This window comes from Rana temporaria, chromosome 8 (assembly GCF_905171775.1).
Source record: "Rana temporaria chromosome 8, aRanTem1.1, whole genome shotgun sequence".
Lineage (NCBI taxonomy): Eukaryota > Metazoa > Chordata > Amphibia > Anura > Ranidae > Rana > Rana temporaria.
Genome location: NC_053496.1, coordinates 2,442,509 through 2,562,096, shown reverse-complemented (window position 1 = coordinate 2,562,096; position 119,588 = coordinate 2,442,509). Strand labels below are relative to the sequence as shown.

At 49.2% G+C, this 119,588-nt stretch overlaps 3 protein-coding genes across 3 annotated transcripts; all 3 read right to left on the bottom strand.

Moving 5' to 3' along the window:
* Window positions 1-11,292: 11,292 nt before the first annotated feature.
* On the bottom strand, window positions 11,293-55,474 carry C1R (complement C1r). The gene is made up of 11 exons (XM_040361206.1): window positions 55,403-55,474; window positions 49,662-49,878; window positions 47,005-47,191; window positions 44,354-44,497; window positions 42,887-43,083; window positions 34,567-34,714; window positions 26,349-26,470; window positions 22,493-22,571; window positions 19,848-19,988; window positions 16,257-16,331; window positions 11,293-12,137 (listed from the first exon to the last, which is right to left on the bottom strand). Coding segments are annotated over exons 1-11 (2,103 nt in total). The 5' UTR covers window positions 55,405-55,474; the 3' UTR covers window positions 11,293-11,346.
* Window positions 55,475-61,224: 5,750 nt separating this feature from the next.
* On the bottom strand, window positions 61,225-84,869 carry LOC120909827 (complement C1r-A subcomponent-like). Its single transcript, XM_040321555.1, has 8 exons — window positions 84,808-84,869; window positions 83,205-83,496; window positions 80,068-80,254; window positions 73,767-73,802; window positions 66,248-66,322; window positions 64,774-64,930; window positions 63,678-63,709; window positions 61,225-62,012 (listed from the first exon to the last, which is right to left on the bottom strand). The coding sequence occupies exons 1-8, from the start codon at window positions 84,867-84,869 to the stop codon at window positions 61,225-61,227; spliced, it is 1,629 nt and encodes a 542-aa protein (XP_040177489.1).
* An 8,066-nt stretch (window positions 84,870-92,935) lies between these two features.
* RBP5 (retinol binding protein 5) lies at window positions 92,936-109,067 on the bottom strand. The gene is made up of 4 exons (XM_040322093.1): window positions 108,858-109,067; window positions 102,431-102,609; window positions 95,373-95,474; window positions 92,936-93,062 (listed from the first exon to the last, which is right to left on the bottom strand). Exons 1-4 carry the CDS (start codon window positions 108,928-108,930, stop codon window positions 93,009-93,011), a joined length of 408 nt encoding a protein of 135 aa, XP_040178027.1. The 5' UTR covers window positions 108,931-109,067; the 3' UTR covers window positions 92,936-93,008.
* Between the last annotated feature and the right edge of the window lie 10,521 nt (window positions 109,068-119,588).

Genomic DNA, 119,588 nt, shown 5'->3' with positions numbered 1-119,588 from the left:
ATTTTGTAAACGCTATAAATTTTGCGCAAACCAATCGATAAACGATTATTGCGTTTTTTTTTTTACCAAAAATACGTAGAAGAATACGTATCGGCCTAAACTGAGGAAAAAAATGTTTTTATATATTTTTGGGGGATATTTATTATAGCAAAAGGTAAAAAAATATTGCATTTTTTTCAAAATTGTCGCTCTATTTTTGTTTATAGCGCAAAAAATAAAAACCGCAGAGGTGATCAAATACCACCGAAAGAAAGCTCTATTTGCGGGAAAAAAAGGACGCCAATTTTGTTTGGGAGCCACGTCGCACGAGCGCGCAATTGTCTGTTAAAGCGACGCAGTGCCGAATTGTAAAAACGCCTTTGGGCATTTAGCAGCATATTGGTCCGGGGCTTAAGTGGTTAAAAGAAACTGCAGGAATATTTTTGTGGAGTGGTCTCTGTGGCGGATTCACCGCAAGATCACTTTTATCGGCGGCGGGAGAGAGGGTCCCCCCTGCCCTCCGCATACCAGAGCTGTCGGCAGCGGCGGAGGCGATCGGATGCTGTCCCTGCCTGGGAATGGAGAGTAGTGAGGGGGAAGAAGACCCCCCACCTGTCCCCATATCATAGCATGGCGGAAGCGACGTCAGGACGTCACTTCCGCCCAATGCTCTTAACCGCTTCCCGCCCGCCGCGCAACAATATACGTCGGCAGAATGGCACGGGCAGGAAAATGGGCGTACCTGCACGTCCCTTTGAATTTGCCGCCCAGCAGGCGCACGTGCGCGCGCCCGCCGCGTGCCTTGTGAGTGCGCCCGCGGGTCCCGGGAACTCGATCGAGTTCCCAGGTGGCCCGCGATTGCGCTCGGGAGAGGAAGAACAGGGAGATGCCCATATAAACACGGCATTTCCCTGTTCTTCCTAGTGACAGGACACTGATCTCTGCTCCCTGTGATCGGGAGCAGAGATCAGTGACTTGATACCCATAGCCACGCCCCCCCCTAACAGTTAGAATCTCTCCCTAGGACACACTTCAGCTCCCCCCTAGTGGTTAACCTCTTCACTGCCAGTGTTATTTTCACAGTAATCAGTGGATTTTTTTTATAGCACTGATCGCTGTATAAATGACAATGGTCCCAAAATAGCGTCAAAAGTGTCCGCCGCAATGTCGCAGTCACGATAAAAAAGCATTTCCCTGTTCTGCCTAGTGACAGGACACTGATCTACTGCTCCCTGTCATTGGGAGCGGTGATCACTGTCACTTGTAGCCCAGCCCACTCACAGTTAGAATCACTCCCTAGGACACACTTAACCCTTTCCTCGCCCCCTAGTGTTTAACCCCCTTCCCTGCCAGTGTCATTTATACAGTAATCAGTGCATTTTATAGCACTGGTCGCTGTATAAATGACAATGGTCTGAAAATAGTGTCAAAAGTGTCCGCCGCAATGTCACAGTCACGATAAAAATTGCTGATCGCCGCCATTACTAGTATTAAAAAATAATAATAATAAAAATGCCATAAAACTATCCCCTATTTTGTAAACGTCATAACTTTAGCGCAAACTAATCAATAAACGCTTATTGCATTTTTTTTATACCAAAAATATGTAGAAGAAGAATACGTATCGGCCAAAACTGAGGAAAAAAAATATATTTTATTTTTTTAAATTGGGATATTTAAAAAAAATATATATATTGGGGTAGATTCAGCAAGCAATTACGCCTGCGTATCCATAGATACGCAGCGTAATTGCTAAGTAGCGCCGGCGTATCGACTTTCTGTATTCAGAAAGCTCGATACGCCGACTGTAGCCTTAAGATACGACTGGCATAAGTCTCTTATGCCGTCGTATCTTAGGGTGCAATCTGACGCTGGCCGCTAGGTGGCGCACCCGTAGTTGTCAGCGTAGAGTATGCAAATTGCATACTAACCGCACGGCCGGCGCTCGTTTTTTACGTCGTTTGCGTACGTCGTTTTCGCCGTAAGGCTGCTCCTGCTATTAGGAGGCGCAGCCAGTGGTAAGTATGGACGTCGTTCCCGCGTCGCGATTTTCAAAACTTGCGTCGTTTGCGTAACTCGTTCGTGAATGGCGCTGGACGCCATTTACGTTCACGTCGAAGCCAATGACGTCCTTGCGCCGTCATTTACCGCAATGCATGTCGGGAAATTTTCCCGACGGAGCATGCGCAGTACGTTCGGCGCGGGAATGCGCCTAATTTAAATGATCCGCACCCCTACGGGATCATTTAAATTACGCGCGCTTACGCCGGCCCCTTTTACGAAATGCCGCCGCAAATTACGGAGCAAATGCTTCGTGAATGAAGCGTAGCTCCAGTAATTTACGGAGGCGTAGCGTAAAAACGGTACGCTGCGCCGCCGTAACAGTGCGCGCCCCTAGCTGAATCTGGGCCATTGTGTTTTTTTTTTTTCAAAATTGCCGCTCTATTTTTGTTTATAGCGCAAAAAATTAAAAAAACGCAGAGGTGATCAAATACCACCAAAAGAACGCTCTATTTGTGGGGAAAAAAAGGACGTCGGTTTTGTTTGGGAGCCACGTCGCACGACCGCGCAATTGTCAGTTAAAGCGACGCAGCGCCGAATCGCAAAAAGTGGCCCGGTCATTGGGCAGCCAAATGGTCCGGGGCTGAAGTGGTTAAAGGGACTTTTTTTTTTTTAAATGACGTTGAATTATTATTTTTTTTTTATTATTGCATTTTAGTCCAAATATGAGATGTGAAGTTTTTTTGATCTCCTATTAAAGAGGACCTGTCATGCTTTTTTCTATTACAAGAGATGTTTACATTCCATATCTTTCACAATATAAAAAAAAAATTGGGATAACTTTACTGTTTTTTTATTAAAAAAAAGTATTTAAAAAAAAAAAAAAAAAGTGCGCTTGTAAGACCGCTGCGCAAATACGGCGTGACAGAAAGTATTGCAACCACCGCCATTTTTATTCTCTAGGGCAGTGCTCTCCAAACGGTGGCCCGGGGGCCAGATGTGGCCCTTTGCTTGCTTTTATCCGGCCCTTAGGGCACTATCTCATCCACTGATACCAACAATGGGGCACGATTCCTCCCAATGACACCGAATATGGGGCACAATTATGCCCACTGAAACAAATGATGGGGCGTTACTTTTCCCACTGACGTCAGGACCTTTTCTATTCCCAATAGATACAGTCCGGCCCCCCCTAAAGTCTGAAGGACAGTAAATTGGCCCTTTACAAGGTTTGGAGACCCCTACTCTAGGGTGTTAGAATAAAAAATATATATAATGTTTGGGGGTTCCAACTAGAGGGAAGGAGATGGGGAAGCTCCATTAGTCCTGTCATGGCATCGGCCACCACAAGATGGCGCCAGATCACAGATGTTGTATCCTGTGTCTCTGTGCGCCCCCACCTCCCCCGCCGCGCAGGCCTATGATTCCTTCCCCAGGTCGCTAATTCTAGTCCCAATTGCGACCTGGCGTCCGGATTTCGTCGAGCCCTGCACTATACTACCAAAAGTATTGGGACGCCGGCCTTTACACACACATGGGGCCAGATTCACAAAGAGATACTCCGGTGTATTATCTCCTGATATCTCCTGATCCCCCATCGTATCTCTGACTTACACTGGTCCTATCTATGCGCCTCATTCATAGAATCACATACGCATAGATAGGGCTAGATCCGACAGTGTTACACTGTGTTACACTGTCGGATCTTTTTTTCAATTTAAAAATGGCGCCGGGGGCGTTCCCGCTGATTTACGATAAATAATATGTAAATCAGCGAGATACGCAAATTCACGAACGTACGCGGACCCGACGCAGTGTTCTTACGACGTTTCCGTAGCGGCGTACCCGTCGTATACTTACCCCTTCTTTTATCAGGCGCAGCCAATGTTAAGTATAGCCGGCCTTCCCGCGTCGAATTTGAATTTTTTAACGTCGTTTGCGTAAGTCGTTCTCGAATACGGACGGACGTCGTTTACGTAAGCGTCGAAACCACTGACGTCCTAGCGACGTCAGTGGGAGCAATGCACGCCGGGAAATTTCGCGGACGGCGCCTGCGCATTTAAATCGGCGCGGGAACGCGCCTGATTTAAATAGTACACTCCCCTAGCCGCGGAATTTGAATTCCGCCGGGGGATTTAGGATCCGCCGTCGCAAGTTTGGAGGTAAGTTGTTTGTGAATTAGCCACTTGCCTCCTAAACTTGCGGGAGCGGATCTTAATTCACGTAGATCGAGCGGATCTATAGATCCGCTGCGCTACGTGAATCTGGCCCATGAACTTTAATGGCATCCCAGTCTCAGTCCGTAGGGTTGAATATTGAGTTGGCTCCGCCCTTTGCAGCTATAACAGCTTCACCTCTTCTGGGAAGGCCGTCCACAAGGATTAGGGGTGTGTCTATGGGAAGGCCGTCCACAAGGATTAGGGGTGTGTCTATGGGAAGGCCGCCCACAAGGTTTAGGGGTGTGTCTATGGGAAGGCCGTCCATAAGGTTTAGGAGGGTGTGTCTATGGGAAGGTCTATCCACAAGGTTTAGGGGTGTGTCTATGGGAAGGCCGTCCACAAGGTTTAGGGGTGTGTCTATGGGAAGGCCGTCCACAAGGTTTAGAGGTGTGTCTATGGGAAGGCCGTCCACAAGGTTTAGGGGTGTGTCTATGGGAAGGCCGTCCACAAGGTTTAGGGGTGTGTCTATGGGAAGGCCATCCACAAGGTTTAGGGGTGTGTCTATGGGAAGGCTGTCCACAAAGTTTAGGGGTGTGTCTATGGGAAGGTCTATCCACAAGGTTTAGGGGTGTGTCTATGGGAAGGCCGTCCACAAGGTTTAGGGGTGTGTCTATGGGGAGGCGGTCCACAAGGTTTAGGGGTGTGTCTATGGGAAGGCCGTCCACAAGGTTTAGGGGTGTGTCTATGGGAAGGCCGTCCACAAGGATTAGGGGTGTGTCTATGGGAAGGCTGTCCACAAGGTTTAGGGGTGTGTCTATGGGGAGGCCGTCCACAAGATTTAGGGGTGTGTCTATGGGAAGGTCTATCCACAAGGTTTAGGAGGGTGTCTATGGGAAGGCTGTCCACAAGGTTTAGGAGGGTGTCTATGGGAAGGCTGTCCACAAGGTTTAGGGGTGTGTCTATGGGAAGGCCGTCCACAAGGTTTAGGGGTGTGTCTATGGGAAGGCTGTCCACAAGGTTTAGGGGTGTGTCTATGGGAAGGCCGTCCACAAGGTTTAGGGGTGTGTTTATGGGAAGGCCGTCCACAAGGTTTAGGGGTGTGTCTATGGGAAGGCTGTCCACAAGGTTTAGGGGTGTGTCTATGGGAAGGCCGTCCACAAAGTTTAGGGGTGTGTCTATGGGAAGGTCTATCCACAAGGTTTAGGGGTGTGTCTATGGGAAGGCCGTCCACAAGGTTTAGGGGTGTGTCTATGGGAAGGCTGTCCACAAGGTGTAGGGGTGTGTCTATGGGAAGGTCTATCCACAAGGTTTAGGGGTGTGTCTATGGGAAGGCTGTCCACAAAGTTTAGGGGTGTGTCTATGGGAAGGTCTATCCACAAGGTTTAGGGGTGTGTCTATAGGAAGGCTGTCCACAAGGTTTAGGGGTGTGTCTATGGATTTGAATTTACAAATGCAGCAATTTAGAAATTCGATGAAAGGTTTAGCACCGGGGGAATACTTTTGGATAGATAAAAAGTGCATTTTATATACCACTCTATAGATCAGACCAAAAATGAGGGACAAATGTGGAGGGACAGAGGGACTTTGTTTACAATGAGGGACAATCCCTTGAAATCTGGGAGCTCTGTACCGTATTTAGCAGAAACTGAGATGGGTTGAGTTTGGTTTATTGTCCGGAACCAACAAGAGACAAACTTTGTTCGGAGCGGGACTTGTTACCTGGCCGAGTCCCAACATTTTATTGATCTTTATTATTTTCTTCTGTATACATCCAAATACAAAATACTTATGTATATTATTCGTTTTACATCTTGTGCATTTATAACCCAATTTTGCAAAGCATCTTCTCCTGGTCACCCTTCTGTTATTCTGAACACAACTGTATGTAACCAGAGCAAGAAGTAAGGACACCCCCCAGGGCTAGCGCAAGGCAACATGGGCACTTGCCTTACGGCGCCAGCGCCGCCAGGGGAACAGGGCAGAAAACTCGATCGTAGAGACTGTGGGCTCAGGGCTGCCGCTGCGGATGGTAAGACCAGGGCCGGCGCTAGGTCAGTGTGTGTGTGTGTGTGTGTGACAGACAGTCTCACTGTCTGTCTCATCTGTCTTGGCTACGCGGCGACGGCGGTGAAGTGTAGAGGAGGAGGAGGGAGGGAGGGGAGCGCTGCAGCCACACTGGCAGTGTGTGTGATAAGTTCTCTCTCATGTCACGCTGCCCCGGCGGCCCCCCCTCTCTTCTAGTTCATCCCCATTTGCTTGTGACATCATCTGGGATGGACGAGAAGAGAGGAGGGGCCGCCGGGGAGCCGAGTGACATGAGAGAGAACATATCACAGATGCTTCCTGCATACTGGCTGCTAGGTAAACGCTGTGCCCCAATGTGCTCCAATATGCCCCAATGTGCTCCAATATGCCCCAATGTGCTCCAATATGCCCCGATGTGCTCCAATATGCCCAAATGTGCTCCAATATGCCCCATTGTGCTCCAATATGCCCCGATGTGCTCCAATATGCCCAAATGTGCTCCAATATGCCCCATTGTGCTCCAATATGCCCCATTGTGCGACAATATGCCCCGATGTGCGACAATATGCCCCGATGTGCGACAATATGCCCCGATGTGTGATAATATGCCCCGATGTGTGGCAATATGCCCTCATGTGCTCCAATATGCCCCGATGTGCGACAATATGCCCCGATGTGTGATAATATGCCCCAATGTGTGGCAATATGCCCCAATGTGCTCCAATATGTCCCAATGTGCTCCAATATGCCCCGATGTGCTCCAATATGTCCCAATGTGCTCCAATATGCCCCGATATGCGCCAATATGCCCCAATGTGCTCCAATATTCCCCAATGTGCTCCAATATGCCCGATGTGTGCCAAGTGCCCCGATGTGCTCCAATATCCCCCGATGTGTGCCAATATCCCCCGATGTGCTCCAATATGCCCCGATGTGCTTCAATATGCCCCGATGTGCTCCAATATGCCCCAATGTGTGACAATATGCCCCGATGTGTGACAATATGCCCCGATGTGTGACAATATGCCCCGATGTGTGACAATATGCCCTGATGTGCTCCAATATGCCCCGATGTGCTCCAATATCCCCCGATGTGCTCCAATATGCCCGATGTGCTCCAATGTGCTTCAATATGCCCCATTGTGCTCCAATATGCCCTGATGTGCTCCAATATGCCCCAATATGCCCCATTGTGCTCCAATATGCCCCGATGTGTGGCTCCAATATGCCCGATGTGTGACAATATGCCCCGATGTGTGACAATATACCCTGATGTGCTCCAATATGCCCCGATGTGCTCCAATATCCCCCGATGTGCTCCAATATGCCCCGATGTGCTCCAATATGCCCCATTGTGCTCCAATATGCCCTGATGTGCTCCAATATGCCCCATTGTGCTCCAATATGCCCCATTGTGCTCCAATATGCCCGATGTGTGACAATATGCCCCGATGTGTGACAATATGCCCTGATGTGCGCCAATATGCCCTGATGTGTGCCATGTGTCCTGATGTCCCGTGCCCTGATGTCCCGTGCCCCAGTCTGCTGTGCCTCAATGTCATGTGCCCTGATGTGGCTTGGTGTGCTGTACCCTGATGTACTGTGACCGGTGTCCTGATGTGCTGTGCCCTTTACCCTGATGTGGTCTGGTGTGCCGTACCCTGATGTGCTATGCCCTGAAGTTCACTGTGGGCACTGTACTCTGTGCCCTCATGTGCACTGTACCCTGATGTGTTGTGCCCTGTGCGTGCGTGGGCGCCGCTTCGTCAAAATGCACCTTCGCCTGAGTTGTCAAAAATCCTTGCACCGGCCCTGCCCCCCTCCCATTTGGGACACCTTTTTAGGATGGGAATTTTCTCCTCTTTGGGCTGATTTCACAACAAGGAAGAAGTAAGTCTTCTCACCACCGTTGAATTCCAAAGATCAAGAATGTATGGAAAAGGTGGGAATGTCTCCAGCCTGACACATTTTGCCCTTAACAGGGGTCCATGGCGGTGGAGGAAACTCTTCCACTCATTCCTGTTGTGGGCAAAATGCGTCCATCACCTAAATCTTCTTTCTTGTTGATTTTAGATGGAGGCCGGTTCCTGTATGTTTGTGGTACCCCCAGTAAAGTGGAGAGACGGAACAGATCGCTGCTCCAGGTGAGTATAACAATCCACCAAGAAGGAAGGGCTGGGCGCAAGCTGCGGCCCGCAACCGCGAACATGAAGACCAAGTGAGAAAAATTGGCTGCACCCCAACATTCCGTCCAACAGGTTTATTGAAAGACTTCCGCCAGGGCTAATACGACGGACCGAGGGGGTGACGACGTTTCACACATACATTGTGCTTCTTCAAAACCCCTTGTGGTGGTGCGTCCATGAAGGGCGCAGGAGCGCCGCCCCCTCTCTCCTGCACCTGTGGATCACCATGCAATGCAAGAATCTATCTATTGTCGCCGCTGCCGCCCCCTATTCAGGTGTCCGGCGCCGGGCATCTGAATTACATCGGCAGGGGTGTTTTTGGAAGCGTCTGATTAGAGCCGTGGGCTCGAATAGGCTTCCAAAATGGTAAACAGCGGGTGCAATGCTGGGCGTTCGCTGTTTTACTAAGTGTTGTGTTAGGGAAGCGAATAAATCGCTTCCCTAGCACTGACCCGCCTCTCAGCCAATCAGGTACTCGGGTCTGGTTACCCGTCACCTGATTGGCTGAAGCGACCGGCGCTGTGAATGGACGCCTATCAGGCGTCCAATCATAGCAGAGGATGGGACGGTAGAAGACATCGAGGACTCGGATCGTGGAGGATAGCGCCGTGACCCCGAGACAGGTAAGTGCCGTGCACAGTAATGGCAATCTGATGGGGCACAGTAGTGGCAATTGATGGGCCCACTGGCGGCATTTGATGGGGCACAGTGGCAGAAATTGATGGGGCACAGTGGCGGCAATTGATGGGGCACAGTGGCAATTGATGGGCACAGTGGTAGCAATGGATGGCCACAGTGGCGGCTATTGATGCGCACACTGGCGGCAATTGATGGGGCACAGTAGCAGCAATTGATGGGGCACAGTAGCGGCAATTGATGGGGCACAGTAGCGGCAATTGATGGGGCACAGCGGCAGCAATTGATGGGGCACAGTAGCAGCAATTTATGGGGCACAGTAGCGGCAATTGATGGGGCACAGTAGCGGCAATTGATGGGGCACAGTAGCGGCAATTGATGGGGCACAGTGGCGGCAATTGATGGGGCACAGTGGCAGCAATTGATGGGGCACAGTGGCAGCAATTGATGGGGCACAGTGGCAGCAATTGATGGGGCACAGTGGCAGCAATTGATGGGGCACAGTGGCAGCAATTGATGGGGCACAGTAGCGGCAATTTATGGGGCACAGTAGCGGCAATTTATGGGGCACAGTAGCGGCAATTGATGGGGCACAGTGGCAGCAATTGATGGGGCACAGTAGCGGCAAATTGATGGGGCACAGTAGCAGCAATTGATGGGCCCACTGGCGGCATTTGATGGGGCACAGTGGCAGCAATTGATGGAGCACAGTGGCAGCAATTGATGGGGCACAGTGGCAGCAATTGATGGGGCACAGTGGCGGCAATTGATGGGGCACAGTGGCAATTGATGGGCACAGTGGTAGCAATTGATGGCCACAGTGGCGGCTATTGATGCGCACACTGGCGGCAATTGATGGGGCACAGTAGCAGCAATTGATGGGGCACAGTAGCGGCAATTGATGGGGCACAGTGGCGGCAGTTGATGGGGCACAATAGCAGCAATTGATGGGGCACAGTGGCGGCAATTGATGGGGCACAGTGGCAATTGATGGGCACAGTGGTAGCAATTGATGGCCACAGTGGCAGCTATTGATGCGCACACTGGCGGCAATTGATGGGGCACAGTAGCAGCAATTGATGGGGCACAGTGGCAGCAATTGATGGGGCACAGTGGCGGCAGTTGATGGGGCACAGTAGCGGCAAATTGATGGGGCACAGTAGCAGCAATTGATGGGCCCACTGGCGGCATTTGATGGGGCACAGTGGCAGCAATTGATGGAGCACAGTGGCAGCAATTGATGGGGCACAGTGGCAGCAATTGATGGGGCACAGTGGCGGCAATTGATGGGGCACAGTGGCAATTGATGGGCACAGTGGTAGCAATTGATGGCCACAGTGGCGGCTATTGATGCGCACACTGGCGGCAATTGATGGGGCACAGTAGCAGCAATTGATGGGGCACAGTAGCGGCAATTGATGGGGCACAGTAGCGGCAATTGATGGGGCACAGTGGCAGCAATTGATGGGGCACAGTAGCGGCAATTGATGGGGCACAGTAGCGGCAATTGATGGGGCACAGTAGCGGCAATTGATGGGGCACAGTGGCAGCAATTGATGGGGCACAGTGGCAGCAATTGATTGGGCACAGTGGCAGCAATTGATGGGGCACAGTGGCGGCAATTGATGGGGAACAGTGGCGGCAATTGATGGGGCACAGTGGCAGCAATTCATGGGGCACAGTGGCGGCAATTGATGGGGCACAGTGGCGGCAATTGATGGGGCACAGTGGTGGCAATTGATGGGGCACAGTGGTGGCAATTGATGGGGCACAGTAGCTGCGCTTGATGGTACAGTGGCAGCAATTTATGGGTACAGTGGCTGCGTTTGATGGGCACAGCGGCAGCAATTTATGGGAACAGGTGCAGCAATTGATGGGGCACAGTAGTGGCAATTGATGGGGCACAGTAGTGGCAATTGATGGGGCACAGTAGCTGCGCTTGATGGTACAGTGGCAGCAATTTATGGGTACAGTGGCTGCGTTTGATGGGTACAGTGGCAGCAATTGATGGGGCACAGTGGTGGCAATTGATGCGGCACAGTAGCTGCGCTTGATGGTACAGTGGCTGTGTTTGATAGGCACAGTAGCAGCAATGGATGGCACAGTGGCTGCGCTTGATGGCACAGTGGCAGCAATTAATGGGTACAGTGGCTGCGTTTAATGGGCACAGTGGCTGCAATCTATGTTTATTTTTCAGTTGGTTTGCACCCCCCCAAAAAAAATATTTCAACATTTCCTGTTGAATCCCCAGGATAGGAAGTAAAGGGCGATCTCCCCCAAAAAATTATAAAAATATTAACCTTATAAAGCGTTCAACCCTTCTCTATTTTAATAAGTTTTGGCTTTACATATACCGCACTTTAACTGTTCAGATGGCCTTTTATCCAATCAATGTAGTTGCTGACTTTGGTGTAATACCCATAGCCAGAACCACAACCAATACCCCAAGACACGATACCTGTGGCCACCCACTTGTCCTCGTTTAGAGAGGCGTACGGCCCCCCGCTGTCTCCTTGGCATGAGTCTCTCTGAAGTTTCTTGGCTTCTGGATATCCGGCGCAGAACATGTTCTCTGTGAATTTCTCCCCTTTGATTTTATTTCTTGCAGCCATGTTCCTTTGCTTCTCCTCTAGCTGCTGCTGGCACCTGTCCCGCTGGACCACGGGCAAAGCCACGTATTTCAGCAGATTGGAAATTTTGTGCCTCTCCGTCATCCCGAACCCGCTCACATACCCCACAGTGCCGGCGTCATACAAGGACTCATCGCCGTCTTCGGGGAGGCAGATGGGGGAGGTGTTCTCGTCCATGGTGACGGGATCTTTCAGGCGAATCAGAGCGATGTCGTGGTCGTGGTGGCCGGAGATGTAACTTGGATGCACGTGAACTTCCCGAACCGCCAAGGTGCCGATATCGATTAGCTTGTCCACATCTGTGTCGCCGATGAAAACATGGACGTCGTTGACGTCTGAGTTTTCTTCTTCTTTATTCATCACGTGGGCGGCCGTCATCACCCAATGTTCTCCTATCAGAATGCCACCGCTACGCCCAGTCGTGCGCACTAGCACCTGCCAAGGGAAGTTCCCCAGTTCTGCCGTTTCACCATTGATAATGCGGCCGTGTCCGGTGACGGGATTTGAAGGCTTTCCGCACACTGTGGGCAAAAGAGCTCACGATTAATCAACTGACATCAGAACCTTTCACACCTATAGAACTGTTGGTAGCAATCCGAAGATATGCGAGATCACAATTAGTTAAAGCAAAATTCACCCACATTTAACCCCCGTCCACTGGGGCCCCTTCAGGGGCCCAGATTCAAGAAGCTATTGCGCCCGCGCAACCATAGGTTGCGCGGCGCAATAGCTGTTTTGCTCCCGCGTAGCGAATGCCCCTGATTCAGGAACATCGCTACGCGGACTGCAGCCTAGGATATGACAGACATAAGCCTCCTTATGCCTTCATATCTCAGGCTGCATTCTTGCGTTGGCCGCTAGGGGGCGCGGCCATTGTGATCGGCGTATAGTATGCAAATTGCATACTACCACCGATTCACAAAAGTTGCGCGGGCCCTGCGCACGCAAGGTACGGAGTTTCCGTACGGCGAATTTAGCGCAAGGTTGCTCCTGCTAATAGCAGGGGCAGCCAATGCTAAAGTATAGCCGCCCTTCCCGCTCGTGAAATTTAAATTTCACGTCGTTTACGTAAGTGATTCGTGAATGGTGCTGGACGCCATTCACGTTCACTTAGAAGCAAATGACGTCCTTGCGACGTCATTTGCGGCAATGCACGTCGGGAAAGTTTCCCGACGGAGCATGCGCTGTTCGCTCGGCGCGATAGCGCGCCTAATTTAACTGATTCCCGCCCCCGGCGGGATCATTTACATTAGGCGCCCTTACGCCGGGCTATTTAGCATAGCGCCCGCGCAATTTACGGAGCTACTGCTCCGTGAATCGCGGGCATATCAAAATATTTGCGTGGGCGCAGAACAAAAATCGTTGCCCTTTGCCCACGCAAATATTGCGCGGATCTACCTGAATCTGGCCCAGTGTGTTTGTCAGTATTTTAACCACTTTAGCCCCGGGCCTGTTTTTCAGATTCGGTGTTTACGAGACTAAAACATTTTTTTTTGCTATAAAATTACTTAAAGCGGGAGTTCACCCATTTATTTAATGTTTGCCCTTTTCCCCTTAGCTTCCTGCTCGTTCGGTCTAGGGGAATCGGCTAGTTGTTTTAAAATATGATCCGTACTTACCGTTTTCGAGCTGCATCTTCTTCCGTCGCTTCCGGGTATGGGTCTTCGGGAATGGGCGTTCCTTCTTGATTGACAGTCTTCCGAGAGGCTTCCGACGGTCGCATCCATCGCGTCACTCGTAGCCGAAAGAAGCCGAACGTCGGTGCGGCTCTATACTGCGCCTGCGCACCGACGTTCGGCTTCTTTCGGAAAATCGTGACGCGATGGATGCGACCGTCGGAAGCCTCTCGGAAGACTGTCAATCAAGAAGGAACGCCCATTCCCGCAGCCCATACCCGGAAGCGACGGAGAAGATGCATCTCGTAAACCGTAAGTACGGATCATATTTTAAAACAACTAGCCGATTCCCCTAGACAAAACGAGCAGGAATCTAAGGGGAAAATGTGTAAGGTATGGGTGAACCTCCGCTTTAAAACCCCCAAACATTATATATTTTTTTTCTAACACCCTAGAGAATAAAATGGCAGTCATTGCAATACTTTTTGTCACACCGTATTTGCGCAGCGGTCTTACAAGCGCACTTTTTTTGGAAAAAAATCACTTTTTTAAATTAAAAAAATAAGACAACAATAAATTTGGCCCAATTCTTTTACATATTGTGAAAGACAATGTTACGCCGAGTAAAATGATACCCAACATGTCACGCTTAAAAATTGCGCCCGCTCGTGGCATGGCGTCAAACTTTTACCCTTAAAAATCTCGATAGGCGACGTTTAAAAAATTCTACAGGTTGCATTTTTTGAGTTGCAGAGGAGCTCTAGAGCTATAATTATTGCTCTCGCTCTAACGATCGCGGCGATACCTCACTTGTGTGGTTTGAACACCGTTTTCATATGCGGGCGCTACTCGCGTATGCGTTCGCTTCTGCGTGCGAGCTCGTCGGGACGGGGCGCTTTAAAAAATTTTTTGGGGGGTTTTCGGATTTATTTTTATTTATTTTACAATTTTTAACACTGAAATAAAAAAATAAAAAAATGATCACTTTTATTCCTATTATAAGGAATGTAAACATCCCTTGTAATAGAAAAAAGCGTGACAGGTCCTCTTAAATATGAGATCTGGGGTCAAAAAGACCTCACATCTCATATTTGGGCTTAAATGCAAAAAAATAAAAAATAAATTTGAAACTGTAATTTTTTCAAATGACCAAAAAAAAAAATGTTTTTTGACGACGTTTTGACGTCACTTCCCCCAGCAGAGCTATGGGGGCGGGTGAAGGAGATTTTTCCTTCACTCGCAACCCCACACAGCTACTGAACGGTCCCGATCGCCTCCGCCGCTACCGACGGCTCCGGTAAGCGGCGAAGGGCGCGGGAGAGCGGCGGGAGGGGGGGGCCCTCTCCCGCCACCGATAACGGCGATCTCGCGGCGAATCCGCCGCGAAGACCGCCGTTATCGTGTACAGGACCGCCCACTGAAGAGATGAATATCTCGGTTGTGGCAGCAGCTGCTGCCGTTACCGAGATATTCATCTTTAAAGTGCCGACGTAGAACGACGGTGGGCGGTCGGTAACTAGTTAAGGTCGGTCCAGGGGCGGACTGACAACTCATGGGGCCCCCGGGCAATAGAACGTTATGGGGCCCCCGGACTTACAGATGGCCACCAAGCCAGGAGGCAGTGCAGAGGCAGGGCAGCTAAAATCTCGAGATTTTCACATCAAAACCATGTCGGTTTCGGACATATCAGGGAGAGATGTAAAAAAAAAACACAGATTTTTACCTACTGTCCCTGGTTATACTGAGGCTGGCAACCCTGATGGGGCCCCCTAGTGGCATAGTGTATAAACTATACCCAATTGGGTATAGTTTATACACTATTTTTGTGCGTGTTTGCCAAATTTAAGTGGGCCGGTCTGGATGAAGTCCAGGGCCCAATTTATGTCCCAGTCCAGCCCTGAAGAAGAATGAAGTAGAAAGAAAAAGAAGAGGTAGAAAGAAAAAGAAGTAGAAAGAAGAAGAAGGAAAAAGAAGAAAGAAGAGGAAAGAAGATTAATAAGGGAGAAGAAAAAATAAGAAGAATGAAGAAAATGAAAGAAGAAAAATAAAGAAATGAAAGAAGAGGAAAGAAGGACGACTAGAAAAAAAAAGGAATGACATATAAAAAAAAAACCCTGAAAAGATGAAGGAAGAAGAAAGAAAGAAAGAAAAGGGAGGATGAAGAAGAAAGGGGTAAAATACGGAGAAAGAAGAAGGAAGGAAAAGTTTAAAGAAGAGAAAAGAAGAAGAGAAAAGAAGAAGAGGAAAGAAGAAGAAGAAAAAGGAAGAATGAAGACAAAGAAAGAAGAAGAAAGAAGAAGAAAGGAGGTAAAAGAAAAAAGAAAGTAGAAGAAGACTGAAGAAGGAGAGAGAAGGAGGGAAGCAGCGACTGGTGTTTTCTTTGGGGGGGGGGAGGCAAACAACCACCTGCTGTGTGCCGCTCGGTCCGGCACTTACCCCATCAGTGGCGGCGGGTGGCGGGCAGCGTGGTGCAGCGGCTCCGAGTCCTCTCCTCCATGGCAGCTTCCTGCTTCTCCCCTCCTCCTCCTCCTAGTCATCCAATAGGATCGCCTGTCCTTTCAGCCAATCGGGTGACTGGTGTCAAAACCAGCAGCTTCCTGAGTGGCTGGGAGGAGGATCGGTGTTACAACAGTGAATATTCATTCGCTGCTGTAGCACACCTGAGTTGGCTCGGAGCGCACTCTCTACAACCCGAGCCCACCCTATATTGAAGACTATTAGAGCCTCTGCCTCTTTTCGGTGATTCAAACCCCCTCCCTGCATTGGAATACATGTGCCTGTGTCCTGAAAGGGGCTGGACGGACGAATGGATGCGGGGGGGGGGGGGGGGTGGCGCCTGTGCACCCTTAATGGCTGGGCTGCCCCTGGAGAGAAGTATAAAGAAGAAGATTTCCACTTAAAAAAGATATAAATATTATTGTGAGTTTGCTACATTTGTATCATTTGAACCCATGGTGGTATATCCTGGACCCCCCCCCCCCCCCCCGATCAGTGCAGGGCAGGATTTGTACCCCGTTAATGTACCTGGCACACAGATGGGAATGTGGACTCCTCCATTCACATCCTTCCAGATCCGATCCTCTGTACAGGTGAACTCAGCTGGAGAACATACAAACATTATGGCGTTAGTACAGGTGAGAGGAATTTCTGGGGTCGTCATTATTAGCAAAGATTAGAGCAGCGCCGTCTCATTGACTTGAATTGTAGAAGAGAACTGTAAGGCACAACACTTTGATGATAGGCGGTCACTCGCTTGGCACCCCGTCCATCCAGAAAACGTCTTGCATCCTTCTCAATGCATACAAAGCATTCTGTGATCGGACGAGGGGAGAAGAGAGAAGGCTGAACATTGCCAGCTACCCTCCTCCAATCACAGAGCACCTTGTATTCCTTAATAATACTTTTTTTTTAAATGGAGGGGATGCTGAGTGAGCGCCCCCCCCTTCCTATCCTGGCTGTACAAGATGGGAAGTTGCAGCAGCAGCACCCAGAACGTCGTCGCTTACATGGCATCCATCACAGAATACAACTGAGAATTTCAGCATCAACAGCAGCCAAAACTAAGCTGGCCCAATCTACCTTCTATATTTTTTCTTGGAGTTCCTGCACATTGATAAGCTTATTTCCTACAAGGTTGGTGCCATTACATGTACTGACGAGTTGCACGTTTGGGCGAAACGCGTCAGTGAGCCGGGGAATTTTTTGTGCTTGTTGTCCGGGGGACTAAAGCATTGTTGGGTCATTGGTTTGCGGCTGGTTCTTTTGCTGGGAGATTCATGGGAGGAGCATAAAAGAGTTCCACCTGATCCCAACAGATCCCGAGTGTGTCCTACTGTGGAGATTTCCCTTGACCTCCTGTCCTGGAAACAAAACAGAAAAGGAGAAGGAATTTCTCCAATATAAGGGATATCCCCTCTAGGGGCGTGTCCTTCACAGGTGGATGGGGGCAGTAAAAGCAAGCCACAGCTTTAAAATCAAACTTGTACCAGGACCTGAATTCCCAGAGACCCACACTACTAGCAATGTGCCCAGGATGTAGACCCCATAATGTCCTCTCCACCCAAACCCCTTATATATATATGGCAGGGAAATCTAAATTTATACCAGGACCTGTGTGCCCAAAGACCCACACTACTAGAAATGTGCCCAGGACATAGACCCCATAATGTCCTCTCCACCCAAACCCCGTTATACATTTGGTAGGAATATAAAACCTATACCAGGACCTGAGTGCCCGAAGACCTTGGTGCCCAGGATGAAGACCCCATAATGTCCCGTGCACCCAAACTCCAATACTAATATGGCAGAAAAATGTAACCTATACCAGGACCCGAGTCCCCCAGAGATCCACACTACCAGCATGGTACTCAGGATGTAGACCCAATAATGTCGTTTCCACCCAAACCCCTTTATAAATATGTCAGGAAAATAAAACCTATACCAGGACCTGAGTGCCCAGAGATCCAAACCACAAGCTTGGAGCCCAGGAAGTGAACCCCATAATGTCCTCTCCACTCGAACCCCTTTATAAATACAGAAGGAAAAACAAACATACCAGTCTATGAGTGCACAGAGACCCACACTACTAGCATGTCACTCAGGATGTAGACTCCATAATGTTCCCTCCACTCAAACCCCTTTATAAATTTGGTAGGGATATAAAACCTATACCAGGACCCGAAGACCTTGGTGCCCAGGATGAAGACCCTATAATGTCCCATACACCCAAATCCCAATACTACTATGGCAGGAAAATCAAACCTGTACCAGGACCTGAGAGCCTGGAGACCCACACTACTAGCAATGTGCCCTTAATGTCCTCTCCATCCGAACTCCTTTATAAATATGGCAGAAAAATGAAATCAGGACATAAGTACCCAGAGATTCACACTACTAGCATGGTGCCCAGGATGTAGACCCCATAATGTCCCTTCCACTCAAACCCCTTTAGAAATATGGCAGGAAAATTAAACCTATACCAGGACCTGAGTGCCCAGAGATCCAAACCACAAGCTTGGAGCCCAGGAAGTGGACCCCATAATGTGCTCTCCACCCGACCCCCTTTAGAAATACAGAAGGAAAAACAAACTTATACCGGTTTATGAGTCCCCGGAGACCCACACCACTAGCATGGTGCCCACGTTGTAGACCTCAATATGCCCCCTCCACTCAACCCCCTTTATAAATATGACAGGGACATAAAACCTATACCAGGACATGAGTGCCCAAAGATCCACTCTACTAGCATAGTACCCAGGATGTAGACCCCATAGTAATAATAATAATACATTTTATTTATAGGCGCCTTTCAGAAAACCCAAGGTCACCTTACAAAGATAGCAACAGGGCAACAAAAATAATAATAATACAAAAAAATAAAAAAAAATAATGTCCCCTCCACCCAAACCCCTTTATAAATATGGCAGGAAAATCAAACCTATACCAGGACATGAGTGCCTGGAGACCCACTCTACTATCATGGAGCCCAGGATGTGGACCCCATAATGTCCTCTCCACCCAAACCCTGATACTAATATGGCAGGAATATTAAACCTATACCAGGACCTGAGTGCCCAAAGACCTTGGTGCCCAGGATGTAGACCCCATAATGTCTCCTTCACCCCAACCCCTTTATAAATATAGCAGAAAAATAAAACCACACTAGGACACAAGTGCCCGGAAACCCACACTACTAGCATGGTGCCCAAGATGTAGACCCCATATTGTCCTGTCCACTCAAACCCCTTTATAAATTTGGTAGGAATATAAAACCTATACCAGAACCTGAATGCCCAGAGATCCACACTACTAGCATGGTGCCCAAGATGTAGACCTCACCATAATGTCCTGTCCACCCCAACCCCTTTATAAATTTGGCAGAAAAATAAAACCTATACCAGGACCTGAGTGCCCAAGATATAGACCCCATTATGTCCTCTCCACCTAAACCCCTTTATAAATATGGCAGGAAAATTTCAATTTATACCAGGACCTCAGTGCACGAAGACCCACACTACTAGCATTGTGCCCAAGATGTAGACCCCCATAATGTCCCGTGCACCCAAACTCCAAAACTAGTATGGCAGAAAAATTAAACCTATACCAGGACCTGAGTGCCTGGAGACCCACACTACTAACATGGTGCCCAGGATGTAGACCCCATAATGTCCTCTCCACCCAAACCCCTTTATAAATATGGTAGGAATATAGAACCTATACCAGGACCTGAGTGCCCGAAGACCTTGGTGCCCAGGATGAAGACCCCATAATGTCCCGTGCACCCAAACTCCAAAACTAGTATGACAGAAAAATGAAACCTATACCAGGACCTGAGTGCCTGGAGACCCACACTACTAACATGGTGCCCGGGATGTAGACCCCATAATGTCCTCTCCACCCAAACCCCTTTATAAATACATTGCCCGAAGACTTTGGTGCCCAGGATGTAGACCCCACAATGTCTCCCCTACCTCAACTCCTTTATAAATATGGCAGAAAAATAAAACCCATACTAGGACACGAGTGCCCCGAGAACCACACTACTAGCATGGTCCCCAGTATGTAGACCCCTCCACCCCAACCCCCGTATAACAGAATTGACCATGATGTGCGTACCGCTGTCTCTCTGGGTCACCATCTTGTAGTACGGCTCGTTACAGCTGTAGGTGATGGTGGCGAGGTACGTCGGTGTGTTGGCCTCGGTCAGGAAGGTGTACCGACCATTGCGCAGAACGTCCGGACTCTTACAGCTTACGACTGGAAAAAAACAGAGAGAAGTAATACTGACAGTGATTCGCTGTGACAGGAACACCGAGCGCGCCCAACAATGTCGAGGCCGTAACATATATGTCAGGTGCTGACACCGACCGGTCATAACTTTCACATCCCAGACACCAATTATACACAACAGAAAATTGTATTTCCCTAAATACTATGAAAATAATAACATAAACAAGATAGAAGAATAAACAATATCACTAACCAAGACCCCATTCACACCTTGGAGGGGATCTTCCAGTAACTTTTTCAATGTCTGTATGAATAAATTCCCGACATGTCACTTTATACAGCAACAGTATCATTTCTACCTCAGCAGCGAATTTCAGAGACTTTGTCTAGCCTGAGATGATGTCATCAGGTTGCTGCAGGCAGGAAGAATCATTTCCTCAGTCTCCTCTCCCACAGTGATCAGACTCTACATTATACCTTATGCCTCGTACACACGCTCGGGATTTCCGACAGGAAAAAGTTAGTCGGGAATCCGACAGGAAAAAAAGAGAGAGCAAGTTCTTATTTTTTGGCCAGCGTTTTTTTTTCCGCAGTTTTCTCGTCGGAAATACTGCAAGGGAGCATACACACTACCGGGATTCCCGGCCAAAAGCTCTCATCGCAGTTTTCCCGTTGGGAATCCCGGCCGTGTGTACGAGGCATAAGTAGCAAATCACAAGCAGACAGGTGCGCTCACATGAGAAGCAACGCTAACAACTGAGCTTTACTTGAGCTCACAAATCGGGCTTCATGCAGGGAAGGAGCTCACAAATCGGGCATCATGCAGGGAAGGAGCTCACAAATCGGGCTTCATGCAGGGAAGGAGCTCACAAGACAAAAATAACATAAAGATGTTCCTTTCTAAAGAATCAACCAACTTTTCTTTTCTGAAACAAAGATAATTATTGAAAGTTGAATCAACAGATCAACAGCTGACCTTATATCAGTATTGAATCAACTTCTTTAACATAAAAACATACACTAAGGCTCAGATTCACAAAGCACTTACGCCGACGTATAACACGTTACACAGACGTAAGTGCAAATGTGCGCCGGCGTATGTGTGCAGCAGACCCACGAACCAACATGTACCTAAAAACAGGCTACACCCCACCGACGTAGCTTGCACATGCCGGCGTAGGGTGGGCGCACATATGGGCTGAGCGCATGGTGCCGCTCCCCTTGATTAGCCATGCAAATTCGACGCATGCTCAAAATCATTGTACTTCATTTTTCTCGGCTTGTTGTAGTGTTGTACGTCACCGGCGTTCTTGACGTTCGGAATTTCCGAACAACATTTGTGTGACCGTGTGTATGCAAGACAAGTTTGAGCCAACATCCTTTGGAAAAAATCCACGGTTTTGTTGTTGGAAATTTCCGATTGTGTGCTTTCACACTGAGGTGATGTGCTGGCAGGACATCTTTGGAGTGGTGAAGGAGTGGTGTATACACCGCTCCTCTACTGCTCCTGCCCATTGAAATGAATTGGCAGTGCGGCCGAAACGCTGACAAAGGGCCGTTGCAGAGGCCCTTTGCGGGTGGTTTTAACACTTTTTGGACCGCTAGCAGGGGGTTAAAAGCAACTAATAGCGGCAAAACACCTCCGCACCCCCCCGCTCCCCAGTGTCAAGGCAGCCTAACAGCTTCAACTCTTCTGGGAAGGCTGTCCACAAGGTTTAGGAGTGTGTCTATGGGAATGTTTGAACGTTCTTCCAGAAACGCGATTTTGAGGTCAGGCACTGATGTTAGACAAGAAGGCCTGGCTCGCAGTCTCCGCTCTAATTCACCCCAAAGGTGTTCTATCGGGTTGAGGTCAGAACCCTACGGACTAAGACTGGGATGCCATTGAAGTTCATGTGCGTGTAAGGCAGTGTTTCTCAATTCCAGTCCTCAGGCCCCCCCAACAGGTCAGGTTTTCAGGATTTCCCTCCGATGAAAAGGCTGTGGTGATTACTAAGGCAGTGAAACTGATCAAATCACCTGTGCAAAATAATGGAAATCCTGAAAACCTGACCTGTTGGGGGGGCCTGAGGACTGGAATTGAGAAACACTGGTGTAAGGGCATGCATCCCAATACTTTGACAATATAGTGTATATGTGACACCAGTTCCACTTTACTTTACAACTTTGTGCATTTTTTCCATTTGTGATGACATACGTTCATGTCATAGGCACACCTGCCCTGGGCAAATGAGAACCTTGCCACAGGCGGTGGCCTCTTGATGCACCAGGGAGAGGAGGTTTTGCAGCACTCTGCAGGACTGTCTTGGTAGTTAAGCATAGTCCCAGGGTCCAGCAGGTCCAAGCTGTGTCCCAGAGTGCAATGCACGAACACTTGTTGCCAATTTTTAGCATCCTTTTACATGCTTCTTCTTGTGTTTTGCAGCAAAATGAATTAAACGCATGTCAACACACATCTACGTTTTAAAAAGGTGTGAACAGGGCCCAAAGCTATCACCGACAACAACAGCACCATAAACCGGTAGTCGTACTTTGACATCGGGGCATCGGACGGTGCCAGGTCCCATCCTTCTGACAGAGGGAGGTGAAGGTCTTCAGTTCCTTGTCGTTCTGCAGGAGAAGGAGACAGAAAAGTACGATAAAGCTAAAGCCACGGATGTCTTCTTGGTTAAAGGCAAAGCTCAATGGCAAAAGCTCACTCAAACTAATGTTCCTCCCCCTGAGTTTTAGCACTCGGTCCAGTTTCATTTCCTTCCCACGTTTAGAAATCAGGCAGCATGGGAAGGCCTTGTTCCTACATATTTGGTGGAACTCCCCAAAAGTTTGCAGATTTTGGGTTTAAGTGTAGAAATTTTACATACTCATTGACGGGTGCAAATCTTAAAAAAGACCCAACAACGAGCTCTGTTGGGCCAACCAATTGTAGAGTTTGCCAACCAGTTCAAGAGTTTGGCCAACCAATTCTAGAGTTTGGCCAACCAATTCTAGAGTTTGCCAACCAGTTCAAGAGTTTGGCTAACCAATTCTAGAGTTTGGCCAACCAGTTCTAGAGTTTTCCAACCAAACTCTCTTGGCAACAACTCACTCAAACTAATGTTCTTCCCCCTGAGTTTTAGAACTCAGTCCACTTTCATTTCCTTCCCAAGTTTAGAAATCAGGCACCACGGGAAGGCTCGTTCCCCCATATTTGGTGGGAATGACCAAAACTTTGACGATTTTCGATTTGAGTGTACAATTTTATATACTCATTGAAGGGTGCAAATCTTAAAAAAGACCCAACAACAAGCTCTGTTGGGCCAACAAATTCTAGAGTTTGGCCAACCAATTCGAAAGTTTGGCCAACCAATTCTAGAGTTTGGCCAACCAATTCTAGAGTTTGGCCAACCAATTCTAGAGTTTGGCCAACCAATTCTAGAGTTTGGCCAACCAATTCTAGAGTTTGCCAACCAATTCTAGAATTTGCCAACCAATTCTAGAGTTTGGCCAACCAATTCTAGAGTTTGGCCAACCAATTCTAGAGTTTGGCCAACCAAACTCTCTTGGCAACAACTCACTCAAACTAACGTTCTTCCCCCTGAGTTTTAGCACTCGTTCCAGTTTCATTTCCTTCTCAAATTTAGAAATCAGGCACCACAGGAAGGCTCGTTCCTCCATATTTGGTGGGACTGACCAAAACTTTGCAGATTTTGAATTTGAGTATACAATTTTATATACTCATTGAAGGGTGCAAATCTTAAAAAAGATCCAACAACAAGCTCTGTTGGGCCAACCAATTCTAGAGGCTCTAAGACATGTATGGAGATTGATCTCTTTTGTGTTCATTGCAGTAGCCCAATCCTGGAAGCCTCCCAACATCTCATTTGATCTGGTTAAGACCAAACTCTTACCCAAAGACCCCTTGCTCCTCATCGTCCGGCCAGTGGGACCCTCAGTTGCTGCCATGGTCCCCCAATGCTACCCCTCCTTATAAAGACTGGTCTTTGATATGTCCCCTACTCGCCAGGAGATCCATCTTGAAAAATTGGATATCCAACGTTCCCCCCAAAAATGTTACAAGTCAAAAGAGACCTCCTGCTGCTACTTTTTAAGGACAGACTCAACACAAACTTCTCGCACGATACTGCCAAAACACATTTCTGCTACAGATGGCAAGTTTATATGGTCTCTACGCTTACTCCGGCTGACCTGGCGAATTTCGAACAGTTTTCATTCCCATACTACGGGCCTCTCCCAACACCTCCAGCAATACCGCGCTCTCCTTCTGAAAGACCCACCACCGATGGAACCCAATTTTCAACAGAACACAAAGCATCCTTTAAGAACAACTCTCGACCATCGGCCTCAATCCCTCCCACCAACACAATGACAGAGAGCGCCACTCCTTGTACCTCAGTCACAACTCTACTCTACATACTACTTTATGTGGGCACTAAGCAATCGTCACTTCTCTTACTATACAGGTTATGGCCAAATTTTTGTGACCACCTGACCATTACATCTTTGTTAGACATCCCATTCCAAAAAAAAAACGATGGCCATTAATATGGAGTTGCTCCCCACAGTGGCTTTACCAGCCTCCAATCTTCTGGGAAGGCTTCCACAATATTTTGGAGGGTGTGTTTAGGAATCTGTGCCCAATTGGTTGGTTGGTTGGGTACTGATGTTGGATGAGAAAACTTAGCTCGCCATTGGAGTTTCAATTCATCTCTAAAGTGTTCTGTAGGGATGAGGTCAGGGCTCTGTGCAGGACACTTGAGTCCCTCCACACCAAACTGGTCAAACCATGCTATCAAATCCTCCATTTTTCTAGGAAGGCTTTCCACAAAATTTTGGAGGGTATCTGTGGGAATTTGTGCCAATTTGTGAGGTCAGGTACTGATTTTGGATGAGAAAACCTGGCTCACAGTTGACGTTCCAATTCATCGCAAATGTATTCAGTAGGGTTGAGGTCAGGGCTCCGTTAAGGCCACTCAAGTTCCTCCACACCAAATTGGTCAAACCATGTCTTCATGGGGTAAATCCGGCTCCTACCTTTTCCGAATGTACAGAGATCACTGACTCTGTCCATTCACATAACTAAAACATTGTAATCTGTAATTATAATGTTTCAGTTTATGAATGGGGAGGAGCTGCTGTCTTCTCTCCATTCATTTTCAGTGCAGCAGAGGCTGCTGAGAAAGGGACTGGGAAATTTGTGTCCTTAGTCCCTTTCCCTGTCTTAAAGGGGAGATGTCAGAGGTCTGTTAAGACCCCTGATATCTCACCAAAGCCCCCCCAACTGATAAAAAAATAAAGAAAGAATTGCAATAAATAATAATAAAAAAAAATTGTAAAAAATAATAAAAAAATAAATAAAAAACACACTGACACTGTCCACCCCCCCCCCTTTAAAAAAAGAAATTGTAAAAAACAAAATTGTAAAAAAGAAATAAAAAAACTACTAACACATGTGCCACATGTGAGATTAAAAAAAAAAAGTATCAGTAATTGGTATTGGCGAATACTTGAAGAAAAGTATCAGTACCTGTACTCGGTCTTAAAAAAGTGGTATCGGGACAACCCGAGTTAGAACGACTTAACACTATTAGATGGAGTAGACCTTGGCCTAGATTCACGTACGGCCAATCTACGTTGCGTGGGCGTAGCGTACCGTATTTACGCTACGCCGCCGCAACTTAGAGAGGCAAGTGCTGTATTCACAAAGCACTTGCCTCCTAAGTTACGGCGGCATAGTGTAAATAGGCAGGTGTAAGCACGCGTAATTCAAAGTAGGCTGCAGGGGGCGTGTTGTATTTAAATGAGGCTTGACCCCATGTAGATGCATGGTATTTACGCCCAAAGATACGTCGGCTCAATGCCTGTGACGTGAACGTAATTTACGCACAGCCCTATTCGCGTACGACTTGCGCAAACGACGTAAAAAGATACGCTTGTTCCGACGTCCATACTTTGCATGGGCTGCGCCACCTAGAGACCAGCTTTATCTTTACGCCGGCGTATGTCTTACGTAAACGGCGTAACTAATTGCGACGGGCGTACGTACGTTCGTGAATCGGCGTATCTTGCTCATTTACATATTCAACGCGGAAATCAAGGAAGCGCCACCTAGCGGCCAGCGTAATTATTGCAACCCAAGATACGATGGCATAGGAGACTTACGCCGCTCGTATCTTGGCCAAATCTATGCGTAACTGATTCTATGAATCAGGCGCATAGATATGACAGCGACCATTCGGACTTACGACGGCGTCGTAAGTCTTTGTGAATCTGGGCCCTTGTCATTACAACTTCCATGTTGGAGTTATCCAGTGCATGCCGTGAAATCCCAACACAATCCCCGACCAGACAGATCTCCAGGACGTTTCCATTCCCAATGGTTATACTGACCTCCATCAGCTGATATCCTGTTTTGCACGACACCACGATGTAATCTCTCATCTGATACTCCCTCTGCACAGGACTGATTGTGGAAAATGTATCCCGGGTGAAGGGCGTTGGACATTTGACAGCTGTAGGGCAAGAAGTGAGATTTTAGTTATCGGAGCCGCATTGCTATAGGTTACAAAGGATATTTTCTTAACATTTACCTTTTTTGGGGAATCAGACAATCAGACTTGGGGCTACTTAAAGAGGAGCTCCAGGCTTCCCCCCCCCCCAAAAAAAAATTAAAGTTAGCAGCTACAAATACGGTAGCTGCTGCCTTTTAATACCGTGTTTCCCCAAAAATAAACCCGGGTCTTATATTAATTTTGGCAACAAAAGACACAGTAGGGCTTATTTTCGGGGCAGGGCTTATATTTCAGCCCTCTTGGAAAATAATGTTAGGTCTTTTTTTCGGGGGGAATGTCTTATTTATGGGGAAACACGGTATAAGTGTCATGGATATGCAATAAAGTCTGGCAGCTTACCTGATCTCCATGTGTTCATTAGAGGCCTGACCCTCCTTCTGACTGTCTTTTATCACCTTCCTCCCTGTATGGCTCCACCCTAGGCCATCCCAGGAAGCCTATATTAACCACTGCACTGCTAGTCTGCTTTGATGTTCAACAGTGTTGTCAGCTTTAGTTCCTGTCTGCAGTGTGCTACGATTATCTTCCTGTGTACCGTTTTTGGCTCATCCCTGACTGTTTGCCTGTGATCCTGACCTTTTGCCTGTCCCTCGGTTACCCTTGTCTGCCTGTTGCCCTGACCTTGGCTTACCCATCACTACTGCTTGTCCTGCTTGCTGCGTCCCCTCTCTCCCTCCGGAGCGTGACCTAGGGGATCCCAGGGGTCGTGACCTGGATTCAGCTGCGGTGAAGGCCATCCTCACCACTAGAGGCTCTGGTGAACACAAAGCTGGGTCTTAGACTCCATGCCCTGGGCGATCTTGGGTTCACGCTTCCTCTCTATTTGCAGCAGTTGACCATAGGGTTCACTACCCTGTGGTGCATCCCTGATCCAAATGGGGGGGGGGGAACTTGTATGTGACACATACCTGTCCATGGATCCAGTGATGACCATTAATTCTTAAACCCGGCATAGCAAGTAAGAGAAACAAGAAGTGAAACCTCCTACTGTGCTGTGTGTCATGAATGATCCTTGTGACGGTATCGGTATGATATCCCCGTCAAGTATTCCCTCCTCTCCATACAAGAACATCACAGGATCCTCCACACATGAGTCAAGACTGAATGCTGGAACCAAGACTGATTTATTGGCAGCTTGCTGCTGGTTATAAATACAGTTTTACAAGCTAAATCCTTAATCAAGGAACAATGGGAGCTCCACCCCCTTTTCACCCACTCTGGAGTTTCTCATACAGAATATAGCCAGACAATTCGGAGCCGACCTGAGACACCTTTTCTTTAAATAATGACATCAGGGAAGTTAATTACAAGGTGTACAGAACACATTAGCTGGGCAGCCTGGCACCGCATAATGAAGCAATCAGAATACATAACATGAGTCACCTCTAATCACAGTAAACAGGTTTAACATCCCTTTGAAATAAGGAGCTAGCTGCAGACGGGTCATTAACATGTCAATAGCTTGTAACACATGAATCCATTTTACCTCTAACCCACAATTTAACCAAGCAGGGAGATTTACACTGACATATCCTTCACAATGGCCCCCCCTTTTTCTCCCTGCTCCGGCAAACCCGGTTGGACCTTCCCTGGTCCAGTAGGGTTGACGGGTTCAGAGCTTTTAGTCCGAGGTTAACTCCGTTTGGCGTGACTGACCTCCAATGGTAACTGCTTCCGACTCAGGTATGCCACCGGGTCGTCAGATCACACGCCGGTCAGTCCCCAAGTCTTTGTGCGATCTGCAGAGTCACCAGAAGTCAGTGTGAAGACGGCGAATGGGTCTGTGCGCCGCCGTCTAGGTGTCCCGCTATGGGAGGGGCAGGTTATGGCTCTGAAGTGACAATCACAGGAGATTCATAAAAAGGAAAAGTTATATTTGTTGAAATGCTGTAGCACTGGTGCTCAGAGTCCGGGGGGGGGGGGGGGAATCAGAGCCCCATAAGGTCAGCCACCCCCTGCTCCCTCCGCAGCCGCCGGTTCTCCTCTTGGAGCTTCTCCAGCTCCATCTCCAGTTCATGGAGCCTGGGGGGGTCAGCCTGCTGTGACCTCAGGTGGTTGTTCTCCTCCTCCATGCGGCTTATGCACTCCTCCAGCTCCATGTATTCACGGATCAGCTCCTGCTTGCTCATGTCCTGCAGGCTTTCCACGTGGTCCTTCATCATCAGGAACTGGGTGGTGGTGTAAGGGGCCACCGGTGGGCCCTTGGCGAACATCTCGGCCCGCATCTGGGGCGCCCGCTGCGATTCCATCTCCTCCAGTCGCTTTTTCTCCTCCCAGGTCCACTTGTTATATGACTTCCAGGACCTCTTCTTCTTGGAGGGTAGCTGGCGGTGCCTCTTTCTGCCCAGCTCCCTCCAGGGCCCCTCCGGCTCATGGCTGTCGCCCATGACCAGCTGACAATGGTGTTCCCTGTTGTCCGTAATAACAGATTGTACCATGAGGGCTTCGTAAGGGGTGCCCAATGGTTCTTCCTGACCCAGCTCCTGGGGATCCCAAGCCGAGTCTACACAATGGGCTGCTGCTGGTGGGCGGTACCCAGGTTGAGACCAATTTGACCTGGTGTTGTCATTCATGGGGCAATTCTGCTTGAAGTGACCCAACTGTTTGCACCGGAAGCAGCGTTGTTCGTTGTCCTCCTGGCGTGGGTAGCGAGGGCTAGATGTCATCGGTCTGTTAGGCGGTTGGTATCTAGTGGCTGGTGGGTGTGAGGGCGCCGTTGGTCGTGGAGGTTGTACCCGTGGTGTGACCTGGTTTGTCTTGCGAGTATCCGCATATTCATCCGCCAACTTCGCGGCCTCTGGTAGAGTCATGGGCCTGCGATCTCTCACCCAATCTTTGACGTCCGTCTGGATGTGATTGTAAAATTGCTCCAGGAGCATTAGTTGCAAAATGTCCTCTGCGGTGGTGGCCTGGCTGCTGTTAACCCAGTTAGAGGCCGACAGGGACAACTGGCATGCCCATTCCGCGTAAGAGTCTTTCGTGGTTTTGCGTGAGTCCCTGAACTTCTGTCGGTGGGACTCTGGGGTTACTGCATAACGAGCCAGGAGCGCTTCTTTAACCCTGGCGTAGCTATGGATATCCTGATCTGGCACGGTCCGGAAAGCATCAGAAGCTTTGCCTGACAGTTTGCCTGACAATATTGCAACCCAGTCTCCTCTAGCTATTCGGTGCAGGTTACATTGTCGCTCAAAATCCGCCAGGTAGTTATCAATCTCACAGTCCTTTTCATCAAAAGCTTTAAAAGCGCTAAACGGAATCTTCCTTGCGTCTGCTGTGCTGTACTCACTGTTTGGAGAATGTGCGGCTGCTTGTTGGACTGCTGCCAGTTTTAACTGTAGCTCTGCGTCTCTTATTTGTTTATCCTTCTGTAGTTCTGCGTCTCTTATGTGTTTATCCTCCTTCGCTAACAGGTCCATCACTTTCAGCACCACATCCGGCGTTGGGTTCGGGCCGAACCACGCTAGCTTCTCTCTCATTAGCTTGTTGGCTGGTGATTCCTCCTCCTGAATCACTGGTGTCTCCATCTCTTGTACTGCTGGCGTTGCTGCAATCACGTTCTCCTGGTCTAGCTCCATTAATTCTGCTATGATGACCCGCTTGGTTTTGTTGCTAGCAATCCTTCCACGAACTTCCAGTAGTTCTTTCAGTGTATTTCTTTTAAGCAGGGTGTAGCAGCCTTCCATTCACTGTTCCCAGTGTCTGCTTGGAGTCCTGGTGTAAGGGAGAGTAGAAGGGAAGATCCCGCTGCTGCCAACCAATTGTGACGGTATCGGTATGATATCCCCGTCAAGCATTCCCTCCTCTCCATACAAGAACATCACAGGATCCTCCACACATGAGTCAAGACTGAATGCTGGAACCAAGACTGATTTATTGGCAGCTTGCTGCTGGTTATAAATACAGTTTTACAAGCTAAATCCTTAATCAAGGAACAATGGGAGCTCCACCCCCTTTTCACCCACTCTGGAGTTTCTCATACAGAATATAGCCAGACAATTCGAAGCCGACCTGAGACACATTTTCTTTAAATAATGACATCAGGGAAGTTAATTAAAAGGTGTACAGAACACATTAGCTGGGCAGCCTGGCACCGCATAATGAAGCAATCAGAATACATAACATGAGTCACCTCTAATCACAGTAAACAGGATTAACATCCCTTTGAAATAAGGAGCTAGCTGCAGACGGGTCATTAACATGTCAATAGCTTGTAACACATGAATCCATTTTACCTCTAACCCACAATTTAACCAAGCAGGGAGATTTACACTGACATATCCTTCACAATCCTGTAGTCTTTTGGGACCTGTGATGTGTCCCAGAAGACTGCAGGTGAAGGACATCATATGACATCCTACTGGCGGGAAGTGGTTAAATCAAGTGCTCTTTGTTTTTGGTATTTCTTTTATTTTTATTGATGTTCCTTTTTGTAAGCAGGGGTTAATATCCTTTTTCTAGCAAGGCCCCTCCCCAGGGTGGGTGAAGTTAGTCAGCTCTATATATTATGGGGCAGGAGGAGCCTAGGGCAGAGGGTTATGGGAAAAGACTACCCCAGGCAGGGGAGGACTGACCATTCGGGCACGGGCCAAGGGCCCCATGCCAATAGGGGGCCTCATCAGGGTGGCCAGCCTCAGTAAAACCAGGGACAGTGTGTTAAACTCTGTGTTTTTTTACATCTGTCCCTGAAACATCCCTTGCCAACATCATTTTGCTGTCAAAATCACGAGGCTATAGCTGCTCCGCCTCTGTACATCCTCCTCAGCCAATGGGAACACAGTTTACATGCCCCTTTCCCTCCCGTGGCTTATTTGATTTCAGAGCAGGAGGTTGCCGACAGCTGGAGGAGAGGAGAAAGGGAGGAGGGGACATCCAGGTATACTTACAAGTAAGCTTGTGAAGAAGTAAAGAAGTCGCACATCACACGAAACCCTCACACAAAGAGTGGAAGTTGCACGAAACATGTTGGGGGCGTGTCCTGGACGGAGTCTAAGCTGAGGCTACTGCAGGTCTTTACATGAAGGTGTTGTGTGATGTGCGGCTCCTGGGACTTCTTTTCCTTCTTCATTGACTTCTATGGAGCTGAGACAAGTTCTTTCCCTGCCTGCACTCCCAGCGGTTGCCGGCATATAAGGATCTACTAAAGCCTGAAGCAGCACTCTCAATTTCCTTGTATGAGGTCAAAGTAAGCCTGTGGCCTTTGGAAATAAACAATTTGGAGTTAGGCCCATAACAGGCTTTGATGAAGAATCCACCTATGGGGGGGACTGTGACTTCTATGGAGCTGAGAAGAGTTCTTTCCCTGCCTGCACTCCCAGCGGTTGCCGAAATATAAGAAGCACCCTCAATTTCCTTGGTATGGGGTCAAAGTAAGTTTGTGGCCTTTGGAAATAAACCCTTTGGGGTAGGCCCGTAGCAGGCTCTGATGGAGAACCCACCTATAGGGGGGGGGGGGCATGACTTCTATGGAGCTGAGGCAAGTTCTTTTCCCGCCTGCACTCCCAGTGGTTGCCGGCATATAAGAGCCTGAAGAAGCACCCTCAATTTCCTTGTATGAGGTCAAAGTAAGCCTGTGGCCTTTGGAAATGAACCCTTTGGGGTTAGGCCCATAACAGGCTCTGATGGAACACCAACCTGGGGGACCTAGAGTGAAGGTTTAATGGAGGAGCTAGATGGCTATCCTGCTGTTGGACTTGCACTGTGCAGAATTAGGGTGACCACATTTGCAAACTACCATTCAGGGACACCCTCCCTTCCCAAAAATCAGCTTGTGCTGTAACGAATCATTGATTGGACACAAGAGGCGGGATTTATGATTTCTCCAATCACAAGCAGGGGGCGGGGACTGTGCTCCTCCAGGCATTCCCGGGCAGGACAAGTACTGTCAGTGAGTAAAGCGGTGATGTAGCGGCCTTTTTTGGGGGCATGAGATTGGCTCTGGGGGGTGGCTGCGTCAGGTTCATTCCGGGACACTGTATTGTCCTGGAATGAATGTACCCGGGACACACCTGCAAAATGCGGGACTGTCCCGGGCAATCCGGGACACGTGGTCACCCTATGCAGAATGTGTATGTCAGGTCTGGAAGAGTAAAGGTGAAGCTGAAAAACTTTACATTTCTGTAGACACAACCAGCAGTTGACTGCGGCTGGGGATAAATGTCTGACCCTGTGACAGGGCCGGGACAAGGGGTGAGCTGGAGGGACAGCTGCCCTGGGCACAGCAGAACAAGGGGGCAGAGAATGGACACAGGGCAGTAAACCCATTCTACGGCATTGCATTAACATTGGGGGAAGGGGTGCAGTTCTGCATCCTTGCCCTGGGCACTAAACAGTGGCGGTGCATCCAAAAGGGGCACACGGCGCCACCGCTGCCCCCTCTCTCCTGGCACCGCTCTTTCATCAATAGATAGATTCATGCAATGAATAAATCTATCTATGGTCTCCGCTGCCGCTGCCGCCCCCTATTCAGGTGTCCAGCCCCTTGTCGGGCGCCGGGCACCTGAATTACAGCGGCGGGGGTATTTTTTTGTAAGCATCTGATTAGAGCCGTCCAAAACAGTGAAAAGCGGGCGCCATGCCAAGCGCTCGCTGCTCATTCAGCGTTGAGTTAGGAAAGCAAATTAATCGCTTTCCTAACACTGAACCTCCTCTCAGCAAATCAGGTGCTCGGGTCTGTAACCTGTCACCTGATAGGCTGAAACGGCAGGCTCTGTGATTGGACGCCGCCTATCAGGCGTCCAATCATAGAAGAGGACAGGAACAGAGGGTGGGAGAAGAGATCGAGGAGTGTGGAGGACACCGCTCGCCGCCGTGACCTGCTGCCCCACCGAGACAAGGTAAGTGCCGGGTGAGGGGGGGATTCAGGCTGGCTGTATTTGATGGGGCACAGTGTCAGCAATTGATAGGTACAGTAGCTCCATTTGATGGCACAGTGGCTGCGTTTGATGGGCACAGTGGCTGTATTTGATGGGCACAGTGGCGGAAATTGATGGCATAGTGGTGGCAATTGATGGGCATAGTGTCAGCAATTGATAGGTACAGTAGCTGCATTTGATGGCACAGTGGCGGCGTTTGATGGGCACAGTGGCGGCGTTTGATGGGCACAGTGGCTGCATTTGATGGCATAGTGGTGGCAATTGATGGCACAGTGGCTGCGTTTGATGGGCACAGTGGCTGCATTTGATGGGCACAGTGGTGGCAATTGATGGCACAGTGGCTGCGTTTGATGGGCACAGTGGCTGCATTTGATGGCATAGTGGTGGCAATTGATGGCACAGTGGCTGCGTTTGATGGGCACAGTGGCTGCGTTTGATGGGCACAGTGGCTGCGTTTGATGGGCACAGTGGCTGCATTTGATGGCATAGTGGTGGCAATTGATGGCACAGTAGCTGTGTTTTATGGGCACAGTAGCTGTGTTTTATGGGCACAGTGGCTGCAATTGATGTTTCTTTCAGTTTGTTTGCGCCCCCCAAAAAATTTGAGCCCCAGCCGCCACTGGCACTAGATTAACCTGCCTCCTGTGTCCAGGATTGAACATATGCCCCTAGCGGCGGGTAAATGCTGGATACGCAGATATATGCTTTCAGCTGCAGGCAGCGCCAGCTTCATTTAGCCCGTCATTGAGTTCTACAGACTGAGCGCCGGGATCTCCAGCCTCGGGTATTCCCAGTAAACTTCACCAGTTCAGGACGTGTAAATGAGCCCATAAAAGCCACCAAAAACGACCTTCATTTTTTTCCTTCTACGTTGAATCCAATTCACCAAACTGGAAAAAATCTCCCAATTTTTTTCCAAGTTTGGGGGGAAATGAAAACTCTCAGTTTGGCCCATCCCTCCCGGCCATACACACAATTAACAATTAAGAAGAGTCGTGGGCACATAAAGCATTTACAAGTTTCGGCAAAGTTTTCGGCAAAGCGTTCTTGAAGCCAATAAAGGCAGGACGTGGCTCTGGTAGCTGGTGCCCTGTGGGGACATTTAGCTTTAATACAATGATAAGTGTGAGGCTGAAGGACGGATGGCACAGCGCCCGCTCTTACCTTTGGTCGTGTAGTGCAGCTTCCACCCTTTGCTGTCGCCGGAGTCATCGGTGTGGAACAGAATGTCCACCTTGTTGCTCAGGGTCTTCAGAGTTCCAGGAGACTTCCGCCCACAGTAAGTATCCAGCAGGGTGCCGCCGGCAATCACCTGACAGCAGGGATGGCAAAGTTAGAGCCACATAGAGTACAAAACAGAGTTAGCACTTACCTTACAGCTCTGGGCAGGCATGTAGTGGCCATCGGGACTACCGGGAGTTTCCCGGTGGGCCGATAGCGATTTTAATTTTTTTTTGGAGATTTTTAAGGGTAAAAGTTTGTCACCATTCCACGAGCGGACGCAATTTTTGAAGCGTGACATGTTGGGTATCAATTCACTTGGCGTAACATTATATTTCACAATATAAAAAATAAAAAATTGGGCTAACTTTACTGTTGTCTTATTTTTTTATAAAAAAAAATAGATTTTTTCCCCCCAAAAAAGTGCGTTTGTGAGACCGCTGCGCAAATACAGTATACAAAAAAGTATTACAATGACCGCCATTTTATTCTCTAGGGTGTTAGAAAAAAATGTATAATGTTTGGGGGTTCTAAGTAATTTTCTAGCAAAAAAAAAAACGTGTTTTTAACGTGTAAGCAGCGAGTCTAAAAAACAGGCTCAGTACTTAAATGGTTAAGTTGCACACTATTTTTGCAGTTATTTATCAATGTTTAATGGGGAAAAAAATTAATACATGAAAACGGATTTTAGTGCAAAAAAAACCATTATACCCAATTTTTTTTTTTTGCTAAAATATAAAAGAGGGGGTTGCATCGAGTAAATTGATACAAAACATGTCAAGTCTTATATGTGTATATGCCCGTGGAATCGCAAAAAAAAAAAAAAAAAAATCTCCATGGGTGACACTTTAAAAGCCTTTAGAGGTCACTAGTTTAAAATCAACTGTGAATTACCCCAGAATTATTGCTCTCACTCAAAAAAATGTTTTATTATCTTTATTTATTTTATAGTATTTATATCTTATTATGTGTTTATTTATTTATATCTTATTATATCTTATTATTTATTTATTTATTTATATCTTAATATATATTATTTATTTATATCTTATTATATATTATCATTTATTTATTTATATCTTATTATATATTATTATTTATTTATATCTTATTATATATTAGTATTTCTTTCTTTCTTTCTGATTATATATCATTATTTATTTATTTATATCTTATTATATATCATTATTTATTTATTTATTTATTTATATCTTATTATATATTATTATGTATTTATATCTTATTATATATTATTATTTATTTATTTATTATTATTATATATTATTATTTATTTATATCTAACTATATATTATTATTTATTTATTTATATCTTATTATATATTATTATTTATTTATTTCTTATTATGTATCATTATTTATTTATATCTTATTATATATTAGTATTTATTTATATCTTATTATATATTAGTATTTCTTTCTGATTATATATCATTATTTATATCTTATTATATATCATTATTTATTTATTTATTTATATCTTATTATATATTATTATGTATTTATATCTTATTATATATTATTATTTATTTATTTATTTATTTATTTATTATTATATATTAGTATTTCTTTCTTTCTTTCTGATTATATATCATTATTTATTTATTTATATCTAATTATATATCATTATTTATTTATTTATTTATATCTTATTATGTATTTATATCTTATTATGTATTATTATTTATTTATTTCTTATTATATATTATTATTTATTTATATCTTATTATATATTATTATTTATTTATTTATATCTTATTATATATTATTATTTATTTATATCTTATTATGTATCATTATTTATTTATATCTTATTATATATTAGTATTTATTTATATCTTATTATATATTAGTATTTCTTTCTTTCTTTCTGATTATATATCATTATTTATTTATTTATTTATTTATATCTTATTATATATCATTATTTATTTATTTATTTATTTATTTATTTATATCTTATTATATATTATTATGTATTTATATCTTATTATATATTATTATTTATTTATTTCTTATTATATATTATTATTTATTTATATCTTATTATATATTATTATTTATTTATTTATATCTTATTATATATTATTATTTATTTATTTATATCTTATTATATATTATTATTTATTTATATCTTATTATGTATCATTATTTATTTATATCTTATTATATATTATTATTTATTTATATCTTTTTATATCTTATTATTTATTTATTTATTTATTTATTTATATCTTATTATATATTATTATTTATTTATTTATATCTTATTATATATTGTTATTTATTTATATATTATATAGAAACACAGGGAAGTAACGGCAGGAAAGGGACAAAGTGGTCCATGGAGTTTGCACTTTTTAACATTTTTTTTTTTAATTTATACATGTTTTTGCATTTTTTTTCATATACTTTTTTGCTATCACAAGGGGGCTAATAAGGGGCAACAAATGTTGTCCAGTGAGGGTTTTCATCTCATTTAATCATTTTTATTTTGTAAAAGTTTTCAGCCTTTTTATTCCAAGTTCATTGTTTTTCACGTTTATGAAATCCGAAATTAAATATTCACTAACTGTTCTGTTTATTGAATTGTGACCTTCGTGGCCCCGAAACTTTACCCCCCGTTCTGTCTACAAAACGAGAAACTCCGGCCAGAAAAATAATTTACATGTTATCAGCCCGACATCATCTGCAAACATTATCCAGAAGAGTGAGAAGAATGTCCCTTACATTGGTGATCAGTGAGAAGAATGTCCCTTACATTGGTGATCAGTGAGAAGAATGTCCCTTACATTGGTGATCAGTGGGAAGAATGTCCCTTACATTGGTGATCAGTGGGAAGAATGTCCCTTACATTGGTGATCAGTGGGAAGAATGTCCCTTACATTGGTGATCAGTGGGAAGAATGTTCCTTACATTGGTGATCAGTGGGAAGAATGTCCCTTACATTGGTGATCAGTGGGAAGAATGTCCCTTACATTGGTGATCAGTGGGAAGAATGTTCCTTACATTGGTGATCAGTGAGAAGAATGTTCCTTACATTGGTGATCAGGGAGAAGAATGTTCCTTACATTGGTGATCAGTGGGAAGAATGTCCCTTACATTGGTGATCAGTGAGAAGAATGTCCCTTACATTGGTGATCAGTGAGAAGAATGCTCCTTACATTGGTGATCAGTGGGAAGAATGTTCCTTACATTGGTGATCAGTGAGAAGAATGTTCCTTACATTGGTGATCAGTGAGAAGAATGTCCCTTACATTGGTGATCAGTGAGAAGAATGTCCCTTACATTGGTGATCAGTGAGAAGAATGTCCCTTACATTGGTGATCAGTGAGAAGAATGTCCCTTACATTGGTGATCAGTGAGAAGAATGTCCCTTACATTGGTGATCAGTGGGAAGAATGTTCCTTACATTGGTGATCAGTGAGAAGAATGTCCCTTACATTGGTGATCAGTGGGAAGAATGTTCCTTACATTGGTGATCAGTGAGAAGAATGTTCCTTACATTGGTGATCAGTGGGAAGAATGTCCCTTACATTGGTGATCAGTGAGAAGAATGTTCCTTACATTGGTGATCAGTGGGAAGAATGTTCCTTACATTGGTGATCAGTGAGAAGAATGTCCCTTACATTGGTGATCAGTGAGAAGAATGTCCCTTACATTGGTGATCAGTGAGAAGAATGTCCCTTACATTGGTGATCAGTGAGAAGAATGTTCCTTACATTGGTGATCAGTGAGAAGAATGCCCCTTACATTGGTGATCAGTGAGAAGAATGTCCCTTACATTGGTGATCAGTGAGAAGAATGTCCCTTACATTGGTGATCAGTGGGAAGAATGTCCCTTACATTGGTGATCAGTGAGAAGAATGTTCCTTACATTGGTGATCAGTGAGAAGAATGTCCCTTACATTGGTGATCAGTGAGAAGATTGTTCCTTACATTGGTGATCAGTGAGAAGAATGTTCCTTACATTGGTGATCAGTGGGAAGAATGTCCCTTACATTGGTGATCAGTGAGAAGAATGTCCCTTACATTGGTGATCAGTGGGAAGAATGTCCCTTACATTGGTGATCAGTGAGAAGAATGTCCCTTACATTGGTGATCAGTGAGAAGAATGTTCCTTACATTGGTGATCAGTGAGAAGAATGTCCCTTACATTGGTGATCAGTGGGAAGAATGTCCCTTACATTGGTGATCAGTGAGAAGAATGTCCCTTACATTGGTGATCAGTGAGAAGAATGTCCCTTACATTGGTGATCAGTGAGAAGAATGTCCCTTACATTGGTGATCAGTGGGAAGAATGTCCCTTACATTGGTGATCAGTGAGAAGAATGTTCCTTACATTGGTGATCAGTGAGAAGATTGTTCCTTACATTGGTGATCAGTGAGAAGAATGTTCCTTACATTGGTGATCAGTGGGAAGAATGTCCCTTACATTGGTGATCAGTGAGAAGAATGTCCCTTACATTGGTGATCAGTGGGAAGAATGTCCCTTACATTGGTGATCAGTGAGAAGAATGTCCCTTACATTGGTGATCAGTGGGAAGAATGTCCCTTGCATTGGTGATCAGTGAGAAGAATGTCCCTTACATTGGTGATCAGTGAGAAGAATGTCCCTTGCATTGGTGATCAGTGAGAAGAATGTCCCTTACATTGGTGATCAGTGGGAAGAATGTCCCTTACATTGGTGATCAGTGGGAAGAATGTCCCTTACATTGGTGATCAGTGGGAAGAATGTCCCTTACATTGGTGATCAGTGAGAAGAATGCTCCTTACATTGGTGATCAGTGGGAAGAATGTTCCTTACATTGGTGATCAGTGGGAAGAATGTCCCTTACATTGGTGATCAGTGAGAAGAATGTTCCTTACATTGGTGATCAGGGAGAAGAATGTTCCTTACATTGGTGATCAGTGGGAAGAATGTCCCTTACATTGGTGATCAGTGAGAAGAATGTCCCTTACATTGGTGATCAGTGAGAAGAATGCTCCTTACATTGGTGATCAGTGGGAAGAATGTTCCTTACATTGGTGATCAGTGAGAAGAATGTTCCTTACATTGGTGATCAGTGAGAAGAATGTCCCTTACATTGGTGATCAGTGGGAAGAATGTTCCTTACATTGGTGATCAGTGAGAAGAATGTCCCTTACATTGGTGATCAGTGGGAAGAATGTTCCTTACATTGGTGATCAGTGAGAAGAATGTTCCTTACATTGGTGATCAGTGGGAAGAATGTCCCTTACATTGGTGATCAGTGAGAAGAATATCCCTTACATTGGCGATCAGTGAGAAGAATGTCCCTTACATTGGTGATCAGTGAGAAGAATGTTCCTTACATTGGTGATCAGTGGGAAGAATGTCCCTTACATTGGTGATCAGTGAGAAGAATGTTCCTTACATTGGTGATCAGTGAGAAGAATGTCCCTTACATTGGTGATCAGTGAGAAGATTGTTCCTTACATTGGTGATCAGTGAGAAGAATGTTCCTTACATTGGTGATCAGTGGGAAGAATGTCCCTTACATTGGTGATCAGTGAGAAGAATGTCCCTTACATTGGTGATCAGTGGGAAGAATGTCCCTTACATTGGTGATCAGTGAGAAGAATGTCCCTTACATTGGTGATCAGTGAGAAGAATGTTCCTTACATTGGTGATCAGTGAGAAGAATGTCCCTTACATTGGTGATCAGTGGGAAGAATGTCCCTTACATTGGTGATCAGTGAGAAGAATGTCCCTTACATTGGTGATCAGTGGGAAGAATGTCCCTTACATTGGTGATCAGTGAGAAGAATGTCCCTTACATTGGTGATCAGTGGGAAGAATGTCCCTTGCATTGGTGATCAGTGAGAAGAATGTCCCTTACATTGGTGATCAGTGAGAAGAATGTCCCTTGCATTGGTGATCAGTGAGAAGAATGTCCCTTACATTGGTGATCAGTGGGAAGAATGTCCCTTACATTGGTGATCAGTGGGAAGAATGTCCCTTACATTGGTGATCAGTGGGAAGAATGTCCCTTACATTGGTGATCAGTGAGAAGAATGTCCCTTACATTGGTGATCAGTGGGAAGAATGTTCCTTACATTGGTGATCAGTGGGAAGAATGTCCCTTACATTGGTGATCAGTGAGAAGAATGTTCCTTACATTGGTGATCAGTGGGAAGAATGTCCCTTACATTGGTGATCAGTGGGAAGAATGTTCCTTACATTGGTGATCAGTGAGAAGAATGTTCCTTACATTGGTGATCAGTGAGAAGAATGTTCCTTACATTGGTGATCAGTGGGAAGAATGTTCCTTACATTGGTGATCAGTGAGAAGAATGTTCCTTACATTGGTGATCAGTGAGAAGAATGTTCCTTACATTGGTGATCAGTGGGAAGAATGTTCCTTACATTGGTGATCAGTGAGAAGAATGTTCCTTACATTGGTGATCAGTGAGAAGAATGTCCCTTACATTGGTGATCAGTGAGAAGAATGTCCCTTACATTGGTGATCAGTGGGAAGAATGTCCCTTACATTGGTGATCAGTGGGAAGAATGTTCCTTACATTGGTGATCAGTGGGAAGAATGTCCCTTACATTGGTGATCAGTGAGAAGAATGTCCCTTACATTGGTGATCAGTGAGAAGAATGTCCCTTACATTGGTGATCAGTGGGAAGAATGTCCCTTACATTGGTGATCAGTGGGAAGAATGTTCCTTACATTGGTGATCAGTGGGAAGAATGTCCCTTACATTGGTGATCAGTGGGAAGAATGTCCCTTACATTGGTGATCAGTGAGAAGAATGTTCCTTACATTGGTGATCAGTGGGAAGAATGTCCCTTACATTGGTGATCAGTGGGAAGAATGTTCCTTACATTGGTGATCAGTGGGAAGAATGTCCCTTACATTGGTGATCAGTGAGAAGAATGTCCCTTACATTGGTGATCAGTGAGAAGAATGTCCCTTACATTGGTGATCAGTGGGAAGAATGTCCCTTACATTGGTGATCAGTGAGAAGAATGTCCCTTACATTGGTGATCAGTGGGAAGAATGTCCCTTACATTGGTGATCAGTGAGAAGAATGTTCCTTACATTGGTGATCAGTGAGAAGAATGTCCCTTACATTGGTGATCAGTGAGAAGAATGTTCCTTACATTGGTGATCAGTGGGAAGAATGTCCCTTACATTGGTGATCAGTGAGAAGAATGTTCCTTACATTGGTGATCAGTGAGAAGAATGTCCCTTACATTGGTGATCAGTGAGAAGAATGTCCCTTACATTGGTGATCAGTGGGAAGAATGTCCCTTACATTGGTGATCAGTGAGAAGAATGTCCCTTACATTGGTGATCAGTGGGAAGAATGTCCCTTACATTGGTGATCAGTGAGAAGAATGTTCCTTACATTGGTGATCAGTGAGAAGAATGTCCCTTACATTGGTGATCAGTGGGAAGAATGTCCCTTACATTGGTGATCAGTGAGAAGAATGTCCCTTACATTGGTGATCAGTGAGAAGAATGTCCCTTACATTGGTGATCAGTGAGAAGAATGTCCCTTACATTGGTGATCAGTGAGAAGAATGTCCCTTACATTGGTGATCAGTGAGAAGAATGTCCCTTACATTGGTGATCAGTGGGAAGAATGTCCCTTACATTGGTGATCAGTGAGAAGAATGTCCCTTACATTGGTGATCAGTGAGAAGAGTGTTCCTTACATTGGTGATCAGTGGGAAGAATGTCTCTTACATTGGTGATCAGTGGGAAGAATGTCCCTTACATTGGTGATCAGTGAGAAGAATGTTCCTTACATTGGTGATCAGTGGGAAGAATGTCCCTTACATTGGTGATCAGTGAGAAGAATGTCCCTTACATTGGTGATCAGTGGGAAGAATGTTCCTTACATTGGTGATCAGTGAGAAGAATGTTCCTTACATTGGTGATCAGTGAGAAGAATGTTCCTTACATTGGTGATCAGTGAGAAGAATGTTCCTTACATTGGTGATCAGTGGGAAGAATGTTCCTTACATTGGTGATCAGTGGGAAGAATGTTCCTTACATTGGTGATCAGTGGGAAGAATGTCCCTTACATTGGTGATCAGTGAGAAGAATGTCCCTTACATTGGTGATCAGTGAGAAGAATGTCCCTTACATTGGTGATCAGTGAGAAGAATGTCCCTTACATTGGTGATCAGTGGGAAGAATGTTCCTTACATTGGTGATCAGTGGGAAGAATGTCCCTTACATTGGTGATCAGTGGGAAGAAGATTTACCTTCAGGGTGTCGTAGGGACACGGGGCCCGCGGGTGGAAGTCGATGTCAAAGGTTTCCACGAAGGAGATGGAGATCTGGAACCCTTCTTCTACCCGGATGCTGTAGTTGCAGTTGAGGTCTGCAGGGTACGGTTTGGGGAATCCCGGACTGGAGATATATCCGGACTCCTCTGTGAACAGCTGACTGCTACAATCCACTGAGGAGACACAATACACAGAAGTATCTATTATTCTTATTACAACGTTCTATCCTCACCCTCAGGGTCCCAGAACAATGACACCCTGACACTTGGGGGTCCAGAACAATGACACCCTGACACTTGGGGGTTCAGAACAATGACACCCTGACACTTGGGGGTCCAGAACAATGACACCCTGACACTTGGGGGTCCAGAACAATGACACCCTGACACTTGGGGGTCCAGAACAATGACACCCTAAGGCCTCGTACACACGACAGAGTTTCTCGGCAGAATTCACAGAGAAACTCGGTCAAAACCCGGATTCTGCCGAGAAACTCTGTCGTCTGTACAGTTTTGGCTCGATGGAGCCGCCGAGGAACTCGACGAGAAAATAGAGAACATGTTCTCTATTTTCTCGTTGTCCTCATTCTTCTATGGGAGAAGCCGGCCCGCCGAGCTCCTCGGCGGCTTCATCCCAAAACTCGACGAGGAACTCGACGTGCCAAGCACGTCGAGTTCCTCTGTCGTGTGTACGGGGCCTGACACTTGGGGTCCCAGAACAATGACACCCTGACACTTGGGGGTCCAGAACAATGACACCCTGACACTTGGGGGTCCCAGAACAATGACACACTGACACTTGGGGGTCCCAGAACAATGACACCCTGACACTTGGGGGTCCAGAACAATGACACACTGACACTTGGGGGATCCAGAACAATGACACCCTGACACTTGAGGATCCAGAACAATGACACCCCGACACTTGGGGGTCCAGAACAATGACACACTGACACTTGGGGGTCCCAGAACAATGACACACTGACACTTGGGGATCCAGAACAATGACACCCTGACACTTGGGGGTCCAGAACAATGACACCCTGACACTTGGGGGTCCAGAACAATGACACCCTGACACTTGGGGGTCCAGAACAATGACACCCTGACACTTGGGGTTCAGAACAATGACACCCTGACACTTGGGGGTCCAGAACAATGACACCCTGACACTTGGGGGTCCAGAACAATGACACCCTGACACTTGGGGGTCCCAGAACAATGACACCCTGACACTTGGGGGTCCCAGAACAATGACACCCCGACACTTGGGGGTCCAGAACAATGACACACTGACACTTGGGGGTCCCAGAACAATGACACCCTGATACTTGGGGGATCCAGAACAATGACACCCTGACACTTGGGGGTCCCAGAACAATGACGCCCTGACACTTGGGGGTCTTGCCTAAACAAATCTGACCATCGCTGACATAAGTCCTACCTTTGCAGGTTCTCTTGTCCCTCTGGAGTTTGTATCCCGGCAGACAGGAGCAGAAGAAGCCCCCTATATAGTTGTGGCAGACATGCTGGCATGGCGGGGTCCACGGCGCACTGATATCATTGGGGAGAGCGCACTCGTCATTGTCTAGAGGGGACATCAGAGGGTCCAAGATGAAAAGCTAGAACACTGGAATAAAAGTTCAATAGAAAGCACATGGAGGATAAGAAAACAAACCACAGGAGGAGTCGATTGTTCTTTCAATGCCGATTAACCACTTGTCCACCGCGCCTATTTTGGCACTTCTCTCCTTCATGTAAAAATCAATTTTTTTTGCTAGAAAATTAATCAGAACCCCCAAACATTATATATATATATTTTTAGCAGACACCCTAGGGAATAAAATGGCGGCCATTGTTTTTTTTCTCGCACAGTATTTACGCAATCATTTTTCAAACGCCTTTTTTTTGGGGGGGGGGGAAACGGTTTTATGAATTAAAAAATAACAAAACAGTAAAGTTAGCCCAATTTTTTTGTATAATGTGAAAGATGATGTTACGCCGAGAAAATAGATACCTAACATGTCACGCTTTAAAATTGCGCGCGCTCATGGAATGGCGCCAAACTTCTGCACTTAAAAATCTCCATAGGTGACGCTTTAAATTTTTTTATAGGTTACTATTTTCAAGTTACAGAGGAGGTCTAATGCTAGAATTGGTGCACACGCTCTAATGCACGCGGCGACACCTCACATGTGCGGTTTGAACGGCGTTTACATATGTGGGCGGGACCTGCATGCGTGTTCGCTTCTGCACCCAAGATAACGGGGACAGGGGCGTTTTGAAAAAAATAATTTTTAATTTTATTTTTATTTTACTTAATTTTTTTTTTTTTTACACTTTTTTTTTTTTTTTATCACTTTTATTCCTATTACAAGGAATGTAAACATCCCTTGTAATAGGAAATAGAGTGACAGGTCCTCTTTATGGAGAGAGGCGGGGTCAATAAGACCTCCCCCTCCCCCACATCTCTCCTCCAGGCTTACAAGCATGAAATCGGCGGAAAAAAAAATCACAGATCACATGCCGACAGCCGCGATTGCGGCTTTGTTTACTTCCGGGTACTGGGCGTGATGTCATAACGTCGCGTCCGGGCCTCCGACGGTCATAGAGATGACTGGTGACCATCTGGTCACCAGTCATCTCTATGCTTCCCCAGCCAGCGCCGGCCGATTCGCTCTCCGGGCCCCCGATGGCACAGGAGAGCCCGGAGAAGCACCAGATGGCGGCGGGAGTGGGACTTCCCCTCCCGCTGCGTATAAGAACGATCAAGCCGCGGAACCGCCGCTTTGATCATTCTTACCGTGCAGAGAATCGGCGGCTGAAGACGGTGATATCTGAATGATGCCTGGAGCTGCCCCCATCATTCACATATCACCGCACAAAGCCGAGGACGTCATATGACGTCCTCCGGTGGACAAGTGATTAAACAGCTACACAACTTCTCCACGTGGCCAAGGAGGCCAGGCCTCGGGGGCTGGCAGTGGGTGCAGGGGCGACGCGGGTTGTAACACACACAGCGGGGGACACTGCTGGGTCACGGAGCTCACTTATGAAAAGTTTGGGAGTAAATCCGGGCCTGGATATATTACTAGGTGGGCCACAAAAGATATATACCGTATATATACCGTATTTATCGGCGCTGCCTCGGAGGGGACAGGTAGGGGGCGGGATGAGTGCCGTTAGATTACATGAGAATCTCATCTTTACTCGGTGGCGTCTGTAATAGGAAGTCCCGTCTCCTGGGCTGCCATTGGACGACTGTTCTGTCTATCATAGGAGGCGGGACTTTGTATCAAAGAGGCCGCTGAGTAAACAGGAGATTCTCCTGTGTGTAATTTGTCAGCACTCGTCCCGCCCCCCCCCTATTCCTCCCACTGACACCAGTGATGGGGCACTATTCCTCCCAATGACACCACTTAAGGGACACGATTGTCCTACTGACACCAATGATGGGTCACTGTTCCTCCTACTGACACCAATGATGGGTCACTGTTTACTCCCACTGATGCCAGGGCATTTTCTACTTCCACTGGCCATAGTCTGCCCCCCCTAAAGCCTGAAGGACAGTAAACTGACCCTTTATTTAAAATATTTGGAGCCCCTGACCTAGAGATAGGGATGGACTGGCCATTGGGACTACAGGGAGTTTCCCGGTGGGCCGATGGCTCAGTGGGCCGGCTTCAGTGACAGCGGACTGCCGCCCCCCTCTGCTCCTCTGTCTCTCCCTTCCCACATCGCTCACCTGGGGGGAACAGAGAAGCAGGGGGAGGACCAGAGAAGCAGGGGGAGGACCAGAGGAGCTTGGGGGAGGGGACAGCTGACAGCCTGGGAGTTTCTCACTTCTGCCTAATCTTGTCCCATAAGGGGGGGGGGGGGGGCACCAAACTGATTCTTTGCCCTGGGTTAAATAATGTCTAGCTTCCCCACTGGTACTGCCATGGGAGAGACCTGTCAAAGTGGACCTAGAGACGTGTACTCTGATCAACTACTCATCTAGCTGTAATTCTGATCTTCACAACCAGAGATGTGTATGGACCCCAACCAGATTACCCACAAGGCAACCTAAAGAGGAGCCCACTGCCCACCACCTACCCACTGCCTGGTAGTAGGCCTGGAATCCCGGGTACAGGATGGTGGAGCCAAGCTCCTCATTGGAAAAGTCAGACTGGAACTCAAGTCTCATTTGGTGGCCTTCAGAGACAAATAGCCGATGACCCGGGTGAGATCTAGACTTCGGAGGACCACAGAACCGCCCCAGATCCTTGGTGTCTGCCCAAACCTGCCGAAAGAAGATCGGGATAAAAGTCAGGAGTGAAAAGTAGGAAATTAATTGCAAAAACACTTCAAGAAAATACATTTTAGTGTTTTCTCACTTTAAATTTAAACCTATCATTAAGTTTGGGCGTTGGACTTCAAGCTTGATGGAAACTCCAAATAAATCCGATGATTACCGAGGAAGCTCCGTAATGCCGAAAGGGACGGCTACCGAGTCCTTAGGAGAGTCAGAGTATGTGAAGGGAAGTCATGAGGGCATCACGCCATAGGGATTGGCTCAGATATAATAATAATTATTTACCACAATAAGTCTATCAAGAGTTGATTCCCAACTAGACATGTGCAATTCCTTTAGTTTCTAATACGTTTTTTTTTTACGAATTTTGCGAGATTCGTTAATTCAGAATTTTCGTATTTGCAAATTTTTCTATTTCTGAATTTTCGAATTTTCCGAATTTTCGTAGTTTTTCAATTTCCACATTTTTGGATTTCCAAAATTTTGAATTTCCAAAATTCTGAATTTCGGAAATTCGAAAATTTCGGAAATTTTGAATTTCGGAAATTTGGGAATTTCGAAAATCTAAAATTAGAAAATCTAAAATTAGAAAATGTGAAATTTCCGAATTCCGAATTTTTAGAATTTCCAAATTTCCCGAAAATTCGTTTTTTTTTTCGTTTCATAATTTTTAGCTTTTTTCAGAAATTCTTTTTTTTTTTCGTTTTCGTTTTTTGCTTTTTCAGAAATTCGAAAATGTGTCATTTGGACATTCGAAAATATTGGAAATTCAAAAATTTTGGAAATTCGGAATTCAGGAAATTTTGGGCCACATTCATAAAAGAGATACGATGGCGTATCTCCTGATACGCCGCTGTATCTCTGAGATACGATTGTCGTATCTATGCGCCTGATTCATAGAATCAGGTTACGCATGGATAGCCCTAAGATCCGCCAGGCGTAAGTGACTTACACTGTCGGATCTTAGGCTGCAATTCTAGGCCGGCCGCTAGGTCATTTGGAAATTCGTAATTCCGAGTTTTCGTAATTCCAAATTCCGGATTTTCGTATTTCCCAAAAAAGCAAAAAAAAAAAACTGAATGAAACGAAAAGGAAAAAAATTAAATTTTTCGGCAGTGCACATGTCTATTCCCAACGTGATTGGGGAGTTTTCCACTAACACGTCTTCATCAGGGCTTCGGTTTATTGAGCAGAAATTCTGGACCAGTGATTGGATGTTTGGGTTTCATTTATAAGCTGTAGCTAGAAAGCAGGGGCGGACTGACATTCGGGCACTGCCCAAGGGCCCCATGCCACTAGGGGGGGGGCCCATCAGGGTTGCCAGCCTCAGTAAAACCAGGGACAGTATAGAAAAATCTGTGTTTTTTTATTTTAAATCCCAACATTATAGTTGCCCCGGGTTGCCCTGGTTGGTTTCTGCCCAGGGGCCAGGTTCCGCAATGCACCCCCTGCCCGCCAACCAAACTTCCCCCCCAAATCAACAGAGAATGGCACCTGGATGGCATGGGCAGCACAGTGGTGCAGTGAGTAGCACTTGCGCCTAGCAGCAAAAGGTTTGCTGGTTCGAATCCCAACCACAACACCATCTGCCTGGAATTTGCATGTTCTCCCTGTGTCTGCGTGGGTTTCCTCCGGGTACTCCGGTTTCCTCCCACACTCCAAAGACATGCTGGTAGGTAAATTGGATCTCGTCCAAATAGGCCCAGTATATATATGTATATCTGTGTGTATGACTGTGTGTCCCTAGCGTGTCATGATCCTACGGGGTAAAAATGACCGAACCAGCCAAGCAGATACTGGCTGGAAAAAGCGCCCAGAGGCGATTCAGTTCGCATGCGTTGCGCTATACAAGTCATTTATTCATTCATTCAGGGGCGGTCAAATATTTTTTTTCTTTTTTTTTTACTTTTATATCACTTTTTTTATTTTTATTTATTTGTAGCTTGTCGCTTACTTTTTTTTATTTTTGTATAATTTTCTTATTATTTTTCTTATTCTTTACTTTTTAAGTACTTTTTTATTTTATTAATTTAATTTAATTATTATTTCTTATTATTTTTTTATCAATTTTTTTCACTTTGTGTGATAGCAATTGGAGGTGACACGTTCTCTTTATTGACCCTGTCACCTCCAAAACAGGAGTCCTAGCACTGTGCTCAAACTCCTGTCACAGCTGAGATGGGAAGAGCACTGTATGTTACGGGCAGCGGGGGAATCCATGCCACTGCCGCCCCTTGGCACCCTGCCGCCCCAAGGCCTGGCCTCAGTGGCCTTGTGGGAAATCCGGGCCTGTTTCTGCCCATAACACAAGGACATACTGATAATTTGATTGGTGTATTCCTGAACTAAATGTGAGTCTGTATGATTGGTAAGGGCATACATTTTCTTATATTAGGATTGATAAATAAATACATTTTCTCATATTAATGAAAACAATAAGGAAAATACATTTCGATACCTTAACAAAGTCGTAGGTACACCCGTCCGACGGCTCGACGTCAAACACCAGGAACTTGAGGGAAATGTGGAATCCTTGGGGGACGGCGAGGTTCCAGGCGCTGTGATTGTTGTTGGGGTAGGTTTTGGGGTAATTGGGGGAGGTGATGAGCCCATAGTGAGGTCTCTTGGCTGGAGAGCAGGACACGCCTCCAAGAAGAAGAAGAAACAAAAAGAACCTAAACAACAAAGTAAAAAAAACAAGTTTCATGTCTGGGACACCTATGAGATCACAAAGGTAGAACTTCTGTCACTTGTTTATTGCTGTCGCTAGGAGGATCTTCCTTTACTTTTTATGGACTGGCGGGACAGGAAATGAGTGTAAAGGTCCCACCAGGACAGGTAGCGCCACAAACCAGCCCCGGGTCTTTTCTCTGGTGCAGAGCCGCTGGTACTTTTGGGTTTTACCTGGAGAGCTGGCACCACAGCCAATCAAGAGGCAGTTCTCTTGATTGGCATGGATTTAAATTGTAGGCAACACGGGGCTTAGCGTACGAGGAATTCACCACCACACCTAAGATCCAGCATGGGGCTCGGCGTGACTGGATCCTCATGCCGAGTGTCTTTGGTACCTACAACTTCTTCGAGGATCCTTCGTTCCACTACCTGAGATCCAGTGTCTGGGGGCCGCATCTGTGGCTGCCTCCAGCCCCCCAGTCAGGGGCGGACTGACCATTGGGAGTCTCGGGCACTGCCCGAGGGCCCCATGCCATTAGGGGGCCCCATCAGGGTTGCCAGGCTCAATAAAACCAGGGATGTATGGAAAAATCTGTGTTTTTTTTTACATCTGTCCCTGATATGTCCTAAACCGACATGCTTTTGATGTGAAAATCCTAAAATTTTAGCTGCCCTGCCTCCTGGCATTGTGGCCACCTGTAAGCCCGGGGGCCCCATAATCTTCTATTGCCCGGGGGCCCCATGAGTTGTCAGTCCACCCCTGCCCCCAGTGTAAGGTGAACAGATTTATTTATTGGCATACCTGATTCCAACACTGACCACTACACTGATTCCAACACTGACCTACCTGATTCCTACACTGACCTACCCGATTCCAACACTGACCTACCTGATTCCAACACTGACCACTACACTGACCTACCTGATTCCTACACTGACCACTACACTGACCTACCTGATCCCTACACTGACCACTACACTGACTTACCTGACCCCTACACTGACCACTACACTGACCTACCTGATCCCTACACTCACCACTACACTGACCTACCTGATCCCTACACTGACCACTACACTGACCTACCTGATTCCTACACTGACCACTACACTGACCTACCTGATCCCTACACTGACCACTACATTGACCTACCTGATCCCTACACTGACCACTACACTGACTTACCTGACCCCTACACTGACCACTACACTGACCTACCTGATCCCTACACTGACCTACCTGATTCCAACACTGACCACTACACTGACCTACCCGATTCCAACACTGACCTACCTGATTCCAACACTGACCACTACACTGACCTACCTGATTCCTACACTGACCACTACACTGACCTACCTGATCCCTACACTGACCACTACACTGACTTACCTGACCCCTACACTGACCACTACACTGACCTACCTGATCCCTACACTCACCACTACACTGACCTACCTGATCCCTACACTGACCACTACACTGACCTACCTGATTCCTACACTGACCACTACACTGACCTACCTGATCCCTACACTGACCACTACATTGACCTACCTGATCCCTACACTGACCACTACACTGACTTACCTGACCCCTACACTGACCACTACACTGACCTACCTGATCCCTACACTGACCACTACACTGACCTACCTGATCCCTACACTGACCACTACACTGACCTACCTGATCCCTACACTGACCACTACACTGACCTACCTGATTCCTACACTGACCGCTACACTCACCTACCTGATCCCTACACTGACCACTACACTGACTTACCTGACCCCTACACTGACCACTACACTGACCTACCTGATCCCTACACTGACCACTACACTGACCTACCTGATCCCTACACTGACCACTACACTGACCTACCTGATCCCTACACTGACCACTACACTGACCTACCTGATTCCTACACTGACCACTACACTGACCTACCTGATCCCTACACTGACCACTACACTGACCTACCTGATCCCTACACTGACCACTACACTGACCTACCTGATCCCTACACTCACCACTACACTGACCTACCTGATCCCTACACTGACCACTACACTGACCTACCTGATCCCTACACTGACCACTACACTGACCTACCTGATCCCTACACTGACCACTACACTGACCTACCTGATCCCTACACTCACCACTACACTGACCTACCTGATCCCTACACTGACCACTACACTGACTTACCTGACCCCTACACTGACCACTACACTGACCTACCTGATCCCTACACTCACCACTACACTGACCTACCTGATCCCTACACTGACCACTACACTGACCTACCTGATTCCTACACTGACCACTACACTGACCTACCTGATCCCTACACTGACCACTACATTGACCTACCTGATCCCTACACTGACCACTACACTGACTTACCTGACCCCTACACTGACCACTACACTGACCTACCTGATCCCTACACTGACCACTACACTGACCTACCTGATCCCTACACTGACCACTACACTGACCTACCTGATCCCTACACTGACCACTACACTGACCTACCTGATTCCTACACTGACCACTACACTGACCTACCTGATCCCTACACTGACCACTACACTGACTTACCTGACCCCTACACTGACCACTACACTGACCTACCTGATCCCTACACTCACCACTACACTGACCTACCTGATCCCTACACTGACCACTACACTGACCTACCTGATTCCTACACTGACCACTACACTGACCTACCTGATTCCTACACTGACCACTACACTGACCTACCTGATTCCTACACTGACCACTACACTGACCTACCTGATCCCAACACTGACCACTACACTGACCTACCTGATCCCTACACTGACCACTACACTGACCTACCTGATTCCTACACTGACCACTACACTGACCTACCTGATTCCTACACTGACCACTACACTGACCTACCTGATTCCAACACTGACCACTACACTGACCTACCTGATTCCTACACTGACCACTACACTGACCTACCTGATCCCTACACTGACCACTACACTGACCTACCTGATCCCTACACTAACCACTACATTGACCTACCTGATCCCTACACTGACCACTACACTGACCAACTTGATTTCAACATTGACCACTATACTGACCTACCTGATTCCTACACTGACCGCTACACTCACCTACCTGATTCCAACACTGACCACTACACTGACCTACCTGATCCCTACACCGACCACTACACTGACCTACCTGATTCCTACACTGACCACTACACTGATTCCAACACTGACCTACCCGATTCCTACACTGACCACTACACTGACCTACCTGATTCCAACACTGACCACTACACTGACCTACCTGATCCCTACACTGACCACTACACTGACCTACCTGATTCCTACACTGACCACTACACTGACCTACCTGATTCCTACACTGACCTACCTGATTCCTACACTGACCACTACACTGACTCCTACACTGACCACTACACTGACCTACCTGATTCCTACACTGAACACTACACTGACCTACCTGATTCCTACACTGACCTACCTGATTCCTACACTGACCACTACACTGACCTACCTGATTCCTACACTGACCACTACACTGACCTACCTGATTCCTACACTGACCTACCTGATTCCTACACTGACCACTACACTGACCTACCTGATTCCTACACTGACCACTACACTGACCTACCTGATCCCTACACCGACCACTACACTGACCTACCTGATTCCTACACCGACCACTACACTGACCTACCTGATTCCTACACTTACCTACCTGATCCCTACACTGACCACTACACTGACCTACCTGATTCCTATACTGACCACTACACTGACCACTACACTGACCTACCTGATTCCTATACTGACCACTACACTGACCTACCTGATTCCTACACTGACCTACCTGATTCCTACACTGACCTACCTGACCACTACACTGACCTACCTGATTCATATACTGACCACTACACTGACCTACCTGATTCCTACACTGACCACTACACTGACCTACCTGACCACTACACTGACCTACCCGATCCCTACACTGATCATGGGGGACAGGCTGGACCACAGGAGTCCCTGGGCAGGGGGGGGGGGGCAACACAGCACACTTGACTCCAGGGCATAGGGGCATTCTATGTCTCTACTGACCCCTATGCACCCCACAACTCCAGTGCACCCCAGAGCATCCTGTCTCTCTACTGACCCCTATGCACCCCACAACTCCAGTGCACCCCAGAGCCTCCTGTCTCTCTACTGACCGCTATGCACCCCACAACTCCATTGTACCCCAGAGCATCCAGTGCCTTCTAGTGATCCCTTCTCACCCCTATACACCCCATCACTGCAGCGCACCCCAAAGTATCCTGTCTCTCTACTGACCCCTATGCACCCCACAACTCCAGAGCACCCCAGAGCATCCTGTCTCTCTACTGACCCCTATGCACCCCACAACTCCAGTGCACCCCAGAGCCTCCTGTCTCTCTACTGACCCCTATGCACCCCACAACTCCAGAGCACCCCAGAGCCTCCTGTCTCTCTACTGACCCCTATGCACCCCACAACTCCAGAGCACCCCAGAGCCTCCTGTCTCTCTACTGACCGATATGTACCCCACAACTCCAGTGTCTTCTAGTGATCCCTGTGCTTCCCTATGCACCCCATGACTCCATTGTACCCCAGAGCATCTAGTGCCTTCTAGTGATCCCTTCTCACCCCTATACACCCCATCACTGCAGCGCACCCCAAAGTATCCTGTGTCTCTACTGACCCCTATGCGCCCTGTGACTTTAGTGCACCCCAGAGCGCACATCAGAGGTGCGCCAATTTTTCAGAGGAGCGCCAATAATAGGAATCTTAGAGGTGTGTGAAGTATGGATTTCCTATCTACAATTATTAGCTGAATATCATTGATACAATTATAAATCTTCATACATCAGACCTTCCCGGGCCCCCTGTGTCGCTGGGCCCCATCGCGCTCACATGATCTGCTAAGTCTCTAGTTTTACCTTTAGAGGTATCACAGCTCATTTACTAAAAAATACTTTTTATTTAGCATTCGTAAGACTTTTCTTCATACTTTATACGTTTAAAAACCCATATGGTTTTAAACTGAATAGAGAGATTGTGAGCTCCTGGGGGCGGGGACTGATGTGATATGTACAGTGCTGTGTATATTGGTTGCTATATAAATAGCTATGATAAATAAACGAATAAATAAACAATAGGATACAATTGTATCATTTAAACACAAGTAGAACTTTTAAGGTACAAAGTCGGGGAAATTTGTGGACCGATAACTTCCATAATTCTGGAATTGCTGGAAGCTGCACCGGTGGAGCCTCTGAACAGATCATCTCATCCTATTCTGCAGACTATTACATCTCATCCTATTCTGCAGACTATTACATCTCATCCTATTCTGCAGACTATTACATCTCATCCTACTCTGCAGACTATTACATCTCATCCATTCTTACATTTAATCCATGTGACGGGAATACTTACATTCTCTGCGCTCTTGCGGGTTTATTCCTTTAGAAATGAAAGTTTCAGCAGCAAACGGCGGATGGGTCGGGGGGGGGGGAGGGGGGGTTGGGTTGGACGGAGTGGAGAAGAGGAGGAGATCAGAGGGGTGAAGAAAACATTAAAGTGACCCAAAATCTCTGCCGGAGTTTCAGTCCCTGTCCTGTGCTGACCTCTGCTGTACAAACGGAGAATTACAGCCTGGCCACGGAAATTATAGACACACCGAATGCGACTTTGAAATCGTGCGAAGTCGCACAATCAGGCCTGGGACAAGGGGCGGGCAGAAGGGAGGGCTGTGGTATCATGTGAGCAGGGCCGGATTCGAGAAAAGGTCAAAAAGGGCTTGGGTAGCCATCCGGGGGCCCTGGGGACCTCTTGGCCCTATAATAAAAAAAATAAAAAAAAAAACAAAGAAAAAAAGGGGGGTTGCCATCCGGCCCTGGGGACCTACGGGCCCTTTAACCCCTTCCCGACCGCCGCATGTAAATGTACGTCCACAGAATGGCACATACAGGCAAATGGGCGTACATGTACGTCCTTGCCTTCTAGCGGGTGGGGGGTCCGATCGGGACCCCCCCCCCCCCCCGCTACATGCGGCGGTCGGATTCCCGCGGGGAGCGATCCGGGACGAGGGCGCGCTATTCGTTTATAGCCGCTCCGTCGCGATCGCTCCCCGGAGCTGAAGAACGGGGAGAGCCGTATGTAAACACGGCTTCCCCATGCTTCACTGTGGCGCTGCATCGATCGTGTGTTCCCTTTATAGGGGAGACTCGATCGATGACGTCAGTCCTACAGCCACACCCCCCTACAGTTGTAAACACACACTAAGTGAACACTAACTCCTACAGCGCCACCTGTGGTTAACTCCCAAACTGCAACTGTCATTTTCACAATAAACAATGCAATTTAAATGCATGTTTTGCTGTGAAAATGACAATGGTTCCAAAAATGTGTCAATTGTCCGAAGTGTCCGCCATAATGTCGCAGTCACGAAAAAAATCGCTGATCGCCGCCATTAGTAGTAAAAAAACTTTTTTTTTATAAAAATGCAATAAAACTATCCCCTATTTTGTAAACGCTATAAATTTTGCGCAAACCAATCGATAAACGCTTATTGTGATTTTTTTTACCAAAAATAGGTAGAAGAATACGTATCGGCCTAAACTGAGGGAAAAAAACATTTTTTATATGTTTTTGGGGGATATTTATTATAGCAAAAAGTAAAAAATATTGAATTTTTTTCAAAATTGTCGCTCTATTTTTGTTTATAGCGCAAAAAATAAAAACCACAGAGGTGATCAAATACCACCAAAAAAAATCTCTATTTGTGGGGAAAAAAGGACGCAAATTTTGTTTGGGAGCCACGTCGCACGACCGCGCAATTGTCTGTTAAAGCGACAGCAGTGCCGAATCGCAAAACCTGGCCTGGGCATTTAGCTGTCTAAAGGTCCGGGGCTTAAGTGGTTAATAAAAAACAAAAATAAGTAGATAAAATATATATAATTTCTTTTTTTTTTTTAATAAAAAAATAAAAATTTCAAAAAAAGGGGGGTTGCCATCCGGGCCCCTGTACTGCCTGTACCCCCCTGATGGCGGCCCTGATTGGAGGTGTGCTGGGAGTGGTGATTTGGGGGGGGGGGGTATAGAATAAAACTCAGACAACGTCATGAATTGAATATTTATAATTACAGGAAAATAATTGGCTTCTGAAGATGAAATGACGAGGCGTGTTGAAGTTTCTTCTCCAACCACATTTAGGAAAAAGACAAATTTACCCCCCAAAAATACGAGAAGTGAGACATTGTAACTCATTGGCCCAGATTCAGCATAGCTTGCGCTATATTTGCGGGGGAGCAGGGCAACGATTTTGCCCCGCGCCCCCGCAAATATTTTGCGCTGCCCTCGATTCACGGAGCAGTAGCTCCGTGAACTGCGAGGGCGCGCCGGCAAATTTGCCCGGCGTAAGCGCGCGCAAGTTAAATGATCCCGCCGGGGGCGGGAATCATTTAAATTAGGCGCGCTCCCGCGCCGAGCGTACAGCGCATGCTCCGTCGGGAAACTTTCCCGACGTGCATTGCGGCAAATGACGTCGCAAGGACGTCATTTGCTTCAAAGTGAACGTGAGTGGCGTCCAGCGGCATTCACGAAGCACTTACGCAAACGACGTAACATTTGAACGTCGCGACGCGGGAGCGGCGGTATACTTTAGCACAGGCTGCCCCTGCTATTAGAAAGGGCAGCCTTGCGCTAAAGTAGCCGTACGGAAACTCCGTACCTGGCTTGCGCGGGGCCCGCGCAAGCTTGTGAGTCAGTGGTAGTATGCAATTTGCATACTACACGCTGATACACAATGGGAGCGCCCCCTAGCGGCCCCCGCAAGAATGCAGCCTAAAATCTGCGAGGCATAAGAGCCTTATGCCGCGCAGATTTTAGGCTGCAGTCGGTGTAACGAGGTTCCTGAATCAGGAGCACTCGTTACGCCGGAGCAAGTAAGCAATTGCGCTGTGTAACTTATGGTTACAAGGGCGCAATTGCTTCTTGAATCTGGGCCATTGAATATTGGAAGTCAGGAGCACATTTCTGGGTCCTGAACATCCAATGACGTGTTGAGTTTTCTTCTCCAATGACATTTCGTCATGAAGACAAATTCCATCGATTCGCTGTGAAATCTCGATTGATAAAATCACTGGATCCTCCTTATCAATAAGATCTGTTTTGTAATATGGATACAACTATTGATAAAGGATCAGCAGAGTATTGGCTTCATATTGATACATCTACTCTGACATGTGAGGGAAGGTCATCCAAGTACTTTTCAGAGATTGCCGTCACCTTGAATATTGGGGGGAGGGGAGGGTAATCTGGTGGGTTTTACAGCGATTGAGACTCACTGGGGGGAGATTTACTAAAACTGGAGAGTGCAAAATCTGGTGCAGCCAATCAGCTTCCAGGTTTTTTTTTTTGTCAAAGCTTAACCACTTCAGTCCCACTAGGGGGCGAGGAAGGGGTTAAGTGTGTCCTAGGGAGTGATTCTAACTGTGTGGGGGGCTGGGCTACCAGTGACATGACACTGATCACCGCTCCCGATGACAGGGAACAGACGATCAGTGTCCTGTCACTAGGCAGAACAGGGAATAGCCTTGTATACATCCCCCCGTTCTGCCGCTCTGTGACATGATCGCAGGACACCGGCGGACATTGAGTCCACGGGTCCCGCGGTCACGGTCACAGAGCTCGCGCCCGCACAGCGTTTTTTTTTAACCACTTCCCGCCCGGTCAATGGACAATTGACGTCCGGGAAGTGGTTGTGAAATCCTGACTGGACGTCTATTGACGTCCTGAAGGATTTTATGCCGGCGCACATCCGTGGGAGCGCGCGGCGATCGGTGATGCGGGGTGTCTGACACCCTGCATCTCCAATCTCGGTAAAGAGCCTCCGGCGGAGGCTCTTTACCGCGTGATCAGCCGTGTCCAATCATGGCTGATCACGATGTAAACAGGAAGAGCCTTTGATGGCTTTTCCTCACCCGTGTCTGACAGACGCGAGTAGAGGAGAGACGATCGGCGGCTCTCCTGACAGGGGGGGTTTGCGCTGATTGTTTATCAGCGCAGCCCCCCCTCGGATGCCCACACTGGACCACCAGGAAAGCCCACACTGGACCACCAGGGAAGGGCAGTAAAAAAAAAAAGGGGGGCAGTTAAAAAAAAAGAGAATAGATGCCAATCAGTGCCCATGGCGCACTGACTGGCAACATGGGACAACATGGCACTGGGATAAACAAGTGATGCCATCAGTGCCACCGCTCAGTGTCCATCAGTGCCACCCCTCAGTGTCCATCAGTGCCACCCCTCAGTGCCCATCCATGCCCAGTGCCCACCTATCAGTGCCAATCTGTGCCACCCATAAGTACCCATCAGTGCCGCCCATAAGTGCCGCCCATGAGTGCCCATCAGTGTCGCCTATGAGTGCCCAGTGCCGCCTATCAGTGCCCATCAGTGCCGCCTTTCAGTGTCGAACAGTGCCACCTCACCGGTGCCCATCAGTGCCACCTCATCGGTGCCCATAATCGAAGTAGAAAACTTACTTATTTACCCCAAAAATGAACAGAAAAAAATAAAAATACATTTTTTTTCAAAATTTTCGGTCTTTTTTTAGTTGCGCAAAAAATAAAAATCGCAGAGGTGATCAAATACCACCAAAAGAAAGCGCTATTTGTGGGAACAAAATGATAAAAAAATTGTTTGGGTACAGTGTAGCACGACCGCGCATTTGTCATTCAAAGTGCGACAGCGCTGAAAGCTGAATATTGGCCTGGGCAGGAAGGTGCGTAAGTGCCCCCCGGTATGGAAGTGGTTAAAGCAACGTACAGGTACGGTGCTTTGCCCACAGGAGCCATTCTGGCGGGCATTATTCGACGGGGGCATTTCTCGTCACAACACCGGCTTTCAGCTGCTGCAGAGAGAGCCATACAGGGGATCGGTTCCAGCAATTGCCAACCCCTCCCCTGCCACACCCATCACCCTCCCTGTCCACATCTGATTCACCCTGCTGGCCTGGGCCCTGTACAGGAGGACTGGTGGCCCTGCTTGCGGCTGGCTTTCAGCTGCTGCAGAAAGCCATACAGGCGAGCAGTTCCAGTAATTGCCCCCCACACCAATCAGCCTCCCTGTGCACCATACATTAGCTGCTGCTGCCCAGGACACCCTGTGTGTGCCCCCCCCCCCCCGCAGCCCTCTTCTTCCCATCGGCAGCAACAAGCACACAACAGGATGGAGAGTGGGGGAAGGGTCCAGTCATATTTACCAGCCCATTCCTTTCTTGAATGAACACAACGGGTGATCGTTACTGATCATCACTGTGTTCATACCTGAAGCATTGTCTGTGTTGGGGCCCCCGTTTCTAACAGCAGCCCTATCCACAGAGCTGCACAGGATTCTAAGTGCTCCAGTTTTAGTAACCCACCCCCCCCCCCCACTGAGCAATAGTGAATTGGGTTATCATAGCTGTCACAGATCTCTGTACGGGGAATGTGTTCAATAAGAGGTTTCATAATTCAGAAAGAATGAGCCAACTGCGAAAAAATTCGTTCATTTTCGTTTCATTCGTTTTTTTACTTTTTTCGGAAAGTCTGAAAATTCGAAAGTTCGGAATTCGAAAATTCGGAATTCTGTAATTCGGAAATTCGAAAATTCAGAATTTTTTTAATTTCTGAAATTTTTAATTTCTGAATTTCGGAAATTTTTAATTTCCGAAATCTCGAATGTTCACATTTCCGCATCTCCAAATTTCCAAAAGTCGAAATTTCGGAAATTCGACATTTTGGAAATTCAAAATTTCGGAAATTCGAAATTTCAGATTTCGGAATCTCCAAAATTTTGAATTTTCCAAAAATGTGTTCATTTTCATTTTTGTATCATTCATTTTTTAGCTTTTTTCGGAAATTCTGAAAAATCAAGAGTTCGGAATTAGAAAATTCTGACATTTTTGAATTTTTGATTTCCAAAATTTTAGAATTTCCGAAATACAGAATTTCCAAATTTCCGAAACTTAAAATTTCAGAATTTCCGAAATTTTAAATTTCAGAATTTCTGAAATCTCGAATTTTCACATTACCTAATTTCGAAATTTGGGAAATTCGAGCTTTCGGAAATTCCAAATTTCCGTAATTCAAAATCTCGGAGATTCGAAATTTCAGAAATTCGAAAATTTAAATTAGAATTTCGTCAAAATTCGTTAAAAAACAAATTCGGAACTTCCAATCTTTCTGGATGCTAAGTGGTGTTACTGTAGAATTATTCTTTTATGAGAGCAGATGGCCTTTAATCCAATCCTTGCAGTTGCTGACTTTGGTGTAATACCCATAGCCAGTGCCACAACCAATACCCCAAGACACGATACCCGTGGCCACCCACTTGTCCTCGTTTATGGAGGCAAACGGCCCCCCGGCGTCTCCTTGGCATGAGTCTTTCCTCAGTTTCGCAGCTTCTGGATATCCGGCGCAGAACATGTTCTCTGTGAATTTTTGCGGCGTAAACCCGTCCCTTTGTTTCTCCTCTATATGTTGCTGGCACCTGTCCCGCCGGGCCACGGGCAAAGCCACGTATTTCAGAAGATTGGACATTTTCCCCCTCTCCGTCTTTCCGAATCCGCTCACATACCCCACAGTGCCGGCGTCATACAAGGACTCGTCGCCGTCTTCGGGGAGGCAGATGGAGGAGGTGTTCTCATCCATGGTGACGGGATCTTTGAGGCGAATCAGAGCGATGTCGTGGTCGTGGTCGCCGGGGATATATCCTGGATGCACATGAACTTCCTGAACTTCTAAGCGACCTCGTTTCCTTAGCTGCTGAGCATTTGTGTCACCGATGAAAACGTGAAGATTTTGGACGTCATCTGGGTTTTCTTTGTCTTCTGGTCCACTTATCAGATGGGCAGCCGTCATTATCCAATGTTCTCCTATCAGGATGCCGGCACCATGTTGACCGTTAAACACCACTAAGACTTGCCAAGGGAAGTTCCCCGGTTCTGCCGTTTTACCTCCAATAATACGTCCATATCCAGTGATGGGATTTGAAGGCTTTCCACACACTGGGGGGGGGGGCACAAGAGCTCACAATTAGTCACCTGGCAACTGAACACTGGGATTGTACTGCGCTGCACAATGTTTGGTAGCATTCTAAAATCCCCCCGTACACACGATCGGTTTTCCCGTTGGAAAAAGTCCGATGAGAGCTTTTGGTCGGGAATCCCGACTGTGTGTATGCTCCATCAGACTTTTTTCAACGGAAAAACTGCTGGAAAAAGACAGAGAGCAGGTTCTCTCTTTTCCCGTCAGAAAAAAAAAATTCCTATCGGAAAATTCCGACGCGCAAAATTCCGACGCATGCTCAGAAGCATAGAACTTAATTTTCTCGGCTCGGCGTAGTCTTTTACGTCACCGGCGTTCAAGGCAGTCAAAAGTTCACCGGACTTTTGTGTGACCGCGTGTATGCAAGGCAGGCTTGAGCGGAATTCCGTCGGAAAAACCATCCAACTTTTTTCCCGATGGTAATTCCTCTCGTGTGTACGGGGCGTAAGTATTCAAGTTCAATGAGGTTCCACCAGCAAAGTGTTAGACCACATCCAACCCTACCGAGAGAGGCGCCGTCTACACCGTTCAGTATTTGTTGTTCCACCATGGTCATGTAGCACCATCTAGGTTGCACATTCTCTTCGTTCCTCTTAAGACCTTCTGCTCTCTAGCTCCCTCGCCACCTCTTCCTTTGCTCGCCTCCAGGACTTTTCCAGAGCCTCTCCAATCCTATGGAACACCTTCCCCCAACCTGTCCGATTATCTCCTTGTCATGGATATGCAATAAAGTCTGGCAGCTTACCTGATCTTCATGTGTTCATTAGAGGCCTGACCCTCCTGACTGTCTTTTATCACCTTCCTCCCTGTATTGCTCCACCCTAGGCCTTCCCAGGAAGTCTATATTAACCACTGCACTGCTAGTCTGCTTTACTGTTCAACCGTGTTGTTAGCTTTAGTTCCTGTCTGCAGTGTGCTACGATTACCTTCCTGTGTACCGTTTTTGGCTCGTCCCTGACTTCTCCTGTTTGCCTGTGATCCTGACCTTTTGCCTGTCCCTCAGCTACCCTTGTCTGCCTGTTGCCCCGACCTCAGCTTACCCATCACTACCGCTTGTCCTGCTTGCTGCTTCCCCTCTCTCCCTGCGGAGCGTGACCTAGGGGATCCCAGGGATCGCGACCTGGATCCAGCTGCGGCGAAGGCCATCCTCACCACTAGAGGCTCTGGTGAACACAAAGCTGGGTCTTAGGCCTCGTACACACGAGGGGACATGTCCAATGAAAACGGTCCGTAAAAAACGGTTGTACACACCATCAAACCGAAATCCCTGTGGACAGTAAACGCGGTGTTGTGGCCGCGCCGTTGCCGCGACGATGACGCGACGCATGCGAGGACTTTCGGCCGAGCGGACATGTCCGGTAAGTCGTACAGACGACCGAACATGTCCGACGGACAGGCTTCCAGCGGACATGTTTCTTAGCATGCTAAGAAACATTTGTCCGCTGGAAACCTGTCCGATCCGCCGGAAAATTGTCCGAGTATAAGCCTAGGGTGTCCATCTGCATGCCTCACTGTGCCTCACTTTGTCTCACTGTGTGTCAGCCAAGCCTGTGTGTGTTTTTCTTCTGGGTCAGGGTTGAGTGACTCAGGCAGAGCTGGTGACTCGCAGGCAGCATCACTAAGACCTCCCACTTCTTCCAGGACATTCTGGAACATTCTGGAAAGGAAGGAGGAAAGGGGAGGTGGGGCTGCCTGGAGTGTTCTGAGGAGCCCTGACCAATCCCCAATCTGGATTGGCAGGGGTCAAGCTTCCTTAAATACTAAGGGCCAGCCCAGCTGGGGAGAAGTAGTTTGGGTGGAAGCTGGAGATGGAGTGCTAGGCTGTCGTGGCCTTTTAGGCCAGTATGCGGGGAGAGGGTGGTGACGTTGAGCCTGGGCTCGGAGGCAGACAGGACCCTCTTAAGACACATGGAGGTGTCCTGGACAGGTGGCACGGGAGCAAGGAAGGACAGCAGGAGAAGCACTGCCAGGAAAAGTCTCCAGGAGGAACTACAGGTTGCAGCCAGAAGGGCTGGTGGTGAGTGCCACACAGTTAGGAGGACTGGGAGAGTGTGGTCTGGGATGGGTGCAGAGCCAGGGGAGTGGATTGTGCTGGTGAGGCAGTGGATAGAGGTAGCTACAGCCAGGAGGGCTGGCAGGGGCTGAAAAGGTGGTGCTGGGATCATTGACCATCATTGAGCAGTGAGTGCGGGGACTGTGGAGCGGTGAGTCCGGGGACCGTGGAACGGTGAGTGCGGGGACCGTGGAGCGGTGAGCAGAGGCGGCTCTAGGCTTTGTGAGGCCTTAAGCAAAACTTAGACACGGAGGCCCCACCATGCCCATAATGGGTAAAAAAATTCAAGCAAATAAAAATAGTTGTGAGACCTGTTTCCCGATTGGTTGAAAGGAGAAGCTACGCTGACCAGGAGGAGGAGGGAGGAGACTCGAGGAGGGGAGACGAAGGGGAAGCCCGGGGGAAGTGTTGGGGTCAGGTGACTGACCGGCCACCACTGGTTTGAATTGATTTGACCATATTTTATTATTGCTGGACGTCCCGAGTGTGGGATGTCCAGCACGGGGCAAAAAGACCCTTGCTATGAAGGCTAGCCCAGGTTGTCCAGCCGCCGGCCCTCCTTGGGTTGCGGGCCGGCGGCTGGGGGATCCATCCTATGGCAGTGATCAGTGAGGGGCCGAGGACAGATAGGCCTGAGAGCCCGAGGCTCGGGAGAAGAGCTCCATCACCTTCTCCTTGACCCCGCCAAAGAGGCGAGAAGTGAAGAGCGCAGCATCTCCCGTGCCTCCAGAGCATTGACTTCTCCAACTTCCTCTCTGAACTGACTTGAGGCCCAGAGAACAGGCTGACTGAGGGCCCAGAGGAGGCGCACGATGCCAGGGGGCACTTGGAGGATAAAAGCACCCCCGGATCAAGGAGGCAGACTGGCATGGAAAGTATCATACGTACTGAGACTGGGACAGAGGAGGGACTGCAGATAGGGATAGGGCTAGGGGTCTCTCTCACCCCCCCTCTCACCCCTCTCCCTCTCAGCCTTCCCATTCTCACCACCCATCTCTCTCACCCCCCCCTCTCTCCCTTCTCCCTCTCAGCCTTCCCATTCTCACCCCTCTCTCAGCCCCCATCTCTCTCACCCCCCCTCTCCCCTCTCAGCCTTCCCATTCTCACCCCTCGCTCAGCCCCCATCTCTCTCACCCCCCCTCTCAGCCCCCATCTCTCTCACCCCCTCTCTCCCCTTTCCCTCCCCATTCTCACCCCCTCTCTCAGCCCTCATCTCTCTCACCCCCCCTCTCCCTCTCAGCATTCCCATTGTCACCCCCTCTCTCAGCCCCCATCTCCCCTCTCCCTCTCAGCCTTCCCATTCTCACCCCCTCTCTCAGCCCCCATCTCTCTCACCCCCCTCTCTCCCCTCTCCCTCTCAGCCTTCCCATTCTCACCCCCTCTCTCAGCCCCCATCTCTCAAACCCCCCCTCTCCCCTCTCTCAGCCCCCATCTCTCTCACCCCCCCTCTCTCCCCTCTCCCTCTCAGCCTTCCCATTCTCACCCCCTCTCTCAGCCCCCATCTCTCTCACACCCCCCTCTCCCTCTCAGCCTTCCCATTCTCACCCCCTCTCTTAGCCCCCATCTCTCTAACCCCCCCTCTCTCCCCTCTCCCACTCAGCCTTTCCATTCTCATCCTCTCTCTCAGCCCCCATCTCTCTCAGCCCCCCTCTCTCCCCTCTCCCTCTCAGCCTTCCCATTCTCATCCTCTCTCTCAGCCCCCATCTCTCTCAGCCCCCCTCTCTCCCCTCTCCCTCTCAGCCTTCCCATTCTCATCCTCTCTCTCAGCCCCCATCTCTCTCAGCCCCCCTCTCTCCCCTCTCCCTCTCAGCCTTCCCATTCTCATCCTCTCTCTCAGCCCCCATCTCTCTAACCCCCCCTCTCTCCCCTCTCCCTCCCTATTCTCATCCCCTCTCTCAGCCCCCATCTCTCACCCCCTCTCCCTCTCACAATAAAAAAAAAAGGGCAAAATAACTCTTCAATGCTTTGTACAATTGCTGACTGCTGAAGTGTAAAGAAAACAGTTGCGGTCGGTATCGGTAATCGGTATCGGCGAGTATTAAAAAATACGTCTCGGTACTCATTGTAAAAATATAACGAAATGGTATTGGTGCGTCTCTAATAAATACCATCAGAGAACGACCCAGAAAGATAAACATTCACCTGGTTTACAGGAAGGAGGGTCACTTTGGTCATCACTGTTTACCCAGAGTCCATCCAAAGAGCAGCGATAGGTCCCTGCGGGAGAAGAAATATTTACACATTGATAAAAGATTAGATAAGCTCCGCCTCCCACTTTGCAATACGGAGGAACCCTGGAAATACCTTTCAGGTCACAGAGAAACCTCCGAATTATTATTATTAATTATCTCAATTCATCGACATCAACAGGAAGTTGTAATATAAAAGAAAAATCTTCCGTAGGATTTGTGTCGTGTTTAGATTTCTAGGGCCAGATTCAGGTAGAGCGGCGTATGTTTAAGCAGGCGTAGCGCATCTCATATGCGCTACGCCGACGTAACATAAAGAGCAGGGCGGTTTGAAGGAATTTGGGGGCCCCAAGCAAAATGGGGGCCCCAATGCAAAGCCTACGTTAACGCTACACTATTTTTTGGTTCTATTCTTACCTCCCCTTCTTCCCTGTAGGCTGCCGCTGTAGCGTGGCCGAGCTCCTCTTCCCCAGTCCCCTATCAGATAGTGCCCGGGCCGGGTATCATGCGATACAGGAGATTCAGTTTCTTGTCTTCCCGGCCAGACTGACAGGAAGTGAGCACTCAGTGTGCACTTCCTGTCAGTCCGGCCGGGAACAGGAAACTGAATCTCCTGAACCACGTGCGGTACTCGGCCGGACTAACAGGAGATTCATCCATGTGAAAGGAAGAGGAACTTGGCCACGCTACAGCCTGGGAAGGGGAAGTTGGGGGCCCCAGGCCAGCTCGGGGCCCCAAGCAATTGTTTGTTTTGCCTGTCCTGTAGCAACGGGCCTGATAGAGAGGCAAGTACAGTATTCACAAAGCACTTGCTCCCTAAGTTACGCCGGCGTAGCGCAAATAGGCCGGCATAAGCCCGCCTAATTCAAAGTAGCAAGGCAGTGGGCGTGTAGTATTATAATGAAGCGTGACCCCATGTGAATGCATGGCCGAACGAACGGCGCATGCGCATACTCCCTAAGATACAACGGCTTAATGCCTACAACGTGAACGTAACCTACGCCCAGCCCCATTCACGTACGACTTACGTAGACGACGTAAAATACGACGGCAGTTCCGACGTCCATACCCTACACGACTTAGACCAGCTATTTGGTGGTTTATCTTTACGCTGGACGTACGCCTTACGTAAACGGCGTAGCTTACTGCGACGGGCGCAAGTACGTTCGTGGATCAGCGTATCTCGCTCATTTACATATTCGACGCGTAAATCAACGGAAGCGCCCCTTGCGGCCAGCGTAAATATGCGCCCAAGATACGGCGGCGTAGGAGACTTACGTCGGTCGTATCTTGGCAAAATTCAGGCGTATCTCCTTTGAAGAATCCGCGCATAGATATGACGGCGCTCATTTGGACTTAAAGTGGTTGTAAACCTTAATTTTTCACTTTTACCTACAGGTAAGCCTATAACAAGGCCTATAATAAGGCTTACATGTAGGTAAAAAGAATATCTCCTAAACCTGTACGGTTTAGGAGATATTCCCCTCGCAATGCGGGCGGCGCATGCGCAGGGGGGATCCACGGCGAAAGATTCGGCAGTCGCCGGACCTTGCCGATTTTAAATCTCCCGCACGCACGCGCAGGAGTGACGTCATCGCCGCTCCAGCCAATCACAGCGCTGGATACCCGGAAGACACGCCAGAGCAAGATGACATCTCGCTCGGTGTGAACCAGGTAAGTGTTGTTCACCTCGTTTTGAGGTAAGTATTTCATAATCAGCTAGTATGCGGTGCATACTAGCTGACTATGCATTTTGCCTTGCAGGTAAAAAAATAAAAAATATGCGGTTTACAACCGCTTTAAGACGGCGTATCTGGAGATACGTCGGCGTAAGTCTTTGTGAATCCGGCCCTATTATTTATCTCTTCACCATGTTGCCGCATCCCAGTGCACAGAAAAGAAAAAAAGTTTACCCCCCTAATTGAGACTTTAAATGGCAACAACTCGACAACAAAGGGATAAAATACAAATATTTATTGAGGAATGAATAAAAAAAAATCTAAATGTGAAAAAAAAAAACCAGAAAACATAAATTCTGAACAATCATGAATATAAACTAGGGTTGTCCCGATACCACTTTTTTAGGACTGAGTACAAGTACCGATACTTTTTTTCAAGTAGTCGCCGATATCGAATACCGATACTTTTTTTAAATGTGTCCCCAAATGCAGCCATGTCCCTCCACAGATGCAGCCATGTCCCCCCACAGATGCAGCCATGTCCCCCCCCATCCAGCCATGTATCCCCCGCATCCAGCCATGTCTCCCCCCCATCCAGCCATGTCTCCCCCCCATCCAGCCATGTATCCCCCCATCCAGACATCGTCTCCCCCCATGCAGCCATGTCTCCCCCCATGCAGTCATGTATCCCCCCATGCAGCCATGTATCCCCCCATGCAGCCATGTATCCCCCCATGCAGCCATGTATCCCCCCATGCAGCCATGTCTCCCCCCCATCCAGCCATGTATCCCCCCATCCAGCCATGTCTCCCCCCATGCAGCCATCGTCTCCCCCCATGCAGCCATTGTCTCCCCCCATGCAGCCATTGTCTCCCCCCATCCAGCCATGTCTCCCCCCATGCAGCCATCGTCTCCCCCCATGCAGCCATCGTCTCCCCCCATGCAGCCATTGTCTCCCCCCATCCAGCCATGTCTCCCCCCATGCAGCCATCGTCTCCCCCCATCCAGCCATGTCTCCCCCCATGCAGCCATCGTCTCCCCCCATCCAGCCATCGTCTCCCCCCCCATCCAGCCATGTATCCCCCCATGCAGCCATGGTCTCCCCCCATCCAGCCATGTCTCCCTCCATGCAGCCATCGTCTCCCCCCATCCAGCCATCGTCTCCCCCCTTCCAGCCATGTATCCCCCCATGCAGCCATTGTCTCCCCCCGTCCAGCCATGTCTCCCCCCATGCAGCCATTGTCTCCCCCCATCCAGCCATCGTCTCCCCCCATGCAGCCATCGTCTCCCCCCATCCAGCCATGTCTCCCCCCATCCAGCCATCGTCTCCCCCCATGCAGCCATCGTCTCCCCCCATCGTCTCCCCCCATGCAGCCATCGTCTGCCCCCATCCAGCCATCGTCTGCCCCCATCCAGCCATCGTCTGCCCCCATCCAGCCATCGTCTCCCCCCATGCAGCCATCGTCTCCCCCCATGCAGCCATCGTCTCCCCCCATCCAGCCATGTTCCACTTACCTGCATCCCCGCTGCCGCCGACTGTGTAATACGCCGGGAACGTTACAGCTTTGAATCGCTGTAATGATTGGCCCCGCGCTGCGTATAGACACTCCCCCTTGCTCGGGATTGGATAGTTCACCCGAGCAAGGGGGAGTGTCTATGCGCAAATCATTACAGCGATTCAAAGCTGTAATGTTCCCGCCCGTATTACACAGTCGGCGGTAGCGGTGATGCGGCGTAACGGCGGCGGATTGCGGCTTCGGTTGCGGCGGTCGGCGGCGGCGGCCGGCGGGGGGGGGGGACGGGGGTGGCAAGTATTCTATTTGTGTATCGGGGCGGGGTATCGGCGTCTGAGTACCGCCGAAAAAACTCGGAATCGGTCCCGATACCGATACTAGTATCGGTATCGGGACAACCCTAATATAAAGTATAGAAAAGGTCTGAATAATTATCTCCAATGTCCGAAAACACGCTTCATAAGGAGTACTTGTGATGCAATTGCCTATATATGCTTCAGTTTAATTCTCCCTGCTAACTTAATGCTGTGGGTTACAGGTAACAGGTGTTTCATGTGTGATTCATCTCTCTCTGTAAACACTGTTCATATGTTAAATAAGGCTAGCTTTTGAAAGGCCTTTAATGGTGTGACAACGCTGTCTACAACCTAGTGATACTCAGAGGTGTTAATAGGTGTCAAGCTGGATGCAGACGAAACGTCTGCTTAGGAAACTCAGTGTGTGAAGGTGGTTTGTTGTTATGCTGTTTAAGGAATGTGCAGTGATTAGACATGATAATTGTCGGTCGGTGCCGACCTGTCTGGAATGTTTTAGTAATTAGCCTTAGTGTGTGATTAGGGGGGGTGGAGATTTCATTGTTGCTTCAATGTCTTGGACTGTATAAAAAGCTGAGAAGAAAACCATTAAAGTGTTGTTCCAGCAGTAAGCTCTGACCCATGTGTGGCTTTTTGGGGCGACTCCAGGAATATCCCTCCTCGTGGAATATTGGGGTGATTTTCGTTATGGGAAGAAGGGAACGTTGACGGGGATATCATTGTAATACCGTCACAGTACTTATGAGGAGGGCCATCTTACTAGCATCAGGGGCCCCTGGGCAAAGTAATGCTCTGGGGCCCCTACAAGCCTGTCCCAATTTACACACCTAAACTTTCAAGAATGAAAGTGCAATATTTCTACTTTACAGCGTGTCACTTGCTTGTTCCTTGTCACCAGATTCAGATTGGCACTTGCCACGTCACCTGCCACACGTTACAAATTGGCACTTGTCACATGTTGCGGATTGTCACTTGTCAGAAAGCAGATAACTATCCAGGCAGCAGAGAGATGATGTCATTACTCATCTCTCTGCTTCCCGGCTGCTTGCACAGCGAGGGCAGAACCGCCAGCTCCCTGATTGGCCAGCTGTCTACTCACCCACGAGCCGCACAGCCACCCGCTCTCTCATCCACGGAGCCGCCCGCTCTCTCATCCACGGAGCCGCCCGCTCTCTCATCCACAAAGCCGCCCGCTCTCTCATCCACGGAGCCGCCTGCTCTCTCATCCATGGAGCCGCCCGCTCTCTCATCCACAAAGCCGCCCGCTCTCTCATCCACAGAGCCGCCCGCTCTCTCATCCACGGAGCCGCCCGCTCTCTCATCCATAAAGCCGCCCGCTCTCTCATCCACGGAGCCGCCTGCTCTCTCATCCACGGAGCCGCCCGCTCTCTCATCCACGGAGCCGCCCGCTCTCTCATCCACAAAGCCGCCCGCTCTCTCATCCACAAAGCCGCCCGCTCTCTCATCCACAGAGCCGCCCGCTCTCTCATCCACAGAGCCGCCCGCTCTCTCATCCACGGAGCCGCCCGCTTTCTCATTTACAGAGCCGCCCGCTCTCTCATCCACAAAGCCGCCTGCTCTCTCATCCACAAAGCCGCCCGCTCTCTCATCCACGGAGCCGCCCGCTCTCTCATCCACAGAGCCGCCCGCTCTCTCATCCACGGAGCCTGGGGAAAAGTATCGGTAACGGCGAGTACGTGGGAAAAAGTATCGGTATTGGCGAGTAGATGGGGAAAAGTATCGGTAATCGGTATCGGCGAGTACGTGGAAAAAAGTATCGGTACTTGTACTCAGTCTTAAAAAAGTGGTATTGGGACAACCCTACTTGCCACCCTCTCCCTACAACCTCCTGGAGAAGATGGCATCTAATGATTTTTCGGTCTCTTTTCTAGTCGCGGTCTGTGGGAATCCCGCGAGAATTGACAACGGTGAAGTTAGGTTTGGATTAACCATTTACCAGTCAGAAGCCAAATACAAGTGCAAGTCGGAATATTATTCCCTCGTTGGAGAAGGTGAGTCCTGTGTGTGTTACCGTTAGCAGGGCCGGGACAAGGGGTGGGCAGGAGGGACAGCTGCCCTGGGCACTGTGGTATCATGTGGGGTGGGGGGGCACCTCAAGGAGATTGGGGGGAGGGGATTTGTGTTGGAAGGGGGATATGGGGGGAGGCAGGGGCTAAATATTGTTCTAAGAGGGGAAATGGGGAGGGGGGTGTAGTGCTAAGAATGTTAATCTAGAGGGATTTGTGTTTGGAGGGGGGGGGATGGGAGAAGATTTGTGCTTGCAAGGTTTTTGCTGGGAGAGGGTTTTTTTAGCAGGGGGGTGGATTTGTACTATTTGAAGGGTACCGCTAGCAGTGGTGGCCGGTGGTGCACTAACCCCATCTATGCAGCGCTTCACCGAGGGCTTCCCTTGCTCGGCGGCGGCGGTCTTCTCTTTTCGGTCAATCGAAAAAACGGGTCTCAGATCTGCTTCTAATTGGCCGGCTTGAGGATCAGTGTTACAACATGGAATATTCATTCACTGTCGTAACACCTGGGTGGGCTCATGGCGCAATGCTCTGCGCTTCGAGCCCCACCCTGTTTTGAACCCTTTTAGAGCCTATGGTTCAAATCAGGTGCTTCAAAAATAAATAAGCCCTGGCCGCTGTCATTCTGGCGCCCGGCGTCCTGAAAGGGGGGGCCGGACGCACGAATAGGGGGTGGCCGCAGTGGCCGTGGATAGATTAATGCAACGTATAAATCTATCCATTATTCATATAGGGGGGGGTGGCTTGGATAGAGGGGGCGGCGCCCGTGCGCCCCTAATGGATGGGGCCGCCGCTGACCGCTAGGGTAAAACAGTTGAGAAAGGCTGTTCTAGGGGGATTTTTATAGCACTGATCGCTCTATAGATGTGAATGGTCCCAAAAATGTGTCCGTCGCAATGTCGCAGTCACGATAAAAAACGCTGATCGCCGCCATTACTAGGAAAAAAAAACATACATAGTAGGCGGACTTAAAAAAAGACACAAGTCCATCAAGTCCCCCCTATGTGTGTGATTCAGTATTACATTGTATGCAGGGGAGGGCTGGCAGCCTTAGGCCTGGGGGGGGGGGGGGGGGGGGGGGGGGCAAGTCCAGTCAAGTGGCCCATTGAACCGCTGAATCAGCTCACCATCCATGGCCCATCTGTTTTTTAAATGCAGCCTCACCAGTGCCCTTCAGTGCAGCCAACTCCAGTGCCCATCAATGCAGCCTGATAACTGGGGCAGGTTACATGGGGTGTATGGGGGGGGGGGGTCAGCTTGGGGTGTCAGGGTCTCTCACTACAACCCCCGGAATACAACAGCTAGTGTTCAGCCCGACTTCCAAGGCCAGAATGAAAAATAAAGTGGTAGCGGGCATTTTGAACATAAGTTAGGGCGGCCTGGGAGGCAATTGCCACCCTGCCCCCCGGCCCAGCTCTCCCCTGATTGTATATCCCTGTATGTTGTGGTCATTCAGGTGATTATCTAATAGTTTCTTGAAACCATCGATGCCCCTCCCCCGCTGAGACCACCGCCTGTGGAAGGGAATTCCACATCCTTGCCGCTCTTACAGTAAAGAACCCTCTACATAGTTTAAGGTTAAACCTCTTTTCTTCTCATTTTAATGAGTGGCCCCGTGTTTTATTAAACTCCCTTCCACGGGAAAAAATTTCTCCCTATTGTGGGGTCACCAGTCCGGTATTTGTGAAATCCTCTCCCCTCCCCCGTCTCTTCTCCAGAGAGAATAAGTTCAGAGCTCCTCCCCTTTCCTCATCACTAATATCCTCCATTCCTCCTCCAGACCCTTTATTAGCTTTGTCGCCCTTCTTTGTACTCTCTCCATTTCCAGTACATCCTTCCTGAGGACTGGAGCCCAGAACTGGACGGCATACTCCAGGTGCGGCCGGACCAGAGTCTTGTGGAGCGGGAGAATTATGTACGTCGGGGGTGGATACAAACCTTTGAGTAGATCTTGTGAATTCTCAAAGCCAATGGCTGCAAAGACCAAAAAACAGAGAAACAGAGACAGAGATGTATTACCGACAATTACAGGAAGAATAATGATACTTTAATATTTAGGGTCCTGAAACAATGTTACATTAAAGGGGATGAAAAGGTAAAATTTCCCCCTAAATATCTTCCTTTCCCTCAGTGCAGTCCTCCTTCACTTACCTCAGTGCCGTCCTCCTTCACTTACCTCAGTGCCGTCCTCCTTCACTTACCTCAGTGCCGTCCTCCTTCACTTACCTCAGTGCCGTCCTCCTTCACTTACCTCAGTGCCGTCCTCCTTCCTTTCCCTCAGTGCCGTCCTCCTTCCTTTCCCTCAGTGCCGTCCTCCTTCACTTACCTCAGCGCCGTCCTCCTTCACTTACCTCAGTGCCGTCCTCCTTCCTTTCCCTCAGTGCCGTCTTCCTTCCTTTCCCTCAGTGCTGTCCTCCTTCACTTACCTCAGTGCCGTCCTCCTTCACTTACCTCAGTGCCGTCCTCCTTCCTTTCCCTCAGTGCCGTCCTCCTTCACTTACCTCAGTGCCGTCCTCCTTCCTTTCCCTCAGTGCGGTCCTCCTTCCTTTCCCTCAGTGCGGTCCTCCTTCACTTACCTCAGTGCCGTCCTCCTTCACTTACCTCAGTGCCGTCCTCCTTCCTTTCCCTCAGTGCCGTCCTCCTTCACTTACCTCAGTGCCGTCCTCCTTCCTTTCCCTCAGTGCGGTCCTCCTTCCTTTCCCTCAGTGCGGTCCTCCTTCACTTACCTCAGTGCCGTCCTCCTTCCTTTCCCTCAGTGCCATCCTCCTTCACTTACCTCAGTGCCGTCCTCCTTCACTCACCTCAGTGCCGTCCTCCTTCACTTACCTCAGTGCCGTCCTCCTTCACTTACCTCAGTGCCGTCCTCCTTCCTTTCCCTCAGTGCCATCCTCCTTCACTTACCTCAGTGCCGTCCTCCTTCCTTTCCCTCAGTGCCGTCCTCCTTCCTTTCCCTCAGTGCCGTCCTCCTTCACTTACCTCAGTGCCGTCCTCCTTCACTTACCTCAGTGCCGTCCTCCTTCCTTTCCCTCAGTGCCGTCCTCCTTCACTTACCTCAGTGCCGTCCTCCTTCCTTTCCCTCAGTGCGGTCCTCCTTCCTTTCCCTCAGTGCGGTCCTCCTTCACTTACCTCAGTGCCGTCCTCCTTCACTTACCTCAGTGCCGTCCTCCTTCACTTACCTCAGTGCTGTCCTCCTTCACTTACCTCAGTGCCGTCCTCCTTCACTTACCTCAGTGCCGTCCTCCTTCACTTACCTCAGTGCCGTCCTCCTTCACTTACCTCAGTGCCGTCCTCCTTCCTTTCCCTCAGTGCCGTCCTCCTTCCTTTCCCTCAGTGCCGTCCTCCTTCACTTACCTCAGCGCCGTCCTCCTTCACTTACCTCAGTGCCGTCCTCCTTCCTTTCCCTCAGTGCCGTCTTCCTTCCTTTCCCTCAGTGCTGTCCTCCTTCACTTACCTCAGTGCCGTCCTCCTTCACTTACCTCAGTGCCGTCCTCCTTCCTTTCCCTCAGTGCCGTCCTCCTTCACTTACCTCAGTGCCGTCCTCCTTCCTTTCCCTCAGTGCGGTCCTCCTTCCTTTCCCTCAGTGCGGTCCTCCTTCACTTACCTCAGTGCCGTCCTCCTTCACTTACCTCAGTGCCGTCCTCCTTCCTTTCCCTCAGTGCCGTCCTCCTTCACTTACCTCAGTGCCGTCCTCCTTCCTTTCCCTCAGTGCGGTCCTCCTTCCTTTCCCTCAGTGCGGTCCTCCTTCACTTACCTCAGTGCCGTCCTCCTTCCTTTCCCTCAGTGCCATCCTCCTTCACTTACCTCAGTGCCGTCCTCCTTCACTCACCTCAGTGCCGTCCTCCTTCACTTACCTCAGTGCCGTCCTCCTTCACTTACCTCAGTGCCGTCCTCCTTCCTTTCCCTCAGTGCCATCCTCCTTCACTTACCTCAGTGCCGTCCTCCTTCCTTTCCCTCAGTGCCGTCCTCCTTCCTTTCCCTCAGTGCCGTCCTCCTTCACTTACCTCAGCGCCGTCCTCCTTCACTTACCTCAGTGCCGTCCTCCTTCACTTACCTCAGTGCCGTCCTCCTTCCTTTCCCTCAGTGCCGTCCTCCTTCACTTACCTCAGCGCCGTCCTCCTTCACTTACCTCAGTGCCGTCCTCCTTCACTTACCTCAGTGCCGTCCTCCTTCCTTTCCCTCAGTGCAGTCCTCCTTCACTTACCTCAGTGCCGTCCTCCTTCACTTACCTCATCCTTCCATTTTGCTTTTCAATGTCCTTATTTCTTCTGAGAAATCCTCACTTCCTGTTCTTCTGTCTGTAACTCCACACAGTAATGCAAGGCTTTCTCCCTGGTGTGGAGTGTCGTGCTCAACCCCCTCCCTTGGACTACAGGAGAGTCAGGACGCCCCACTAACACACAGGCTCTTTTCAGAGCCTGTATTTAACCACTTAAGGACCTTGGCTGTTTTTCAGATTTGGTGTTTACAAGATTAAAATCGTTTTTTTTTTTGCTAGAAAATTACTTAGAACCCCCAAACATTATATATATATTTTTTCTAACACCCTACAGAATAAAATGGCGGTCGTTGCAATACTTTTTGTCACAACGGATTTGCGCAGCGGTCTTACAAGCGCACTTTTGTTGGGGAAAAAAATCACTTTTTTGAATGAAAAAATAAGACAACAGTAAAGTTATCCCAATTTTTTTTTATAATGTGAAAGATAAAGTTACGCCGAGTAAAATGATACCCAACATGTCGCGCTTCAAAATTGCGTCCGCTCGTGGAATGGCGACAAACTTTTAACCTTAAAAAAAATCTACGTAGGCGACGTTTAAAAAATTCTACAGGTTGCATCTTTAGAGTTACAGAGGAGGTCTAGGGCTAGAATTATTGCTCTCGCTCTACCGATCGCGGCGATTCCTCACTTGTGTGGTTTGAACACCGCTTTCATATGCGGGCGCTGCTCACGTATGCGTTCGCTTCTGTGCGCGAGCTCGTTGGGACGGGGTGCTTTAAAAAAAAAATTATTTTGTTTTCTTATTTCTTTTTATTTATTTTATTCATTTTTACACAATAAATAAATAAATGGGTCACTTTTATTCCTATTAATGTAAACATCCCTTGTAATAGAAAAAAGCACGACAGGTCCTCTTATATATGAGATCCGGGGGAGGGGTCAAAAAGACGTCACATCTCATATTTACACTAAGATGCAAAAAAATAAAAAATGTTGTCATTTGAAAAAATGACAACTAGAAAATATTGCTTTAAGAAGCATGGGAGGAAGTGACGTTTTGACGTCACTTCCGCCCTGCTATGCTATGGGGATGGGTGGGGGCCATCTTGCCCTCACTCGTATCCTAGCCGAGGAGCGGAAAGGACCCGATCGCCTCTGCCGACGGCTGCAGTAAGCGGCGGAGGGCGTGGGAGAGCGGCGGAAGGGGGGTGCCCCCTCTCCTGCCGCCGATAACGGTGATCTTGCGGCGAATCCCATACGGATTCCCCAGAAACGAGACACAGCTCAAACGGATAGACTCTTAATGGGAAAATCAGGCTTCTTATATACACCAAAAAGAATACTTGCAGTAATCAAATGGACAATGACACACTCCACCCACAACATCATACAATAGTTCCTAACAAGCCCCCCTCAATACACATCTTTTAAGATAGACACCTGCTATACAATACACATTCCTTGAGTCAGACATTCTGACTCCAATTCTAATTAACCACTTGCTGACGGCCGTACGACTTTGTACGGCCGCAGCGCTGCTCCCAATCTCTAACAGGCCGTCTTTTTACGGCCGCCCCTTTGCACGTTCCCCGCGCGCGCTCCCGAGCGCGCAGCGGGGAACTTTTGTGCTGGCCGTGTCCCTTGGACACAGCCAGTCACAGATCGCTGGGGAACGCTTAGACGCTCACTTCACAGTGGGCATTTGGCACCTAATTAAGCTCACAAATCAATCAATCAATCAACGGCCAATCGGAGCGGCCGTTTCCTAGGCGATCTGTGCGGCCAATGAGAGATGATCTCATATGTTTACATATGAGATCATCTCTCATTCCCGGCTCTCGCAGACAGCGGTGCTGTCAGGGGAGAGAGGAGACGGATCTGTGTCTCTTGTACATAGAGACACAGATCGGTCACCTCCCCCAGTCACCCCCCTCCCCCCACAGTTAGAAACACTACATAGGGAATACATTTAACCCCTTCCTCACCCCCTAGTGTTAACCCCTTCAATGCCAGTCACATTTATACAGTAATTAGTGCATATTTATAGCACTGATTGCAGTATAAATGTGAATGGCGCCAAAAATGTGTCCGATGTGTCCGCCATAACGTCGCAGTCCCAATAAAAATCGCAGATCGCCGCCATTTCTAGTAAAAAAAAAATAATAATAATTCTGTCCCTTATTTTGTAGGCGCTATAACTTTTGCGCAAACCAGTCGCTTATTGCGATTTTTTTTTTTTTTTTTACTAAAAATATGTAGAATACGTATCGGCCTAGACTGAGGATAAAAAAAAAAACGTAAAAAAAAAATTGAGCTATTTATTATAGCAACAAGTAAAAAAAGTTTTTTTTTTTTCAAAATTGTCGCTCTGTTTTTGTTTATAGCGCAAAAAATAAAAACCGCAGAGGTGATCAAATACCACCAAAAGAAAGCTCTATTTGTGGGGAAAAAAGGACGTTAATTTTGTTTGGGAGCCACGTCGCACGACCGCGCAATTGTCAGTTAAAGCGACGCAGTGCCGAATCGCAAAAAGTCCTCTGGTCAGGAAGGGGGTTTAAGTGCCCAGTAAGGAAGTGGTTAACTACATCTGGCAAGTCAGACATCTCACAATCCACATCTATCAACAATAGAACTTCACACAATACAGTGTCAATTAGCATCACACAATGAAAAGGACTTTAGAAGCCAGACTAAGGCTAGTTGACATGAGAGTAGCAGACTTAATTACCCCCTTAACAGTCTGTGTCCCCACATGAGTGAATAAATCACTCTATTGACCTGTTGGGTTCAGAATCAACAACCTGTAATATTTCAAGATATCCTGCAATACATTGTGAATTATCATTACTGTCCCATCTCATGTAATCCAAGATATCATTTCTCAGTCATCCTATGCCCCTAGTGGACATAGGATGACCCTAGACACAAGAGTCATTGGTGAAGCTGAAACAGGAGTACCCCACACCCTTCAAGAGCCTCGGGGGCCCACGGCCATACCGTTACACCCCCATATCAGGTGTCCCCCATCAATGCCCCCCCACAGCAGGTGTCCCCCATCAGAGCCCCCCATAGCAGGTGTCCTACATCAGAGCCCCCCATAGCAGGTGTCCCCCATCAGAGCCCCCCATAGCAGATGTCCCCCATCAGAGCCCCCCACAGCAGGTGTCCCCCATCAGAGCCCCCCCACATCAGGTGTCCCCCATCAATGCCGCCCCACAGTAGGTGTCCTCCATCAATGCCCCCCACAGCAGGTGTCTCCATCAGAGCCCCCCCACAGCAGAAGTCCCCCATCAGAGCCCCCCCACAACAGGTGTCCCCCATCTGAGCTTGACAGCAGATGTCCCCCATCAATGCCCCCCCACAGCAGGTGTCCCCATCAGAGCCCCCCACCTCAGGTGTCCCCATAGATCAGTACTTGTCCAATAGATCCCTGTAGCACGGGTGCACTGGTAGCAGAAGCACATTACAGGGGGCGGGGCATACGTGGCATCTTTGGTTACTAGGAGGGTGGCATTCGGAGAGCATTTCTGGGAGTGCACGGGATGATTGGTAGCATCTCCGGCCAACCCAGAAGACTCTCATCACACCGCCTATGGGAGAAGAGCCGACACACGCAGGGGGGGCGGGGCAGACAAGAGTCTGCTCCACGCGCACCGGACAGAATTAAGTGGAGCCTAGTCCTGGAACCTGTTCCGGTACTGGGCTCCGCTGCGGTACCCAACCCGGATTCCGGGGACAGCGGGAGGTACGCGCTCTTGTCAGTTGCCAGCGAAGAGAGCAAGCGGGATGGGGAACCGCAGCACCCGCTACATGCGCTCCGCCTCTGGACACAGACAAGGAGGGGGTAGGGGGAGCACTTTGGAGCTTCGGCGCCCCCACCTCTGCGTCACCTGGGTGTGGAGCACCCAGCTCACCCTGCCTAGGATCGGCCCTGGTAATTAGCATCTCCCTCCGGGCCCCCCCCCCCCCATTATTTGTATCTCAGCAACAATTTGGTTTTCTCCAGGTGACTCTACCTACCCACTGCCTGGTAATGAGCTTGAAATCCGGAATAAAGGATGGCGGAGTCGTTCATCTCGTTGGAAAAATCTGAATGGAATTCAAGTGTCATTTGGTTGCCTTCAGAGACAAAACGTCGATGGCCCGGGTGAGAACTGGAATTCACGGGGCCGCAGAATCGCCCCAGGTCCTTTCCGTCACCCCAAACCTGCAGAGACAACAAGCAAGGCGGTGAGCGCCCCCCGAAAAATTCTACGAGGCATCGGGCAAAGATGAGAGCCCTCGTGCGTTCCTCCGATAAATCCTACAAATGTTTGTGATATCCATGTGAACGGCTACATTTGGTCATTCGATTTCGGCGAAAACAATTTATCAAAATGTTAAAAACAAAAATCTATTTCCTAGTTATAGTTTGTAGACATTCACTGAAAATACATAGTAAGTGAAAGTATCCGTATTTTCCTATTATTTACAGTGGCCCGGATTCAGAGAGCAATTGCGCCTGCGTAACCATAGTTACGCAGCGCAATTGCTGACTTGCTCCGGCGTTACGAATGCTCCTGATTCAGGAACATCGTAACGCCGACTGCAGCCTAAAATCTGCGTGGCATAAGGCTCTTATGCCACGCATATTTTAGGCTGCATTCTTGCGATGCCCGCTAGGGGGCGCTCCCATTGTGCTCAGTGTATAGTATGCAAATTACATACTAATACCGATTCACAATGTTGCGCGAGCCCTGCGTACGCAAATTACGTCGTATCCGTACGGCGTGTTTAGCGTAAGGCTGCCCCTTCTAATAGTAGGGGCAGCCAATGCTAAAGGATACCCGTCGTTCCCGCGTCGCGAGATTTGAAATCTTCGTCATTTGCGTAAGTGAATCGTGAATGGCGCTGGACACCATTCACGTTCACTTGGAAGCAAATGACGTCCTTGCGACGTCATTTGCCGCAATGCACGTCGGGAAAGTTTCCCGACGGAGCATGCGCTCTATGCTCGGCGCGGGAGCGCGCCTAATTTAATTGATTCCCACCCCCTACGGGATCGTTTACATTAGTCACCCTTACGCAGGGCAAGTTTACACAGCGCACCCGCAATTTACGGAGCTACTGCTCCGTGAATCGCGGGTAGCGCAGTAAATTTGCGGGGGCGCAGGGCAAAAACGCTGCCCTGCGCCTCCGCAAATAAGGGGCAAATCTCTTTGAATCCGGGCCAGTATGTGTGAAGAATTAATGATGATGATGATATGTAGCTGGATTCAGGTAGAGTTAGGCCGGCGTATCAGTAGATAAGCCGACCTAACTCAGAATCTACGCCGACTTATGTTTAAGTGTATTCTCTAACAGAGATACACTTAAACCTATCTAAGATACGACGGCTTGCGCCGTCCTATCTTAGATTGCAATATTGAGGCTGGCCGCTAGGTGGCGCTTCCATTGCGGTCGGCGTAGAATATGTAAATCAGTAGATACGCCTATTCACAAACATACGCCCGGCCGCCGCAGTACATTTACGCCGTTTACGTAAAGCATTATCAGGCCTAAAGTTATTCCATCAAATAGTTGGAATAATAATGTCAAGTATGGCCGCCGTTTCCGCTTCGAAATTCGAAATTTTTACGTCGTTTGCGTAAGTCGTCCGTGAATCGGGATTTACGTTGTTTACATCCACGTCAAAATCAATAGGCCCGTGCGGCGGACTTAGCCGCAATGCACACTGGGAAATGTAGGCGTCCGGCGCATGCGCAGTTTAAAAAAAGAACGTCAATCACGTCGGGTCAAGCCTCATTATCATAAAACACGCCCCCTCAAACAAATTTGAATTAAGCGCCCTTACGCCCGCCTGCTTTAGGCTACGCCGCCGTAACTTAGCAGGCAAGTACTTTGAGAATCAAGTACTTGCCTCGCTAACTTACGGCGGCGTAGCCTAAACACGCTAAGCTACGCCGCCGCAAAGTTAAGGCAATCTTGCTGAATCTAGCCAATGGTGTCATAATCAAAATTCTTATTCCACCATCAAATTTTTACATTTGTAGCGCCCCCCCAGCCAGGGTCGCCATCAGGGGGGTACAGGCAGTACACCGGTAAGGGGCCTGGAGGTCCCCAGGGGCCCGGATGGCAACCCTCTTATTTTTTTTATTATTATTATTTTTTATGTAAGGGGCCCGAATGGCAACCCCCTTTTTTTAAATTATTATTATTATTTTTTTGTAAGGGGCCCGGAGGTCCCCAGGGCCCCGGATGGCAACCCTCTATTTTTTTAGAGCGTTTTTTGATTTGAGAGCGTTTTGATTCGCGAGCAACTTTTTTTTTTTTTTTTAATTCTGACTCGGTTTGCGAGTGGTGACTCGCAAGACGAGCAGAATTCAAGCTAAATAGGCCTGCAGTACCTTATTTGGCCTGAGGTACGGGGGTGCAGGAGCTGAGAAAAGCCAAACATTGGCCTGCAGTTCCTTATTTGGCCTGAGGTACGGGGGTGCAGGAGCTGAGAAAACCCAAACATTGGCCTGCAGTACCTCATTTGGCCTGAGGTACAGGGTGCAGGAGCTGAGAAAAGCCAAACATTGGCCTGCAGTACCTTATTTGGCCTGAGGTACGGGGGTGCAGGAGCTGAGAAAAGCCAAACATTGGCCTGCAGTACCTTATTTGGCCTGAGGTACGGGGGTGCAGGAGCTGAGAAAAGCCAAACATTGGCCTGCAGTACCTTATTTGGCCTGAGGTACGGGGGTGCAGGAGCTGAGAAAAGCCAAACATTGGCCTGCAGTACCTTATTTGGTCTGAGGTGGGGGGGCGCAGGAAACGAGCCAAAGTGTCCTCAGCATTTTCGGAGCACTCTGGCGCCCCCACCTTTCGATATTGCATCCCATTGAAGTCACTGCGGAACAAATTATTTTAGTTTCCATTGACTTGTGTTTACACTGACATCTCCCCGTTCTGCAGCTCCGTGACCCGATGGCCGGACACTGGCGGACATCGAGCTCGTGGGTCCCGCTGGGCACAGTCACGGACCTTGCGGCAGGGTCGCGAACGTGCCGGCCAGTGGCGCGCACAGAGGCAGTTTAAAGGAGACGTATATATATACACCTGGGATGAGGTGCCATATCTATTGAGGACATTCTTACCACCCCTCCCCCCTTCTTGGGTCATATCATTGTCATTACTGAATTCAGATCCTCGCAAACCTGAGATGGAAGACCTGGTATCGTTGCGCGGCGTGCGTTACGTGGCTCCGATATCGTCACAAAGTCTCGGGAACATCCTTCAGAGAGTTCAACGTTAAACGCCAGGAACTTCAGAGAAATCTTGTACCCTCCCGGGACGGCAATATTCCAGGTAATGTGCTTGTCAGTTGGATACGTCTTGGGGAAATGAGGGGATGTGACGAATCCATATCGGGGCGAAGAGGCTGAAGAGCAGGAGACACCTCCAAGAAGCAGGAGAACCGAGAAGAACCTGAAGAACGAAACGCGTCAGTCGGGGGGGTGACCAATTTCCACTAAATTACAGTCGGAGGGTCTTAAAAGCTCACCTCTGCACCCCACCATTCACAGCTCACCTCTGCACCCCACCATTCACAGCTCACCTCTGCACCCCACCATCCACAGCTCACCTCTGCACCCCACCCCATCAACAGCTCATCTCTGCACCTAACCATTCACAGCTCACCTCTGCACCCCACCATTCACAGCTCACCTCTGCACCCCACCCCATCCACAGCTCATCTCTGCACCCCACCATACACAGCTCACCTCTGCACCCCACCATTCACAGCTCACTACTGCACTCCACTATGCGCAACTCACCTCTGCACCCCACCATCCACAGCTCACCTCTGCACCCCACCATCCGCAGCTCACCTCTGCACCCCACCATACACAGCTCACCTCTGCACCCCACCATTCACAGCTCACTACTGCACTCCACTATGCGCAACTCACCTCTGCACCCCACCATCCACAGCTCACCTCTGCACCCCACCATCCACAGCTCACCTCTGCACCCCACCATCCGCAGCTCACCTCTGCACCCCACCATCCACAGCTCACCTTTGCACCCCACCATCCACAGCTCACCTCTGCACCCCACCATCCACAGCTCACCTCTGCACCCCACCATCCGCAACTCACCTCTGCACCCCACCATTCACAGATCACCTCTGCACCCCACAATCCACAGCTCACCTCTGCACCACACCATCCACAGCTCACCTCTGCACCCCACCATCCGCAACTCACCTCTGCACCCCACAATCCACAGCTCAGCTCTGCACCCCACAATCCACAGCTCATCACTACACCTCCTGTCCACCACTTACCTCTGCACCCCCTGTCTGCAACTCACCTCCTCACCTTCCACCCACAGCTTACCTCTGCATCTCCCCATCAACAGTTCTTCTCTGCACCCCCCCCTCCACAGCTCACCTCTACACTCCATTCACAGCTCACCTCTACACTCCTTCCACAGCTCACCTCTACACCTCCCCAACCACAGCTCACCTCTGCCCCCCCCCCCCCATCCACAGCTCACCTCTGCACCTCCCATTCACATCTCACCTCTGCCCCCACCCCCATCCACACCTCACCCCTGCACCTCCCATTTACAGCTCACCTCTGCATTCCTCATTCACAGCTCACCTCTGCATTCCTCATCCACAGCTCACCTCTACACCCTCCTATCCACAGCTCAATTATGAATCCCATTTAACAGCTTACCTCTACACCTCATGTCCACCACTTACCTCTGCACCCCCCATGTGCAACTCACCTCTGCATCTCCCCATCCACAGCTCCCCTCTGCACCCCATTATCCACAGCTCCATTATGCATTCCATTCCACAGCTCACCTCTACACTCCCTCCTGTCCACCACTCTGCACCCCCATATGCAACTCATCTCTGCATCTCCCCATTCACAGCTCACCTCTGCACCCCCATCTACAGCTTACCTCGGCACTACCCATCCACATCTCACCTCTGCATCTTCCCGTCTACAGCTTACCTCTGCATTCCTTGTCTACAGCTCACCTCTACACCCCCCATCCACAGCTCAATTATGAATCCCATTTAACAGCTCACCTCTACACCTCCTGTCCACCAATTACCTCTGCACCCCTCATCCACGGCTCACCTCTGCACCCCACCATATACTACTCACCTCTGCACCCCCCCATCCATAGCTCACCTCTGCACCCCACCATACACAGCTCACCTCTGCACCCCACCATCCATAGCTCACCTCTACACCCTACCATACACAGCTCACCTCTGCACCTCACCATCCATAGCTCACCTCTGCACCCCACCATACACAGCTCACCTCTGCACCCCACCATACACAGCAATATAATAAAATGAATAAACTATTGTCTAAAATTCTCAGATATAAAAAAAAACTTCCCACAACAATCCCTGAAAATCCTGCAACTGCTAGGCCTCTTTCACACGGGACAGATCCGTGAACCTCCACTTGCTCAGCGGGGTTCGCTCCACCAATCCCCGCTGAGCCGCTGGATGACAGGGTGATCCCCGCACACTGTGCAGGGACTGCCCTGTCAGATCTCCGCTCTCCCCTATGGGCAGGGCTGGACTGAGACAAAAATTTGGCCCTGGACTTCATCCAGACTGGCCCACTTTAATTTTGCAAACAAGCATAAAAACAGTATATAAACTATACGCAATTGTGCAAAAAAACATAAGCAGCATAACATAAGGAGTCCTCACTCACCTCTTTTATTATTTCACTTATTCTCCTCTGTATTTTCCTCATCCTTCCCCCATCACTGCATGAAGTGGAGGGTGAGCCGCAAAGCCATTACTTTGACAGGCTGTCACTGAAACCGGCCCACTGAGCCATCGGCCCACCGGGAAACTCCCTGTAGTCCCAATGGCCAGGACATGCCTGCCTATGGGAGGGATCGGATGAACACGGACCGGGTGAGATCCGGTGTCAGCGAATGTTCATCCGCTATCTCGTAGGGATCACTGTATGTCCCTTTTTCGTCTGTACACGGATGGATGAAAAAGCAGGCATACGGTCCGCCCGTGTGAAAGAGCCCTTAGAAACTTTAACCACTTCCCGCCCAGTCAATAGTCAATTGACGTCCGGGAAGTGGTTGTGAAATCCTGACTGGACGTCTATTGCGCGCCCCGTGGGGGCGCGCAGCGCGGCGATCGGTGATGCGGGTTGTCAGTCTCCGATCATCTCCGATCGGTAAAGAGCCTCCGGCGGAGGCTCTTTACCACGTGATCAGCCGTGTACAATCACGGCTGATCACGATGTAAACAGGAAGAGCCGTTGATCAGCTCTTCCTCCCTCGTGTCTGTCCATCAGTGCCACCCAGTGTCCATCAGTGCCACCTCTTAGTGCCCATCTATGCCCAGTGCCCACCTATCAGTGCCCATCTGTGCCAACTATAAGTACCCATCAGTGCCACCCATAAGTGCCACCCATGAGTGCCCATCAGTGCCGCCAAAGAGTGCCCAGTGCCGCCTATGAGTGCCCATCAGTGCCGCCTATGAATGCCCATCAGTGCAGCATACCAGTGCCGCCTATCGGTGCCCATCAGTGCCGCCATATCAGTGCCAATAATTGAAGAAGAAAACGTACTTATTTACAAAAAAAATAACAGAAAAAAAAACTGATTCACAAAGAGTTACGCCGGCGTATCAGTAGATACGCCGTCGTAACTCTGAATCTACGCCGTCGTAAATTTAAGCGTATTCTGGAAACCAGATACGCTTAAATTAGGCTAAGATATGAGCGGCGTAAGTCTCCTACGCCGTCGTATCTTAGGGTGTATATTTACGCTGGCCGCTAGGTGGCGCTTCCGTTAAGTTCGGCGTAGAATATGCAAATGACTAGATACGCCGATTCAGAAACGTACGTGCGCCCGGCGCATTTTGTTCCGTCGTTTACGTAAGGCTTTTTCCGGCGTAAAGTTAGTCGAACAAATAGCTGGCCTAGCCAAGGTTAAGTATGGCCGTCGTTCCCGCGTCGAAATTTGAAAATTTAACGTTGTTTGCGTAAGTCGTCTGTGAATGGGGCTGGACGTAATTTACGTTCACGTCGAAACCAATACGTCCTTGCGGCGTACTTTGGAGCAATGCACACTGGGATATGTACACGGACGGCGCATGCGCTGTTCGTAAAAAACGTCAATCACGTCAGGTCACGAATCATTTACATAAAACACGCCCCCCTGTTCCACATTTGAATTAGGCGTGCTTAGGCCGGCCCATTTACGCTACGCCGCCGTAACTTAGGAGGCAAGTGCTTTGTGAATACAGCACTTACCTCTCTGACTTACGGCGGCGTAGCGTATATGCGATGCGCTACGCCGCCTCAAAGTTATGCCAATTTTACTGAATCTGAAATTTTTTTCAAAAATGACGATCTTTTTTTAGTTGTTGCGCAAAAAATAAAAATCGCAGAGGTGATCAAATACCACCAAAAGAAAGCTCTCTTTGTGGGAATAAAGTGATAAAAATTTCATTTGGGTCCAGTGTAGCACGACCGCGCAATTGTCATTCAAATTGCGACAGCGCTGAAAGCTGAAAATTGGCCTGGGCGGGAAGGTGTATAAGTGCCCCTCGGTATGGAAGTGGTTAAGGGTAATGGTGGTAGAAAAAAAGACCAAGTGGTCCATCAAGTCCGCCCAATTTTTACTACATTTTTTTTAAACATAAGTAAAATAAATTAACTATTGCATAAAATTAAAAGATATATATATAAAAAAACTTCAAGGGTAATGACAGAAAAAAAAGACCATCAAGTATTCCCTATTTTATAAATTGTATTTATTTTTTTGAATGTTTAAACTTATTAAATATAAATATATATATAAATAAAATAAATGAACTATTTTATAAAATTTCCAGATATAAAAGAATAAATAATTCTGTGAAAGAATCTGAAATCTTGCAACTGTTAAAAACTTAAATCGCAGACCGTTGCATCACATCCATTGTAGCCTTGGAAGGTCGATACTCACATTTTCTGCGCTCTCTCCCGCTGTGCCGGTTAAATCTCCAAAAATGAATGTTTCAGCAGAAAAAGACAGATTTGGATGGGAGGAGAAGGGGGAGGGGGGGCAGAAGGGCAATAATGTACACAAGGTCCTGGTAACAGCCACAGTGCCTGTCCTATGCCTCCCTCTGCTGTTCAAACTAAGAAATTACAAGAGTGGGCAAAAAAATATATATATATTTTATCCCATCCCCCTACTTCTGCCCACGTACAATATTTACTTATTCCTCTTCCATTATTCATCCTAATAATCTAATTTAATGTAAATAATTGACCCGAGGGGAACCCGTCCTGTTATACCGCTGGGTGGTCTCGGCCCCCGGGCTGCAGATCAGTGTCAGGGTCTCTGCGATCTTCTTAGATCCTCTGCCATCTTTATGTAGAGACTAGAGTTGAGCGGACACCTGGATGTTCGGGTTCGAGTCCGAACCCGAACTTAAAAAAAAAAGTTCGGGTTCGGGAACCCTAACCCGAACTCCGAACCCCATTGTAGTCAATAGGACACGGACTTTTACAAAAAAAAAATGCGCGGAGGTCCCCGAAAATTCAATAACCAGACCCTTCAGGTCTGGTATAGATATTAAGGGGAACCCCGCCGTGAATTTAAAAAAAAAATGACGTGCGGTTCCCCCTAAATATCCATAACCAGACCCGTTATCCGAGCACGTTGACCTGGCCGGCCGCAGAAAAGAGGGGGGGACAGAGTGCGCCCCCCCCCCCCTCTCCTGAACCGCACCAGGCCACATGCCCTCAACATGTTGAGGATGTCCCCATGTTGATGGGGACAAGGATCTCATCCCCACAACCCTTGCCCGGTGGTTGTGGGGGTATGCGGGCGGGAGGTTTATCAGAATCTGGAAGACCCCTTTAACAAAGGGGACCCCCAGATCCTGACCCCCCCTGTGTGAAATGGTAATGGGGTACACTGTACCTCTACCATTTCACGAAGGAAGTGTAAAGTCTTGTAAAAAAAACCTTCTCATAGACACACCCCTAAACCTTGTGGATAGACCTTCCCATAGACACACCCCTAAACCTTGTGGACAGACCTTCCCATAGACACACCCCTAAACCTTGTGGACAGACCTTCCCATAGACACACCCCTATACCTTGTGGACAGACCTTCCCATAGACACACCCCTAAACCTTGTGGACAGACCTTCCCATAGACACACCCCTATACCTTGTGGATAGACCTTCCCATAGACACACCCCTAAACCTTGTGGACATACCTTCTCATAGACACACCCCTAAACCTTGTGTATAGACCTTCCCATAGACACACCCCTAAACCTTGTGGACATACCTTTCCATAGACACACCCCTAAACCTTGTGGACAGACCTTCTCATAGACACACCCCTAAGCCTTGTGGACAGACCTTCTCATAGACACACCCCTAAGCCTTGTGGACAGACCTTCCCATAGACACACCCCTAAACCTTGTGGACAGACCTTCCCATAGACACACCCCTAAACCTTGTGGACAGACCTTCCCATAGACACACCCCTATACCTTGTGGACAGACCTTCCCATAGACACACCCCTAAACCTTGTGGACAGACCTTCCCATAGACACACCCCTATACCTTGTGGATAGACCTTCCCATAGACACACCCCTAAACCTTGTGGACATACCTTCTCATAGACACACCCCTAAACCTTGTGTATAGACCTTCCCATAGACACACCCCTAAACCTTGTGGACAGACCTTTCCATAGACACACCCCTAAACCTTGTGGACAGACCTTCTCATAGACACACCCCTAAGCCTTGTGGACAGACCTTCCCATAGACACACCCCTAAACCTTGTGGACAGACCTTCCCATAGACACACCCCTATACCTTGTGGACAGACCTTCCCATAGACACACCCCTAAACCTTGTGGACAGACCTTCCCATAGACACACCCCTATACCTTGTGGATAGACCTTCCCATAGACACACCCCTAAACCTTGTGGACATACCTTCTCATAGACACACCCCTAAACCTTGTGTATAGACCTTCCCATAGACACACCCCTAAACCTTGTGGACAGACCTTTCCATAGACACACCCCTAAACCTTGTGGACAGACCTTCTCATAGACACACCCCTAAGCCTTGTGGACAGACCTTCTCATAGACACACCCCTAAGCCTTGTGGATAGCCTTCCTATAGACACACCCCTAAACCTAGCTGCAAAGGGCGGAGCCAACTTAATATTGAACCCTCCGGACTAAGACTGGGATGTCATTAAAGTTCATGTGCGTGTAAAGGCCGGTGTCCCAATACTTTTGGTAATATAGTGATATGTGACATGTGCTCTTTTTTTGTGAGTTGCCACTTTGTTATTACCTATTAAAGTTTTTTTGAACGTCATCTCTGCTACCCGACAGCAGACAGTTGGCTCGTTAGATTTGCACCCTACTGTGTGCCAACGTATCAGCGAAAAGGGTTAAATCCCCCAAACGCGTTGGCTGGGTATGAATGAACACCAATGATAGAAGACTTTGACGCTCTCTCATTGGACGGCCTCATCTCAGCCAAGTCACTGTGTGGAGCCCGAGGACGTCTTCCTAATGATAGAAGTTGCTGTGTGTAGTGACAGATCCGGAACGCGTTGATCCACACTCGTACGGCTCCCGGGGGTTTCCATGGTTATTTCATTCCTTTTTTCAGAATAGGAGAATGTGGCGGATGTGCCGTGAGATCTCCAATGAGTCCCGCTGGATGATCGTCACATGGAATGATAATCTATGGAGACGCAGGACGAAACGCATGGAAGGTGCAGCCAGTGAGGGGAATCGTCCAATAGAACGTCACATCTTATACTTTGTAATGAAGTGAGTCATTTACACTCCCGGTGGGATATTTAACCACTTAGTGACCGCAATGTACTGCGGCTGAAGGCAAAACAACCTACCTGTATGGCGCTACCTACCTCTGGGTTTAGGGTGGCTGTAGGCAAAGCTACCGACCTGTATGCCGTTACCTACCTCTGGGTTTAGGACGGCTGTAAGGAAAGCAACCTGCCTGTATGTCACTACCTACCTCTAGGTTTAGGGTGGTTGTAGGCAAAGCAACCTACCTGTATGTCACTACCTACCTCCAGGTTTAGGACGGCTGTAAGGAAAGCAACCTGCCTGTATGTCACTACCTACCTCTAGGTTTAGGGTGGTTGTAGGCAAAGCAACCTACCTGTATGTCACTACCTACCTCCAGGTTTAGGGTGGCTGTAAGGAAAGCAACCTACCTGTACAGCGCTACCTACCTCCAGGTTTAAGGTGGCTGAAGGCAAAGCTACCTACCTGTATGGCGCTACCTACCTCCAGGTTTAGGGCGGCTGTAGGCAAAGCAACCTCCCTGTATGTGGCTACCTACCTCCAGGTTTAGGGCGGCTGTAGGCAAAGCAACCTACCTGTACGGCGCTACCTACCTCAAGGTTTAGGGTGGCTGAAGGCAAAGCTACCTACCTGTATGGCGCTACCTACCTCCAGGTTTAGGGTGGCTGTAGGCAAAGCAACCTCCCTGTATGTGGCTACCTACCTCCAGGTTTAGGGCGGCTGTAGGTTAAGCAACTTACCTGTATGTCGTTAATTACCTCCAGATTTAGGGCGGCTGTAAGGAAAGCAACCTACCTGTATGTCACTACCTACCTCCAGGTTTAGGGTGGCTGTAGGAAAAGCAACCTACCTGTATGTGGCTACCTACCTCCATGTTTAGGGTGGTTGTAGGCAAAGTAACCTACCTGTATGTCACTACCTACCTCTAGGTTTAGGGTGGTTGTAGGCAAAGCAACCTACCTGTATGTCACTACCTACCTCCAGGTTTAGGGTGGCTGTAGGGAAAGCAACCTACCTGTATTTCGCTACCTACCTCCAGGTTTGGGGCGGCTGTAGGGAAAGCAACCTACCTGTATTTCGCTACCTACCTCCAGGTTTAGGGCGGCTGTAAGGAAAGCAACCTACCTGTATGTCACTACCTACCTCCAGGTTTAGTGTGGCTGTAAGGAAAGCAGCCTACCTGTATGTCACTACCTACCTCCAGGTTTAGTGTGGCTGTAGGGAAAGCAACCTACCTGTATCGTGCTACCTACCTCCAGGTTTAGGGTGTATGTAGTCAAAACAACCTACCTGTATGTCACTACCTACCTCCAGGTTTAGGGTGGCTGTAGTCAAAGCAACTTTGTAATGGCGGCGATCTGCGATTTTTATCGTGACTGCGACATTACGGCGGACACATCGGACACATTTTGCCGCTATTTTGCGACCATTGTCATTTATACAGCGATCAGAGCTATAAAAATGCACTGATTACTGTATAAATGTGACTGGGAGTGAAGGGGTTAAGTGTGTCCTAGGGAGTGATTCTAACTGTGTGGGGGCGGGGCTTACTGTGACACATCACTGATCATCGCTCCCGATTACAGGGATCAGACGATCAGTGTCCTGTCACTAGGCAGAACAGGGAGATGCCTTGTATACACTGACATGTCCCCGTTCTGTAGCTCCGTGACGCGATGGCGGGACACCTGTACGCCCGTCTGCCTGCCCGTGCCATTCTGACGACGTATATGTGTGCGCGGCGGTCAGCAAGCGGTTAAAACAAACAACAACAACAAGTTGCCCTGTGTGGTTGTATGTAGTCGGCCCATACGTATTATTCCAATTTGGCATGACGGATCGACGCGTTTCTCCATGGGGACTGGACCCTGAGGAAGTGAGAAAATAACACAATGGATCGATTTTGTAACTCTCTCCAAAGAAGCACATGGATGGATTTGGGCTTCAGAAGTCTACTAGTTGTGGGTAAGGTAGGTGGGCACTCGAATTTGCCCATTCTTGAGGTCTTTAGCAGATCATAAAGAAGATACACCAGATAGAGTAAAATTCGACTTTAATATACAATTCCAGAGCCAATTATCCATAAAAACAAAGGAGGCGGGGCTTCTTCAGGACGCCCTCCGGAAGGTCTGTGTGCTGACCACGTCTCTAGCTGTGAGTTCCTGTAAAGACAACGTCGTGTCATTGGGTGGCACACCTCAGAATTTAAGACTTGAAAGCCCATTTCCCACCACTGAGGCCTTATCTTCTCCATCACATCCATTGAGACCCTTGGAGATATCTACTTCCTTCATGTATGGTGGAACACGTAACCCTCTCCCCTTCCTACCAACATGAAGCATTGGGCTAAGGCAGGGATCCTCAAACTACGGCCCTCCAACTACACATCCCATGAGGCATTCTAAAACTCTGACATTCACAGACATAACAAAGCATGATGGGAATTGTAGTTCCCGAACAACTGGAGGGCCGTACTTTGAAGACCCCTGGGCTAAGGTCATTAAAGTGTAACCTAAACCCAAGTCATGGAAAATACCAAAGTTATGGCCTCCAAACCTTATTCCACATAGTTAGCCCGGTGCTTTATCCTTGTAGGAAGGGGAGAAGGTTACTTGCTTCACCACACTTGGGGGGAAGGGATCTCTCCAAGGGTTTGAATGGACGTGATGGAGAGGAGAAGAGATGAGTACAAGTGGTGAGGAAATCACATCCATTGAAACCCTTGGAGATATCCACTACCTTTAGATATGGTGGACCACGTAACCTTCTCCCCTTCCTACCAAGATGAAGCATTGGGCTAAGGTCATTAAAGTGTATAACCTAAAGCCAAGTCATGGAAAATACCAAAGTTATGGCCTCCTCCAAACCTTATTCCACATAGTTGACCACTGATACTCATCTCCTCTGCTCCCCATCACGTCCATTGAGACCCTTGGGGATAGCTACTACCTCCTGGTATGGTGGAACACGTAACCTTCTCCCCTTCCTACCAAGATGAAGCATTGGGCTAAGGTCATTAAAGTGTAACCTAAACCCAAGTCATGAAAAATCTCAAAGTTATGGCCTCCAAAACCTTATTCTACATAGTTAGCCCAGTGCTTTATCTTGGTAGGAAGATGAGTACCAGTGGTGAGGAAATCACATCCATTGAATCCCTTGGAGATATCCACTTCCTTTAGGTATGGTAGAACACGTAACCGTCTCACCTTCCTACCAAGATGAAGCATTGGGCTAAGGTCATTAAAGTGTAACCTAAAGCCAAGTCATGAAAAATACCAAAGTTATGGCCTCCTCCAAACCCTATTCCACATAGTTGACCACTGATACTCATCTCCTCTGCTCCCCATCACGTCCACTGAAACCCTTGGGGATAGCTACTTCCTTCATGTATGGTGGAACACGTAACCTTCCCCCTTCCTACCAAGATGAAGCATTAGGCTAAGGTCATTAAAGTGTAACCTAAAGCCAAGTCATGGAAAATACCAAAGTTATGGCCTCCAAACCTTATTCCACATAGTCAGCCCAGTGCTTTATCCTTGTAGGAAGGGGAGAAGGTTACTTGCTTCACCACACTTGGAGGCAAGGGATCTCTCCAAGGGTTTGAATGGACGTGTTGGAGAGGAGAAGAGATGAGTATCAGTGGTGGGGAAATCACGCCCATTGAAACCCTTGAAGATATCTACTACCGTCAGGTATGGTGGAGCATGAAACCTTCTCCCCTTCCTACCAACATGAAGCATTGGGCCAAGGTTGTTAGAGTGTATCTAAAGCTAAACTTTTTATTTTCATTTTAGAGTAGATGAGAGTTATAAAGCCTGCCAACTATTGGCTGTCTATGTCCCTTCTGTGTAGAATTGCCTCCATTATAAGTCATGGTGTCCATTGTCACAGGGACTCAAAGTCAATAAAGATCCAAAAGTTTGGCCTCTTCCAAACCTTATTCCACATGGTTGTCCCAAAGGGTGCGGAGATGGCTCTTCTGCACCCCACAGTGCCGGGCCTTTTCATCCTTCAACAGGAACTGGCTACCTACCTCATTTTGGTCACTACCCAAGTGATGGCCAAAGCTTGGAAGAAGCCCAGTAACCGTTCTGGCGTGGTCAAAAAGTGGATGAACTTGATACTGGTTACTGAAAAATGAACTAGGATCCTAAATGATTCACAAGCAACATTTAGAAAAATATGGGAACCACGGGCAACCTACTACGCCTTTCCAGCCTTGAATCCATCATCACTTGTAGCCCCCCCATAGTATTATGTCCTAGTTCCCCCCCCATATCCCGTTCCTTACCAATCTCGTCTTCACCCCTTTCCCACATTTCCCAATCTTTCTCTCCAAAACATTTTTCTCTTTCTTTTCTTCTCTAGGAGTTTCCCCAACTCTCTTCTCTCATAGGGGTTTCTCGGAATCTTTGTTTTTTAGTCCAAAGGTGCAAAAATAGTAAAGGATTATTTTAACGTCTTGGTCTCACCACATGCAGCAAGTCGCCTTCCAGCCACTGTTTCCAGCCGCGATTCGGCACCTCGCCTTTCTGAACGCACACCAGCTTGTCACCCTCCCAGAACACGGTGGTCTAATAGAGAGAGAGAAAGAGGGTAACTAGAGAGTTGGGGGACACCTAAAAATCACATGCAGTACATCTCTACAATACATGCGCCTTTCCCCATATAGGAAAACCTCAGATTACGAGGATAATCCGTTCCAGGAGAATGCTTGTAATCCAAAGCACTCGTATATCAAAGCGTGATAACCACCCCAAACACACCTCCAAGACCACCACTGCCTTGCTAAAGAAGCTAAGGGTAAAGGTGATGGACTGGCCAAGCATGTCTCCAGACCTAAACCCTACTGATCATCTGTGGGGGATCCTCAAACGGAAGGGGGAGGAGCGCAAGGTCCAGGGCCGATCCTAGGCAGGGTGCGCCACAGAGGTGGGGGCGCCGAAGCTCCAAAGTGCTCCCCTCCCTCCTCCTTGTCTGTGTCCAGAGGCGGAGCCCATGTAGCGGGTGCCCTGGTTTCCCCATCCCGCTTGCTCTCTCCGCTGGCAACTGACAAGAGCGCATACCTCCCGCTGTCCCCGGAATCCGGGTTGGGTACCACAGAAGAGCCCTTTACTGGAACACGTTTCGGTACTAGGCTCCACTAATTAATTCTGTCCGGTGCATCTGGAGCAGTCTCCTGTATGCCCCGCCCCCTCTGCGTGTGTCGGCTCTTATCCCATAGGCGGTGTGATGAGAGGCTTCTGGGTTGGCTGGAGCTGCTACCAATCATCCCGTGCACTCCCAGAAATGCTCTCCGAGTGCCACCCTCCTAGTGACCAAAGATGCCATGTATGCCCCGCCCCCCTGTAATGTGCTTCTGCTCCCAGCGTGCCTGAGCTACAGGGATCTAATGGACAAGTACTGATCTATGGGGACACCTGAGGTGGGGGGCTCTGATGGGGGACACCTGCTGTGGGGGGCTCTGATGGGGGACACCTGCTGTGGGTGGCTCTAATGGGAGACACCTGCTGTGGGGGGCTCTGATGGGGGACACCTGCTGTGGGGGGCTCTGGTGGGGGACACCTGCTGTGGGGGGCTCTGATGGGGGACACCTGCTGTGGGGGGCTCTGGTGGGGGACACCTGCTGTGGGGGGCTCTGATGGGAGACACCTGCTGTGGGGGGCTCTGATGGGGGACACCTGCTGTGGGGGGCTCTGATGGGGCACACCTGCTGTGGGGGGGCTCTGATGGGGGACACCTGCTGTGGGGGGCTCTGATGGGGGACACCTGCTGGGGGGGCTCTGATGGGGGACACCTGCTGTGGGGGGGCTCTGATGGGGGACACCTGCTGTGGGGGGCTCTGATGGGGGACACCTGCTGTGGGGGGGCTCTGATGGGGGACACCTGCTGTGGGGGGCTCTGATGGGGGACACCTGCTGGGGGGGCTCTGATGGGGGAAACCTGCTGGGGGGGCTCTGATGGGGGAAACCTGCTGGGGGGGCTCTGATGGGGGAAACCTGCTGTGGGGGGGCTCTGATGGGGGACACTAATGAAGACTTCTTAGGGGAGCATCTCTGTGTTTGAGTCATAGCCACAGAAACATTTGTAAAGGGGAGGAGTTAGTAAAGATGACTACGCCCATGTGGCCGCGCCAGCGATATTTCTGCACCCAGGCGTCTGTGACCCTAGGATCTACCCCGGCAAGGTCTGCAACATCCACCAGCTCTGTGATGTCATCCTGGGGGAGGGGAAGAGGACTCCAGTGACAACCTGTGAAGCTCTGCTGACCTCAATGCCCAAGAGGGTTAAGGCAGTGCTGGAAAATAATGGTGGCCACACAAAATATTCACACTTTGGGCCCAATTTGGACATTTTCACTTAGGGGTGTCCTGACTTTTCTTGCCAGCGGGTTTAGACATGAATGGCTGTGTGTTGAGTGATTTGTTATACAAGCTGTACACTCACTACACAACATTGTAGATACTAAGGCCCAGATTCTCGTAGAATGGAGTAAAACTCCGGCGGCGTAACGTATCTCGTTTACGTTACGCGGCCGCAAGTTTTACGGGCAAGTGCTTGATTCACAAAGCACTTGCCTGTAAAGTTGCGGCAGCCTAGCGTAAATTCTCCGGCGCAAGCCCGCCTAATTCAAATGATCCAGGTAGGGGGCGTGGATCATTTAAATTAGGCGCATGCACCGTCCCTAAAATTTCCCGACGTGCATTGCGCTAAATGACGTTGCAAGGACGTCATTGGTTTTGACGTTAACGTAAATTGCATCCAGCACCATTCACGGACGACTTACGCAAACGACGTTCTTTTTTAAATTTCGACGCGGGAACGACGGCCATACTTAACATTGGTTGCCCCTCATATAGCAGGGACAACTTTACGCGTCGCAAAAGCTACGGAAACGTCGTAAATTCACTGCGTCGATCGCGCGTACGTTTGATAATCTCGCGTAAATAGCTAATTTGCATAGACGACGGGGAAAATGACGTCGGCGACGCCTAGCGGCGGGAAAAAAAATTGCATTAAAGATCCGACAGCGTAAGAGCCTTACGCCTGTCGGATCTAATGGATATCTATGCGTAACTGATTCTAAGAATCAGTTGCATATATACGCCGGGCCAAATTAGGACTTACGACGGCGCAAATCGTGTTGCGCCGTCGTAAGCCCTTTGAGAATCTGGCCCAAAGTGTAATTTCTTCAGTGTTGTCACATGAAAAAAATACAAGAAAAGATTTACACACATGTGAGGGGTGTACTTACTTCTGTGAGATACTGTAACTGCCACTGTGGGAGCGGCCCAGTAGACTGCACCCACTACAGAAAACAAAACGAGGGGGCGGAGACAAGACCAGTCAACCAGCTCAAGGAGAGAGAGCAGCTGTGGGAGGGGCCAGCAGGTCCCACCCACTACAGAAAACAAAACGAGGGGGCGGAGACAAGACCAGTCTTCCTGCAGAAGGAGAGAGAGAAGCTGTGGGAGGGGCCCAGCAGGCTCCACCCACTAAAGAAAACAACAGGAGGGGGCGGAGACAAGACCAGTCTCCCTGCACAAGGAGAGAGAGCAGCAGTGGGCGGTCTTTATTACAGGAAGTCTCAAATTGGATGACGGCACAGATCTGTACGAAATACACAAAGATCCCCGAAATCCCGGAAGAAAACACGCAATGAATAGATTCAGACAATATTTATTATTCTCGGATTTGATGGAGCACTTAGGGGGTCACCATACATACAATCATTCAAAATGATGTAATGACCTAAATAATCCAATCAATCTCTATCCAATCAGACAGGCCCTTGCACTTCACTTGGGCGGATCTAAAGGAGATTGTACAATCAGATTGTAACATGTGTAATTATCTGTCGCTCTTCTATATTTTGTAGATGACACAATCGGGAACAATTCTTCCAATGAAAAGACGGCCAGATATTCATTTCCAGAAGGATTTCTGTTCTGATCGTCGCCAGCAGGGGTCAGTCTAGTACAAGGGAAGGATTGCATTGCAGTGCTGTTGCCGCCTCTGGTAGGATATAATGGGGGGGAGGGGGGGGATATTTTATTGATAAAAATGTATATTTATATTCCACAGGAAGGTTTTTTTTTTTACAGATCTGCCATTTTCCATATCTCTGTACAGAGAGGGGGGGGGAGGGGGGCATGGGATTTATGGCAATATAAATATATATACAAATATAGACAAATCTCCATTATATTTATTCATTATATCAATTAAAGAATACATGAATTAGTTCTATTGTGCAATGCGGGTTGGACCCCCTTTATTAGGTCACCTTTGCTAGTAGCCGGTTGGACCCCCTTTACTAGGTCTCCCTTGGTAGTAGCAGATTGGACCCCCTTTATTAGGTCCCCCTTGCTAGTAGCAGATTGGACCCCCTTTATTAGGTCCCCCTTGCTAGTAGCGGGTTGGACCCCCTTTATTAGGTCCCCCTTGCTAGTAGCGGGTTGGACCCCCTTTATTAGGTCCTCCTTGCTAGTAGCGGGTTGGACCCCCTTTATTAGGCCCCCCTTGCTAGTAGCGGGTTGGACCCCTTTATTAGGCCCCCCTTTGCTAGTAGCGGGTTGGACCCCCTTTATTAGGTCTCCCTTGCTAGTAGCGGGTTGGCCCCCTTTATTAGGTCCCCCTTGCTAGTAGTGGGTTGGACCCCCTCTATTAGGTCCTCCTTGCTAGTAGCGTGTTGGACCCCCTTTATTAGGTCCCCCTTGCTAGTAGCGGGTTGGACCCCCTTTATTAGGTCCCCCTTGCTAGTAGCGGGTTGGACCCCCTTTATTAGGTCCTCCTTGCTAGTAGCGGGTTGGACCCACTTTATTAGGACCTCCTTGCTAGTAGACGGTTGGACCCCCTTTATTAGGTCCCCCTTGCTAGTAGCGGGTTGGACCCCCTTTATTAGGTCCCCCTTGCTAGTAGCGGGTTGGACCCCCTTTATTAGGTCCCCCTTGCTAGTAGCGGGTTGGACCCCCTTTATTAGGTCCCCCTTGCTAGTAGTGGGTTGGACCCCCTTTATTAGGTCCCCCTTGCTAGTAGTGGGTTGGACCCCCTCTATTAGGTCCTCCTTGCTAGTAGCGGGTTGGACCCCCTTTATTAGGACCTCCTTGCTAGTAGCGGGTTGGACCCCCTTTATTAGGACCTCCTTGCTAGTAGAGGGTTGGACCCCCTTTATTAGGTCCCCCTTGCTAGAAGTGGGTTGGACCCCCTTTATTAGGTCCCCCTTGCTAGAAGTGGGTTGGACCCCCTTTATTAGGTCCCCCTTGCTAGTAGCGGATTGGACCCCCTTTATTAGGCCCCCTTGCTAGTAGCGGATTGGACCCCCAGTCGGGTCGATGAGGTCACTCCCAAAGCCCCCCCTCGGTCATTCACCAGCCCCTCACTTACCCCATCTAGATCATGGGCAGCAGCTTCCTCCCTCCTTCTCATCAACAACCAACAGGATCGCTTCTCCTCTCAGCCAATCAGGTGACAGGTCTCAAGACCTGCTTCCTGATTGGCTGGATGGAGAATCAGGAAGACAATAGCAAATATTAATTTGCTATGGTCACACAACTGGATGGGCTCAGGGTTCAGTGCTCTGCCCCCCGAGCCCCCCACCCCTTTTTGAAGCCACCTCAGGCCTCAGGATCTAATCACGTGGAATCCATCTTTCTAAACAAACGGACAATTTCCTGTGCTTCAGACTTTAGGAGGGCCGGGTGGTGTCCCATCATTGGTGTCAGTGGGAGGAATAGTGTCCCATCATTGGTGTCAGTGGGAGGAATAGTGTCCCATCATTGGTGTCAGTGGGAGGAATAGTGTCCCATCATTGGTGTCAGTGGGAGGAATAGTGTCCCATCATTGGTGTCAGTGGGAGGAATAGTGTCCCATCATTGGTATCAGTGGGAGGAATAGTGTCCCATCATTGGTGTCAGTGGGAGGAAAAGTGTCCCCATCATTGGTGTCAGTGGGAGGAATAGTGTCCCATCATTGGTGTCAGTGGGATGAATAGTGTCCCATCATTGGTGTCAGTGGGAGGAATAGTGTCCCATCATTAGTGTCAGTGGGAGGAATAGTGTCCCATCATTGGTGTCAGTGGGAGGAATAGTGTCCCATCATTGGGGTCAGTGGGAGGAATGGTGTCCCATCATTGGGGTCAGTGGGAGGAATAGTGTCCCATCATTGGTGTCAGTGGGAGGAATAGTGTCCCATCATTGGTGTCAGTGGGAGGAATAGTGTCCCATCATTGGTGTCAGTGGGAGGAATAGTGTCCCATCATTGGTGTCAGTGGGAGGAATAGTGTCCCATCATTGGTGTCAGTGGGAGGAATAGTGTCCCATCATTGGTGTCAGTGGGAGGAATAGTGTCCCATCATTGGTGTCAGTGGGAGGAATAGTGTCCCATCATTGGTGTCACTGGGAGGAATAGTGTCCCATCATTGGTGTCAGTGGAAGGAATAGTGTCCCATCATTGGTGTCAGTGGGAGGAATAGTGTCCCATCATTGGTGTCAGTGGGAGGAATAGTGTCCCATCATTGGTGTCAGTGGGAGGAATAGTGTCCCTTCATTGGTGTCAGTGGAAGGAATAGTGTCCCATCATTGGTGTCAGTGGGAGGAATAGTGTCCCATCATTGGTGTCAGTGGGAGGAATAGTGACCCATCATTGGTATCAGTGGGAGGAATAGTGTCCCATCATTGGTGTCAGTGGGAGGAATAGTGTCCCATCATTGGTGTCAGTGGGAGGAATAGTGTCCCATCATTGGTGTCAGTGGGAGGAATAGTGTCCCATCATTGGTGTCAGTGGGAGGAATAGTGTCCCATCATTGGTGTCACTGGGAGGAATAGTGTCCCATCATTGGTGTCAGTGGAAGGAATAGTGTCCCATCATTGGTGTCAGTGGGAGGAATAGTGTCCCATCATTGGTGTCAGTGGGAGGAATAGTGTCCCATCATTGGTGTCAGTGGGAGGAATAGTGTCCCTTCATTGGTGTCAGTGGGAGGAATAGTGTCCCATCATTGGTGTCAGTGGGAGGAATAGTGTCCCATCATTGGTGTCAGTGGGAGGAATAGTGACCCATCATTGGTATCAGTGGGAGGAATAGTGTCCCATCATTGGTGTCAGTGGGAGGAATAGTGTCCCATCATTGGTGTCAGTGGGAGGAATAGTGTCCCATCATTGGTGTCAGTGGGAGGAATAGTGTCCCATCATTGGTGTCAGTGGGAGGAATAGTGTCCCATCATTGGTGTCAGTGGGAAGAATAGTGTCCCATCATTGGTGTCAGTGGGAAGAATAGTGTCCCATCATTGGTGTCAGTGGGAAGAATAGTGTCCCATCATTGGTGTCAGTGGGAAGAATAGTGTCCCATCATTGGTGTCAGTGGGAAGAATAGTGTCCCATCATTGGTGTCAGTGGGAAGAATAGTGTCCCATCATTGGTGTCAGTGGGAGGAATAGTGTCCCATCATTGGTGTCAGTGGAAGGAATAGTGTCCCATCACCTATGTAAGAAGGTGTGACGAGTCCCCTCCCCTCCCCCTCCCGTGTCTCTTACCCTGCACTTCCGCCCATCGATGATGGCGAGGTTCTCTTCAAACTCCTCCCCCAAGGTGAAATCCATGACGTAGTTTTTGAAGGTGCTGAGCGTCTTGATGATCATGTGGTTCCCGTCCACCACAAATTCTTTCTCCGGTTTCAGCAGAAGGACGATTTTCCGCAAGGCCAAATTTACATCTAGAAAGAGAGACAAAGTCTGACTTATTTTTTCAGGGGGGGTGGGGGGGTGGGCCTGAGCTTTTCTGGGGGGGGGGCGGGAACTGTAGAGCTCCGCCAACATTACAAGATAACTAAACACCAACTCAACCAAAAAGGTCAACATGTTTCGCTCTTTTGGGCTTCTTCAGGAGTTTTCCGATGACACGCATACTGTGGTAAAGGTAACAAAAAGGACGGGAAAGAGACCTCGTGGTGATTGTTTTGATCAAACAAAAAATAAACAAGCAAATCAATATTATAATGTTGGCATAAAGAAGATAAGCAATTAATTGCAGAAGAAGCTCAAAAGCTCAGCAACTCCCCCTTTCTGAGTCACCTCTTGTCTCCGCCCCCAGCCCAACCCACCTCCGAGCACTGTTCCTTGGCTCCACCCCTTACCCACCTCCCACCCCCTTTTAGAGAATACAGAACCAATCATCATTCCTGTCCTCTTTTGTTACCTTTAGCACAGTATACGTGTCATCGGGAAAACTCCTGAAGAAGCTCAAAAGAGCGAAACATGTTGAGCGGTGGTATCGTCCCCAGCAACAATAGACCCCTCCCACAACAGTAGATCCCTCCCAGCAATGACTGACCCCCTGCAACATAAGACCCACCCCTGAAAAAATAGATCCCCCACCAGCAACAATAGACCTCCCCAGCAACAACTAGACCCCCTCCCTCAACCGTAGATACCTCCCAGCAGCGACTGACCCCCTTGCAACATAAGACATACCCCAGCAAAAATAGACCCCTCCCTCAACAGTAGATACCTCCCAGAGGCGATTCAGTTTGCATGTGTTGCGCTATATAAGTTTCTCACTCACTCAGCAACGTCAGACACCCTTCCAACATAAGACCTACCCCAGCAACAATAGATCCCCCACCAGCAACAATAGACTTCCCCAGCAACAATAGACCCCCTCCCTCAACAGTAGATCCCTCCCAGCAACGACTGACCCCCTTCCAACATAAGACTTACCCCAGCAACAATAGATCCCCTGCCAGCAACAATAGACCTCCCCAAAAACAATAGACCCCCCCCCCCCCCTGCAAGAATAGATCCTCTCCAGCAACAACAGATTCCCCGGCAGCCAACATTAATTGACCCTTCAGCAGCCAGCAACAAACACCCCTCCCTCAACAGCAAATCCCTCCCAGAAACAACTGACCCCCCAGCAACATGAGGCCTGACCCAGCAACAATAGATCCCCATGCCCAACAACAGACCCCCCTCCTCTGCAAAAATAGATCCCCCTCCAGCAACAATAGATTGCCCAGCTGCCAGCATCAAGAGACCCTCCAGTACACCCCAGCACTCCTTCCCATTACATACATTCAGTTCTGGAGGTGCCGGATCTGCGTTCCCTCACGTTCCTGCTGAAAAAAAAGCCCCGGAACCCGTTCCACCACTCTCCTCCTACACACGCTCAGACGGCACATCATTTTCACCCAACCACGTGGCTTTTCAGCTCTTTACCGCCACCCTCTGGGCAACTTCTGCTGGTCGACTGATGTTTAACATTGGTTCTGAGCATGCGCGTTCGTACATCTCCATCGATTTATACACAGTCTGATTGTCTCATTCCTGATTAGCTCACCTCCATTATTCATACAGTATTGATTGGCTCTTCTCTATTGGTTATACACATCCTGCTTGGCTCACCTACATTGATTATACACAGTCGGATTGGCTCGTTCCTGATTGGCTCATTTCGATTATACACACACTCTGATTGGTTCATCTCTATTATTCATACAGCCTGATTGGCTCATCTCTATTGGTTATACACAGTCGGATTATCTCATTCCTGATTGGCTCCTCTCTATTATTCATACAATCTGATTGGCTCTTCTCTATTAATCATACAGTCTGATTGGCTCTTCTCTATTGGTTCTAAGCAGCCTGATTGGCCAATGATGTATGGCTGAGTGCTGTGGAACTTACCTGCAGGGTCATAACTACCTACCTTCCATCCGAAGCACTCACAGGATTTCTCCACCCTCTTCCAGAGCCAATCCCCTCCTATTTATATACATAAAGGGAGCACCATAGGCAGACAGGAACAGAGCGTTGTCACCCTTCAACAGGAAGCAGGGCCGCCATCAGGGGGGTACAGGCAGTAAACCTGTAAGGGGCCCGGAGGTCCCCAGGGGCCCGGATGGCAACCCCCCTTTTTTTAATTAATTTTTTATATATTTTTTATATTTTTTTTTATTCCTTTTATTTATTTTTCCGGGTCCCGGATGGCAACCCCCCTTTTTTGTAATTTATTTTTATAAAGAAAAATAATAATTTGTGTGTATATATATATATATATATTTTATTTATTAAAGGGCCCAGAGGTCCCCAGGGCCCCAGATGACAACCCCCCATCTCAATTTCAGGCGGCAGCCCCCCCCCCTGGTTCTCTGCTCCAGGAGGGCCCATGCCTGAAGCTGTGTAAGGGGCCCGATAATTCCTGATGGCGGCCCTGACAGGAAGTGCTGAACACGGACCTCCATGGCGGGATCACCCGGGATCAGCTGCAGTGTAGCGGCTCCTCCCCCTGGACTAAAACGGCTTCCTCTGATTTCACCGCACACTGGGAGCTTCTTACCATGTGCATTAGAAGCTAAAGAAAGTTAGATAGAGCCCCGCCCTCCCACTGCGTGCATCAGTACTGACGGGCTCTGGAGAGGAGTACTGAGGCCGGGGGGGGGGCTGGGATATGTCCAGGAAGCTATGTAGCGCTCCCTGCCGGCCCCTCCCACCAGCCAGCCACGCGCAATTGCGTGCACGAGCACCAGCATGGGGATTTGTGTGTGTCAGAGGAGAGGAGACATGTCATTTGTTCCTGGTGAGTAGGAACAGCGATATGTCTCCTCTCCTAGTCAGTCCCCCCCCCCCTACAGTCAGAACACACTGAGGGAACACATTTAACCCCTTCGCCCCCCTAGTGTTATTAACCCCTTCATCTTCCCTGCCAGTGACATTTACACAGTAATCAGTGCATTTCTATAGCACTGATCACTGTATAAATGTGACTGGTCCCAAAAAAGTGTCAAAAGTCTCCGATGTGTCCGTCGCAATGTCGCAGTACCGCAAAAAATCACAGATCGCCGCCATTACTAGTAAAAAAAAAAATCATAAAAATGCCATAAATCTTTCCCATAGTTTGTAGACGCTATAACTTTTGCGCAAACCAATCAATAAACGCTTATTGCGATTTTTTTATTACCAAAAATATGTAGAAGAACAGGAAGCCGCTTCCCACGGGTCGGGGGCACTAGTTCATGCTCGCTCCCGAGTTCAGCTGCTGCGTCCATTGACTCAGACCCGCCCCCCCCCCCCCCGCTCCCGCAGTGGGAGCCAATGGTGCCCCAGCAAAGCCAGTGAGACCCGGAAGTGAGTGGAGAGATGCGATGCGCGCATGCACAGTGCTGGATCAAATGAGGGCTCGGCATAGGTGTGCGCAGCCTATTGCATTAGAGTGTGCACCCCAAAACTCAAACACACATGCGGATATGAGTGTGTAAATATATATATACACACACACACACAATCGCACAATATTTGAAATAATTGTAAACAAACATTTTGGAATGTATTAAAACATTTTTAAAAGTTTCAATACATCTGACATCTTATGGCAGAGCCGGACAGAGGGAGAAAGTGGGGGGAGGGGTGAGAGAGGGAGAAAGTGGGCGGGTGAGAGAGAGGGAGGAAAGGGGGGTGAGAGGGAAAGTGGGTTGAGAGAGAGGGAGGTAGGGGGGAGAGAGGGGCTGAAACTGGGGGGGGGGGGAGAGGCAAAGAGGAGGGGTTGAGAGGGGGGTAAGAGAGAGAAAGTGGGGTGAGAGGGTGGCGAGGGAGGGAGGGGGGGTGAAACAGAGGGGGGAGAGGGAGGTGAGAGAGAGGGGGTGAGAGAGAGAGAGGAAAGGGGGGTGAGAGAGAAAGTGAGTTGAGAAAGAGGGGGGTAGGGGGAGAGAGGGGCTGAAACTTGGGGGGAGAGAGAGAGGGAGAGAGGAGGGGTTGAGAGGGGGGACGAGAGAGAGAGAGAAGGGGGTGAGAGAGAGAAGGGGGTGAGAGAGAAAGTGGGGTGAGAGGGTGGCGAGAGAGAGATGGAGGGGGGTGAAACAGAGGGGGGGCAGGTGAGAGAAAGAGGGGTAAGAGAGAGAGAGAAGGGGGTGAGAGAGAGAAGGGGGTGAGAGAGAGAAGGGGGTGAGAGAGAAAGTGGGGTGAGACGGTGGCGAGAGAGAGATGGAGGGGGGTGAAACAAAGGGGGGGGGGGCAGGTGAGAGAAAGGGGGGCAAGAGAGAGAAAGAGAGGGGGATGAGAGAGATTGAGAGGGAGGGAGGATGTAGTGCGTGATGAGGCACAGTGGGTCCCCCTTGCCACATGTCTCATGTGCCCCCCTACACTTGTAAACACTGAATGGCACTGGTGCCTGGGATGATTAGGGTGTGCCCCGATACACCCGGCACCCCCCCCCCCTGCGCACGCCTATGGGGCTCAGGTAAGTATAAGGTGGGGGGGTGAGGGAGATACTGATGCCTAAACATTAATGCAAGGAATGTCAATGGACACAGCAGCGGGGCTCGGGAGCGGGCGTGCACAAGTGCCCCCCCTCCCCCCATGAGAAGGTAAACAAATGTTTAGGCTTTAGAACCACTTTAAGCAGATTAAACTTAAGCCTCCAACTCCTATCTACTTATTTCAAGAAGTATTAAAAAAAAAAAAGGAAAGCCAAGCAACTAGCATTTTCAGAAGCCATTCGGAGGTGTCAGCCCTCTCATTTCCTCTCCTCAGAAGTTTAGCACTTACGACTATATGAATATATTGCTAATCCTGACCGCCTACTGCCCCTGACCCCCTAGTGCCCCTGACCCCCTAGTGCCCCTGACCCCCTACTGCCCCTGACCCCCTACTGCCCCTGACCTCCTACTGCCCCTGACCCCCTACTGCCCCTGACCCCCTGCTGCCCCTGACCCCCTAGTGCCCCTGACCCCCTAGTGCCCCAGGCCCCCTACTGCCCCTGACCCCCTAGTGCCCCTGACCCCCTACTGCCCCTGTCCCCCTACTGCCCCTGACCCCCTAGTGCCCCTGACCCCCTACTGCCCCTGACCCCCTACTGCCCCTGCCCTCCCTACTGCCCCTGACCCCCTACTGCCCCTGACCCCCTGCTGCCCCTGACCCCCTAGTGCCCCAGGCCCCCTACTGCCCCTGACCCCCTGCTGCCCCTGACCCCCTGGTGCCCCTGACCCCCTAGTGCCCCAGGCCCCCTACTGCCCCTGACCCCTAGTGCCCCTGACCCCCTAGTGCCCCTGACCCCCTACTGCCCCTGCCCTCCCTACTGCCCCTGACCCCCTAGTGCCCCTAACCCCCTAGTGCCCCTGACCCCCTAGTGCCCCAGGCCCCCTACTGCCCCTGACCCCCTGCTGCCCCTGACCCCCTAGTGCCCCTGACCCCCTAGTGCCCCAGGCCCCCTGACCCCCTACTGCCCCTGACCCCCTGCTGCCCCTGACCCCCTGCTGCCCCTGACCCCCTGCTGCCCCAGGCCCCCTACTGCCCCAGGCCCCCTACTGCCCCTGACCCCCTACTGCCCCTGACCCCCTACTGCCCCTGGCCCCCTACTGCCCCTGACCCCCTACTGCCCCTGCCCTCCCTACTGCCCCTGCCCCCCCCTACTGCCCCTTCCCTCCCTACTGCCCCTGACCGCCTACTGCCCCTGCCCTCCCTACTGCCCCTGACCCCCCTACTGCCCCTGCCCCCCCTACTGCCCCTGACCGCCTACTGCCCCTGCCCTCCCTACTGCCTCTGACCCCCTACTGCCCCTGCCCTCCCTACTGCCCCTGACCCCCTACTGCCCCTGACCCCCTACTGCCCCTGCCCTCCCTACTGCCCCTGACCCCCTACTGCCCCTGCCCTCCCTACTGCCCCTGACCCCCTACTGCCCCTGACCCCCTACTGCCCCTGCCCTCCCTACTGCCCCTGCCCTCCCTACTGCCCCTGCCCTCCCTACTGCCCCTGACCCCCTACTGCCCCTGCCCTCCCTACTGCCCCTGCCCTCCCTACTGCCCCTGACCCCCTACTGCCCCTGACCTCCTGCTGCTCCTGACCTCCTGGCTGCCTTTGGGTTTAATACTTTCTATCTTTGCAACAATGTAACAAGTTGGATTCACAACTCCCGATACTTTGTGAAAAGTTGTGAAAAGTTTCGGCTTTACTTGAAAAGGAAAATTCTTACTCAGCGCCTTGAGATATCCCTCCAGATTTTCCTGGGCGATCAGCTGGAACTTTCCGGTCAGGTCCCCGGCCATGGCGCCACGCGAGTCGGTCTTCTTCGGGATGATCGGTATTTTCCGCCGGAGCGCTCTAAGTCATCTTCTGGACCGGAGTGTAGAGAGCGATCGTCTTCTGCTGAGTGAATGTCGATCTCTTCTCTGCCTGCCTTTAATGTTCCCAGTAATCCCCATTATGTGTCCGTCAGGCCGTCCCTGCAATATAATCTCTGATTATAACCAACACAATGACTACAAAATTAACCTCTGCCATGCCCAGGAGCCTCTGCCATGCCGTGCCCAGGAGCCTCTGCCATGCCGTGCCCAGGAGCCTCTGCCCCATGCCATGCCCAGGAGCCTCTGCCATGCCGTGCCCAGGAGCCTCTGCCATGCCTTGCCCAGGAGCCTCTGCCATGCCGTGCCCAGGAGCCTCTGCCGTGCCGTGCCCAGGAGCCTCTGCCGTGCCGTGCCCAGGAGCCTCTGCCATGCCGTGCCCAGGAACCTCTGCCATGCCCAGGAGCCTCTGCCGTGCCATGCCCAGGAGCCTCTGCCGTGCCCAGGAGCCTCTGCCGTGCCGTGCCCAGGAGCCTCTGCCATGCCCAGGAGCCTCTGCCATGCCGTGCCCAGGAGCCTCTGCCATGCCGTGCCCAGGAGCCTCTGCCATGCCCAGGAGCCTCTGCCGTGCCGTGCCCAGGAGCCTCTGCCATGCCGTGCCCAGGAGCCTCTGCAATGCCGTGCCCAGGAGCCTCTGCCGTGCCGTGCCCAGGAGCCTCTGCCATGCCGTGCCCAGGAGCCTCTGCCGTGCCCAGGAGCCTCTGCCGTGCCCAGGAGCCTCTGCCGTGCCCAGGAGCCTCTACCGTGCCGTGCCCAGGAGCCTCTGCCGTGCCCAGGAGCCTCTGCAATGCCGTGCCCAGGAGCCTCTGCCGTGCCATGCCCAGGAGCCTCTGCCATGCCATGCCCAGGAGCCTCTGCCGTGCCGTGCCCAGGAGCCTCTGCCATGCCGTGCCCAGGAGCCTCTGCCATGCCGTGCCCAGGAGCCTCTGCCCCAAGGATCGTCACCCGAGGACAGCCGTTCTCAACCAGAGTTCTGTGGAATCCTAGGGTCCCTCAAGGGGTGGCTAGGGGCTCCTTGAGCTGTGGCCACTTGGCAGAGTAAGATCTACTGCCCCCCATTGGAAATACACCTTGGAGTATGTGGACAGCATTGTCATCTTTAGTACTTATGGGAGACCAAGTACTTTAGGTACATTGTAGGTGGGGGTTGGAGAAACCCCAGATGAACAAGGTGAAGGCTAGTCAGACTTGGCCCCCCTGTTCCATCACCAAGAAACGGGTCAGAGCTTTTTTGGGCATCGTTGTTCCTACAGGAGAGGGCGCCAACTTAGGACAGCCATTCTCAACCAGGGTCCTGTGGAATCCTAGGGTCCCTCAAGAGGTGGCTAGGGGCTCCTTGAGCTGTGGCCACTTGGCAGAGCCAGATCTACTACCCCCCATTGGAAATACACCTTGGAGTATGTGGACAGCTTTGTCATCTTTAGTACTTATGGGGAGTCCCATCTTCCCCGTGTCCAATGGGACGCCAAGTACCTAAGGTACATTGTAGCAGAGGCGTAGCTTGAAGCTTGGGGGCCCCGATGCAAAAGTTGACCTGGGCCCTGGGCTGTTTTCACCCTTTGCTCCTCTCCATTCAGGAAATGGCTCACAGCGTGTCCCCAGCCAATGAGAACGGAGGGGTGTGGACCATGGAAGGCAAAGTGGAAGCCCAGTACTTGTGCGTGGCTGTGGGGCCCTTGGGCAGATCGGAGCTGGACTTTGTGCTGGAGATGATAATATAAAAGGGAGGCTGCAGGGGCCCCCTGGAGCTAGGGGTGGGGTTGCGATTGTGACCCTGTAGCCCCTTATGCTACGCCCATCCATGTAGGTAGGTTTTTTGTGAAACCCCAGATGAACAAGGTGAAGGCTAGTCTGACTTGGCCCCCCTGTTCCATCACCAAGAAACAGGTCAGAGTTTTTTTTGGGCATCGTTGTTCCTACAGGAGAGGGCGCCAACTTAGGACAGCCATTCTCAACCAGGGTCCTGTGGAATCCTAGGGTCCCTCAAAAGGTTGCCACTGTGCCATCAATTGTCGCCACTGTGCCATGCCATCAAACTCAGCCACTGTGTCATCAATTGTTGCCACTGTGCCATCAAACGCAGCCACTGTGCCATCAATTGTCGCCACTGTGCCATCAAACGCAGCCACTGTGCCATCAATTGTCGCCACTGTGACATCAAACACAGCCACTGTGCCATCAAACACAGCCACTGTGCCCATCAATTGTCGCCACTGTGCCCATCAATTGTCACCACTGCACTCATCAATTGTCGCCACTGTGCCATCAATTGTTGCCACTGTGCCATCAAACCCAGCCACTGTGCCATCAATTGTTGCCACTGTGCCATCAAACGCAGCCACTGTTACCACTGTGCCATCAAACGCAGTCACTGTGCCATCAAACGCAGTCACTGTGCCATCAATTGTTGCCACTGTGCCATCAAACGCAGCCACTGTGCCCATCAATTGTCGATACTATGCCATCAATTGTTACCACTGTGCCATCAAACGCAGCCACTGTGCCATCAATTGTTGCCACTCTGCCATCAAACGCAGCCACTGTGCCATCAAACGCAGTCACTGTGCCATCAATTGTTGCCACTGTGCCATCAAACGCAGCCACTGTGCCATCAATTGTTGCCACTGTGCCATCAAACGCAGCCACTGTGCCCATCAATTGTCGATACTATGCCATCAATTGTTACCACTGTGCCATCAAACGCAGCCACTGTGCCATCAATTGTTGCCACTCTGCCATCAAACGCAGCCACTGTGCCATCAATTGTTGCCACTGTGCCATCAATTGTCGCCACTGTGCCATCAAACGCGGCCACTGTGCCCATCAATTGTTGCCACTGTGCCATCAAACGCAGCCACTGTGCCATCAATTGTTGCCACTGTGCCCTCAATTGTTGCCACTGTGACCTCAATTGTTGCCACTGTGCCATCAAACGCAGCCACTGTGCCATCAATTGTCGCCACTGTGCCCATCAATTGTCGCCACTGTGCCATCAAAAGCAGCCATAGTGCCATCAATTGTCACCACTGTGTCCATCAATTGTCGCCACTGTGCCATCAATTGTTGCCACTGTGCCATCAATTGTCGCCACTGTGCCATCAATTGTTGCCACTGTGCCCATCAAACGCAGCCACTGTGCCCATCAATTGTCGCCACTGTGCCCATCAAACGCAGCCACTGTGCCCATCAATTGTCGCCAGATTGCCCCCTAAAATACCACCAGATTGCTCCCCCGCCCGACACTTACCTTTCTCGGGTCGGCCATCCTCCCTCCACTGTCCCTCATTGTCTTCTCCCGCCCTTAATGTCGCTTCAGCCAATCAGTTGACTGGTAACCAGACCCGGTGAACCCGATTGGCTGAGACGCGTGTCAGCGTTAACCAAGGAACGCACCCCCCCTGCGTCCCCTGGTTAACTATTTGGAAGCCGCTGGCTCTGATAGACGCTTCCAAAAACCAACCAAGTGCTGTTATTCAGATGGCCGGCGCTCACCAGGGGGGCGGACACCTGAATAGTGGGCGGCGCCGGCGACAATACATAGATTCATGCAATGCATGAGAGGGGGCGGCGCTCCTGCGCCCACTATGGACGCACCGCCACTGGACTCACTGCTGCGATCGGTGAGTCGGAGAACAGATCCGCTGGCCCCGGGTTCCTACCATAGATATTTCCAGCGGACCAGATGGTCGCCGGAGTCTCTATGATCGCCGGAGGCCGGGCGCGACGTTATGTCACCACGTTGCTAAATGTTGTCCCTTCATTACATGGAACCATATTGCTACACTTAGAGGAGGAGCCTCTCTTCTCTTTTATACTCAGCTGTGACATGACGCTGCTCTTATATCAAGACATCGCTTGTATATCAAGGCAAAATGTATTAAAACATTTTGCTTGTCTTGCAAAACGCTCTCAAACCAAGTTACTCTCAAACCAAGGTTTTACTGCACTTTCATTACAGGCATTTAACCCCACGCCATGCCAGAATACAATATTTTTGGCTAGCGGTCTCCATACATTGACCCCGGTGGTTCCAACCAATTGGCTGTCTAAGCCGGACTTTGCTGGGCCCGTGTCCCCGACTGCGCACCGCCATGCGTCTCACTCTGCTCTTGTGCCCTTTTTATTCTATTATTTGGTATAATTGAGAATAATGGGCAGTGGTGTCTCCGGGGAACGCCGCCGTCCTCTGCATGGGCCATTATAAAAAGACAATGTGCTCCTTAAGCAGATGCCACTAAGTAAGTCATTATCGCTCACGTGGCGCCCTGATGAGGTCGGCTTAACGACGCTCTCCAAGTAGCTTTGCCTTTCAGTTTTCAGTGTTAGTTATGAGTTCACCAAGGTCATTCCTGGCCGAGTGCACCATGTAACGGGTTATACAGGTAGGTATATACAGTATTTCACAAAAGTAATCTTTTCATGTGACAACACTGAAGAAATGACACTTTGTATCTACAATGTTGTGTAGTGAGGGGGGGGAGGGGTGTTCAGCTATTAAACAAATAACTCAACATACAGCCATTAATGTCTAAACCGCTGGCAACAAAAGTCAGCACACCCCTAAGTGAAAATGTCCAAATTGGGTCCCAAATTAGCCATTTTCCCTCCCCCAGGGTCATGTGACTCGTTAGTGTTACAAGGTCTCAGGCAGAGCTGGACTGGGACAAAAATGTGGCCCTGTACTTCATCCAGACCGGCCCAGGGCACAGCACATCAGGGCACAGAGCCCAGCACATCAGTGTACAGGGCACATCAGGGTACATCAGTGTACAGGGCACATTAGGGCACATCAGTGTACAGGGCACATTAGGGCACATCAGTGTACAGGGCACATTAGGGCACAGCACATCAGTGTACAGGGTACAGGGCACATCAGGGTACAGGTCACATCAGGGCACATCAGTGTACAGGGCACATCAGTGTACAGGGTACATTAGGGCACAGCACATCAGTGTACAGGGTACATTAGGGCACAGCACATCAGTGTACAGGGTACAGGGCACATCAGGGTACAGGTCACATCAGGGCACATCAGTGTACAGGGCACATCAGTGTACAGGGTACATTAGGGCACATCAGTGTACAGGGCACATTAGGGCACATCAGTGTACAGAGCACATCAGTGTACAGAGCACATCAGTGTACAGGGCACATCAGGGCACAGAGCCCAGCACATCAGTGTACAGGGCACATCAGGGTACAGGGCACATCAGTGTACAGGGCACATCAGTGTACAGGGCACATCAGTGTACAGGGTACATTAGGGCACATCAGTGTACAGGGCACATTAGGGCACATCAGTGTACAGAGCACATCAGTGTACAGGGCACATCAGGGCACAGAGCCCAGCACATCAGTGTACAGGGCACATCAGGGTACAGGGCACATCAGTGTACAGGGCACATCAGGGTACAGGGCACATCAGTGTACAGGGCACATTAGGGCACATCAGTGTACAGGGCACATTAGGGCACATCAGTGTACAGGGCACATTAGGGCACATCAGTGTACAGGGCACATTAGGGCACATCAGTGTACAGGGCACATAAGGGCACAGCACATCAGTGTACAGGGTACAGGGCACATCAGGGTACAGGTCACATCAGGGCACATCAGTGTACAGGGCACATCAGTGTACAGGGTACATTAGGGCACATCAGTGTACAGGGCACATTAGGGCACATCAGTGTACAGAGCACATCAGTGCACAGGGCACATCAGGGTACAGGGCACAGCACATCAGGGTACAGGGCACAGCACATCAGGGCACAGTACATCAGGCACAGGTCACAATACACTAGGGCACACGACATTGAGGCACAGCACATCGGGCACAGCACATCAGGGCACAGGACATCGGGGCAGCGGACATTGGGGCACAGCACATCAGGGCACATCAGGGCACATGCCACATCAGGGCACATAGCACATGAGGGCACATGGCTCATCGGGGCACATCAGGGCACATAGCACATCGGGGCACGGGGCACATAGCACATCAGGGCACAGGCCACATCAGGGCATATAGAACGACAGGGCATATTGGGGCACATCAGGGCTCATTTGAGGCACATTAGAGCACATAGGGGCAGATTGGGGCACACTGTTTACTAGCCAGGAAGCGTGTGTAATAAGTTCTCTCTCATGTCACGCTGCCCCGGCCGCCCCTCCTCTCTTCTCGTCCATCCCAGATGATGTCACAAGCAAATGGGGATGGACGAGAAGAGAGGAGGGGCGGCCGGGGCAGCGTGACATGAGAGAGAACTTATTACAGACGCTTCCTGCGCTACTCGGCATGCTGCCCAAATCTCAATCTACCCGTCAGGCGCCAGCTGTCAGTGATTGATTGGTAGATCGCGGCAGACCTCCAATACAAATTAGGCGGCCACTGAAACCGGCCCACTGAGCCATCAGCCCACCGGGAAACTCCCGGTAGTCCCGATGGCCAGTACATGCCTGGTCTCAGGTGTGTTAAATTCGGTGTTATCGCTCTCACTCTCTCATACTGGTCACTGGAAGGACAACATGGCACCTCATGGCAAAGATCTCTCTGAGGATCTGATATAAAGAATTGTGTCTCTACATAAAGATGGCCGAGGATATAAGAAGATCGCCGAGACCCTGACACTGATCTGCAGCACGGGGGCCAAGACCCTCCAGCGGTATAACAGGACGGGTTCCCCTCCCCCGCCTCACCATGGTCCACCATAGGAGTTGAAGTCACGTGATCAGCGTCATATCCAGAGGTTGTCTTTGGGAAATAGACGTATGAGTGCTGCCAGCATTGCTGCAGAGGGTGAAGGGGTGGGGGGAGGGGTCAGCCTGTCTGTGCTCAGACCATACACTGCACACTGCATCAAATTGGTCTGCATGGCTGTTGTCCCAGAAGGAAGCCTCTTCTAAAGATGATGCACAAGAAAGAGCCGCAAACAGTTTGCTGAAGACAAGCAGACTAAGGACATGGATTACTGGAGCCACGTCCTGTGGTCTGATGAGACAAGATAAAGGTATTTGGTGTCAGATGGTGTCAGGCGTGTGGGGGGGAGGGGCCAGGTCAGGAGGACAAAGACAAGTGTGTCTTCCCTACAGTCAGGCATGGTGTGGGGAGTGTCATGGTCTAGGGGCTGCATGAGTGCTGCCGGCGCTGGGGGGCTACAGATCATTGAGGGGATCATGAATGCCAACATGTACTGTGACATACTGAAGCAGAGCATGATCCCCTCCCTTCAGAGACTGGACCGCAGGGTAGTATTCCAACATGATAACAACCCCAAACACACCTCCAAGACCACCACTGCCTTGCTAAAGAAGCTGAGGGTAAAGGTGATGGACTGGCCAATCATGTCTCCAGACCTAAACCCTATTGATCATCTGTGGAGGGAGGAGCGCAAGGTCTCCAACATCCACCAGCTCTGTGATATATATAAGTGTGTAACCCATGTAATGTATATAAAGTTTATAATGGGTGGAAAGCACTGGTAAAAGTAGGGCTGTACTGTGTACATGGAGCCAAGTAGGTTCCCAAAGACCACCAAAATAAACAGAAGAACGAGGGGTTGCAGCACAGGGAGAGAAGTGTATTTCTAAATACATTCCAATATAATCAATAATTTGTTTTATTTGGACAGGCAAACTCATTACACAGTACTATAATGTAGCATATAATGCATTATACCGGAAATGACAAAAAAATATAAAAAATATTCAATGGATAATACAAGATAGATCCAAAATAATAGTAAGTGAAGTAAGCTCCTCGGGGGCGGGGCCTGGTGTGAATGTGAAAGTTCTTGGAGGGCGAGGCCTAGCTGGACAATCATTAGGTCTACCTGAACAGTCTCCTGATATCAGTCCCTCATGATCCTCTACATCGCGTGTTCAAACACAAGGCCGGCGGGCCAAACCTGACCCTCCAGACCATTTCATGTGGCCCCTCACACCCACAGGCTTTTTTTTTTTTTCAGCCAGAACGTGGCAGAACTCCGTTCCACCACCTCCGGCTCTCGTCCTTCAATTCCTGCTCCTCATTGTCACTTGTACACACGGAAGCCTTCACAGGAAAGGACAAGGGATATGCAGGGTGGTCATAGGTTTGATAGGACATGGTCAGCTGCACTGTGACTCTATCCATGCCCGGGTGCACAGGTGCCAACCAGGTGCGGGAACACCCGCTCAAGTGGGAACCTAGACTTATATTTTACCAAAAAGTTGGGCGTTACATTGTGTTTGTTTGCACTAAAAATAATATACCATATATACTCGAGTATAAGCCTGATCTCCCGGATTTTGGGGACCCGGTACTGACCAGCTGTAGGTTCCCTGGACCCCAAACTTGGCACACATGTAGCCCCACTCTTCCTCTGGACGTGTGCAAAGTTTGTTGTCCGGGGGACCTACGGACGGGGAGCACCTATTTTTCAAATTCGGGCACCCCTTCCATAGACTCCCATGTTAAACGTCAGTCTAGTCATGGACACAGTGAGGCATGGACACAGTGAGGCATGGACACCGTGAGGCATGGACACAGTGAGGCATGGACACAGTGAGGCATGGGCACAGTGAGGCATGGGCACAGTGAGGCATGGACACAGTGAGGCATGGACACAGTGAGGCATGGACACAGTGAGGCATGGGCACAGTGAGGCATGGGCACAGTGAGGCATGGGCACATTGAGGCATGGGCACAGTGAGGCATGGACACAGTGAGGCATGGACACAGTGAGGCATGCGCACAGTGAGGCATGGGCACAGTGAGGCATGTGCACAGTGAGGCATGCGCACAGTGAGGCATGCGCACAGTGAGGCATGCAGATGCACACCCTTGGCCAGGGCTCGACAAAATCCGGGTGCCTGATCGCAATTGTGACGAGAAATAATGACCTGGCGCCTGGGGAAGCTTAGGCCTGCAGAAGGCCGCAAAGCCGCGGCCTCAATTACCGGCCGGTGCGGTAGGTAGGGGCGCACGGAGACACAGGATCTTGGAGCGGCGGGCACCCGCCGGCCGGTAATTGAGGCTTTGCACCCTTCTGCAGGCCTAAGCTTCCTTCTGTGATCTGGCGCCATCTTGTGGTGGCCGTTGGCATTACAAGTAAAACAGCAATCCAGCACTTCTAATGTGTTTTCACTGCCATCTCCTTCCCTCTAATTAGAGCCCCCAAACATTATATATATTTTTTATTCTAACACCCTAGAGAATAAAATGGCAGTCATTGCAGTACTTTCTGTCACACCGTATTTGCGCAGCGGTCTTACAAGCGCACTTTTTTGGGAAAAAAAATACACTTTTTTTAATTAAAAAATAAGACAACAGTAAAATTACGCCGAGTAAATTGATACCCAACATGTCGCGCTTCAAAATTGCGTCCGCTCGTGGAATGGCGCCAAACTTTTACCCTTTAAAATCTCCATAGGCGACGTTTAAAAAATTCTACAGGTTGCCAGTTTTGAGTTACAGAGGAGGTCTAGGGCTAGAATTATTGCTCTCGCTCTAACGATTGCGGCGATACCTCACATGTGTGGTTTGAACACCGTTTTCATTTGCAGGCGCTGCTCACAAATGCGTTCGCTTCTGCGTGCGAGCTTGGCGGGACGGGGCGCGTTTTCTGGCTCCTAGATTCCAAGCAAACTTGTCAAACCCTGCCCTAGGCTTATACTCGAGTCAATACGTTTTCACAGGTTTTTTTTTGTGGTAAAATTAGGTGCCTCGGCTTATATTCGAGTATATACAGTAAGTGTATTTTTTTTCTTGAAAATTTGATATTTTATATTTGAGCCAATTTTGTGTGGCATAAAAAAAGGATGCAACATTTTATTCTGCAGGGCCTCTGCTTTCAGAATATATGTAATGTTTGGAGGTTCCAAGTCATTTTGATTGCTGATTTTAACCGCTTGCCGACCGCCGCCTGTACATACACGTCGTCAGAATGGCACGGCTGCGCAAAGTAATGTATATAGATGTCACTTTAAATCTTGCGCCGTGCGGGTGCGCGCCCCTGCTGCGAGCTCCGTGAGGGACCCGCGGACTCGATGTCCCGCGATCGTGTCACGGAGCGGCAGAACGGGGGGGAGGCCTTTGTAAACAAGACATCTCTCTGTTCTGCCTAGTGACAGGACACTGATCCACTGCTACCTGTCATCGGAAGCAGCGATCAGTGTCGTGTCACTTGTAGCCCATCCTCCACACAGTTAGAATCACTCCCTAGGACACACTTAACCTCTTCCTTGCCTCATAGTGGTTAAAGCGGGATTTCACCCGCGATTTTTTATTTAAAAGTCAGCAGCTAGTAACAGGGCCGCCATCAGGAATTTTGGGGCCCCTTACACAGCTTAAGGCATGGGCCCCCAGGAGCTACCCCAAGCATTGCTACCCCTATACACCCCAACATTGTTTTCCCCCATAAACTCTTGATATCCCCCCCCCCCCAGCACCATTATTCCATCCATGTAGTACCCCTTGTTCCAGTGGAGATACAGTGCATGTAAACTTTTGGGGCTCTGTGCCCTCCAGGGCCGTCATCAAGAATTATGGGGCCCCTTACACAGCTTTAGGCCCCCTGAAGCAGAGAACCGGGGGGGGGGTGAAA

Excerpts from the sequence above, each read along its gene's own strand:
- LOC120909827 (XM_040321555.1), bottom strand. The coding sequence starts at position 84,869 with ATGCATAATGGAGCTGTGGATAATGGGGTGCAGAGGGGAGCTGTGGAT. Across the intron at positions 80,255-83,204 it reads TTTGCGAGGATCTGAATTCA|GTTTGGGGTGACGGAAAGGA; the intron begins GTAATGACAATG and ends TTGTCTCTGCAG. Across the intron at positions 63,710-64,773 it reads TTGGCGGGGTCAAGGAGAAG|AATGTTCCAGAATGTCCTGG; the intron begins GTGATGGAGCTC and ends CTTCCTTTCCAG.
- C1R (XM_040361206.1), bottom strand. Across the intron at positions 43,084-44,353 it reads GGACAAGAGAACCTGCAAAG|TGGATTGTAGCAGTCAGCTG; the intron begins GTAGGACTTATG and ends GTGTCTCCTCAG. Across the intron at positions 26,471-34,566 it reads GCTGCACTACACGACCAAAG|CTGTCAAATGTCCAACGCCC; the intron begins GTAAGAGCGGGC and ends CTTGCCCTACAG.
- RBP5 (XM_040322093.1), bottom strand. The coding sequence starts at position 108,930 with ATGGCCGGGGACCTGACCGGAAAGTTCCAGCTGATCGCCCAGGAAAAT. Across the intron at positions 102,610-108,857 it reads GGGATATCTCAAGGCGCTGA|ATGTAAATTTGGCCTTGCGG; the intron begins GTAAGAATTTTC and ends CTCTCTTTCTAG. Across the intron at positions 95,475-102,430 it reads TCGATGGGCGGAAGTGCAGG|ACCACCGTGTTCTGGGAGGG; the intron begins GTAAGAGACACG and ends TCTCTCTATTAG.